This window comes from Schistocerca piceifrons, chromosome 1 (genome assembly GCF_021461385.2).
Source record: "Schistocerca piceifrons isolate TAMUIC-IGC-003096 chromosome 1, iqSchPice1.1, whole genome shotgun sequence".
NCBI lineage: Eukaryota > Metazoa > Arthropoda > Insecta > Orthoptera > Acrididae > Schistocerca > Schistocerca piceifrons.
This window is the reverse complement of record NC_060138.1, coordinates 72,724,942-72,869,120: the sequence shown is the minus strand read 5'-3', so window position 1 is coordinate 72,869,120 and position 144,179 is coordinate 72,724,942. Positions and strand designations below refer to the sequence as shown.

Below are 144,179 nucleotides of genomic sequence, written 5' to 3'. Positions count from 1 at the left end.
CAGTAGAGAAGGGTCAAAGTCAGAGAGAAGGGGAGAAGCAAAGGACGGAGCGGGAGGTACGAAACGGACATAGAAACGGGGAAGGAGGACATGGACAGAGAGAGGAGAAGGAGGAGATGGAGAGAGAGAGAGAGGTAGAAAGAGGGGGGGGGGGGAGAGGGAGGTGGGAGCACAGAGGAGACGAGCAAAGAAAGGGGGAGAGGGAGAGTAGACATACATCCATTTCCCAATCATATTAAGCAATTGCGAAGCATTGCCACATTGGCTACTCATATAATAAAGGCAAGTCTAGCGAAACAGGTAACACACCGATTACTCTCTCAGAGGGTGCTGATACATAAGCTCCACACAATCGACGAAAGATCCGTACCTAAAGACTGGAACGCTGTACAGGTAACACCAATACTCAAGAAAGGAAATTCGATGAATTTCAGACCCACATCACTAACGTCGATTTGTAGTACAATTTTCGAACATACACTTTCTTCGAACGTTATGAATTACCTCCAAGGAAACGGTCAATCGACGCATAGTCAGTACGCATTCAGAAAATACCGTTCTTGTGAAACACAACTAGTTTTTTGTTTACACGGATTAATGAGTGCTATCGATAGCAGATCTCAAAATTATGATATATTTCAAGATTTGCAAACGGCTTTTGACATCGTTCCTCAAAAGAGACTTTCAGTCAAATTGCGTGCCTGTAGAGTATCGTCTCAGTTGTGCGACGTCATGTCCTGCCAGGAAATTCAAAGTATATGCGCTGAGCTGCCAAAGAAACTGGTATAGGCATGCGTATTGAAATACAGAGATATGTAAATAGGCTATATAAGACAACAAGGTCTGGCGCAGTTGTTAGATCGGTTACAGTTGCTACGCCGCGCGGTGTAGCCGTGCGGTCATAGGCGTCTTGTCACGGTTCGCGCGGCTCCCCCCCTCCCCCCCCCCCTCCCCCGTTGGAGGTTCGAGTCCTCCCTCGGGCGTGGGTGTATGCGTGTTGTCCTTAGCGTAAGTTAGTTTAAGTTAGATTAAGTAGTGCGTAAGCCTAGGGACCTACGACCTCAGCAGTTTGGTCCCATACTCCTTACCACAAATTTCCAATTTACTGTTGCTACAATGGGAGGTTATCGAGATTTAAGGAGTTTAAGCGCGGTGTTATAGTCTGTGCACGAGTGATGGGACACAGCATTTCCGAGGTAGCAATAAAGTGGTGATTTTCCCGTACGACCGTTTCACGAGTATACCGTGAATATCAGGAATCCGGTGAAACATCAAATCTCCGACATCGCTGCGCCCGGAGAAAGATCCTGCAAGAACGGGGCCAACGACGACTGAAGAGAATCTTTCAACGTGACATAAGAGCAACCCTTCCGCAGATTGCTTCAGATTTCAATGCTGTGCCATCAGCGTCAGCGTGCGAACCATCCAACGGAACATCATCGATATGGGCTTTCGGATCGGAGCCGATGGACCCCTCGTGTACCCTTGATGACTGCACGACGCAAAGCTTTACGCCTCGCCTGGGCCCATCAACACCGAAATTGGACTGTTGAGGACTGGAAACATGTCGCCTGGTCGGACGAGTCTCGTTTCAAATTTTATCAAGCCGATGGACGTGTACGGATATGGGACAACCTCATGAATCTGTGGTCGCTGCATGTCAGCAGAGGACTGTTCAAGCTGGCGGAGGCTCTGTAATGGTGTGGGGCGTGTGCAGCTGGAGTGATATGGGATACCTGATACGTCTAGATACGATTATAACAGGTGACACGTACGTAAGCATCCTGTCTGATAACCTGCATCCATTCATGTCCATTGTGCGTTCCGATGGACTTGAGTAATTCCAGCAGGACAATGCGACACTCCATACTTCCAGAATTGCTACAGAGTGGCTCCAGGAACACTCTTTTCGGTTAAAACACTTCCTCTGTCCACCAAACTCCGCAGACATGAACACTATTGAGCATATCTGGGATGCCCTGCAACGTGCTGTTCTACCCCCTCGTAGTCTTACGGATTTGTGGACAGCCCTGCAGGATTCATGGTGTCAATTCCCTCCAGCATTATTTGAGACGTTAGTCGAGTCCATGTCACGTCGTGTTGCGGCACTTCTGCGTGCTCGCGGGGGTCCTGCACGATGTTAGGCGGGTGTACCAGTTTCTTTGGCTCACAAGTTTAGTAACCGACGGAAAGTCATTGAGTAAAACAGAAATGATATCTGGTGTTCCGCAAGGAATTGTTATTGGACTTTTGCTGTTTCTAATCTATATACACGATTTAGAAGACAATTTGAACAGCCGTGTTTGATTGTTTTCAGATGATGCTGTCATGTACCGGATCGTAAAGTCATCAGAAGATCAAAACCAATTACAAGATGGTGCGAAAAGTGGCAATTAACTCTAAATAATGAATAGGATGACTTTATCCACATGAGTACTAAAGGAAATCTGTTAGATTTCGGTTTCACAATGACACACACACACACACACACACACACACACACACACACACACATATCTAAAGACTGTCAGTTCAGCTGAATACCTAGTAACTGCAGTTACGAACAACTTATAATGGAACGCTCGCACAGATAGTACTGTGCGGAAGGTAAAACAAACACTATCTTTTATTGTCAGAACAACTGGAAGATGCGCCAGCTCTGCTAAAGAGACCACTTACACCACGCTTGTCCGTCCTCTAATAGAGTAATGCTGTACGGTTTGGAGCCACTGGCAGATCGCACAGATAGTACTGTGCGGAAGGTAAAACAAACACTATCTTTTATTGTCAGAACAACTGGAAGATGCGCCAGCTCTGCTAAAGAGACCACTTACACCACGCTTGTCCGTCCTCTAATAGAGTAATGCTGTACGGTTTGGAGCCACTGGCAGACAGAATTGACCCGATGGGGTCAATTCTGTCTGCCAGAGGCCCCAAACCGTACAGCATCGAAGAAGTCCAAAGAAGGGCAGCTCGTTTTGTATCATCTGGGAATAGGGTAGAGAGTGTCATGGATATGATAAGCGATTTGGAACGGCAATCATTAAAACAAAGGCGCTTTACGTTGCGGGGAGACCTTTCACGAAGCTGCAATCACCCAGTTCTCCTATGAACACGGAAATATTCTGTTGACGTCCACCAGCATATGATCATCATAATAAAATAAGAGACGTCAAAGCCCGTACGGAAAGATTCAAGTGTTCAGTTTTTCCCACGGACTGTTAAGAGTGTAGCGGCATTTAATAATCTGAAGGTGGTTCGATGAACCCTTTGCCAGACTCTTAAGTATGAATTGCAGAGTAGTCATATAGATGTAGATTTAGAGGTGTAACGGTACAAATGTTTCAAAAAGCTGCTAAACAATATGGAATTGCATGTCTGTTATTATATGACAACTGACAACGTTGTGAAAATTTTAAATCTGAATGTCTGAAAACGTTTGTTTTTAAAGTTTTGACTTCAGTTTATAGAATGAATCACTATATTACGTGACACAAGTGTGTGTCCGAGGTGGAATAGGTATATAGTTATAATTTTTAACAAACAGACAAAGCATATACACTGACGGAAAAAAATCACAACACCAAGAAGAATTTGTGCGAGATAAACGAAAGTTGGTAGCCGTGCTTCTTCATCTGGTAGATGACGTCTACTAAAATCTCTTTCCAGTCACGTGAGAGTAAGAGGATGCCCCTTAATCTTGGCTTAAATACGCGATGTAACGGTGATGAGCGTTAGTTGCCTTTGAGATGGCGCGTAGTGAGTTTAAGTTAGTCAAGAATACCTTTAAGGTGACAGAGATGGCATTATCAATACGTCGCTAGTCTGAACGGGGTCGTGTGATAGCGCTACGAGCAGCTGAATGTTCCTTCTGTGTTACTACAGAAAGACTTGGCAGGAATGTAGCCACTGTACAGGAATGGTGGCAGAAGTGGTCATGAGAATGTACGGTCGCAAGAAGACCGGGCTCCTGGCAGGCACGTTGCACTGTCGAGGGGGAAGACCGCCGTGTTGGGCGTGTTGCTGTGACGCATCGTACTGCATCTGCAGCTGTACCACAGTGACACAACGAAATGTTGCAAATCGGTTACTTCAAGGATAGCTACGAGCAGTGCATTCCAGTGATGCCAAACCACGGCCGTTTGCGCCTTGAGTGGTGTCAAGCGGAAGCCCATTAGAGGGCGGAGTGGAGATCTGTTGCGTTTTCTGATGAAAGGCAGTTCTGCCTCGGTGCAAGTGACGGCCGCGTGTTGGTTAGGAGGGTGGAGGAGAGTGTAAAATTTTCTGGATGTGATGATAATTTTCCTGGTCGGTTAATTTTAACCACTCCTTTTGAGCCGTGGCCACATTACCTCGAGCAATTAAACAGAAAACCGACTCGTGGAGATAACATCTTGGACCTACTGATAACAAACAGACCCGAACTTTTCGACTCTGTATGTACAGAATAGGGAATCAGTGATCATAAGGCCGTTGCAGCATCCATGAATATGGAAGTTAATAGGAATATAAAAAAAGGGAGGAAGGTTTATCTGTTTAGCAAGAGTAATAGAAGGCAGATTTCAGACTACCTAACAGATCAAAACGAAAATTTCTGTTCCGACACTGACAATGTTGAGTGTTTATGGAAAAAGTTCAAGGCAATCGTAAAATGCGTTTTAGACAGGTACGTGCCGAGTAAAACTGTGAGGGACGGGAAAAACACACCGTGGTACGACAACAAAGTTAGGAAACTGCTGCGAAAGCAAAGAGATCCCCACTCCAAGTTTAAACGCACCCAAAACCTCTCAGACAAACAGAAGCTAAACGATGTCAAAGTTAGCGTAAGGAGGGCTATGCGTGAAGCGTTCATTGAATTCGAAAGTGAAATTCTATGTACCGACTTGACAGAAAATCCTAGGAAGTTCTGGTCTTACGTTAAATCAGTAAGTGGCTCGAAACAACATATCCAGACACTACGGGATGATGATGGCATTGAAACAGAGGATGACACGCGTAAAGCTGAAATACTAAACACCTTTTTCCAAAGCTGTTTCACAGAGGAAGACCTCACTGCAGTTTCTTCTCTAAATCCTCGCACAAACGAAAAAATGGCTGACATCGAAATAAGTGTCCAAGGAATAGAAAAGCAACTGGAATCACTCAATGGAGGAAAGTCCACTGGACCTGACGGGATACCAATTCGATTCTACACAGAGTACGCGAAAGAACTTGCCCCCCTTCTAACAGCCGTGTACCGCAAGTCTCTAGAGGAACGGAGGGTTCCAAATGATTGGAAAAGAGCACAGATAGTCCCAGTCTTCAAGAAGGGTCGTCGAGCAGATGCGCAAAACTATAGACCTATATCTCTTACGTCGATCTCTTGTAGAATTTTAGAACATGTTTTTTGCTCGCGTATCATGTCATTTCTGGAAACCCAGAATCTACTATGTAGGAATCAACATGGATTCCGGAAACAGCGATCGTGTGAGACCCAGCTCGCCTTATTTGTTCATGAGACCCAGAAAATATTAGATACAGGCTCCCAGGTAGATGCTATCTTTCTTGACTTCCGGAAGGCGTTCGATACAGTTCCGCACTGTCGCCTGATAAACAAAGTAAGAGCCTACGGAATATCAGACCAGCTGTGTGGCTGGATTGAAGAGTTTTTAGCAAACAGAACACAGCATGTTGTTATCAATGGAGAGACGTCTACAGACGTTAAAGTAACCTCTGGCGTGCCACAGGGGAGTGTTATGGGACCATTGCTTTTCACAATATATATAAATGACTTAGTAGATAGTGTCGGAAGTTCCATGCGGCTTTTCGCGGATGATGCTGTAGTATACAGAGAAGTTGCAGCATTAGAAAATTGTAGCGAAATGCAGGAAGATCTGCAGCGGATAGGCACTTGGTGTAGGGAGTGGCAACTGACCCTTAACATAGACAAATGTATTGTATTGCGAATACATAGAAAGAAGGATCCTTTATTGTATGATTATATGATAGCGGAACAAACACTGGTAGCAGTTACTTCTGTAAAATATCTGGGAGTATGCGTGCGGAACGATTTGAAGTGGAATGATCATATAAAATTAATTGTTGGTAAGGCGGGTACCAGATTGAGAGTCCTTAGAAAATGTAGTCCATCAACAAAGGAGGTGGCTTACAAAGCACTCGTTCGGCCTATACTTGAGTATTGCTCATCAGTGTGGGATCCGTACCAGATCGGGTTGACGGAGGAGATAGAAAAGATCCAAAGAAGAGCGGCGCGTTTCGTCACAGGGTTATTTGGTAACCGTGATAGCGTTACGGAGATGTTTAACAAACTCAAGTGGCAGACTCTGCAAGAGAGGCGCTCTGCATCGCGGTGTAGCTTGCTCGCCAGGTTTCGAGAGGGTGCGTTTCTGGATGAGGTATCGAATATATTGCTTCCCCCTACTTATACCTCCCGAGGAGATCACGAATGTAAAATTAGAGAGATTAGAGCGCGCACGGAGGCTTTCAGACAGTCGTTCTTCCCGCGAACCATACGCGACTGGAACAGGAAAGGGAGGTAATGACAGTGGCACGTAAAGTGCCCTCCGCCACACACCGTTGGGTGGCTTGCGGAGTATCAATGTAGATGTAGATGTAGATGTATGGGATAGACGGTATGGCCAACCAATGCATAATGTCAGATCTAACCAAACAGCGCCTCAGATGGAGAAGCACAATAACAGACACTATTTGGTTAAGTATGACACTATCCGTTGGATGGCTGTACCATCACTCCCATTAAAACTTCAATTTATTTAGAAGAATACTGTGATCCACATAGTCAAGTGCCTTAAGATAGGTCACAGAAAATACCAATTGGTGCTATTTTACCATTTAATACTTGTAAAATCTGGTGAGTTAACTTGTAAATGAATAACTGACAAAGTGAAGATCGTGTTTTTTAAATTATTATATATTTCAACCTCAAGTCACCATTAGACATTTAGAAATGTTACACATTAACTCATTAAGTGATAAGTTATTATGTAGCATTTTCAAAGATTATTCTGTAATAACCTGAAACACATGATTATACCACATGTATGAAAATATTAAAAAAATGAAAAGTTTTACAAAATGGTCACTGTGTGTCCCTGTGGTCAATGAATAAATTATATTAAAGTGTTAGTTTAATTTTCTCTTAATGTTACAAAGCAACAGAATGGCAGGTCAGTGGTCGCCTTCTGGAGGCAAAATTCCAATCATTGAAAAATACACTTAAAAGGCGAAAACTGAATGAGCAGATTCAATTCACTTACTCACTTCTCTTAGATAATGTTGCAACTTGGTGCCTTCAATCACAAACAGGTAACGACACAAATACCCATCTCTGTTCCATTAGCTCTATTCTAGCATATGTTTATTCATAGTTAAATGCTGTTAATGTAACTAATCTGTCCCAGCCTAGACACACTCGATCTACACCTCAAGTTATGGTCTGGGATACGACTTCATATGACAGCATGATCACTCTCATGGTTATCCCACGCAACCTGACTGCAAAATTTGTACGCCAGACTTGTGATTCGACCTGTTGTACTGCCATTCACGAACAACAATCCAGGTGGCATTTTGTAACAGGATAACGCTCGCTGTTGTAACTCAGCATGCTCTGAACAGTGTCGACATGTTGCGTGGGCCTGCTCGATCACCAGATCTGTCTCCAGTCGGGCACTTATGAGACACCACCGGAAGACACCTCCGGCCTCATCCACAACCAGCATCACCGTCCCTGTATTAACCGACCAAGTGTAGCAGGCATGGAACTCTATCCCACAAACTGATATCTGACACCATATCACACAATGCAGGCATGTTTGCATGTTTACACTCAATGTCAATTATATCGGTTATTAACGTACCAGTATTTCAAGTTGCAATGGCTTCTCTCGTGCTTGCACGCTCAGCCTGCCGCTGTGGCCGAGCGGTTCTAGGCGCTTCAGTCCGGAACCGTGTTGCTTCTACGGTCGCAGGTTCGAATCCTGTCTCGGGCACGGATGTGTATGACGTCCTTAGGTTAGTTAGGTTTAAGTAGTTCTAAGTTCTAGGGGACTGATGACCCCACATGTTAAGTCGCATAGTGCTCAGAGCCATTTGCACCATTTTTGAACGGACACCTCGTAATCGCGTGTCGGACGTCTTTTTGCCCGGCACAGTGCAGCAGCTCGATGTGGCGTGAACTCAACACGTCGTTGGAAGTCCATTGGCTCTATAGCCGTCCATAATTGCGAAACTGTTACCGGTGGAGGATTTTGTGCAGGAACTGACCTCTCGATCATGTCGCATAAATTCTCGATGGGATTCAAGTCGGGTGGTATGGCTGGCCAAATCCATCCCTTGAATTGTCCAAATTTTCTTCAATGCAATCGTGAAGATCTATGTCTGGTGCTATACCGCATTTTCAAAAAGTTTGTTGTAAATGTTCTCCATGTAGACGAACATAACCATTTTCAGCTGGACCAGATGACTCATTCCATTCCATGTAAGAACAGACCACACCGTAGTGTAGCCTCACCAACTTGTATAGTGAATTGTTAACAACTTGGATCCGTGGAATCGAGGAGTTTGCATCACATTAGATCCCTACCAACAGCTGTTATCGACTGAAATCAGAAATCTGACCAGGCCATTTTGTCTAGCTGATAAGAATGGCACTCGCTTCCGTCGTCTGCTGCAATAGTCCTGAGCCGTGCGTGGCTCGTGTTCCCGCCATCATGTATTTTACACCTCTTTTTAACGTACTTCCACCTCACTATGTTAATTTAAATTACTAATGTCACTGAGTTGCTGCTTTCCCTGATCGTGAGCGGCGCTTGCAGCGCGTATCGATATCCCCTCTCGTCGTATCTTTGCTTGACTGCTATTACTCATAGTTCATTGTCTTTTGTAGACCAGTTCGTCGCGAGTTCGGGTTACGAGTTCGGGTCTGCCAGTCGGTTGGAACGCGTCTGGAGCGCAGTCCGGACCTGCCAGTCGGGGAGTTGCAATGAGGCACTAGTGCAGTCGGGTTGGAGCAGCAGTGAGGTCTCGGCGACATGGCTCGCCCGACCATTCCTGCCACGCATCACTTGAGCCGGTCCACGGTCTTGGTGGATCGTCGGTTGGTCGTCCTACCGTTTTGGCTCAACGATCTTGTGTGTGTGTGTGTGTGTGTGTGTGTGTGTGTGTGCATCAACTCCCGATTTGTCTTCGTGGGTCTTTAGTGACTGTTGAGTATCGTTCAGGTCTTCTTCCAAGTGTTTGTCAGGTTCTGTGTGTAGTTGTGTGATTTTGATTGACAAGTGTTTTAAATGTTGTCGGCGTACTGCCTCTGAGAGGTCGGTCGTCTCATCGGGCGACGTGTAACTGGTTCTCAGAGCGCTTATGGACCTTTTCAATTATCATATTGAGGAAATTGGGTTGGTCCTTTCCTGGTGCAGGGCTGTCATTAGCCAGTAGGCGTGTTCCCTCTGCATGGTTGGGTCCGAGCCAGTGTTTCCGCCGTCTTGTGTGAAAGTGAATTGGAGACGCACGACCAGTGCAGTCGCGACGGAGCGGCAGTCGCGGCCGGACTAGCAGGTAGTCGGTTGGTTGGTGCGCACCAGGGAAGATATCTCCACGCGGTGCAGTTGCTGGATCTGCTGGCGGTCCCTGCGCAGTGTCGGAGCGTGTGTGGAGCTGTCCGATCGCCACGAGCATCGTGGTTCACCGACTCAGGACGTCAAAGTTGAGTGGTGTGTTAAGTACCCAAGACTTGCCCATTCATGTTGTGGTTTGTTTCGGTGGTTCGCTGTTGGGGAGGTTTTCCTGTGAGCAACACCGAGTTTTTGTACATAGTTGGTGGTGGATAATTACGTCCGTAACATTTGGTGTTTGAGTTCTCACGTCCCGATTGGTGGCAAGCAAGTCGTTGTGTCGGTCGGTCCGTGGCTGTCCCCTGGTTGGATTCCGGCGGATCAAGTGTAATTGGGCTCCCCACCTGTCTCCCCGAAGTGAACGAGGGCAGACCGACCTTCCTGGAGGTTTCTGAGTGCCAACAGTGTTTAATTATCTGTTTTATTAGCTGTTTAAAATTTTAGGGTTATGGTTACTTTTCCTTTTTTCTTAAAAATTTTGCAAAATTAATTCTTATATTTATCTTCAAGCTTAAACATTTCGGCCTGCTACCTTTAAAAGATTATGGTAATATATTTTTAAATTTTGGAACTTAATTGTGGCCTTCAGCCATTTGTATTGCACCTAGAATATGTTTTTCTATCTATCTTGCGGTGATGTTTTTTTAACTGTTTTATTGCTATTTTAATCGGATTATTATCTTATTGATTGGTTAAGACTTTCTTTTGGAGGCCTTCAGCATTCGTTAACGGGTCCGGCTATGTGCCGCTTTGGTTGTAAAAGTGTTATTAAATTGCAAAAAATGACAATTAGAAGATGAAACTGACCCCAAACTATTTGGCCCTTTTCACAATCCTAATTACTTGTTTTGTGGACTGGCAAGACAGCCAATCCACGAGGACGGGAGGCCGAAGGGCACGCGTTTAAGCTCACGCAGGATGGCGTGAGGTCTGGAAAATGACAAGGAATTGAGACTAGCAAAAAAAGGTACATAGCTGCTGGAATACTTAACTTTAATCCATAATTGGTGAACATCGGTCTGACGGTACATGCATCACAAGATAAATAGCAAATGATAACGGCACCTTGCTAGGTCGTAGCAAATGACGTAGCTGAAGGCTATGCTAACTATCGTCTCGGCAAATGAGCGCGTAATTTGTCAGTGAACCATCGCTAGCAAAGTCGGTTGTACAACTGGGGCGAGTGCTAGGAAGTGTCTCTAGACCTGCCGTGTGGCGGCGCTCGGTCTGCAATCACTGATATTGGCGACACGCGGGTCCGACGTATACTACCGGACCGCGGTCGATTTAAATGCTACCACCTAGCAAGTGTGGTGTCTGGCGGTGACACCACAACCTGTTTTGCCCAGCGGGTTTAGCGGGCGTATCAAGCCCGTTAACGGCACATTTCGCCGCACTACCTTAACGGATACGTCCCGCACCAGTTTCCAACGGTTATTTTACGCAGTGCAGCTTGTAGTTTAGCACTGACATCTGAGCGCAAGTGCCGCTGCTCTCGCTCGTTAAGTGAAGACCGTTGGCCACTGGGTTGTCAGTGGAGAGAGGCAGTACCTGAAATCTGGTGTTCTCGGCACACTCTTGACACTGTGGATCTCGGAATATTTAATTCCGTTGCGATTTCCGCAATGGGATGTCCCATGCGTCTAGCTCCTACTATCGCTCCCCGTGCAACGTCTGTTAATTGCCGTCGTGCGGCCTCAACCACGTCGGTAAATGTTTCACGTGACTCACCTGCGTACAATTCTAATGCACTGCCCTTTTATACCGTATGCACGCGGTACTACTCCCATCTGAATATGTGCATATCGCTATCCCATGACTTTCGTCACCTCAGTGTACATAAGGGGAGGTTTATTATCTTTTGGTTCAAAAAATCGATTTTTTAAAATTGCATTTATGGATCCATAGAAGTGTTTAGAATCCACGTCTGAAACGGTTTTTCCGAATACTGAACGGAAATGTTTGTTATTCGCGGTTGAACAAAAAAATGACCTGCCTGAAATCGGCCTTTTTCGAGCACAAGTTTTTTTTTTTTTCTTTCGGAGGACGAATTATTGTAACGGTGCTTGGGAGGAAACACACAAAATTCGAATAAAAGTTTGAACGTGTGTGTTTGGATGTTAGCCCCCAAGCATTCGCATTCTGGTACGAAGACTGTGGAGGTTGCGGCTTTCCTAGCAGTGAGCAGCTCCAACGAAGGGTATTCAGCAGTTCTGAAGACCATGACAACGATGGACGTCACTGTGGGACTCTATTCGATGCAGTTCGCCAAGCATTCGGACGACCACCGGATTGAGCGGCCGGAAACCGCTTGTCACCGGCCGTACGAGCGGCTCTGGAGCGGCGCAGGATGGCCCAGATCGAGCAGAACGCCATCTATGAGGAAGAAGAAATACTAGTTTATGGACCCGGAATAGCAGATTGAACGTACATTGCATTTATGTGTAGTCAAACCTTTGAACGCGTTTTTCTCGAAATGGCGTCTTTTTTATCGCGCGGTGTGCTAACTTCAAATCTACTGAACCGATTGGCATGATTCTTTGTTTCCGACGAAGCTAACTAAATTTCTAGGAGTTGTACCACATTTATTCCGATGCATCAACTATAAATATTTTTACTTCGCCGACGAAGTCGAAAAATCGATGAAAAACTCTATTTTTTTCAAGTGGCCGTCATTTTGTTTCCTATGGTCGAAATAACTTAAGCGAGGCACAACTCCTAAAGAATCTTATATACTTCGCTAACGTAAACTCAATTTTGATTTCAGACGAGCCTGCTGACCTGTGGCATACCACGCGTGGAGGTCTACATCGAAATTTTGCTTCGTTCCGACGGCACATCCACCTTTTCTCTTCGACGTTTCCGTCAAAAAATTTCAAGTTTGTAGAGGAAATATCAATAAACATTTTGACAAAATTTGACATTGATATCTATAACACATCCCGAGAAAAAATTCTCAAACAACGTGCTTTTTTGGGGCCAAAGATAGTAAACCTCCCCTTAAGCTGTGATCTTGCAACGTTACTCACTTAAATATTTATCTAGACACAAGTATTCTCGAAACTTCTTAACTCTGTATTATTTGTTTCTTGGCATTGGGATTTTTTCGGTCACTGTAGTGGGGCACTATTTCACTGCCACATATTGACAAATGGGAGCACGTGGGCAGTGGTGGGTGTCTTCCGGTAACTCTTTGAACAGCTGTTCACTGTAAACTGGACAGTGCCGTATCAGCCCGACTTGACTAATGTCGTGTCGATGTATTATGAGTTTCTATGAGTATAGCCCGTGGTCTAGGGGTCGCCGGCACGGTAGCTCAGCGTGTTCGGTCAGGGGGTTAGCTACCCTCTGTAATAAAAAAACTGAGTCAATCGACCAACAACGAACATAAAAGGATGTCTTACGACGTCCGCCCCGAGCAGATACAACGAACAGAAGCGATCGAAATGAGATTTAAAAAAAAGGGGTAGCGTCTTTGATTCATAATCAAAACGTCTTCGGTCCCGGGTTCGATCCCCGCCACTGCATAAATTTTGATAAATAATCAGCATTGGCGACCGAAGACTTTCGGCATAAGAAGTCAGCCTCATTCTGCCAACGGCCTTGTCAAGAGGGCGGAGGAGCGGATAGAGGTTCAGGGCACTCTCTTGTCCTAGGGGCGGAGAATTGCCCTTAAAGGCGGAAGAATCAGCAATGATCAACGACATGAGGATGCAGAAGGCAATGGAAACCACTGCATTAAAGACACGTAACGTGTATCCACAGGACATGTGGCCTGTAATTGAAGAAGTGTCATGATGATCTCTCCATTGGCAAAAGATTCCGAAATAGTCCCCCATTCGGATCTCTGGGAGGGGACTGCCAAGGGGGAGGTTAACATGAGAAAAAGATTGAATAATCAACGAAAGGATAACGTTCTACGAGTCGAGGCGTGGAATGTCAGAAGCTTGAACGTGGTAGGGAAACTAGAAAATCTGAAAAGGGAAATGCAATGGCTCAATCTAGATATAGTAGGTGTCAGGGAAGTGAAGTGGAAGGAAGACAAGGATTTATGGTCAGATGAGTATCGGGTAATATCAATAGCAGCAAAAAATGGTATAACAGGTGTAGGATTCGTTGTGAATAGGAAGGTAGGGCAGAGGGTGTGTTACTTTGAACAGTCCAGTGACCGGGTTGTTCTAATCAGAATCGACAGCAGGCCAACACCGACAACGATAGTTCAGGTATACATGCCGACGTCGCAAGCTGAAGATGAACAGATAGAGAAAGTGTATGAGGATATTGAAAGGGTAATGCAGTATGTAAAGGGGGACGAAAATCTAATAGTCATGGGCGACTGGAATGCAGTTGTAGGGGAAGGAGTAGAAGAAAGGGTTACAGGAGAATATGCGTTTGGGACAAGGAATGAAAGAGGAGAAAGCCTAATTAAGTTCTGTAACAAGTTTCAGGTAGTAATAGCGAATACCCTGTTCAAGAATCACAAGAGGAGGAGGTATACTTGGAAAAGGCCGGGAGATACGGGAAGATTTCAATTAGAAGAATGGTTCAAATGGCTCTGAGCACTATGGGACTTAACAGCTGTGGTCATCAGTCCCCTAGAACTGAGAACTACTTAAACCTAACTAACCTAAGGACATCACACACATCCATGCCCGAGGCAGGATTCGAACCTGCGACCGTAGCAGTCGCGCGGTTCCGGACTGCGCGCCTAGAACCGCGAGACCACAGCGGCCGGCATTTCAATTAGATTACATCATGGTCAGACAGAGTTTCCGAAATCAGATACTGGATTGTAAGGCGTACCCAGGAGAAGATATAGACTCAGATCACAATATAGTAGTGATGAAGAGTAGGCTGAAGTTCAAGACATTAGTCGGGAAGAATCAATACGCAAATAAGTGGGATACGGAAGTACTAAGGAATGACGAGATACGTTTGAAGTTCTCTAACGCTATAGATACAGCAATAAGGAATAGCGCAGTAGCCAGTATAGTTGAAGAGGAATGGACATCTCTAAAAAGGGTCATCACAGAAGTTGAGAAGGAAAACATAGGTACAAAGAAGGTAGCTGCGAAGAAACCATGGGTAACAGAAGAAATACTTCAGTTGATTGATGAAAGGAGGAAGTACAAACATGTTCCGGGAAAATCAGGAATACAGAAACACAAGTCGCTGAGGAATGAAATAAATAGGAAGTGCAGGGAAGCTAAGACGAAATGGCTGCAGGAAAAATGTGAAGACATCGAAAAAGATGTGATTGTCGGAAGGACAGACTCAGCATACAGGAAAGTCAGAACAACCTTTGGTGACATTAAAAGCAACGGTGGTAACATTAAGAGTGCAACGGGAATTCCACTGTTAAATGCAGAGGAGAGAGCAGATAGGTGGAAAGAATACATTGAAATCCTCTATGTGGGTGAAGATTTGTCTGATGTGATAGAAGAAGAAACAGGAGTCGATTTAGAAGAGATAGGGGATCCAGTAATAGAATCGGAATTTAAAAGAGCTTTGGAGGACTTACGGTCAAATAAGGCAGAAGGGATAGATAACATTCCATCAGAATTTCTAAAATCATTGGGGGAAGTGGCAACAAAACGACTATTCACGTTGGTGTGTAGAATATATGAGTCTGGCGACATACCAACCGACTTTCGGAAAAGCATCATCCACACAATTCCGCAGACGGCAAGAGGTGACAAGTGCGAGAATTATCGCACAATCAGCTTAACAGCTCATGCATCGAAGCTGCTTACAAGAATAATATACAGAAGAATGGAAAAGAAAATTGAGAATGCGCTAGGTGACGATCAGTTTGGCTTTAGGAAAAGTAAAGGAACGAGAGAGGCAATTCTGACGTTACGGCTAATAATGGAAGCAAGGCTAGAGAAAAATCAAGGAACTTTCATAGGATTTGTAGACCTGGAAAAAGCGTTCGACAATATAAAATGGTGCAAGCTGTTCGAATTTCTGAAAAAAGTAGGGGTAAGCTATAGGGAGAGACGGGTCATATACAATATGTGCAACAACCAAGAGGGAATAATAAGAGTGGACGATCAAGAACGAAGAGCTCGTATTAAGAAGGGTGTAAGACAAGGCCCTACTCTTCAATCTGTACATCGAGGAAGCAATGATGGAAGTAAAAGAACGGTTCAGGAGTGGAATTAAAATACAAGGTGAAAGGCTGATCAGGTATACAAACACACTGCTAGATGCGCACAACGTACCGTAATTTAATGGGGGAACTGATTCCTACACAGAAGGAATGAGGACTGTTCGAATGAAAAAAAATGTTCAAATGTGTGTGAAACCTTATGTGACTTAACTGCTAAGGTCATCAGTCCTTAAGCTTACACACAACCTAAATCATCCTAAGGACAAACACACAAACACCCATGCCCGAGGGAGGAATCGCTGATGACATTGCTATCGAGTGAATGTGAAGAAGAATTAAATGATTTGCTGAACGGAATGAACAGTCTAATGAGTACACAGTATGGTTTGAGAGTAAATCGGAGAAAGACGAAGGTAATGAGAAGTAGTAGAAATGAGAACAGCGAGAAACTTAACAGCAGGATTGATGGTCACGAAGTCAATGAAGTTAAGGAATTCTGCTACCTAGGCAGTAAAATAACCATTGACGGACGGAGCAAGTAGGACATCAAAAGCAGACTCGCTATGGCAAAAAAGGCATTTCTGGCCAAGAGAAGTCTACTAATATCAAATACCGGCCTTAATTTGAGGAAGACATTTCTGAGGATGTACGTCCGGAGTACAGCATTGTATGGTAGTGAAACATGGACTGTGGGAAAACCGGAACAGAAGAGAATCGAAGCATTTGAGATGTGGTGCTGTAGACGAATGTTGAAAGTTAGGCGGACTGATAAGATAAGGAATGAGGAGGTTCTATGGAGAATCGGAGAGGAAAGGAATATGTGGAAAACACTGATAAGGAGAAGGGACAGGATGATAGGACATCTGCTAAGACATGAGGGAATGACTTCCATGGGACTAGAGGCAGCTGTAGAGGGCAAAATCTGTAGAGGAAGACAGAGACTCGAATACGTCAAGCAAATAATTGAGGACGTAGGTTGCAAGTGCTACTCTGAGATGAAGAGGTTAGCACAGGAAAGGAATTCGTGGCGGGCCGCATCAAACCAGTCAGTAGACTGATGACAAAAAAAAAAAAAAGTTTACATACGTATGGCACTAATATTATTTTCAAGCGTTAGTGAATATGGAACGTTGCAGCCACTCGTGTTTCTACGAGAGCGATTGTGCATTTAACGGACAGGTACAAATTTGTAAACGTCCTCAAGGGCTGACGGTGTAAATTTACAAGCACTGGAATACGACCTGAAGTTGCAAACAGCCGAAATCAACTGATTGTGGTATAAATGACAGCGATTATGTAACTGCCGCGGTGAGAAACGGAATTGCCTCTCAATAAATTTGTGACTGTAGGACCCGAAATGACAAACACTCCTTAAGTTTCGTTTACAACTGTTCATGAAAATAAATGCGAAAGTCCTGATGTTTTAAATATCACCTTCAAAAGAAATAGCGTAATTGTTGTTTGTTTGAAGGTATACTGTCCGTTAAAACTTTTTAATCATCTGTCACAACGATGTAGTTCTGATTAGAAAAGGGATTTAGTTTTGGATATTCTATCCGATCCGTGATCTGGCAATAAAACAAGTGTATTCGACTGGTTGTTCGCATAGAGAGGTGCTGATGAGTATCCGCAACAACACTGACGTGGCTTTACCTAAGACTGGTCCATTCGAATAGCCGGGCGGGATTAGCCGAGAGATCTGCGGCGCTGCAGTCATGGACTGTGCGACTGGTCCCGGCGGAGGTTCGATTCCTCCCTCGGGCATGGGTGTTTGTGTGTTTGTTCTTAGGATCATTTAGGTTGTGTGTAAGCTTAAGGACTGATGACCTTAGCAGTTAAGTCACATAGGTTTCACACACATTTGAACATTTTTTTTCATTCGAACAGTCCTCATTCCTTCCGTGTAGGAATCAGTTCCCCCATTAAATTACGGTACGTTGTGCGCATCTAGCAGTGTGTTTGTATACCTGATCAGGTTCACACCGTATTACATCCTAACGGGACGGAAGAAGGAGACTGGAACTGAAAAACGTGCTGTAATTGTGGCTCTGCATCAGGAAGGCTATTCCGGTAGGACAATAGCAACAATAGTTGACGTAGCCCAATCTGAAGTCTATGCTAATATTATAAATGCGAAAGTAGCTCTGTCTGTTACGCTTTCACGAGTAAACCGCACAATCGCTTTTGACAAAATTTCGTACGGAGATAGCTTGAACGCTGAAGAAGAACATAGGCTACTGTAGTAAATGTGTAGTACAACATATTTATTGATTTGAAGAATATAAAGCGAAATATAGAACAATGAATACTCGTTGAAAAGGCCATTCACTCTTTGAATTTTGAACTTTATCATATTTGTGGTTCAAATGGTTTAAATGGCTCTAAGTACAATGGGACTTAACATCTGAGGTCATCAGTGCCCTAAACTTAGAACTAATTAAACCTAACTATCCTAAGGATATCACACACATCCGTGCCCGAGGCGGGATTCGAACCTGCGACCGTAGCAGTCACATGGTTCCGGACTGAAGCGCCTAGAACCGCTTGGCCACCGCGGCCGGTTCATATTTGTGAAAAAGCTTTTGTTGTTTGATATGTTCTACATGATACGATTCAGCATTATGAATTCAGTGTTTATACACCGCCGTCCGTTTTTAATCCATACTTCCATACTAATACCATAAGCTACTTTAGAAAGTTGTATCTTTTTCAATATTATTAACGTTTTCAATGTGATGTATGTGAGTCGCATACTTGTGCGTTGGTCTGCGACTCTTAGTGTCTGTAGATTATTCCGTGACAGTGCAAATCCAATGTTGTCGTGTGCATGGTTTATAATATTGAGTTCCTACACCACCTAGCGTACCTGAAGCGCTTTGGTGGAGATACAACAATAAAGTCAGACAGTAAGCCCGAGAACCATACTGAAAACTATTACTATAAACCTCGCAAACATAAGTCTGATTTAGTGCATAGTTCTAAGAGAACTCATGCTCGAAAGTTACTCGGCCCAGAAAACCTCAGAGCAATCTCATGTACGCCGGAATTTGAATGCGGAACGTCAGGCGGCCTGAGCTGCAGAGACATCGGAACAGTCACAGCCCCGTCACATTTTATGCGTTGAGCGTCACGCGTTTCTTAACAGCTTCGAAGCCATTTGAAGACTCTCAAAGACGGCGCCATTTACAGGCTGTACGACGAACAGAGAGTCGCACCTTTACACGAGGAAGGTGGGAGGCATTTGGTGAGCTTAGCATTTCATATAGCGAAGGCTTTCACGACCGCATGACTTGCTGATAAACTTTTCAGCGTATAAGGTCATGGCCCACGAAACTCCTCTGTTGCTAAAGTTTCGTCCAGAGCTGCGCTGGACGTCTTCAGAGGTTGCTCCTCCACTGAGTTTTACCAGCGGCGAGACTGCATTTAATTATGATCCACTAACTGACTATGTTAATCATAAAGTAATTATGATTGGGAGCTGGATGAAAAACGTAAGCACCATAATGCATTAAAACAGAAGTGAGAAACGTTTTTGTTTGTGTTGCTCTGGTGCAAAATCTCACATCGAGTACTAGGTGAGTCACAGAAACCTGTGACAACTCTACTTCTGCATGAATCAAGGCATTTTTAAAATATAGTTAGAAAATATGGTGCTTTCTTCAGATACTACGTGTAGCAAAATAATGCGCATTCATTTTTTATACGTACGTCTCTACACCTCTACATACACAGACAACTTGTAAAACTGCTAGCTTATTTATTCACCATCACTCATCATAGCAAAACTGCTGATGTGGCAGCGAAGCAGCCGATAACAGCTAGTGGTGTGTGAGTGTCAAGCAATCTGATGACAGTCCAAATGTTTCACGATCTGGAAGACCCCGAATAACATGATACATGGGAGTTTAGTTCGTATGTGTGGAGGGTAAACGTCAGCGCACCTGAAATAGTAATAAGCACCAGGTTTAAAAGTCTGCATAGTGCCCAAAAAACTTATTACGCAAGCAAAAGAAGCTGAAAATATTCCAGTGAATACAGCTACATAAAAACTGCAGTGTGCAGCAATGATTCAAGGTGTTGTTCACGGACGAATGTAAGTCTGAAATATTTGGAAGCCATCGTCGAATGTTTGTTCGTCGACTTTGTGAAGAAGAAATGAAGAGTCAGCTGTGTGACACCAACGGTGAAGCATTCTGGAGCGTCGATCATGGAGTGGCGATGTTTTGTGAGTGATAAATTCGGCGATTTAGTGAGAATTAATGAAACGTTAGGGAAGGAAGGATATCACAGGGAACTGATCAACAGTGCAGTTCCATCTGGGAAGAGACTTATTGGTCGTGGGTTCGTTCTGTAACAGGACAATGATCCCAAACATACTTCTATGTAGTGTAGAGCGTATACCAATACAAAAGAGAAAGGTGTGGAACTGAATAATGTGATGTGGTCAAGTCAGTCACCTGACATAAATTCCAGTAAACTCTTATGGACCAACTTGACAGGGAGGTTATGAAAGTAAGGTCATCTAATGGTGGAGACGTAAGGAACAATTTACAGACGTGCTGGACTGCAATAGCTGCAAAAACGCTACAACATCTTGTCTCCAGAATGTCAAGAGTTTGTGCAGCGCATCCGAGGGTAAAGGGTGGGTACTTTTAAAGAGGCTAAAATCTGAACCACATTGCACTGTACTACCTCAGCTTTACACGTAATTTTTTTGGTCAGAAATGTCCCAGATAAGGTCTGAATGACCGCTACATTCAAAAAGCCATAAAAATATCATGCAGCAATTCCAGTGGAACATTCAGATTCCGTATAAAAGTTTAAATTAATACCATACAAAAAATTTATATTCAAATAAATTTTAAAGTTTATTTTTACGAATAAACGCATTTAAACAGAAACTACACAAAATGAACATAATATCACATGATAAAGTTAATGCTATGAAAACTAAAATACCCACTACTCCAAATTTTGTTGTTTGCCATGTTTTTATTGTTTATTACAGACGTAAAAATAAAAACATAAAAAACTCCCAAAAACACTTTAAAAAATGAAAATTACATTGGTACTTTTTAGGTATTTATTCTTCTTCTCAGAGATTTTCTTTGAACTCGATGGAATTTTTTCAGTCAAACTGGTTTTTGCAGCAATGGCAAATATAAGATGTCTTTCTCTTCTTTTTTGGGCCAAAGGTGGAGCATGTTTTATGTTTTTCCAATCGTTCTACAACGACTTATAGTCTTGGTTCTGCTTCACCCAAAACACGGTGAAGAATCCACGAAGTTCAAGGGGTATATAATACTTTCTGAATCGCTTTTTATCTGTGGTGTCATTAACGAGGTTACGAGCTTCTTCAGAAGTTAAAAATGTTCAATAATAAATGAAGGGCACCAGTTTGCTTTTGTTCTACAATAGTACTTTTATTGTAAACCGGTATTCGGCTTACAAGGCCATCTTCAGACATTTAATGAGTAAACTTACATTTACGCAGTAAATGTCTGAAGATGGCCTTGTAAGCCGAAAACCGGTTAACAATAAAAGTAAACATTTACTGAGTAAACTTACATTTACTCAGTAAATGTCTGAAGATGGCCTTGTAAGCCGAAAACCGGTTAACAATAAAAGTAATATTGTAGAACAAAAGCAAACTGGTGCTTTTCATTTATTATAATGTTGTTCTACCAAGAACCGACGGAAGATCCTGTTACTATGTTAAAAATGTTCACCTGTTGTAGGAATTGCGAAAGACTAAGACATTCAACCCACTTGCGTCCAGCATGCGGAAAGATAATGCCATTGGCCATCGGTGGAAGCAGATTCAATGAGCAGATATATTTGTTTCGACGTAAAGTATTTCTAGCAGAACCCCTAACTACATATTCAGTCTCCATACATTTGTATTCATCTGATTAATCGATTGTTTCATTCAAGGAATTCAGAGGTGGTAAAATAAATTCTCCTCCCTGTACTGTATTATGATCACTTTCAATTTCGTTGTCACTATCTGGTCCAACATCATTTCCTAAACTGTCCTCCAACCATTTTCAAACAGTATCCCCGAAGTCAGGGTCCGTTAAACAAGAACAGCAGACATTGATGTAGACCTGGCTACTAAATCTATAACGCAGAGTCCCAGCGGACGTCTCAGCGACGGTTAGTACGAAAGAAGCAGTTATTGTATAGGCCCACGTGATATTCAAGTGGTTACTGGCAAATACTGGCAAATGAAACTACGGCAGATTCGGGAAAGAGCAACTACACAACGCTGTATACTACTTCCACACCATTATGCATTAACAACAGAGTAACAATAAACGCTAGACCACACCTGGGACGTTAAGGTGATACAGACAGAAAATATTATTTTGTTGGTCTATTTGGTTTGTACGATATGTCTGTTCATTGAAATAAAGTATATACTTATTTTGTTGGTCTATTTAGTTTGTACGATGTTTCCATACACTAAAATGAAGTATATAGTTTTCATCATGGGTAATTAAAAACTTTTGGCCGATAGCGTACATAGTTAGAAGTTGGTGCACACTGTAATACTTCCTCTGTAGTACCGTGGTACGCCTGTAGATGATCCAAAATAAAATAGCGGAACCCATTGATAAGTGAAATATCGCCTTATATCGCTCCTGTCTAGAGCCTGTGTACCGGGAGAATTACTCATGCGTGCACAGTGACAGATGGTCTGAAGCAGGTTCAGTCGAGTACATAGTTCTAACCTTTAGCCTATCTGCTAGAGGACAGTAGTGCACAGAGACATTCAAGAAACAGGTCAAGAGAATGTTTTTGTGAATTGTTCTGTTTATTTCTTGAAGGACTTTTTGTTTATTTGTGTTTGTACAGTTTTGTACATGATTTTAGTAGTGCGATTGATGCGTGAATGTGGTCTAAAGTAAATATGTCGATCATTGTTCTACTGATGAAAGCTGTACGAACTAGTGTGAGAAAGTTTTAAGACAGTGTGAATGGAGACGACAGGGAATTTTGTATCATAATATGTTAAGTAAGTTTATGGTAAAAGGAAAGCTAAATCCAAGTGCAAATGAAAATAGTTAATAAAGTATAAACAAAATATCACTAGGTTAAATATTTATTTCGGGAAAAAGTACAGTTCGAAAGTGTGTTATTTGTTGATTGGTTAGTCATGAAAAGCGCGGACTAACGCGGGAGAATAATGTGTCTCTATTGGCCGTAAAGAATACGGACAAATGAAACCGGAGTGTTCTTCGCACGTCCTTTCTTTTGGGGATACAGAATGCTTACAGCAGTCGTGTGTAGTATCAGCTCCGAAGGAAGTTATAATATTCCTGTTTTAGTTATCCTTCATGTTTCGAAAGTGTTTTAAAGTGAAGGTATATTTATTCCGGTGTGTTTTTTTTTTATTAAATACGGATTCTTTCTGTAATTTTTTGTGTGAGAAAAGACAGTATTTCCGTGTGGCATATTGAGCAGATCGGCGACTAAAAACTTGAGTGCATTAGATACCGATAAACTTAATAGTATAGCGAGCATTTTCCACTTGCTAACGTGAATGAAAGGGTTTGTGCATGACTGTGTTAAGGTTAGCACGGGGTCGGCAGTGAACGTGTACATTATCAAGGTTTAGAATATATCGAAGTTTTGCCAGTGTTCCCATCTTTCATTCAAAATTAAGACTATTTCCCGATTCTTGGAATAGTTACGTTGTACGTAGCCTGGTGCGAGTTGCAATACTGTAGATTTCTCCTCGGCTTTCCTACCGGCGATCTGCTGCAACAAGTTCACAGGTAGGTGCAGATAATGCATGAACGGAACCGCACCGCCGCATTATAGTAATTCGTTTCCTGGATCTGAAGGAGAACGACGCTGCAACAATCCATGCTGAGGTAATGGAAGTACAAGACAACAATCCACCTGCGTATGACACAGTTATAACGTGGCACCAAAGTTTACAGCGCTATCAAATCAAGTGCGAATGGTGAAGAACAGATTGGCAGATCATTTCTCTTCGAAGAACCGAGAATCTCAAAAGAGCTGTAAAAGGAACGGATCACAGACGAGGAGACAGCAGAAAAAATTCAATTACTGATCAATTTTCAGTATATTGCATGGAATTTTCAGTATTACAGAGGCTGCCCCAGGTGCTGGTTTCCACGACTGTTCACACCAACCAGAAAAAAAGCATGGACCGAGGCAACAGCCGCAAAGTTGCAGTTGTGTCTGTCCAGTCCAGGTGACATCTTCAGCCGCCTAATCACGATGCACAATTGCTAGGTGAATCACTACGACTCTGAGACTACAGAAGTAAGCAGGCTTGGAAACACGTGGATTCATCATCGGCGAGAAAATCGAATAATTATTGTGGCGTAAGTTTTTCATATTTGTGTAAGCATGAAGGTACTGAACCGAGCCGGCCGATGTGGCCGAGCGTTTCTAGGCGCTTCAATCTGGAACCGCGCGACCGCTACGGTCGCCGGTTCGAATCCTGCCTCGGGCATGGATGTGTGTCATGTCCGTAGGTTAATTAGGTTTAAGTAGTGCTAAGTTCTAGGGCATTGATGATCTCAGATGTTAAGTCCCATAGTGCTCAGAGCCATTTGAACCATTTTCACTGAACCGACGTCGTTGTCGCTTAGCATGCTGTATACCGGCGTTGAATCATCATTCTGAGTGCAATGCTGTTTCATGTGTTGTTTAAAAACAGTTACACTGTACGACAGAATTAGAGGGCCACTTTAAGAAAATGGTTCAAATGGCTTTAAGCACTACGGGACTTAACATCTGAGATCATCAATCCCCTAGACTACATCTGAGATCATCAATCCCCTAGACTACTTAAATCTAACTAACCGAAGGAGATCACACACATCAATGCCCGAAGCAGGATTCGAACCTGCGACCGTAGCAGCAGCGTGATTCCTGACTGAAGCGCCTAGAACCACTTTTTCGAAATCCCATAATCTCCACCCACTGTAACGCTTAAATTCGAAATTGGGTTCAAAGGTGCGTACAACTTTCAGTTAAAACTTCCGGAACGAGAGGTCGTGACCGATACATAAAACTGTTGCCCTACTTTTCATCTCTCGCTCCCGTAGACATTATCGGAGGCGAAGCGGCAGTTGCTACAAGGACTCGAGGAGTCCCCGAATTTATAGCGGCGCATAAAAGGTACCACCATTCTTCACGTGATAACAACTGCGTCAGTCAATTAAACTAAATTTCAGTTTTATTCAACTTACGATGGAGAAGCAGCTGAATTTTTTTGGATATAACATAAAATGAATATTTTTAACATTTCACGGCACTGTCAGCAACTGTATAAATATTAATTTTAATTTTAATAACCAACAGCCTCAGTTGCACCGTTTCCCTAGATTTCAGTCGGGATAACCCACTATGGACAAACGGTAGTTATTTTTATTCTGAAGAAGGTTGGATTATCCCGACTGAAACCTAGGTAAATTCTAGGTAAACGGTGCAACTGAGGCTGTTGGATATTAAAATAAAAATTAAGTTATAAAATGGGTGGACGCCATTTTGTGGTAGGAGAACAACGGTTCAAGCTCTACGTGATTCACTACATCGCTCATGGCAAATGCCGGGAGGCTTCCTTTGTAAAGGCAATATCCATTTGTTAGCCTGTCATTCTTCTTTCATACGAGCTTTCGTTCCGTTTCTAGTACCCTTGTCGTCGATGGGAGGTTACATCTTAATTTCCCTTCCTTCCTTTTGGCCCTTAACGTGCACGAGAAGGCTATAAATACTTTTATATTTTGTTCTTTTTCCTGACGTTTTTCTCGTGTCTTCGCGAGGTCGGCATATTAATATGGATGGGGCAATGTTAGTGGTAGAGGATGAGAGTGTGATAACGGATTAGAAATGTTTGCGGATCGTGTATATGGATCGGGACGTGGATATAAGCCCGGCATTCATCTATTCGGATGTGGACAATCGTCTAAAGTCCACATTCAAGCTGGCTGGCAAACCGGTCCTCGTACTTAATCCACAGAGCCGATTCGGTCCGGGGCTGGAGCGCCAGAAGCGGCGTATCAAAGTGCGAGCCTAGGAGGACGGGTCCACACCGATCAATACCCCCATAATGGAGCCAATCATCACTCAATACGATAAATAATGTTATTAAAGCCGTGGTAGACAGGGCTGATAAAATCTGAGAGACAGTTCATTTACAAGAAACATATTGGAAATTTGTGGTGAGGTCTTATGGGACCAAACTGCTGAGGTCACCGGTCCCTAAGCTTACACACTACTTAATATTGCTTAAACTAACTTACGCTAAGAACGACCCACAGCCATGCCCGAGAGAGGATTCGAACCTCTGACGAGGGAAACCGCACGGACCGTGACAAGGCGCCTCAGACCGCTCAGCTACCCCGCGCGGCTCAAGAAACATATATTCGGTTTTTTAGGAGCTGCCAACAAAGTACGAGACATGTGGTTCCCTTTCGTGGGTGATACGTCTGTGTTGTGGAAGCATCGCGGAAAGGAGCTAGGTAGTTTTCATGAACATTTCAATGAGTTTATCCGAAGATTCAGTTCAATATGTAGGAGGGTACAGGTGAAAGTTTACATTTCCTTGCTGTGATAGTCTTCAAGAAATCTTGAGACACACAGTATGCCGAAATCCCCCGCTCAGAGACCGTTACCTACATCGGTTTCAAATCACCATCCACAACGAAACCACGGTGTTATAAGAACGATAATGGATAAACTGAAGAATGTGTGCTAACCGGAGCTGCTCGATGTGGAACTGGAACATCTCGCCAGTGTGTTGCTGAAGGATGGATATTCGATCGCTGAGATAAAAAGAACATTAAGACAGTCACGAAATGGTCATAGCGATGCACAGGGGCTGCGAAATCCAAACTTTTTCCTGCTGTATATTAAAGGCGTTACTGAACGCATAGGAAAGATCTCGACGAACTGAAATATCGCTGTAATCTATAAACCCAGGCAAAAGATATAGGAAACACTACAGTCGGTCAAGGATGCTCGCAAACGACTGGAAAAAGCGTGAGTTTACAGAATACCGTATAGTAGTGGAGACGTGAACGTGCGTACTACTAACAAGGGAAACTCGCCATTGCACTCACCCTCAGATTTAGTAGTGACATGGTCCCTTGGATAGCCGTCAAAAACTGGAAACAGATCAACCATGAAAACAGGATGAAGAGTTACTGAACCGTGAAAAAAGAAGCAAAATAGAAATAGTGAAAGATTCAAATTCAAGATGTGCTACGTCGAGCGAACTTGAATACTCGCATCCGCGGCGTCGTGGTTATGTGGTCACGGTATTGGAAGGCGAACGTGGGAGATCTGTATGTTTTTTGTTTTTGTTTTTCACAAAATTATGAACTGTCCATCCAGTAACTGCCGTGTTTGTTCGCTGTATTCAAATTTGTGTCTGTGTCGTGGAGTAACGTCCGGTTGCAACAGGCAGATGTAAGCAGAGACCTCCAGACGTACGTACATCGTATTTGTTCTACTCAAATAGGACATGTTATGACTCTTTCATTTTGTTTTCGAAGTTTTGTCTCTTGAATTTCTTTGTTGTGAGGTAGTTCACAACCTTTTATTTGTTAGTTTCATTTCTGTGAGAGGTCTTGTAAGTAGGCTGTTTAGGTTTTTTTTGTTGGTAACGCCACGTAGTGCTCTGTATGAAAATCGCTGACTGCGCTGTGTGCTGTCTGTGGCTGGTTACTCATTGGAATATTCGCTTGCGTAGTGTTGGGCTGTTGGATGTGAACAGCGCACAGCGTTGGGCAGTTGGAAGTGAGCCGCCAGCAATGGTGGATGTGGGGAGAGACATGCCAGAGATTTGAGAGCGGATGGTCTGGACGTGTGTCCGTCAGGAAAAGGAAATTTGTAAGACTGGATGCAATGAGCTGATATATATATATATATATATATATATATATATATATATATATATGTAAAATGACTTTTGAACACTATTAAGGGAAATACATTGTTTGTTCTCTATCAAAATCTTTCATTTGCTAACTATGCCTGTCAGTAATTAGTGCCTTCAGTAGTTATAATCTTTTATTTAGCTGGCAGTATTGGCGCTCACTGTGTTGCAGTACGAGTAACGAAGATTTTTGTGAAGTATAGGTTATTGTTAGTCAGGGCCATTCTTTTGTAGGGATTATTGAAAGTCAGATTGCGTTGCGCTAAAATATTGTGTGTCAGTTTATTGATGATCAGAATACGTAAAGAGAAAACTGTCTGAATACGTTGAGTTTTACTCAGCTGTTTCTGTATCAAATAACATAAGAGTTTTTCCAGCACTGTCATTCTCAATTTTCTAAGGGGACGTTTCTGTCTCTGCGACATCTTGCCTGTTGTCAGTGTTCTTTACATTTACGTTCGACGGTAACATATTGTTACCACCAGACTCATATTTTGTAACCAGTGTATAGTATGACAATTGACAAGGAAAACAGACACATCAGTGATCGGTCGGGACTTTCACAATTTTGCGAAAAAAAAGGGGCACGAGGGAGATTTGAACACGGATCTCCCCCCTGTAGTCCACCACCGTCAACACACAGGCACGTCGCCGTGGTTCTAGCAGTTCACTCGATGTTACACGTCTTAAGCTTGGACCACTGCTTCTGTTTTACTTCTTTTCTCTCAGTTCAGTACACCTTCTTCCTGTTTTCATGCTTAATGTGTGTTCAGTTTTTGACAAGCCATACACTGGTCAATTTTACCACTAAATCTGAAGAGGGTGCGATGAGGAGTTTCCCTTGGATGAACGGTCGGGAAACAATAAGAAGAATTCAAGTGCAGCTGAGAAGCAGAAGCAGAGAATCAGGAAGATCAACTGTTCAGGAACGTGTTTTGCAACCAGGAGACGAACAGTTCGATAAGACTCAACTACTAGCTGCCAGAAGTGGGTCCTGTGAAATGCTATACAAAAAGTCCGTAAAAATGTCTAAACACCGCAACAATTTAGTTGGTAGAAGGAGTACGGGAAACAGAATGGTATCTGGATTCCAGTACTGAAGAAGGTGCGTTGCCTCCCACAACAGGGTGACAGCAACAGCGTACGACAGCAACTGGCACCGGCCAATAGCGCTTCAGTTATTAAAACATTTGAAGTCACACCTCTCCGCGGGAACACATGGTAACAGAATTTAACATCAGTTAGTAGCGAGCCAGTGTGTGCATTTCACATTCCGATAAGTTGTAATTTCTCTTGATGATGCCCTCCACAGATAGCGACGAAGCGCTGGGTTCCAGCAAGACATTCATCTGACCACAGCATAACAGCCCGGACGAGCACCAGTGACGTCACAGCCAGCAGCGCGGCTATAAGCCACGGCGGCACGGCAGTGATTTACCACTTGACAATGGACGAGGAGAGCTCAGTCGAAAGACTGTGGAATTTTAACAACCTTACGCGGCTGGAAGCCCGGGAAGATTTTATTAATTTTATTAAGAACAGCATTGTTTCTAGAGTGGGTGACTTTTGGGATAGAAGGTGTATCGTATATGAAAAGTGTAAACAGGTTTCACAGAGCATTTATTAGCGACAACACTATTAATTGTGAAGATGTATACAGGACTTGTGTGGCTGTACAATTAATGTGAGTGATGTGCAAGTTAGCAGGAGGACCTGCTGATGCGGTCTGCACCAGCCGAGGTCGTAGATGGGGTCTAAGTGGAAGGCGAAGGGGCAGGCGACGTGCAGCCACGTGTAGTTGTGGCTGACCCCGCGGTAGTACGTGAACTCCAGCAACCTTATGACGTGGTGTTGGAGCGTCACTGCGCTGCCGGGGCTGCGGTCGTGTCGTGGTCGTTGTCTAGCTCCTCGTGACTGGCGTGGTAGTAGATGTGGAGTCGACGCAGCTGAAATGAGATACACCGAGTTATACTAACAACACTGAGGACCGGCTCGCATAGCTTGACAACCACCGCGATAGCTTGTGTTAAAGAGATGAGTGAGCCAGACACGGATCGAAGCCACGGTGTGGGTTAACGACCGCTGTCCTGGTACACCTGTAAGCCATAGTGTTGTCTTCCAAGCTCGTTTAAGCTACTGCAGGGCTGGATCGCAATGTACGCGACAGGAAATGAAAATATGATCGACGTGCAGTTAAAATACAGTATCTGATCAAACGAACATTAATGCTACGTGTGTCCATGCGTCGCCTTTATAACAGCCTGAACTGTGATTGCGCTTTCATTGACATTCGTCGTAAGAAAACAAAGAGTTAAGTACAGTCATACGTCTTAAAAGATAATTCTGAAAAGCTGTACTTATATTTAACGAACGTTTATGTTTATGCATCTTCTGAAACATGTTGATTAGTTTTTTCGGTATAGTTACTGTTGTGTACATAGTTCCGTGTACTCAGCGCGTACACAACTTTCCCACTACAGCGCGCCCCGCTAAGCACAACAGCACAGGCGCAGCGCTCGTCCGTCTCCGCTCTACGAGATGGCGCTGCCATAAAGACGGACCAAATTCTGCTTCCGCCGATCCGCGTATTAATATGTAACGAAGCCAATGAGATTGCTGCTAACGTAGAACCTTTTCTCCTCGCGGATCACACTCGCGCAATGATACCTGAACGCTCGAGGTATTATAACGACCTCCGATTAGTCAGCCTGCATTAGTCTGCATTAGTCTATAGTCAAGTTTCTGTCTGCGCCTAATAAGATTACCGTATTCCTGTACATAGCCATGAAGAGAAATGTATAGACACTTTGTCAAGTATCAGAGATATGTGGGGATAAGATTAACGTACCAAGATCAAAAGAACTTCAGATTGTCAATTGTACATAGCATCCAGAACCAAGTTAAGTTATTTTTATGCTTGTTATTATTTTAATAAATGTGTGTGAAAATTAATCAAGTTCTGTTTAAAGTTGGTCACCGTCAATCTGCTACTCTAAGCGTGCAAGTGGCATTTCTATCGTCTGACCTAACGGCAAAAGATAAACACGGCACGATAAGACCACGAGACATATTGCTGACACTCGCCTACTTCGTTAGAGCAACAAGTCAAATAATCTGATGGTGTGTGTACCGAAAGTCTTACAGTACGCACACCACAGTTACAGAAATAAATTAGTTCTCTTGGCTTAGTGTTTTTGATATAAAGATTGTTGCCATGTTGGATTACACTTCACCTTTCACTTTCTCGAAAGGCCTTATTTAATTAATTATTCTTTCGACAATTTTAATGCCACCTGTCATCTGGTGATAATATTTGCTTCTCAGCATAGTTCAATAGTCTCCTTCATATATTACAATAAGTTTCCCTACCAAAGCCACGTTAATTATATGTCCTAGCGTGTTCCACTAACCCGTCCTCTCTCCTGGTAAGGCCTTCCCACAGATATCTTTCCTTCTCTTTTCTTCACAACACCTCTTAACTGCGAATGTAACCTGTAGTTTTCTTCCATGCAACTAATTTACCAGTGTCTACCAATATGTACAATTTCAGGAGTTCTACCAGCATTACATTTCCTTATTGATCGTCAGTCGAACGTTTTTCTCCAAAAAAGTTTCCTTAGGTTTAACTAACTTGCTTCTGACGTTATATTTGCTTAGGATATCCGGCTTCCTCGGTAAGAGAACTCTTTACTTTTTCGACTACTGTACCTCCCCAAGTTTTGGTGATCAACAAACCGCTGAACTCTTTCCGATTTTCATCTTAGCTCTATTTATCTTATACTTAGATTCTGTGATAATTCGGCTGCTCATTCGAATGAAATGGATGCTAACAGTACAACGACAATAATATTGATATTAATAATAATAATTAATAATAATGATGATGATGGTTCCTGGTCTACCCAAATGTGACAAAAACTCAAGACCGAGATAATTTTATACATGAACGCTGCCAAACAAAACTTCATAGCGAGTTTTACTCCTGACATGCGTTCCTGTGTAACAGCTAAACCAAAATTTCGTCAGCGACATTTTCTCACCTTGCCTTTGCATTGGCTCTTGTATGCCGTTCGAATGATAACTTACCTATTCGTTCCGGGGTCGTACACCAGTCCGTTCCCGCACTTGTAGAGATCTGGGACCAGTATGTTATCGTTGTTTGTGCAGACGTAGTAGATGTTGGGATTGGTGGCCACGGCTCCAGATTGGCCCTCACGGATGCAGGGTGGCGTGGGACCGTCCGTGCAGACCGAGTCCGTTGTCCGATAGCTGAAACAGAAAGCGCACCAGCTTGTGGAGAACGCCGTCCAGGCGCACTCGTGGAGTAGCGATACCTAGTCATTAAGAGGCTGTTTCGATTGCCCAAAAATACGCTAGCGGAAAAAAATTTCGCAGCACCAAGAAGTATTTGTGCGACACAAACGAAAGTTGGAAGGCATGTTTCTACACTATGTGATCTAAAGTATCCGGACACCCCACAAAAACATACGTATTTCATATTAGGTGCGTTGTGCTACCACCTACTGCCAGGTACTCTGTATCAGCGACCTCAGTAGTCATTAGCCATCGTGAGAGAGCAGAATGGGGCGCTCCACGGAACTAACGTATTTCGAACGTGGTCATGTGATTGGGTGTCACTTGGGTCACACGTCTGTACGCGAGATTTCCACACTCCTAAACATCCCTAGGGACATGTACAGCAAAAAAGCGTACAGGCAGACCTCATCTGTTGACTCACAGAGACCGCCGACAGTTGAAGAGGGTCGTAATGTGTAATAGGCAGCCATCTATCCAGGCCATCCCACAGGAATTCCAAACTGCATCAGGATCCACCGCAAGTACTATGACAGTTAGGCGGGAGGTGAGAAAACTTGGATTTCATGGTCGAGCAGCTGCTTATAATCCACACATCACGCCGGTAAGTGCCAAACAACGCCTCGCTTGGTGTAAGGAACGTAAACATTGGACAATTGAACAGAGGGAAAACGTTGTGTGGAATGACGAAATCACGTTACACAATGTTGCGATCCGATGTCAGGGTGTGTGTATGGCGAATGCCCGGTGAACGTCATCTGCCAGCTTGTGTAGTGGCAACAGTATAATTCGGAGGCTATGGTGTAATGGTGTGGTCGTGTTTCTCATGGAGGGGGCTTGACACCTCTGCAGTCGCAAATGTTGGTTCTTTCGGGTCAGTGGAATGCACGCTCCATGGTGTCTGGCTCGGAGCTGTCCTTAAAGTAACCGATTTGTACGAGGTGCATTCAAGTTCTAACGCCTCAGATTTTTTTTCTAATTAACTACACACCAGAAATCGATGAAACTGGCGTTACTTCTCGACGTAATCACCCTGCAGACGTACACATTTTTCACAACGCTGACGCCATGATTCCATGGCAGCGGCGAAGGCTTCTTTAGGAGTCTGTTTTGACCACTGGAAAATCGCTGAGGCAATAGCAGCACGGCTGGTGAATGTGCGGTCATAAAGAGTGTCTTTCATTGTTGGAAAAAGCCAAAAGTCACTAGGAGCCAGGTCAGGTGAGTAGGGAATCACTTCAAAGTTGTTATCACGAAGAAACTGTTGCGTAACGTTAGCTCGATGTGCGGGTGCGTTGTCTTGGTGAAACAGCACATGCGCAGCCCTTCCCGGACGTTTTTGTTGCAGTGCAGGAAGGAATTTGTTCTTCAAAACATTTTCGTAGTATGCACCTGTTCCGTAGTGCCCTTTGGAACGCAATGGGTAAGGATTACGCCCTCGCTGTCCCAGAACATGGACACCATCATTTTTTCAGCACTGGCAGTTAACCGAAATTTTTTTGGTGGCAGTGAATCTGTGTGCTCCCATTGAGCTGACTGGCGCTTTGTTTCTGGATTGAAAAATGGCATCCACATCTCATCCATTGTCACAACCGACGAAAAGAAAGTCCCATTCATGCTGTCGTTGCTGTCAATATTGCTTGGCAACATGCCACACGGGCAGCCATGTGGTCGTCAGTCAGCATTCGTGGCACCCACCTGAATGACACTTTTCGCATTTTCAGGTCGTCATGCAGGATTGTGTGCACAGAACCCACAGAAATGCCAACTCTGGAGGCGATCTGTTCAACAGTCATTCAGCGATCCCCCAAAACAATTCTCTCCAGTTTCTCGATCATGTCGTCAGACCAGCTTGTGCAAGCCCGAGGTTGTTTCGGTTTGTTGTCACACGACGTTCTGCCTTCATTAAACTGTCACACCCACGAACGCACTTTCGACACATCCATAACTCCATCACCACATGTCTCCTTCAAATGTCGATGAATTTCAGTTGGTTTCACACCACGCAAATTCAGAAAACGAATGATTGCACGCTGTTCAAGTAAGGAAAATGTCGCCATTTTAAGTATTTAAAACAGTTCTCATTCTCGCCGCTGGCGGTAAAATTCCATCTGCCGTACGGTGCTGCCATCTATGGGACGTATTGACAATGAACGCGGCCTCATTTTAAAACAATGCGCATGTTTATATCTCTTTCCAGTCCGGAGAAAAAAAATCGGAGGCCTTAGAACTTGAATGCACCTCGTAAAAGTAAGTTGTGTTACTGTGGTGCAACTGCTCCTCAGATTGTTGCTGCAGATGCAGTACAATGAGCCAGGGCCATACGCCGAACACGGTTGTCTTCCCTCCCGCTAGTGCCACGTGGCCGTCTGGAGTCCGGTCTTCTTGCTACCATACATTCTCGTGATCACCGCTGCCAGCAGTCATGTACAGTGGCTACATTCCTGCCAAGTCTTTCTGCAGTGTCACAGAAGGGACAGCCAACTTTTCGTAGTCCTATTAGACGACCCAATTCAAACTCAGTGAGGTATTGATAATGGCGTCCTTGACGCCTTAAGGCTTTCATGACCAACATAAACTCACAACGTCAAATCTCAAACGTAACTAACGCTCACGACCGTCACAACTTGTACTTAAAGCAAACTTGATTTGCATCCTCATACTATCGCTGCTAGCGCCGCTCTTACGTGACTGGCACGAAATTTGAATAAACAGCATCGTCCAGATGTCCACTACTTGATCAAAAGCATCCGGACACCTGGATGAAAATGACTTACAAGTTCGTGCCGCCCTTCATCAGTATTGCTTGAATTCAGTATGGTGTTGGCCCACTCTTACCCTTGATGACAGCTTCCACTCTCGCAAGCATACGTTCAATCAGGTGCTGGAATGGTTTCTCGGGGAATGGCACGTTTGGCTTAGCACTAACTGTTCTTCAGGGAGAAATCATCTAGCCTAGTGAATGTAAATCAAAACAGGTCGATTGAAGGAAATAAATCGTATGGTCTGAAATTTTTGAAGAGCGGAAGTTGGAAGAACCATGAAAACGTACTAAAAGTCCAAAATACTTACCAGTAATGGGTGGGAGAGGGTGGGAAAGGCATGTGTAGGGGACGGACATTTTCTGCAATAGCTCGAAAACTCTAGGACTAGTATTTTGTGCGATGCATAGGACTGAAAAATCGCAGATTATAAAAAATACTGTAGCAATTGTGTTAAACTATTTTTTTTAAGTGAAGTGGGTTGAAACTAAATATTAAATGTCTGTACCACATCTAGGTGCAATAAAACTGTATTAAGTGGTAAAATGCATTCTGTGGTTGTGACCGAATTGAGGGTAGAAGTACGAGGGAGGCCAGGTGGTCGGAATTTGGTTTCCCTTCTTTGTGTTTTGCCCCCTCCCAGAACGCCGTCCAGGTCTCTTCTGCGAGCAGACAAAATATCTTCACAGTACTTCTGGAGTTACTTTCAGTTTAATAAGTGAGTACTTACTTGCAGTCATTATGTCAGCTTTTACGTAAAATAAGTTCCTATAAACAATGGCCGAGAAAGCTAACCCTATGTAAAGCTCGTGCGAACGGGTTATGCGCGCTGGTAAATGCAAGTCCTTTAAGAAAAATGGGAAAGCGGAAGGTTTCAGGAACAAAAAACGCGGTGGTGTTAATTCTTGTTGCAGAAAGAAGTACAGCAGAGCTGATTCAATTAAAAGATTTGTGAGAGAAACTGTTTCAAAGGAACAGCCTTCAACGTCACATGTCATCCCACGTTTCCGTTCAGCAGAATTGGAAATTGATGGCAAAAGTTCCTTTTGTGTGAAGAGTGGTGACGATGAATTCTTTGATTAACAATGAATAAGTGTCTAACAATTGCGGCGAAAGGTTTACAGAATTCGATCCTTCGTTTATGTCAGTACAATTACAGTTCGTGGACAAGGAAGGAAGGATGAACAGGGAGACACTATCCGACGACGACGTATCTGATCTGACAAGCTGCTGGTAGGAAGTTTCACAAGGGCGATAAAGAGGAGATGCCATTAGGATAAAGGAGTTTCTGAATCAGTGGTGGAGGAATTAAGATACAATTAGGAAAATTACGACTGCCAGTTGGCTTTAGATGAGTTGTTGCATCAAGTTTGGGAAACAATATCACGCATAAAACGAATCAAGGACAGAATATCTGTTTTCTGCACTTTTAGCACCAGAAAAACCGTTCATGAAAAGCTCCGTGGTTTCCAGCCGGGTGACAGTATTATAAAATCGCGCCGGATGATGATTACTATGCCACTCGTCTAAACGTCGTGGTTTTATAATAGTTCGAACACACTGGAAATTCGAGAGCTTTTCATCAGTTGTATAAGGCGAGAAAGTATACATTCACAGAAGAACTGTTGTGTGCTTTCATACCTCAGGTGAAAAAAAAAAAAAAAAAATTTGTCGGCCGCGGTGGCCGTGCGGTTCTGGCGCTGCAGTCCGGAACCGCGGGACTGCTACGGTCGCAGGTTCGAATCCTGCCTCGGGCATGGGTGTGTGTGATGTCCTTAGGTTAGTTAGGTTTAAGTAGTTCTAAGTTATAGGGGACTTATGACCTAAGATGTTGAGTCCCATAGTGCTCAGAGCCATTTGAACCATTTTTTTGAAAAAAAATTGATCGATTTGTAGTAGTCTTCAAAGAGCAAAGACGAACAAGCAGAAATGGAGAAAATTGTAAAAGCAATTGCCACAATAAGCAAGGAAGAGACTGAGCCACTGACGTGCGACAATTCTGCTTTTCTACTGTGTCATTTCCTGTAATGGGATGATGAAATGGTACCTCTTATACTACCTGTCTTCACGAACTGCATTTCCACGCAAGAAATGCAAAACTGAAAATAAGGCGACATCTACTCGTATATCCTATACCCTCATTACTGCCATTAGATCTCGATCATCCATATTTCCTATTATACATGCTGCCATTATCTTCATTCACAAGAGTTTTTGATCATAGTTTCATGACTCTGTTTCCTGGTTTGGGATTCAGTGGAACTTATCACGAAGCTCAAAGAATGGAACAGTCAACGAACTGAAGAGCCTACCCCAAGTTCAGTTTTCTGACATCATGCGTTCTACATTATCGATTTCATTTTCTGCGCTATGGATGGCTATTTTTAACTTTCACAGCATCGAGGAAGTTGGGTGAAGGGGGCGGGGAGGGGGGTTACAAATACATCACCTTAGCCTCAGATTTTCCATAATGTGAAGAGATACAGAAGCTTAAATCTGCTCACTGTAGCCCGCCAAGGTGTTATGGAACTTCAGATATTTCAGTATGGGACAAGCAATGAGTTAGGGCAGATTACTGTTCTAGACATGTATATGATCACCCCCATTCCATCTGACATATTGACATTCTCCTTGATACAGGGGCTGAACAAAGATATGAGAACACCGCGCGAAATGGATGATTGAACGTAAATGCAGATGCTAGCGAAGCCTGTAGGTGGCGCTGCTGTATTTGACCGTGAACGGCCCTCAATAAGTTTCAAGCGTCAGTCGTGGTCAGAAAAGTCTTCTGTGTAGTTGTGAGTTTATTGTGTAGGAACTTAAGTGCATTGGAACATGGCCAGATTCTTGATGCCCGTATAGTGAGTGTTTCAGCAACCAAGGTAGCCGAAGTGTTTGGTGTTTCTGGACGTACTGTATCGAAGATTTACACCGCACACAGAGAGAGAGGTAAAACATCATTCTCTAAGTTGATACGGTCGAGTGCGTGTGTTGAATGATCGTGACAGAATATCACTGAAGAAGATTGGAACGAAAAATAAGAGGACAACAGCTACAAAATGGTTCAAATGGCTCTGAGCACTATGAGAACATCTGAGGTCATCAGTCCCCTAGAACTTAGAACTACTTAAACCTAACTAACCTAAGGACATCACACACATCCATGCCCGAGGCAGGATTCGAACCTGCGACCGTAACGGTCCCACTGTTGCAGACTGAAGCGCCTAGAGCCTCTCGGCCACTACGGCCGGCCGACAAGAGCTACAAAAGTCACTGCAGAACTGGAAGTCACACTCGCGAACCCTGTCGGCACCAAAACAAAACGAAGAGAACTTCACAAGCTGAGAATTCAGGGCGAGCTGGAATTCCAAAGCCACAAATTAGTGTTACAAATGCGCGTAACAGGTAAATGTGATGCCAGAGTCATTAAACCTGGGGTGTTTGGATCAATGGAAGAGACTTATTTGGAGGAGTTTTGTTTCACACTGTTTCCGATCTGTGGTCGCGTTTACGTATGGCGTGCTCCGTGCCATGCGTGAGATACAAACAGCTCGCTCTCAAGAGTGAAACATGACTGGGGTTCGTTGATGATTTGGCCAGCCGCATCGGTGTATATCCTGCAATGTCATATTACTGCCAAGGATTGTCTGACCAATTTGGCTAGTCAAGTCAATCCCATGGTAGAATATTTGTTCCCCAACCGTGATGCTGTGTTCCAACACGACAGCGCCCCTGTTCACGCAGCTCCCATCGTCGAAGGCTGGTTTTATGAGCACGAGGACCGATTGTCACATCTACCCTGACCACCGCAGTCAATCGATTCTATGCCATGATCTATTTTGAACAGAATGGTTCGTGATCGGTACCCATCTCCACAATTGTTGCCTCTCAGTCCAGTGGTGGCCAACTTCTACATGGAACAATTCGAAGCACAGGCACTGGACTGGGCGACTTGCAAACCTAAGGTGTGTTACAGGTACGTCGATGATACTTTCGTGGTGTGGAGCCATGGTGAAGAACAGCTCGGTGACTTCCTAAGACACTTGAACAGCCTGAATGGCAACATAAAATTTACCATGGAAGTAAAAAAAGGACAAAAAACTGGCATTTCTAGATGTTCTGGTCACAAGGGATGGCGAAAACCTGGGATACGTCGTGTATCGAAAACCGACACACACGGACCGTTACCTGCACAAATTATCAAACCACCACCCAAGACAGAAAAGAGGCATGATTAATACGCTCGTGATGATGATGATGATTAGTGTTTTAGGGCGCACAACAGCGAGGTTATCAGCGCCCGTTCCCAAAAGTTCAATTCAGAGCCGAATCGTGAGAGAAGTGGTATTGTTCAAATTGCAAGATTGGACACAGCACATCAAAACAGGGAGATAAAACTAAAAATAAAAGAGCAGTACAAACAGGGAAAAGGAAGTAACGGTGGCTGAGTGACCACTTAAAAATAATGGGTGACCAAACCACTGGACAGCACATTAAGATCTCAATCCCAATATTTTGGGAAGAAGTCCAGACATCACACAAAAACGTAAAACTCTAGCCACACTCGCCTCATTATTAGTTAAAATAGAGGGCAGGTCTGGTGGGAAACTTAAATCTTCCCTCAAACCCGCATATAAAACACACTCAGTTAAAATATGTCGTGTCGACAGCTGTGTCCCACATGTCTGACACGTTGGTGGCTCCTCACGACGTAACAGAAAACCATGTGTCAATGGACAATGTCCTATTCTAAGCCGTGTAAGGGCTACTTCCTCAGCTCGTCGTTGTCGGAAGGAGGTAAGCCACGGTCGGACAGAATCCTTCACCGCTCGCAACTTATTATCCCTCACGTCCAGCCACTGAGCCTCCCACCAACGCATGACCTTCCGAGTCACGAGAGACGTAATGGCCTGCAGGGGGACGGAACAGCGAGCAGGAGATGTGATGGAGCAAGCCTCCTTGGCAGCCGCATCTGCAAGTTCATTTCCAGGAATCCCTATGTGCCCTGGAACCCAGCAGAAAATCACATCCTTACCCTGCTGTTGCAAGAGCAGGAGTGCGTCCTGCACCTCTTGCACCATCCGATCTGCTGGGTACATCTGTTCAAGAGCGTGTAGAGCACTTTGGGAATCGGAGCAGATGATGAATTTCGTGCCACGATGTCGGCGCATATGCTCTAATGCTTGCAGAATGGCAAACAGTTCTGCATAGTAAACTGAGAACTGCTCTGGGAGCCCTATCCGATGGACAGTATCGGGAAACACAGCAGAGCAGCCCATAAAATCCCCCTGTTTAGAACCATCCGTGTAAACAGTAGTAAAATCGGAATGGCGTTCTAAAATCTCAGTAAGTTTACATCATCATCATAATACGCTCGTAACGCGAGCAGGACGAATATGTGAGCCGAAGCACCTCAAACGAGAAATGCAACACCTGGAAACTGTCCTGAGGAGCAATGGGTACTCCACAAATTATATTAGAAGTGTAACAGAGCCAAACACTCGCCGAAGTAAGGAACCAGAAAAAGAAATGTCGGGTACGGCCTTTCTGCCATACATTCCCAGAGTGACGGACAGAATCGGCCGTATATTGCGCAAGCATGGCGTAAAGACGATTTTCAAACCGACAGGGAAGATCAATGAGTGTCTTAGATCGGCAAAGGAGGAAAGGGACCCAATGTTGGGAATATGCCGCATACCATGCACATGCGGGAAAGTTTATGTCGGAATGACTGGACGATCAATCAACACCAGGATCAAAGAAGTTAAGCGACATTGCAGGTTGGGGCAGGTGGAGAAATCGGCCGTGGCAAAGCACGCACTTAGTGAGACCGACCACGTAATAAAATTCGCCGACAAGGAAGTTCTGTCTGCAGAGAAGCACTATCACACACGCTTGCTCAGAGAAGCTATAGAAATACAAAAGCACGCGAACAGCTTGAACAAGAAAGAGGAAAGCCTTAAGGTAAACGGATCCCGGCTTCCCGTACTGCAGCGACCGACCGTCGCAGGTAGCAAGAAGAGAACCGCACCGGAAATGACCGCGGAGAAGCCATCGGACGTTGGCGCGCCAGGTACATATAGTCTGCGGCCGCGAGATCGGCTTCAGTTCACCACCAGCAATGGACGGTGAAGCTTTGACAAAGCCAGCCACTCGTACTGGCGAAACGTCAGTAAAACCATTTTTGTCTTCGCTCTGTACAAGCGAAGACGAGACGTCTCGAATGCTGGCCATTGCCAAAGCGACCAGGACGTGGTTGTGATGCCGCTGGCCTAGCGTAATTCTGAGCCGGTGTGTGACAGGAAGCTCTGGGATTTCAGGATCGGGCGCCTATCTGCGCCCGGGTCGTTACTTAACTAATAGATGATTTTATTTGTCGACGTCAGCCGAATACAATGTCCGAATGGGCAGGGAAAGAATGAAAACGGAAGATAAAAAATTGTGGGTAGTAATTTTTGTAAACTGAGCTGTGTCTCAAAGCTGAGCTTCCTACGTGTCTGAAAATGAATACATACAATGTGTGGATATTACCAGTTTTGAGTTATGGCACCCTGAAATGGACTTTCAGAGCAAAAATTATTCAAAAACTAATGGTCACTCGACGAGCGCTCGTGAAATATCTATGTTGTGGATTACAGGGAGAAACAGAAGAACAAGCAAAGAGATCAGGGAATAGATTGTCGTGGAAGACATAATTGTGACTTGGACGAAATTGAAGTGAAGGTGAGTGAGATATATATCCAAGTGAATAGATAACAGATGGACGAAATGAACCGCGAACCAAATGAACGCTTATTGATAAAACTGTAACGCACCGAGACATCTAGAGGTAAGTGCAGTGGATGTCAAACGGCAGCTAATATTTTGCAATTAGTGCAAGTAACCTTTACCGAGGCCAAAAGACCTATTGTACCATATGTTGTAAGGTGTCAGGCAAATCCAACACCTTCCATGAAAACCCTGACATGTTAAGCAAATCCAGTAGTATGTCACATAGCTCCGAATAAATCGTGACATTAAATTAACCAAAGTAATACGAGTAACGAGTGAGCAAATGGAATACCACAGACTAACACAAGAATGCCTAAATGCATGTCATACCTTCCCACCGTGAGACAGACGCAGTTCCGAGGGGAGAAACGAGAAGCCGAGAGCAGAACCGTGTTAAGCTAGAAGGCCCTACGATATGGGACGGACCCCCACGTCGCCAGCTAACCGCTAGGACCACACCCCAGCCGCAAGTTTTAGCGTGAGACTTTTTCGTGTCTATGTTACGTCAGGACCACCCCCCAGCCCATGTTAAAGGCTAGAGCCCTCCAGGAGAACAGTATAGATCTTACGATAACGCTAAAAGGACCACACCAGCTGCAAGTTTTAGGGTGAGACTTTTTCGCGTCTCTGTTACGTTGCAAACTTTAAAAACATTGCCCCACCACGAAAAGTAAAACGTTTCTCATTGGATAGACAGAATTTTTGTAGGCGGAGCTTAAGTTTAACATTGAGACCCTGATTGGTCATATGAAAACACAGCCAGATAGTTTTTTTAAAATCAACTTCAGTAAATTGTAGTAAGGAGAAGTTAGGAGGGAGTTGCTTCCGAGACGGCGAGGTGAGCGGAGCTGTGCTGCCCGCCGCCCCCTGACGAACACCCACAAGGTAATGAACGCACGCAATGCCGCATAACAGCGCATAAAGCTTCACTCAGAACTGCAGAAGTCTCATCTGTTGCACCCCATTTTTGCGTAATACTAGTGTCAATCGTCAATTAAAGCTCATGGTGTTCACATTTGCCACTTGAAGTAAAAATCTGAAACGCGATGATTTTTCTGTTATATAATTATTGAGAAGCCACATCAGCCACTGTAATTTACGGCAAGTTAGATAAGTAATTAAAGATAATTGAGGGCCACTGTAGACCATTTTGATAGTTTTCTCTTTTGTGAAACTTAATTTAAACCTAGATTATAGATGTGATATGGCATAGGTCATCCTTCGATCCATTGTAGAACTTGGAAACCCGTTCAGGGAATATTCGTTTACATTTTTGTTGAATGCAATTGGTTTTTATCATCCTGTATTAAAACATTTCCTTTTATCAATAGTGCAATTTATAAACAATGTTTTGTGAGTAGAATAAAATTTCCAATGGTAAACTTAACTGCTTTTTTGACGTTATTTTACCAGCTAACTAAAAATAGGAAAGCCTTGAACCCCTTCCGCTAAATTTAGTTAGTATTAAGATTCTTTTACAGGGAGTGCAGTGGAGCTGATGCTGAAATCATTAAGTATTTGGTTATATCATCGCTAGTCTCACTGAACTCTTCTGAATTCTACATGTCATGTGTGGTCTGGCGTGTACTGGGTATGTTTGCTAACCACACATTATGTACATAAGTATGTGGTTGACGAGTCACAAATGTGGTTGTTTATTAGTGACACACAGGAGTGTGGGTCTGTGAACTATAATGTCGAGCACTTCTGCTTGTTAACTGACCGATGTGACCATGATTAATTGTGCTAATTTCAAACCACAATATGAGTGTGGCTGCTGGAAACTCATGCAGTTACTTGCTCGCTGTGACTAATTAATTGTTTGTGTTACTGTATACGAATTTACTAACATGAATGCATTGTGTGTGACTTGCAATGGTAGCCATCTGGTCACGGTGGTAGTCGAAGACCATTGCGTACTTGTCTGCTATGAGCCTAATGATGTCTAAGAGTTGTTTTTCCATTTTAAGTTTTACTGCTGAAGTAGTTTCAGAGAGATTAATATTGTTGACGGCCGAGGGCCAAGAATAACAAATTGTTTATGTCTGAGACGAGTCGGCTCGTTTTCCGAGATGTTATATCGTTGCCTACTGGCGCAATCCGTCTTCCTGTCGCTCCACCGGATCGTCTTGTAGTGAGCTCTCTGATTGAAGGAAGCTGGACGCGGGTTGCTGGACGTTGGCGCAGTGAGAGAGAGGAACGGGCAACGAATCGTGAGCATGCAATTACGGGGCTTGGTTAGCATTCGCTCGACCAAGTAGGCTGCCACTTGTACGGGGCCTTTTTGGTGTGGAGGTTTACACCGTTGGACCTTGTTGACTATCCGGGTTTGTGAGTGGCCGTTTGCTGATGTGGGCGTCGTGATCAAGTTGATTTTCCCGAATAACCGCCCTTTATACCTTATTTTTGAGTAAGAGTATGTCAGTGGATTTTGGCACCTGTGCTCCGGTGCTGGACTTTCTCCCGTTAGGCTGGTTTGCCAGCTGTACTCCGTCACTCCGTACTATAGCTACTAAATTCGTCCCACTCTCTTTGTGAACTCCCCTTACGCATGACATATTTCAGTGCATTTAAACTGTGTTTTCCTTTTATTACAATTTGTTCAGAATTTCCATGATCTTGCTTGATCTTGAAATTAATTTGGTTGTATCATATTCTAGGGCGTATATTAGTGACCACTGAGGTTGAATATGAGTCTAACTCTTAAGGTGCCAAGTCCGTTCTTCCCCGACTTGCGTATGAATCGTAACAACGGGTGTGGTCGTGACAAGTAAACGCCAGAGGCCTGATGAATGTTGGCTCGTTTTCTGTACTCAGTCTGGTAGGCTTTGGTGCGATGCAGTACTTCTCTTAAAAGAAGGAATTTGTTTTACTGTTGTATGTTTTATTGCTACTGTGATCTTGTGGTTAGGTATTAGCGCCTGTAATGTCTCTTGCAGCGGTCTCTCCGCGATATTTTTAGAAATTTTATAAATTATATAACTCAGTACATATCTCGAAATATCTCTTCTTATCTTACCGATTATCAATGCAAAGTAGTTTCATGCCCAGTTATTCCTTGGAGCGTCCATTTACTCCATGGAATAGCTGCTCTGCTATCTATGTTTTCTCTTATGAAAAGAATAGAGGACTTCTTGCCGATGAGTCGTGAAAGGAGGATGTATATGTATGTATTGCTGGGCTAGTCGCCATCTTGATGAGATTGTGTATGAGAAGGAATTTAATACATGAACTAAACTAAAGTAAGTGTGTTCGCGTATTATTTAACTGTTTATTATTGACAGTGTCTGCTTACTACGCTGTGTTGCACGGAATCAGTGGGGAACGTCTGATTTACACTGGACGAACCTGCCGTTTAGTATGCTCAAGATATCCAGTCCGTTCTCGCTTCCCACGCCCGGGTTCCCGGGTTCGATTCCCGGCGGGGTCAGGGATTTTCTCTGCCTCGTGATGGCTGGGTGTTGTGTGATGTCCTTAGGTTAGTTAGGTTTAAGTAGTTCTAAGTTCTAGGGGACTGATGACCATAGATGTTAAGTCCCATAGTGCTCAGAGCCATTTGAACCATATCCAGTTACTTCAAATAAATAGGCTAACACGGTCTTACCAGCAGATCTCCGGTCTTCCCCATGTGATCACCGAAAGTTAATAATTATTACAAATGTTTCCAGGAGATCGACTGACAATTTTCGTCGCACCGAGACTTCGAAATTGCTTCACTGCCTTATGGAATTTAAGTTAAGCTCAATTTAATCAGGATAGAACAGTACTGAACTGTGTGAATGTGATAAGCCTGCTTTGTCAATGAAAATTCCATTAATATACGCATGTTTTTACTATCCTGATCAGTGAAGCTAAACCAGGCCGGTGTGAGAGAGGTTTTTTAAATTTTATTTTATTTTTTTATTTATTTATTTTTTTTTTTTTTGTGACAAGTAAACGCCAGAGGCCTGATGAATGTTGGCTCGTTTTCCGTACTCAGTCTGGAAGGCTTTGGTAGGATACAGCACTTCTCTTAAAAGAAGGAATTTGTTTTACTGTTGTATATTTTATTACTACTGTGATCTTGTGGTTAGGTATTAGCGCCCAAGCATTTCTTCTTACTTTTAAGCTTGGTAGAGTGAATTTCATTTTTTTGGGGGGGTGGGTGGGTGGGGGGACCTTGTTAATAGTTGGCTGTTTAATCAAATTAATTCCTGTGTTAGGTCATAACTGTTACATGAGTAACCGATTAATCTTTGTTTTAATCATGCAGTCATTGTAACACTTAGATTTGGGCGGCTTCTTGGGCGTCGTTTTCATTTAGTATTCTTGTCGGGCCTTGGGATTTACTTACTTGGCGCTCACACTTGCATTAATTGTATGCCTGCTTGTTTGCCCTCGGCTTCCCAAGTTGCTCGTAGCGTTGGAGCTGTTGGCTCCGGCGTGTTATCCATTTCACGGCGATTAAACGGGCGTGGCTAGTCTACGTCGTCTTTCAACGTGTGTGCGGTGTGGCGTTCCGCCTCTAGTCTTGCGGTAGCCACTGAGGCGGTGCGGCCTCGTCGCTTACCACGGCATCTCTCTTAAGTTCTTAATCTTATGGCATTCGGACTTAAGTTTAAATTAAGGTGTCGGCTACCCCACCCATCATAGCCAAGCCTCGCCTCTCCCAGCCCGGCATTACCTTGTATTGCTGCTTGATTAGAAGATCTTCCAATTCCTGATCGTGGATTGCTGTAAATCTTAAAATCGTTGTTCTGTTCTGAAATTTAGTGCCCAAAGGGCGTTCCAGATCTTTGTTGTAAGACAGGACATGTAAATTTTAAAAGATTGTTAAATGCTGAACTTGTAAAATTTTGAATATTGTTACCTTCCTAATTGAAAGGTTATTAAACTGCTAGTGCTAAAAACACCCTCAAATTATTTTAATGGTAATCCTGAATTTGTGAAAAATGTTCAAAGCAGGGACCACTTTCCTTGTTTGAAGCTTACTATCTGGCCCGTTTTCAAATTGTTATGCTAATGCTCTGTCTGTGATTGTAGTGAAGACAGATTTGGCTGGTTGAAATCTCACGGATGCCTAAATGGCTTTCGAGCTGTATTTTTATGAATGTTAAACATGTTATTTTAAAGAGATATTACTTATCGTAAAAAAACGAAAAAAAAATTTAAGTTTGGTCATTTTGGTTCGTCGTCCTGAATACTACTTGTCAGTTATTATTGATTTATATGTTATTGAATATCTTATTAAATAAAGGATTACCAACTATTGTGAAGCAACAAATGACATTCGGTAAACTCAGCCTGCACCTTCCTCCCGCCCGTTAACTTGTTGTCGTATCCTGCGGCGTTCACTGAGATTTCTATGTTGTCGCCCAGTTTTGAACATTAGAGCAAAGATTGGGTTTTAATTGAAACTTCCTGGCAGACCGAGACTCGAACTCGGGACCTTTGCCTTTCGCGGGCAAGTGCTCTACCAACTGAGCTACCTTAGCACGACTCGCGCCCCCTCCTCACAGCTTCACTTCTGCCAGGAGCTCGTCTCCTACCTTACAAACTTTACAGAAGCTCTCCTGCGAACCTTGCAGAACTAGCACTGCTGACAGAAAGGATATTCCGGGACATGGCTTAGCCACACCTTGGGGATGTTTCCAGAATGAGATGACGGTCCGGCACGCAGTTTTAATCTGCCAGGAAGTTTCATATCAGGGCACACTCCGCAGCAGAGTGAAAATCTTATTCTGGGTTTTAATTCTTTAAATTAATGGAGGATATTTTGTGCATTAATTGTTTGTAGCCCTGTTTAAGTATCTTTATGGGCTACGGAGATATTTTGTTTTACTGGAAGTGTGTTTCTATTCTGTTATCAGAAGTAAGAGTATTTTCATGTTAAACAAAATCATTGTTAAATTGAACCCCACGTCTGAACAATCCCCAGCCTGAATCCCGCTCCACCTAAATGCTACCGTACAGCTGTTACTTCAATACACAGCTTGAAATGTTGTGTTGACTCTTTACTACGTCTAGACGAGGATTATTCGTTGCAGTAAACTGGATGCATGAGACTCGTCTGTATGAATACTTTGTCTACATCTACATCTACATTTATACTCCGCAAGCCACTGTCATTACCTCCATTTCCTGTTCAAGCCGCGTAGCCAGCCGGGGTGGCCGAGCGGTTCTAGGGGCAACAATCTGGAACCACGCGACCGCTACGGTCGCAGGTTCGAATGCTGCCTCGGGCATGGATGTGTGTGGTGTCCTTAGGTTAGTTACGTTTAATTAGTTTTAAGTTCTAGGGGGCTGCTGACCTCAGAAGTTAAGTTCCATAGAGCTCAGAGCCATATGAAACATTTTGAACCAGTCGCGTATGGTTCGCGGGAAGAACGACTGCCGGAAAGCCTCAGTGCGCGCTCGAATCTCTCTAATTTTACATTCGTGATCTCCTCTGGAGGTATAAGTGAGGGGAAGCAATATATTCGATACTTCATCCAGAAACGCATCCTCTCGAAACCTGGACAGCAAGCTACACCGCGATGCAGAGCGCCTCTCTTGCAGAGTCTGCCACTTGAGTTTGCTAAACATCTCCGTAACGCTATCACGGTTACCAAATAACCCTGTGACGAAACGCGCCGCTCTTCTTTGGATCTTCTCTATCTCCTTTGTCAACACGACCTGGTACGGATCCCACACTGACGAGCAATACTCAAGTATAGGTCGAACGAGTGTTTTGTAAGCCACCTCCTTTGTTGATGGACTACATTTTCTAAGGACTCTCCCAATGAATCTCAACCTGGAATCTGCCTCACCAACAATTAATTTTATATGATCATTCCACTTCAAATCGTACCGTATGCATTGGTAGATTAAGTTTCGTTGGGTGGATAGGTACTGAGCTTCTCCTACCTCATCCACGTTGTTATTTCAGAATAACTCAAGTTCAATTAGCTAGCTGCGTTTTGTTTAAACAGTAGACTGTGAGTGGTCCTGTAACAACCGAAACCTACCTGCAGTCGCTGGCGAGAGCGTTGTAGGCGTAGCCGGGGTCGCACTCTCCCGGCGTCGAGACGGCGCCCTCCTCGGAGCAGTCGTGGTAGACGCTGCAGTTCAGCGGGTCCGGGAAGCGGCCGGCGCCGTGGCAGGCAATACCGCCCTCCGTGCTGGCGCCGCAAGTCGTGGGGCGGTCCGCGCACCTGTGTAGCTCGGCGCTGCACCGGGTGCCCGCGGAGCACCTCTCCAGCGTGACCTCCTCGAAACCTCCCTGGTCGTTCGGCTGGCACATGGCCAGCTATTCACAAAAGGAGGTACAAAAAATCGTCTCAGCTGAAGAAATCTACTGCCGCCAAGCATTGCTCTAGAAGATAACGAAGGAAGGGACGCAGGCTACCTCCAATCCATGGACAGAAGAGCATTTGGTTAGAGCGACTGAGACGCAATTGTTATCTACACTACTGGCCATTAAAATTGCTACACCAAGAAGAAATGCAGATGATAAACGGGTATTCGTTGGACAAATATATTATACTAGAACTGACATGTGACTACATTTTCACGCAATTTGGGTGCATAGATCCTGAGAAATCAGTACCCAGAACAACCACCTCTGGCCGTAATAACGGCGCATTGGACAAATAGATTATACTAGAACTGACATGTGACTACATTTTCACGCAATTTGGGTGCATAGATCCTGAGAAATCAGTACCCAGAACAAACACCTCTGGCCGTAATAACGACCTTGATACACCTGGGCATTGAGTCAAACAGAGCTTGGATGGCGTGTACAGGTACAGCTGCCCATGCAGCTTCAACACGAGACCACAGTTCATCAACAGTAGTGACTCGCGTATTGTGACTAGCCATTTGCTCGACCAGACGTTTTCAATTGGTGAGAGATCTGGAGAATGTGCTGGCCAGGGCAGCAGTCGAACATTTTCTGTATCCAGATAGGCCCGTACAGGACCTGCAACATGCGGTCGTGCATTCTCCTGCTGAAATGTAGGGTTTTGCATGGATCGAATGAACGGTAGAGCCACGGGTCGTAACACGTCTGAAATGTATCGTCCACTGTTCAAAGTGCTATAATGCGAACAAGAGGTGACCGAGACGTGTAACCAATGGCACCACATAACACCACGCCGGGTGTTACGCCAGTATGACGATGACGAATACACGCTTTCAATGTGCGTTCACCGCGATGTCGCCAAACATGGATGCGCCCATCATGATGATGTAAACAGAAACTGGATTCATCCGAAAAATGACGTTTTGCCATTCGTGCACCCAGGTTCGTCGTTGAGTACACCTTCCCAGGCGCTCCTGTCTGTGATGCAGCGTCAAGGGTAACCGCAGCCATAGTCATTGAGCTCCATGCTGCTGCAAACGTCGTCGAACTGTTCCTGCAGATGGTTGTTGCTTTGTAAACGTCCCCATCTGTTGACTCAGGGATCGAGACGTGGCTGCACGATCCGTTACAGCCATGCGGATAAGATGCCTGTCATGTCGACTGCTAGTGATACGAGGCCGTTGGGATCCAGCACGGCGTTCCGTATTACCCTCCTGAACCCACAGATTCCATGTTTTTAATTGGATCTCGACCAACGTGAACAGCAATGTCGCGATACTATGAACCGCAGTCGCGATAGGCTACAATCCGACGTTTATCAAAGTCGGAAATGTCATGGTACGCATTTCTCCTCCTTACACGAGGAATCACAACAACGTTTCACCAGGCAACGCCGGTCAATTGCTGTTTGTGTATGAGAAATCGGATGGAAACTTTCCTCATGTAAGGACGTTGTGTGAATGCTCTGAAAAGCTAATCATTTGCATATCACAGCATCGTCTTCCAGTCGGTTAAATTTCGCGTCTTTCGCACGTCGTCTTCGTGGTGTAGCAATTTTAATGGCCACTAGTGTATGTGATTATTTATTAATTTCGCATACTCATCTTACAATAATGTCATAAGGGGCCATCAAAAAGTTTAAATTTGGGAGGTTGGTGCAGCGTAGTGTGGCACTGATTCAGGTATATAAGCACCGACTTGTATGCAAGGGATTAGTCGGCATTCGTGTCCTTCCGATGCGTGCGGGGTAAAAGCTGAAATATGAACTATGGTGACATTATTACCAAATGCTTCCAAACAGGATTAATGTGTTGTACTTTTCTTGGATGGCGAAGGAACAACACCGGTAGACATCCAACGGAGACTGAAGAACGTGTATCAGTCGAAAACCACAGGTGTGGGATAGTGCGCCAAGGGATGCTGCCGATTCATGATAACACACGTTGTATCATTTCAGGCTTTGTAGCTAGAAGCTCTTAGAACAGTTGAAAAGGCAGCAGTTGGAAGAAGACGTAGTGTGGTGTGAGGTACTGATGACTGTTGGTTTGTTCGGTACGGGTACCATGAGAAAGACCGTCTAAATTGTGGTCATTCTCCGCGACTGGCTGCTGCGTTCCGAAGTTGCGCGCCAAAATTATAGTCTTCTGTTATTAATATTAGAAACACTAAACAGTGTATGTACTTGCGTTTCATGTAAAAGCATCTCTCAATAGCAGGCTGTCATTCCATTATTTCAAGAGTGCTGATTACCGGCAGAATAGTAAACAGTTGCTAGACCGAACGGCAGACGAAGCACTTCGAAGATCTTAGGATCGTGCCTTACTTGGATGGCGGACGAAGTGGTTCGGCTGTAAGATCGGAACTGGTTCGACAGTCTCGGAAAACAGCATATTGTCTGCCGCGGTCGGTATTGGTTAAGAACTTAATTAGCAATCTCTGGTTATGTGGATATGTAACTGAAAAGGATATGATAGTAACTACGCAGATAAGCTGTTCGTTAATTTATTTTCTATGGAAATGTGAAGAATGGAGATTATTTGTGATTCATAAAGTGGATTATAACTATGCCGTTTCTCGCGTTCTGCTAACAAAAAAAGCGAGTGGCGTCTCGTATAGACAAAGATTTAATTATTTATGTAACATCAGTTCCTCGCGAAGAGTTTATTACAGCCTCAAGGTAACGACATGACGACTTAAGTGCTGTTTTCTGCACAGGGGACAACCGCTATGGAAGACTACCGGTTAGTGAACATTAATTAGAACTTAGGCATTCCACTCACAGCAGTGGAAGCAAATAGTCACCTCACGTATACTGCAATCTTAGTACAAATGACATTAGTGACACGTTATCTGTGGTAACACAGAGGAGGTATGAAGGAGAGAAATGTTGGAGGCTAGAGGTTTATTACACACACACAATTCTCTCTCATTGTAATTATCTCTTTTTCAACCTGCCGTAACGTACCTACATCGCAAACGTCGTGCGGCACTCCCCGTGAGATTATCACACGTTGAGTGCCTTAAAAAAAGGCCTTGAAGGGTCGACTATTCCTGTCGGACGAAGATGTTAAACAGGCAGTAACAAACTTCTTTACGGAGCAGGACACAGTGCTTTTCCAAACGAGTACCTCTAATATGGTACGTCGGTGGGACAGTTGTCTGTGTGCTCATGGCGATTTGGCCTGATTGACATACCGAGCCGGCCGAAGTGGCCGTGCGGTTAAAGGCGCTGCAGTCTGGAACCGCAAGACCGCTACGGTCGCAGGTTCGAATCCTGCCTCGGGCATGGATGTTTGTGATGTCCTTAGGTTAGTTAGGTTTAACTCGTTCTAAGTTCTAGGGGACTAATGACCTCAGCAGTTGAGTCCCATAGTGCTCAGAGCCATTTGAACCATTTTTTTTGACATACCGATTCTGGACTCTACGGCCTTCGAACGGAAACTTTCTCATCTCCCTTTGTATTTACGGTAGCTGACATACGCAAATTTTTTATGTATGTGAATATTTTGTTCAAATGGTTCAAATGGCTCTGAGCACTATGGGACTTGACTTCTGAAGTCATCAGTCCCCTAGAGCTTAGTACTACTTAAACCTAACTAACCTAAGGACATCACACACATCCATGCCCGAGGCAGGATTGGAACCTGCGACCGTAGCGGTAGCGCGGTTCCAGACTGTAGCGCCTAGAACCGCTCGGTCTTTCCGGCCGCCGAATATTTTGTACAAGTTATTTTTATGTATTATGAATGCTATGGCCAGTGGAATTCAGATTGACGTAAAATCAGAGGAACAAGGAGATGACGACAGGGGAAATATGGTTGCGTCGAGAGAGTCTCTTATTGCATTGATTGATGGCAGAGTGCGCCAGAGGCATGAAGAGGTACAGTAGAAGACATTAAGGCCTAATTATGGGTTTGAAAAACAAGTCCGTACTGATTGTTGGACTTTGAAAACCCCGCACTTGTACCAAATCTCCAGAAATATCTCAGTTTAGCCAGTCAATCCATAGAGGATTGTATAAGAGGCGTACCCGTCGCATTTTTACATTCGAGTAAGTCCGAGGACTGTTGTGTAGGATTCTTTCTACCTGTTTTGCCGAATAGCTCTCGAAGTTGGTCACTCGCAGAAGCAGTATCAGCCCCTTTCTCTGTAAAGTACAATTCTACTTCCTATGATTCTAACTGATGAAGCGGAAGCTGTATTATTCGGAATAACATTCTATCGACGACTGGCGACTATGGCGAGCAGCCTGTTCGTCGTACTTACACTCGGTATACTTCGTAGCCATCCGTACAATTTCGTTGGTTTGAAAATTAATCATTTATTTTTTAAGATGATCGATTTCTGACGTACTATTTTTGTAAGAAAGTACTTACGATCTGTAGGCTTCTCCTAGTATCCGAACTGGAAAAAGCGACTTTTGTTAGCGAGTATGTATGAAGCAAGATAACTTGCTTCTCTCAAGAGTAACTCTGCTTTGTCTGCGTACCTCGCAGCTGACGTAACGGAGGTTCTCGCGTCTACCCACTGCGCCTCACAGAATCGTGGACTGGCAACGCCATTTGGCCCGCCGGCTCATGGGAACTGAAATCTTATTCCGACTGTGTGCATTCTGCAACACTACTTTACTCAGTGAATGCTATGTGACATCTGCAGATGCGATACAAAATTGTTAATCTCGAAAATAGGGAAATAAATTGTTGTTTGAACAGGAGTACATTACAACACGGAGTGATAATGTTTTTTTTTTCCTTTATTGATTTTCAATTCCTCCCAAAGGGGGCGGGCTGACAGCAGCTTAGTACGCTGCTCTACAGCCTACAGACTTTTATTTTAAAGAACGGAAGAAGAAAAGAAACAAGAAAAACAAGCGATAAAATGGTGACGTCAAGTGTAAAATGGCGGAAAAATGCGGAAAGTTAAAACAGAAAGCAAAAGGGGTGGCAACGTTAATAAAAGACACAGGAATCAGACAAGTTTTCTGATCGTATGCGACCTCGGACCTTCCGGAGTGATAATGTTTACAAGCGAACGTTATAACATGTGTGTGTGCGTGTGTGTGTGTGTGTGTGTGTGTGTGCTACACTCATTCACAGTTACGATTTGGATGGACATTTATACAGTTAGTGCCGTGGAAGGAAATATACAGGATGGGCCAAATATCTCACGAAATAAGCGTCAAACGAAAAAAACTACAAAGAACGAAACTTGTCTAGCTTGAAGGGGGAAACAAGATGGCACTATGGTTGGCACGCTAGATGGTGCTGCCATAGGTGAAACGGAAATCAACTGCATTTTTTAAAATAGGAACCCCCATTTTTATTACATATTCGTGTAGTACGTAAAGAAATATGACGGTGTTAGTTGGACCTTTGTTTTCGCTTTGTGATAGACGGCGCTGCAATTGTCACAAACATATGCCTCACAATTTTAGACAAACAGTTGGTAACAGGTAGGTTTTTTAATTTAAATCTTTGAACATTTTATTTCGGTTGTTCCAATGTGATACATGTAGCTTTGTGAACGTATCATTTCTGAGAACGCATGCTGTTACAGGTGATTACCTGTAAATACCACATTAATGCAATAAATGCTCAAAATTATATCCGTCAACCTCAATGCATTTGGCAATACGTGTAACGACAGTCTGCTCAACATCGCGTAGTTCGCCTTCCGTAATGTTCGCACGTGTATTGACAATGCGCTGACGCATGTTGTCAGGCGTTGTGGGTGGATCACGATAGCAAATATTCTTCAACTTCCCCCACAGAAAGAAATCCGGGGACGTCAGATCCGGTGAACGTGCGGGCCATGGTATGGTACATCGACGACCAATCCACCTGTCATGAAATATGCTATTCAATACCGTTTCAAACGCACGCGAGCTATGTGCCGAACATCCATCATGTTGGAAGTACATTGCCATTCTGGTATGCAGTGAAACATCTTGTAGTAATATCGGTAGAACATTACGTAGGAAATCAGCATACATTGCATCACTTAGATTTCCATCGATAAAATGGGGGCCAATTACCCTTCCTCCCATGATTCCGCACCATACATTGACCCGCCAAGGTTGCTGATGTTCCACTTGTCGCAGCCGTCGTGGATTTTCCGTTGCCCAGTAGGGCATATTATGCCGGTTTACGTTACCGCTGTTGGTGAATGACGCTTCGTCGCTAAAGAGAACGTGTGCATATACTCTGTCATCATCCCGTAATTTCTCTTGTGCCCAGTGGCAGAACTGTACACGACGTTCAAAGTCGTCGCCATGCAATTCCTGGAGCATAGAAATATGGTACGGGTGCAATCGATGTTGATGTACCATTCTCAACACCGACGTTTTTGAGATTCTCGATTCTCGCGCAATTTGTCTGCTACTGATGTGCGGATTAGCCGCGACAGCAGCTAAAACACCTACTTGGGCATCACCATTTGTTGCAGGTCGTGGTTGACGTTTCGCATGTGGCTGAACACTTCCTGTTTCCTTAAATAACGTAACTATCCGGCGAGCGGTCCAGTCACTTGGATGATTTCGTCCAGGATACCGAGCAGCATACATAGCACACGCCCGTTGGGCATTTTGATCACAATAGCCATACATCGATATCGACCTTTTCCGCAACTGGTAAACGGTCCATTTTAACACGGCTAATGTATCACGAAGCAAATACCGTCCGCACTGGCGGAATGTTACGTGATACCACGCACTTATACGATTGTGACTACTACAGCGCCATCTACCACAAAGCGAAAAAAGTGGTCCAAATAAAACATTCATATTTATTTACGTACTACACGAATATGTAATAGAAATGGGGGTTCCCTTTTTAAAAAACGGAGTTTTGACCTACGGCAGCGCCATCTAGCGGGCCAACCATAGCGCCATCTGGTTTCCCCCTTCAAGCTAGATAAGTTTCGTTCTTTGTAGTTTTTTCGTTTGATTCTTATTTCGTGAGATATTTGGCCCGGTCACTATCAATGGACCACCCTGCATATCCACGGGTAAAGCCTAACATTATAGCACCAGCTGAATTACAACTGTCATTTCACGATCGGATTTAATAAGATGGTATTTCATTCACAAAATAGATTTTGCATCCTATATGCTTTTCAAATGTACTTTATGGACCTAGCCTTCATGTGACCGTACAGGGGGCGTCACAGGCCTCATGTATCTTTAACGGCTTTGTCCTTTGTAAAGCCTTTGTATTCCGGAGATCAAATAATAATAATCACAAGCTTAAATGAAACATTATACCTTTACTTCAAATTGATTCCTTTGAGAAGTTTAATTAAATGTCGTTCACATTCTTTCAAGACGGGACTAGTCAATAATGGTTCAAATGGCTCTGAGCGCTATGGGACTCAACATCTGTGGTCATCAGTCCCCTAGAACTTAGAACTACTTAAACCTAACTAAAAGAATCGCACGGCCACACCAGCCGGCACTAGTCAATAGCCATGAACGCTTGCACCAATGTTTCATGCGGAAGTAAGTAAATAAATATTCTCATCCTTTAATTCAATGGATAGTTTAGTCAGAACCCCTTTTGCTATTTGTGGTTATTCAGATAACTAGCTTGCTCCTTGTGTTAGTAAATTACTTCCTGATTACAGAAGCTAAGTTTGCATCGAGATCTTTAGGAAAGCTAATACCTCGCCATTCTGATACTATACTTTGTAAAAGCGTGCCATTACCAAGTGACAACAATGAATTATGGCAAGTATGTGAATGAATGATGTTTCTGGGATTCAAACTAGGGTCCAGTAAAAAGCAAATTAATAAATGAGAAATAGTAAAACATTCTTGTTGCCAAATAGTATTCCGTTTTCGTTTAGGTATGTGTGTCTGTGGCGAACCATACCTGAGAATAACCAGACTGCGTAATATTTGTTCTTTAGGATTTATTCACTTTGCATGAAAGGCAACATTATTGCGGAATTTAGTGACCACTGGGAGAAACGGCGCAAGTACACATCACAAATATTTTACAGACATCCTCCAGTTATATTTTATTTCCAAAAACTGCTATATTACAGTGAGTCATCACTCATATAGTACTTGTATTATTAATAATTTCATTGACGAGTGGCGTGACATTCAGGACGGAACTCTAGACTGGACACAGTGCAGTGACAGCAAGATCAGATCTCAGTATTCCTCGCCAACCGTGTGAACTTCCATGTGAACATCTTTACTCACCAAAATATCGACAGTTAGATGCATTTCCGCAGGTGAAATTACGCGACCATATGTTAGATTTACGTGGTCGCTTAGGAACATGTGTGTGAGTGAGCATGTAATGTGTGACAATCAAAAATCGTTGACAGTTATTGAGAAGAAAGAATGGTATTGATCCATAAAATTTCGGGCGTGCAGCCGCATAAATTCGACTTCTTCTTCTAATGTTTCGGCTGAATTCCGTCCAGCCATCTTCAGAGCGAGCCGAAGGCGCCAGAGACGTAAATCTGCGGCGTAGAGGTATGGCATATGTATGGAAATAGATCTATGACTGCGCAGTCGATCCACACGGTGATATCCACGTATCACTGCTAGCTTGCACTGTCGCGATGTCTTTGTGATTTTATTACAGAAATTGCCTGATTCCATGATTTATCGAAGTTGAAGCCGCTATTTATGTTAATTAAAATCGTTGCCAACCGAATTTCAATGCTTCCTTCACTACTGAGTCGCAAAAAGATGAAGTCGAGGCTAAATGTCAACACAGTACTCTGCCACCGCAGATTTATTAGGTTGTAAGAGCCGGGTGTACCTGCGGTGCTCCGTGCTTCTCTCCTGGACTGTACGTGTCGTCTGTCCGATGTATGAACGGCCGCATCCACAGGGGCTTCCGAAGCACCAAATCATCTTTAATGGAACCAGGGAGTGCTGCTGTCTTTGGCGGAGGGCGAAAAATCACTTTCAGTTTATGCTTATTGAAGATCCGTCCTATTTTTGACGATAGGCTTCTCATCTATGGCAGAAAATCCATCGATTTAAAACTTACCTTGTGGTTTTCTGCTTTTCTTATACCCATAGTTGATTTCATTTGTAGCGCCTTACATATCTGCTGCGGAGAGTACACGTTGGCTTCAAAAACTCTTCTCAGGTATAGAAGCTCGTTCTCCACACTCTCTCGTCAGCAATGACGTGTGCTCCGTGTGCTAGAGTTCTGAGTACACTCATCGTCTGTGAAGGATGGTGGCAGCTATTTGCGAGGAAATATAAATCCGTATGGCTCGGTTCTCGATATACTGCGTGTCCCAAAGTGCCATCATCTTTGCGCCGTACCAACACATCCAAAACTGGAATGCATCCATGTTCTTCGATTTCTATCGTGAACTGAATCTGTCTGTGGATGGAATTCAGATGATCTAAAAATTCGTTTAGCTTGTCATCACCATGGTGGGGCCACACTAGAAACGTGTCGTCAACATTCTTCCAAAACACTGTCTGCCTCAAGCTAACAGATTCCAGCTCCTTCACCTCGAAGTCCTCCACAAAAAAGTTGGCCACCAAAGGCGACAAGGGACTGCCCACGGCGACACCGTCAATTTGTTCATAAAATTCGTTATTGAATAAAAAATATGTCGATGTCAAAAATTGTTCAAACATAGCTGAAATCTCTTTATGAAAACTTTTTCCAATGAGAAACAATGATGCCGAAAGTGGAACCTTTGTGAACAACGACACTACAGCGAAACTGACTAACATAGCAGAATTGTTCAGTTTGAATGATTTCAGTTTGCCGATGAAGTGCACAAAATGACGTATATGATGAGCGAATTTTCCCACCAGAGGCCTTAATAACGATGCTAAGTGTTTGGCACAATCATAGGTTGGAGAGCCGATATTACTCACTATCGGACGCAGAGGAACGCCATTCCTGTGGGTCTTTGGAAGTCCATAAAACCTTGGAGGCACCGCACCACATGGTTTCAATCTTCGCACAACTTCCGGTGGAAGGGAAGGGGGAAGGCATTCAGAAGCGAAGCAGTCTTCCTTATCACCTGTTTGATGGGGTCTTTGCTGAACTACCGGCACGTGCTGTCACTCAGTAAACTGTTCATTTTATCATGATACTCGTCTCTGGTGCCTTGTGTATCTGTGGCCGCATGCGCAGTGGTGTGGTCCACGGGTTTATATGGACGGAGCAAGTGCTGGAGCATCAGTCACTTCGGCTCACTCTGAAGACGGCTGGACGGTATTCAGCCGAAATATTAGAAGAAGAAGTCGAATTTATGCGGCTGCTCGCCCGAAATTTTATGCATCAGTGTTTGCGCCTCTAAAATATGAAGATGCGCATCAAGAATGATATTAACTGTTTGTGAATACTCACACAGTAAACTTCGTTACTGTAGAACCAAACAACAAACACAATATCAACATGCTACATAATTATTCTTAATTATTCTGTGTTATAATACAACTACACTCCTGGAAATGGAAAAAAGAACACATTGACACCGCTGTGTCAGACCCACCATACTTGCTCCGGACACTGCGAGAGGGCTCTACAAGCAATGATCACACGCACGGCACAGCGGACACACCAGGAACCGCGGTGTTGGCCGTCGAATGGCGCTAGCTGCGCAGCATTCGTGCACCGCCGCCGTCAGTGTCAGCCAGTTTGCCGTGGCATACGGAGCTCCATCGCAGTCTTTAACACTGGTAGCATGCCGTGACAGCGTGGACGTGAACCGTATGTGCAGTTGACGGACTTTGAGCGAGGGCGTATAGTGGGCATGCGGGAGGCCGGGTGGACGTACCGCCGTATTGCTCAACACGTGGGGCGTGAGGTCTCCACAGTACATCGATGTTGTCGCCAGTGGTCGGCGGAAGGTGCACGTGCCCGTCGACCTGGGACCGGACCTCAGCGACGCACGGATGCACGCCAAGACCGTAGGATCCTACGCAGTGCCGTAGGGGACCGCACCGCCACTTCCCAGCAAATTAGGGACACTGTTGCTCCTGGGGTATCGGCGAGGACCATTCGCAACCGTCTCCATGAAGCTGGGCTACGGTCCCGCACACCGTTAGGCCGTCTTCCGCTCACGCCCCAACATCGTGCAGCCCGCCTTCAGTGGTGTCGCGACAGGCGTGAATGGAGGGACGAATGGAGACGTGTCGTCTTCAGCGATGAGAGTCGCTTCTGCCTTGGTGCCAATGATGGTCGTATGCGTGTTTGGCGCCGTGCAGGTGAGCGCCACAATCAGGACTGCATACGACCGAGGCACACAGGGCCAACACCCGGCATCATGGTGTGGGGAGCGATCTCCTACACTGGCCGTACACCACTGGTGATCGTCGAGGGGACACTGAATAGTGCACGGTACATCCAAACCGTCATCGAACCCATCGTTCTACCATTCCTAGACCGGCAAGGGAACTTGCTGTTCCAACAGGACAATGCACGTCCGCATGTATCCCGTGCCACTCAACGTGCTCTAGAAGGTGTAAGTCAACTACCCTGGCCAGCAAGATCTCCGGATCTGTCCCCCATTGAGCATGTTTGGGACTGGATGAAGCGTCGTCTCACGCGGTCTGCACGTCCAGCACGAACGCTGGTCCAACTGAGGCGCCAGGTGGAAATGGCATGGCAAGCCGTTCCACAGGACTACATCCAGCATCTCTACGATCGTCTCCATGGGAGAATAGCAGCCTGCATTGCTGCGAAAGGTGGATATACACTGTACTAGTGCCGACATTGTGCATGCTCTGTCGCCTGTGTCTATGTGCCTGTGGTTCTGTCAGTGTGATCATGTGATGTATCTGACCCCAGGAATGTGTCAATAAAGTTTCCCCTTCCTGGGACAATGAATTCACGGTGTTCTTATTTCAATTTCCAGGAGTGTATTTAGCCTTGGCTGTTCCCTACTATGTAAATTCTACATGCATCAGTGGTATATATTTGAATGAATGTCATAGTGTCTGCGAGATGTTACTTCAGATCTACTACCAAACTGAAAAATAGCAACTGGAAGACAATAAGAAACGAAGAAAAATACAGTTATGGAACTATCATGCAATTTCAGAATCGGCACCGCATTGTATGTGAGTAGTTTTTCTTTCTTCTGCTTCCTGTTTCTTTGCAAATGGACGAGCTGGAATACTTGAGGTCTACGTCATTGGTGATATTTTCAAGCAAATCCCACCAACCTGTATAGACGACTAAACATGGCTGCTAGCCTCGTACCGTAACAACGGGACGGTTATTTCGAGAACGCCGCTACTGACGTGTAGCATGCGCGGAATAGCCGATTCTCGTTTTCCTTGCACTTTGATTTTTGAGCCGACACGTGGACAGGCTATGGGAGTGTTTTCTTTGCGGCCGCTGAGTGGTAGCGGGACCCGTGAGTGTAGGAGTTATGTTAGAGCTGACAGTGCAGTATGTGGAGATGAAGCATGCAGACCTCGTCGCCCTGTCTGCAGTTTTCTTTGATCAGATCTAGCCATGTACTGTATGTGAAGTCGGTTGCAGGAACTAATTTTACTATTGCTCCTAACTGATTTGTTTTTCTAGTGACTTTTTTCCCGCACGATTCCGATTTTATATGTCTTAAGGACATAAAAATTCTGTGAGTGGTTTTGCAAAGGCATCCACATGAATCACTGTATCCATTCGGTATTTGTCCATCAGCATTTATATCTCGTCTGACTAGCCTCGTTCAAATCGGAAAGAGCAACCTCTTGGCTGCAGACGATGTTTTGTTAGGATAATTGTGCGTCTTTCTCTCAGGATGTTTGGCGAAATTTCTTTGTTCAGTACAGTCGGGAACAACCCGTATTCCCGATTAGTTTCACGTCGTATAGCATCCGTTATCTTCGCCTGGAAGTATTAATCGACATGCACTGTCCAGATACTTAATGTGACCATATGTCAGAGGTGTCAGTAACCACCTTTTTCAGCGCGAGACGTGCAGAAAGAGAGACAATGAGGTGTTTGAAGGTACCGACAGCGAGAAGGCGCTATGGCGCCTCCAGTGACGCGGCCTGCCGCATTAGGTTTCTCGTTTGAGGATGCATGAAGCGAACAGCCCGATCGAGGTGGTCCCACAGGTTCTAGACTGGGCTTAAATCCAGGCAGTCTGGTGGCCACGGGAGTACGGAAAAATCATCCTGGTGCTCTTTGAACCATGCACTTACGCTGTAAGTGTGTGACACATTGCATTGTCCTGCTGGTAGATGCTATCATGCTGAGGGAAACCAAATGCGTGCAGGGATGGACATGGTCCCCATGAATAGACGGATACTTGTGTTGATGCGTAGTGCCGTCCAGAATGACGAGATCATCCACGGAAAGCCACGAAAACAACTCAGACCATAGAACTCCCTCGTCCGGCCTGGCCCCTTCCAATGATTGTTGCATGGTGTTTTCTTTCAGACATTTCACGACATACACGCCAACGGCTACCTGTTATCGAGAAAGGCAGCTGCGGTATTCCCGTGCAAAGTCCAGCCTCCGTCGCCAGCGAGCTGCAGTCAGTATGGATGCTTTAACCAAGCTCATGGGCAGCAATGTTTGCTAAATAGTCGTTGACGAGAGGCTGCTGGTAGCCCCTTGGTTCACGTGACAGTCACTTACTCAACACCTGCGTGTCTGTTCGCTTGTACTCATCTCCACAGCCCAGGTATACCTTAACCATGGCGTTACGCGAACAGCTTACCAACTTAGCGGTTGCGGAAACAATTCCATCAAGGCCCGGAAGCCAATGATCAAGCCCTTTTCGACGTCAGATAAACTGCTCCATTTCTGCATTACGACTATGAGTGCACTGTTTTCCGTGCCCCCCCCCCCCCCCCCCTGCGCTCCATGCACCCCCCACTGCTGGTGGTGCTACCTACCGTCTGCGACCCGTTATTGCATGTTAGCATCGAACACAGGTGGTGGTCATATTAATGTGACTGGAGAGTGTGTATCGTGAAGGGAGATTGTCTCGCTGTTTTTCTTTCGTAGTTTATATGAGAGTTTAAATTTTTATAGTATGACTTCTTAGTCAGTGGACGTTTGTGTAGTTAACTATTACCTTTTCTGTTTGGTGAGTGACATCATTGCTTTTATCTGTAACTACTGATTAAATAAACAGTTATGTAAAATTTATTTTAGCTACATGGATGATTTTTCAGGAATCTTGATATTATATCCTCAGGATCCATTGTTAGTAACCATCGTAACCATGTGACATGCCTTGATTATTCTTTAATCGATTTATTTAATTTTTTAATGGAATCCTCCTTATATTACAACATTCCACAACAGCGAACTATCGTCTGTGGTTTTCTGCTTTATCAGAGTAACTTCAGTGAGTTGTGATAACGTGGAGTACACTTAATTTGCATGAGTCAGATGCAGAACTCAGTTGAGCCCTGTGAAGACAATTACAAGTACACGCATGCGTCTACTTTTCTTTGAGCGTATAGACAAATCAATGGAGACTTTGTTATTGTAGTCAGATGCGTAACATTTTATCTTTTATGAAGATTGTAATCATTTCTGTGTGTCTGGAGGAGAGGGAGATTGTCTCACTGTTTTTCTTTCATAATTTATATGAGAGTGTGTCTGCCTTCTTAATGATTCCTTTGTGCAGTTATTGATGTAATACTCACGGCACAAACATGTAGCTTGCACGGGTTGTCCCAACAAGAAATAAATTATCTACAATAAAACATAATGTATCAATGCTTGTTTCTGAGACTTCAGCTTATCTAATTAATACTTGAACTAGCAAGTTTTTACACATTACTTTCTCTTGGCAACAATTGTCAGTATTGTTCAATCAACAACACAATTTGTAAGTGTGTAAGGATAAGTTTCATTTGGTAAGTCCCGCGAGGATTAATTCAACTGCCAAGTTCATTCATATTATTTTATATAGATAAGTTTAAATATGCCCTCAATAGAAAATAAGCTGCTCAAAGAAACCTTTAAACTACCACCATGATTTGTGTTTTTCATTACTGGAAATCTCTTTCTCCATTCTCTTTTCGCCTCATAAACTTGCCACGTACAGCAGCCTCATATAAATATTAATTTAAGCTTATCCATTATGGATGTTTTAGGAGATGTGACTGTGTTGGAAGCAAATACAGAAACCTGCAACCAATCACTGTTTTGCAATACTTGTTTATTCCCATAAACTAGTTTTCGAACACTTTCAGCGTTATCTTCAGATGAGGCACATGGAAATCACATGCTTAGTTGCACAGCAGGATGCTGCTTGCCGCGGAAATCACATGCTTAGTTGCACAGCAGGATGCTGCTTGCCGCCTGTGTGATAAGAAGATAGTAAAAAGACTTCACTGTATCGCCGTGAGTAATGGTTATAATGCGAGCTGTACCGAAAAACTTACTGTGGCAGCATGGACAGCTTTGTGATTACGCTCACCTGGCAGCTCTCATTGCGATTGTCAATTGACCGCAGATAACTCACTTTACAAAATGGTTCAAATGGCTCTGAGCACTATGGGACTTAACATATGAGGTCATCAGTCCCCTAGAACTTAGAACTAGTTAAACCTAATTAACCTAAGGACATCACAAACATCCATGCCCGAAGCAGGATTCGAACCTACGACTGTAGCGGTCGCACGGTTCCAGACTGAAGCGCCTAGAACCACTCGACCACACCGGCCGGCAATAAATTTTAGTAAGTGGTACAACGGTGCAATGGTAAACAGCCTGTTATGACCGCAGGCAGTTATCTGTGAAAAGAGAGGGAACATTGAGATATCTTCGGATCTGATTTGCACAAAGTAAACTCTGGGTCCTGCTCTTGACCTCGCTAACCCCTCTGTTCCTGTCCATCTAATTGTCGTTCACTCTAATCTCGATATTTTAAACTAACTTGTCCCTAAAAATAGACATTTTAGTAATGACGCATTCACAGTGAGAGACCTGTCAGCCAAATTACATACCAGGGAAACACAAACCGTGGACTATGGAGAAATGAGAGAATGTCATTTGGTGGGATGAGTCTTGTTTCGCACTGTTTCCAACATCTGGCCGAGTTTACGTCACACGACTGATAAATTTGGGCAGGCCTAGCGTGGTATTCCATGGGCCAAATGGTTACTCTGCCAGGTCGCATTTTTGCCAATGATTGTGTGACCATTTTGGGTGTTCCTCTACGGTGGTGGTGTGTTTCAAGGCTACAGGGCCTCTGATGATACAGTTCACACCATCCAGGACCAATTTCCTCATCTACCCGGGCCACCACGGTCACCATATCTCAGTATTATTGAGATTTTGTGGTCTACTTTTAAACGAAGGGTGATCGCTATCCACCTCCATCGTCGTTATCTGATCTTCCGAGCTTTTCGCAGAAAATCATACAGGACCTGTACTTGTCCATTTAGAGTGGACCAGCAGCTGTTTTGAATACCGCCGGATTCCCTAAATCGTACTGGGCAGGATAATATGTTGTGGTTTGGTCTTCCCATATTTTTATCGACCCGATATATCTGTTGGTAAGGCGTGTGCGTGTTAATTTCACACAATTCTTTCATCTGCGTCATAACTCGGTCGCTGACTACAAGGCCTATGTCAAATTCATATTTGTGACTCTCAACAGATCGTCCATACAATATTATAGGTCTGTCTCTCCTATTGTCTCAGTCGCCACTTCCTCTCATCTGCTGTAGAGCAGTGACATAATATGTGAAAGATAATTGAAAATGATGGTAAACGTAATCGTAAACGGTAGGACAAGATTGGATGTGTACGCACGTAAAATGTATGGTGTGGTCACAAAACCGGTCCTGGACGATACGCGTTGATGGACATGGGCCCTGTCGTCCTGGAGTACAGCATCGGATTGGGGAACAAACATTGTACCATCTGCAAAATGATCACGCAATCCTTTAGAGATTAAACATTTGGCCCGTGGAATACCAAGATGTGGCTACACAAATCATCACAGAGCTCCCGGGCAGAAGATGGAAACAGTGTGAAAGAACACTGATGAGACCAAGTGACTTTCTTATACTGCGCCATAGTCCAGGTTTTATGGCTTCGGCACAATATTTTACTGTTACGGGAATTTGCATCAGCGATGAGTCGTTTTGGAATACCAGCTGCTCAGGCAATTTCCTGCTTATGGAACTCCACCTTTATTTTTTTTTGTACTGATAGGGCGCGCCAGTGTGGCGTTCAGTTCTGCTGAGTCTTTTGCAGCTGTCGCCCTCTTATTTTTCGTCACAATCCTCTTCAAAGACCGTTTGTCGCGATGACTCAACACACACTTTCGTCCGTTTTGTGACATGACGTTTTTCCTCTTTCTCTGTATGTGGCAAAGATTTTTGACGATGTGCCTCTCGAAAGACGGCTACTACGACGAGTACGGAGGCACCCAACATACGAAGAATTTTGTGGTGTTACCGCCAGACACCACAATTGCTAGGTGGTAGCCTTTAAATCGGCCGCGGTCCGTTAGTATACGTCGGACCCGTGTGTCGCCACTGTTAGTAATCGCAGACCGAGCGCCGCCACACGGCAGATCTAGAGAGACTTCCTAGCACTCGCCCCAGTTGTACAGCCGACTTTGCTAGCGATGGTTCACTGACAAATTACGCTCTCATTTGCCGAGACGATAGTTAGCATAGCCTTCAGCTACGTCATTTGCTACGACCTAGCAAGGCATCATTATCATTTGCTATTTATCTTGTGATGCATGCACCGTTAGACCGATGTTCACCAATTATGGATTAAAGTTAAGTATTCCATCAGCTACGTACTTTATTTGCCAGTCTCAATCCCTTTAACTGTTCCAGACCTCACGCCAGCCTGCGTGAGCTTAACGCGTGCCTTTCGGCTACCAATCATAGTGGCTTGGCTGTCTTGCCAAGTCACAACAAATTTGCCAACGTTCGAATTCACTTGGCTGCGACATAATGCACTCTCAACTACAACGAACACTGTTCTGACCACTACTGACAGTTGCAGCTTATAGAGGACACTGCACAGACACTGCTCCGTGGTCAAATACAGCAGCGCAACTTGTAAGCTTGGATAGTACGAGTATCTGCATTTAAGTTCGAGCATGAGTGCCTTGCAATGTTTCCATGTTTTTGTCCAACCCCTGTATACAGGGTGTTCCCGTAAGACCGCGCAAAAAGTTAACAAGGTGTAGAGGATGCTCCTGTGAACAATTTGAGGTGGGAAACCTGTGGTCGGAGATGCCAACTTAAGGAGATATGGAAGTAAACTTGTCTATTGCTTTGTCTGGCCTTACGGTTTTCCAGCTTTTTTACAACTAACATGAGTACAAGTTTACGCGTACTGTAATGTTTAGTTATATTTACATTCTTTATTTCCTGCAAGGGAACAAGGAGGACGAGCCTGATTATTAGGAAATCATGATGCAGGTTTTGTTTACTTTACTTGTACTCTGTTGTATTTACATTGAAGGATGACGCATGTTGTGGATTGGCAAGACAGCCAACCCACTATGAGGAAGCCGAAAGGCACGCGTTTAAACTCACGCAGGCTGGCGTGAGGTCTGGAACAGGACAAGGAATTGAGACTAGCAAAAAACGTACGTATCTTCTGGAATACTTAACTTTAATCCATAATTGGTGAACATCGCTCTTGACGGTACATGTTTTACAGCATCAATAGTAACTGGTAATGGCGCCTTGCTAGGTCGTAGCAAATGGCGTAGCTGAAGGCTATGCTAACTATCGTCTCGGCAAATGAGAGCGTAATTTGTCAGTGAACCATCGCTAGCAAAGTCGGCTGTACAACTGGAGCGAGTGCTAGGAAGTGTCTCTAGACCGGCCGTGTGGCCGCGCTCGGTCTGCAATCACTGATAGTGGCGACACGCGGGTCCGACATATACTAACGGACCGCGGCCGATTTAAAGGCTACCACCTAGCAAGTGTGGTGTCTGGCGGTGACACCACAACGCAACGTACTATGAATAAACGAAAGACCCATTAATTACTCGTTGCTATTCAGAGACTTACAGTACAGTACGATGGAGCAGTATCGGTGCAGGTTCATAGAACTCACTGACATGGGCCTTATGTATAGAGAAGTACATTGCAATGCTCTCGCTACTGAAAGAGCTCTACCTGAATTGTTGGAGAACGTACCCTTGGCTGTTCGTGGGACGATGTCGATACAACATAACGGTGCACCGCCTCACTTCAGTGTAGATGTTAGCAACCATCTCAGTGCTGTACTTCCTGGTCACTGGATTGGTAGAGGAGGTTCTATTCCATGGCTTGCGAAGTCACCTGAGCTGAATCCCCTTCATTATTTCCCACGGGGGTATCTAAAGCCACTTGTGTATGAGACCTCAGTAGATACAGAGACGGAATTAGTTGCTAGAGTTGTAGCTACCTTTGATGTGGTTCGAAACACCCCAGGGATATTTGTCAGGGCGAGCCAGAGTCTTCTTCGCCGATTTCATGCTTGCATTCAGGTTGATGGCCGTCAGTTTCAGGACATTTTGTAAGGTTGAGAGATTGCAGCGCACTCTCACTTCTGATTCTGTGTAGGAAATACGATCTACAGCGATTTGACTTCATACATTGTGATGAAATGGTGGGCAGCAGCTTATGGTCTTGTTTGCGTGCTCTAGGGGAAGAAATACGGTAAGCTTTACCTGCGTTCAAAGGAACAGGCTGCCGACTTACACGACCGCAGTAAAAGCATGGCGTTGGTGGGTTGACAAAGCGCGTTTTTTCTGGAGAACGATGAAGAGACATTTCCAGACGCCCCTGTGCCGCGGTCGTATTGTGCAGAAAAACATTAAGCTTGGCGCCATGGACAGGGGCAGACGTCCAGGTACACGGCCTAGGGCCAAAAGTCGCTGACAGCGCTTGTAGGCCTTGTTAGCGAGCAAGCCGCCAAAAGAGATGTAAACCTTCTGTAAATGTCCATGGGACAGGAAAACTGGCGCCCAGACGTGCAGACCCTGTTTCAAAACATCTTTTGTCAATGCGAGTTTATGGCCGTTCTTTGCAAACTTTGAAATGGACGCAACAGGGTAGATAACAAGCTGTTTATGGAGGGCTGTGCTTCCACCCTGTATTGTGTTACCAAAAGACACAGCAAACGGGTGGGAAAGAGGCTGCGAAGCTGAATTTTTTTCTCTTTTCTGCCAATTAACTTTAAAGTCTTTGATTGGTCGAATCGGTTTGCAGTGCAAAGACCATTCTCCGAGCTTATAATGCGGGGCTCCAGCTGGTGATTGGCTTATGCGAAATTGGGGGAAGTCAAAAAAGAGAAATGTGTTTTTGGAACCGAGCTGAGGAGGCAACACAGGGAGATCGTCACTCGGGTAAAAGTCTCTTGTACTGGCGCTTCGCTAGTAAAGAACTGCAAGTCTCTACCTAAACGGTGGGACTTGTGTATTTGCTAGTATGCCACTTAGAGCCTGTGCCAGTCACCTTCTGAACCATCAGAGGTACTGCTTATATCATCACGGTCACAACGAGTGACGCGTGGGTGTACGTATTTGTCTTGAGTCGGCCCTCTAAACATTTGACGTATTCCGACACGCCGGTCGGAGTGGCCGAGCGGTTCTAGGCGCTACAGTCTGGAATCGCGCAACCGCTACGGTCGCAGGTTCGAATCCTGCCTCGAACATGGATGTGTGTGATGTCCTTAGGTTATTTAGGTTTAAGTAGTTCTAAGTTCTAGCGGACTGATGACCTCAGAAGTTAAGTCCCATAAAGCTCAGAGCCATTTGAACCGTATATTCCGACACTCACAGTCGTGGCACGGAGTGAAATTGGTTTGGCAGACCAGCAGACGGGTCCACCTGCACACTGGAATCCATCGGGGTTTCAGAGGCTCTTAGGGAAGTACCTGCGTTCTGAATTAACCAAACGCGAGACCGCGTACTTGCATTTTTCGCCAACGCGCATTTAATAACAGATTTCCGCCGTCCATGACTTCAATCGCCGAACGCATCGTGGTGTGGCGCCTTGACCAGTAGGATGGTAAAGTATCTGCTGCTGCGACGTAGGGCTATAATATCTACTTCTCAGCACCCTGTTCTTTCGAACCATATTTTTCCTTTTTTTGTATGGTGGTATAAAGATGCTTGGTGGTGGCGTAGTTTGATGCCATAACCTGGATTCACGTGTATGAAGTGAGATAGAGCGAGTAGTGTTCTGGTTAGTGTCGTGTGTCGATCCCCAGCGGATCACTTTGTCCACCATAGATCCCATTTTAGTAAGGCTTCTGTTAAATAAATATTTTTTGTGTGATGTTTCTTTAATAATTTTGGTGCCATGTCTTGTTTAAGATCAATAAATCGATTGTGAATTAGACTATAACTTCTCCCTGAGTTCTGATTAACAGTTCCTTCGCATTTTTATGGCAGTCTAGATCAGAGACATAAGGAGTAGCTTTTTTCATTTGGTGTCCGCTGCGTGGATCTTTTACTTCATTAACCGTAATCTTCTTTCTAGGTACCGTACAGATGGTACGTTCATTGTGTCAATGATTCCATTTGCAGTTAACTGTAACTTATGTAAGTAAAAAAGTACATCAGTGTGAGTTTACTGCTATTATCTCTTGAAGCTGGCTTCTCCAACGCCAGGTTCCCTGCTTCAAATTGTTCAGAGGAGCATTCTCTACATCCTGCAAATTTTTGCACGCTCTTACGGGACCACCCTGTATATTGTCCGCCCCTGTTAGCTGAGTGGTCAGCGCGACGGAATATCATGCCTAACGGCCCGGGTTCGATTCCCGGCTGTGTCGGAGATTTTTCTCCGCTCAGGGACTGGGTGTTGTGTTGTCCTTATCGTTTGATCCCCATCGACACGCAAGTCGCTGAAGTGGCGTCAACTCGAAAGACTTGCACCATAGAAACAGTCTGCCCGACTGGAGGCCCTACACACATGGTATTTCCATTTACCCTGAATATTCTTGTAAAATTTGATGCTTCGTTGGGGAAAGGAAACTGTAAATTTTAACTTACGCACAAGACTGCAAATTTATCTTCATTCACGTAGACATGTAAGCTTGTGAAACAGAATGAATACTTTTGGATCACCCTGAGATGGACACAGGTAGTCGATGGACAACTGGAAGAAACTATTCAGGTGACCGTTTGATGGAATCAGTACATAAATGAAGAGGATCACTGACTTCTGTAGCCTATGTGTGTACTGTTGAGGCAAGTGGGAGCCTGGAAAAGCGAGTTTCGACCTGAGAGGTTGTACTGCAAGCGGCTGCACACATTGAGCCCAGTGGCGCCCTACCTGGTCGCAGGCCCGGTTGCACACGATCTGCCCCGACTGCGTGCACGTGGAGGACACTGTCGGCTGCAGCAGGTGGTCCAGCGCGGCGCTCTGAGCAGGCGAGCCGCCGCCCTGAGCTACCGTCGCCTGCAACACACAACCAGGAGGCGGATTACGGCGAGACGGTCCCACACACTGCACTGTGTCGTTCGCCAGAGCTTTTCAGAATGTATCTTTGTCTCTGTCTCGTGCAACGAATGCAAATGAACAAGTGATTTTAAAGAACACTGTAAGGGATCCCATCGTAGAGTGAAGGTCATAATATTTCCAGCTTCACAGCCATCAATTTCAGGTACAAGTAGCTCTTCTCAGAGCAGCTGCGAAGGCAGCAGAGGTAAGATGACATAATGTGGCAGGAGTTAGCGATGACGGATGGTTTGTTCGGTACGAGTATCGGGAGAAAGTCCGCCTAAATTGTGGTCACTCTTCGCGATTGGCTGCTGCGTTCGGAAGTTGCGCACCAAAATGGTAATCTTCTGTTATTGATATTAGAGAAACTAAACGGTGTATTTGTGGTATCGATAGTTCCGATGCACCAGCGTAGGTGTACGCTCGTAGGTTGGCACTACGAGAGCGGACGAACTACGCCGACCACAGCGCCCTCCAGCCGACGCTGTGGAGCTCAACGAGCGCCGCTCTGTTTTCGGCCCAGTTGATCAAGAGCAGACGACTTAGCAACCTAGCTTCTACTTCACAGGGGGGCTAGCCATTACAGACTTTGCCTTTGTACCTTCAAGTAACTGTTAGCTTACATACATGAACGGCTTCGCACCCACGTGCTCATCTGTACCAAAAGTTAAGTAATGTGCTTGTATATGTTTATACACTAGTAAAGGTGCTTTAACTTTGCTTGCAGTACCGAAGTGCTTTACCTCACCTGCTCCTACTCGCTTCCTTCACTCGGCCTATTTTGCAGATCTCAGGAACAGACCCACGCGCCGCTTTCGTGCAGAAGTATTTACTTGCATTTCATGTAAAAGTGCCTCTCAACAGCAGGCTATCATTTCATTATTAATTACCAGCAGAATAGTAATAAGTTGCTAAACAAAAGGCAGCCACTGTATCGCACAAGAGGCTTGTAGTGAAATTGTGTGTTTATGGAATGTCCTCTCAGTTATGTGACTGGATTCGTGATTTCCTGTCAGAGAGGTCACAGTTCGTATTAATTGACGGAAAGTCATCGAGTAAAACATAAGCGATTTGTGGCGTGTTATCGGGCCTTTGCTGTTCCTTATCTATATAAACGATTTGGGAGACAATCTGAGCAGCCGTCTTCGGTTGTTTGCAGATGACGCTGTCGTTTATCGACTAATAAAGTCATCAGAAGATCAAAACAAACTGCAAAACGATTTAGAAAAGATATCTGTATGGTGCTAAAATTGGCAGCTAACCCTAAATAACGAAAAGTGTGAGGTCTTCCATATGAGTGCTAAAAGAAACCCTTTGAACTTCGGTTACACAATAAATCAGTCAAATCCAAACGCCGTACATTCAACTAAACACCTAGGAATTACAATTACGAACAACTTAAATTGGAAGGAACACATAGCAAATACTGTGGGGAAGGCTAACCAAAGACTGCGTTTTATTGGCAGGACAGTTAGAAAATGTAACAGATCTACTAAGGAGAACGCCTACACTATGCTTGTGCGTCCTCTTTTAGAAAATGTTGTGCGGTGTGGGATCTTTACCAGACAGGATTGACGGAATATAACGAAAAAGTTCAAAGAAGGGTATCACGATTTGTATTATCGCGGAATAGGGGAGGGAGTGTCACTGAAATGATACAGGATTTGGGGTGGACATCATTAAAACAAAGGCGTTTTTTGTTGCGGAGGAATCTTCTCATGAAATTCCAATCACCAACTTCGAATGCGCAAAATATTTTGTTGAAGCCGACCTATGTAGGGAGAAACGATCACCATGATAAAATAAAGGAAATGAGAGCTTGTACGGAAAGATATAGGTGTTCGTTCTTTCCGCGCCGTTTATGAGATTGGGATAATGAATCCTCTGCCAGGTACCTAAACGTGATTTTCAGGGTATCCGTGTGGATGTAGATGTAGATGTAGACGAAGCACTTCGAAGATCTTCGGATCGCGCCTAACTTGAATGTCGTGCGAAGTGGATCGGCTGTCTAAGATCATAGCTGGTTCTGCAGCCTCGGAAGACGGACATGTTGTCTGCCTTAGTCGGTATCAGTTAACGACTCGTTGGCAATATCTGGTTATTCGGATGTGTAAATCAGAACGATCTGATGCTAACTAAGCAAATACGCAGTTCATTGTGCTGTTTATTTTTATTAACGTGTGAAGAATGGAAATCATTTGTGATTCATAAAATGGAATAAAGATGTGCAGTTTCTCGTCTTCTGCTAATAAAAAACGAATGGCATCCCGCACAAACAAATTGAAAATTTTATTATTTTTGCAATATCATTGCATCACTAAGAATTTATTGTAGCCTCAAGATAACGGATTCACAACCTACGTCCAGTTTTCTGCGCACGGAGCAACAACTATAGAAGACTGCAGGTTGGTGAAGATTAATTACAACTTACGCATTCCACTCATGGCGGTGGAAACAAATATGCACCTCGCATGTACTGCAATCTTAATGCAAATGAGATCAGTGACACGTCATCTGTTATAACACAGAGGAGGTATGAAGGAGAGAAATTGTCGAGGGAACGGGTTTATCGTCAGCCGCTCTCTTTTTTAACTTTCCGTGAGGTCATTGCACATTAGTTACCTGTTAGATCCTACTGTAACTAAATTGTTTTCCATTGCTGGTCACAGACTTTATTTTCAAATTTAGCTCATAACTCTGTAGCCATAGTTACTGTTGTCTGCAGTTCAATGACTGAGTAGCTATTACTGTAACGATAAAGGGCAATTCAAAATGAATATAGTGGTTACAGACAGCTGTAACTAGAATGGAAGTCTCACTGGAGCTGAGTGTACGCTGACGTGAAATTTTTGAGCCGATTAAAACTGCGTGCGAGACAAGGAGTCCTCACAGCAGTACCTCTGCAAGTACCTTCGTACAAGTTCTCGCGCGAACTTGCAGGACTAGCTCTCGTGGAAGAAAGGATATTGTGGAGATTTCTGTCTGGAAATCGCAGAAGACTCCTGGCTAGTTGATAGAGTGTGTGAGAAAGCAGAGTATTTAGATATATGCCTACTATTTCAGTCAATGTTTGTTCGCTCCCCATTCTCTCGTAGTTCTCTCTAGAAGATTTTTATTTTACCACGGTATGGCATTCTAGTAGATCCGATGGCCTGTGCCCAACTAATGTTCTTGGAGAGCTTAGGTCCAGTGCTGATACATATTTTCAATAAAATATTTTTTTTTAATGTAAGCGCACATGGAGCCGTCACTGAGGTAGACTTTTGCATTTCCAGAACTAGCGAGCCGTAGCAACACACCTCTGGCTATCGATGCCAGATGGGCTTTATGTTAAGTACACTCTACGTATTTTATCTGTGGCCCGGGTGAAAGTGAAGCTTTGTCGGCTAGCGCGCGTACTGTCACGAGCACTGGGGGGTTCGTAAGCATACATTCTGTGTGTTCACAGGGCTTTAATTTCAGATAAATATGAGAGTGCATGAAATGGATAGCGTCTGCTGTATAACTGTTATGCTTATCAACACATTAACAACTGTCAATAATAATAATAATAATAGTAATAATAATACGCATAACACAGTACACAGCACACAGACTGGGACCAAGACATAAGGGCATAGAATTACACTGTTTAGCATTTGCTGATGACATGGCACTGATCGCACAAGACATTACTGATGCACAGAAACAGCTATAATTATTACAAGAACAGGCAGCTAAAATAGGATTACAAATTTCATTTGAAAAAACAAAATTTATGACTGACGTCAAAGATGCACCTTCTGATCTCAAAACTGGTAATAACTACATCTCTCGAGTAAAAGAATTTAAATATTTAGGTGAATGGATTGCACAAAATTGTAATGAAAAGAAATCTGTCAGATCAAGAGTCGAGAAAATGGAGACGGCGTTTCAGTTAACAAAAAACATTTACAACAAAAAGAGTCTCTCGTGGAACTGCAAAATACGACACTACACAACAGTAATTAGACCCGAAGCTCTCTACGCATCTGAGACACTAAACCTTCAACACAGAACACTAAAAGAGGAATCAGAAGTGAAAGAACGTAAGATAATGAGGAAAATCCTAGGACCAAGAACTAAAGATGGGGTACATTATCCAAAATCCAATGCAGAAATATATAAAAATATCTCCAAAATAACAGACACAATGCGTATGAGAAGAATCCAATTCATGGGGCACTTAGAAAGAATGGACTCAAACAGGTTAACGCATTAAATTCATACATTTTTAAAGAACAAAACTACAAGACCGAACTGGTACAAACAGACGGAAAAAGACCTGAGAGAATTACGGTCTCCAAATCTACATGATAGAAATGAAATCAGAAAAATCACAAACACACGGGGTTTTGAGGAAGAAGAGAGAAAAACTAACCGACATACATGGTCTACGCAACGAAAGCTAGTCCATTCGTTGTTTATGAAGGAATACTGGGCGAAAAGGAAGGCCAACAAATGTTGATTACGCGTGGTCCTAAGTGATCCATCCGCGAAGAAGAAGAAAGAAGAAAATACGCATAACTTGTCTGAAAAAAAGAAAGAATTGTTTTTGTGGAATTTTGTTGTTTTGTAGATAATTCAATACAATTTATGGCAAGAACGAAATAATGTTTAAGCTTTCACTAATGTTCGTTTCGCATTTTTGTGTAGGTGGGAGTTTTCGTGATTTTTTAATTTTTTTGGACTATTGTACAAGATTCCTAATGCATGTATTATTTAGCTAATTAACTTCCACGTTGAAAATCAGACACTCCTACGTTGCACCCTCACAACAACTTACTCTATATACACTTCTTTGTTAAAAGATCGCTTATAGTTACGTTTATTTGGTTTCGTTACTTTCTCAGCCAGTGGATCTTGTGTGGGAGATGCTAGTTCCTTTGTGGCTGACTTTTCATGGTAGTTTTCTTTTCTGTTAGCACTTAAAACAGATTCAACAGAGCTCATGTTGACACTGTGCAGAAAAATCGATCCTTGCACAGTAAACAACCAACCCCAAACACAGACTGCCGTTAGCGGAAATGATTAAATTCAGGTAGTACTATGTACCAACAACGTTACTTGACTGCAATACAAGTGAGGCTCTGAGAGCCATAAGGGTAAAAAATAAACCGTCTGCGACCCCACATTTAAATAATTTAAGTGAGTGTCAGAGAAACCAGTTTTTCGTGAATGTTCATGTGTACGTACAAGTGGGCCTACAATACAGATGAATCTGTCCCACCTTAAGATCAACATACGAGGTTCGACAGTAAAGTAATGAGACTGATTTTCTTTGCAAGATGTGGCAACCCTGCAGGCTTGCATAGGCACAGTATCTTTGATCTTGGTCTATAAGCTGCTTCTAGTCCAAGCAGCACACCGATGCAACTGCTCAGTCGTGAGCTGTGCTGTAATAAGTTAACACCTGTTTGTGTCTCTCGTCACGGAAATGGAACTGCATAATATTGCGCAACGGTATGCCATTTCTTTTTGCCTTAAATTGGATGACAACGCGACGACAATTTACGGTAAGCTTCAGAAGGCTTTTAGAGAGGAGGTTATGCCAAGAGTTCAAGTTTTTCGTTGGCATAAAATATTTAGTAAAGGCCGAACGAATGTTGAAGATGAAGACCGTAGTGGACGACCATCGACCTCACGGAGGATGTCAACTTGGCCAGGGTGCAACTCGTACGATCTGATCGAAGATTATCCATGAAAATGATTGCAGAAGAACTGAACATCAATCGAGAAACGATTCGCCTAATAATAACTGAAGATCTTGGTATGAGAAAGATTTGTGTGAAAATGGTCCCCAAAAATCTCACACCACAAAAGCGAGAAACACGGAAAAATATGGCAGCCGATCTGTTCGAGCAAACGGAAATCAATCCAGAATTGTTGAGCCATGTAATCACTGGTGATGAAAGTTGGTTTTTTCAGTAAGATCCAGAGACAAAACGCCAAAGTTCGTAATGGTGCTCAAAGGGATCACCCAGACCAAAAAACGCTCGCATGTCAAAGTCAAAAGTGAAATACATGTTTGTGTGCTTCTTTAATTCCAAGGGAATTGTTGATAAAGAGTGGGTGCCTCCTGGACAAACAGTTAACCAATATTACTACAATGAAATTTTAGAAAGACTTCATAAAAGTGTTCTTCGTGTCCGTGTCATCATTGCTGATAATTGGATTCTGTAACAAGATCATGCGCCATCCCATACTGCTCTGCCAGTACAGCAATTTTTAACCCCAAAACAAATTTCAGTACTATCACAACCACCTTATTCACCAGATATCGCTCTGTGCGACTTTATCCTATTTCCAAGAGTTAAAACGACTGTCAAAGAACACCATTTTCAAACAACACAAGATGTCCAAAAAGCTGTGACGAGGGTTTGGAGGATATTACAGAAGATGAGTTCCAGAAATGATGCCATCAATGGCAGAGGCGCTGGAAAAAGTGTGTGCAATCAGAAGGGAACTACTTCGAACGAGACAACACTAAACTTGACTAAAACGGTAAGCAACAATTTTTTACATCAGTCTCATTACTTTATTGTCGCACCTCGTATGGCAGAAGTATGAATAAATGCTACCTACAGTCTCACAATTAACAATGATGTGCTTAATGGTTCTCAGCGCCTCAAATCGATTAATGTGTGATAAAGATCCAAAACTTAATTTATTGTACCTCATTCAGAACCTCACAAAATAGGTTTTCACATCAGTATAACCAAACATATATTGATTTTCTATCTAATTTTACTATATAGTGAAAGAATTGGCATATCTGAGGAACGTGGTACCGCCAAGTGGGATTTATGCCAAGTGAACGGGTGTAAGAGTCTGCTTCATCGTGCCACCACCTGCAGTCATTGACGTAAATTTGTAGTTGAGTAGTAGGGGCTGAACTGTGCCCGTTGTTTACCAAGTCCGTGTATATTTGGCCTATAAGGTAATTACGTCACGCCAATTGCGGATGAGCAAAAGCTCCTTAAAACGTGCACAACTAAAGGTGTGCTCGCGACCCCGATGCCAAGTTTCTTCGAGCCTAGAGGAGAAATGTAGCCTAGCGTGGTAGATTCAGCGCCGTGTATTTCAGGTTACCGCATTAACATAATATTTAACAGCATTCAAAGAAAAATAACTAACAAATCCGCAAGGTGTCAAAATTAGGGTGTTAACATGCACTTGCGCTCTTACACAACAGCCGCCAGTGGTCACGACTCTGCTTATGAACGAGGAAGGGAACAGATGGTCCGCTGGACGGCCTTGAACAACAGCAGGGCTTTGTAGTTATCGGAGTTAGTCCGCGATCGCTGAGTCATGGGGGCAGTCCTGAGCTGTGCGCATGGAGTTCAGGCCGTTTATTTGTCCGCCGGTTCTCGGTGTCGTGCATGCAGGCTGGCACCCACATGGATGTTATGGAGTAACAGCTAAGGAGTACAGGCTCTCGGCGTGTCGATACCTTGGTGCCGTGCACTAAATACGATGGCCAGATTGACGGGGTGGAGCCAACAGCAATGAGTATAAGCTGTCCTCTTTTTCCCACCGTTGTGTGTGGAATAAGGCACCCGAGTATGTACTATTGCGCGTGCCACATACAGCTTAGTGTGGATGCGAAAGTGACGGAATCACATCAGCACGGTGCTCAGATGAGGCTGCAAGAGGCCGATCATACGTGTGAGCAACGTTGTTTGGTTTGTCATTTTGGTCCTTACAGCGTTGTGGGTTTTCTTTTGTAGTTTTCGTTATTTCAAGTTTGTGTCGTTCCTTCAGTTGTGTTAGTGTTTCCGCTGTGTGCGAGACAGTGTCCTTGCTAAATTGAGTACGTGAGTGTTTTCTTGTCTGGTAGAAGTGAGGAGTCTGTTTCGCAATGTAAGGCTTCATTCTCGTTCAACCTTGTTTTTAGAAATTACTATTAATCCTTGCGAAGGCGCATTTTTCTGTAGCAACTCAGTGAAGATAATTTTTTCATCTGCAGTCCCGCGGTTCCGGACTGCAGCGCCTAGAACCGCACGGCCACCATGGCCGGCTGTTATTTGGAGATTGATACGGTGCCTCATTACTTTTACCTATCGAGATCTCTTCCCAGACCGCGGGTTTGAACCCCACTGCCGGTCCAATAATTCAAGAGAGAATCAGAGGGTTATCATGAAACTCTAGGTCCGCGTAGCACTTTTCTCATCGACAAGTTTTCTGTTACGTGTTATCAAGGCCTACAATAAATTTTGCCGCCATTTATTACAATCTCGTGTTTGGCTAGACAGTTTTTGTTTATGATAAATACTTATTCAGACAGATACATCTGCAGTGATTAGAACGTATCACTTATCGCTTTTGTTGAAGAGCCCTCCACGAAAAACAAAGTCGAGAAATCTCCTCAAGATTGGTGTAATCAACGTTGTACTCGTGAGAGATAACGGGAGACTTCAAAACAAGCCTGTTACGACTGAAGAAAGTTTCTTGATAATGATCCGACTATTACATCAGATACAGAGGCAGTAATTTCTCTGGAGTGACAATCTAGCTGGAACTAAGTCTACAGAGCAATTCATGACTTCGCCGAACACTCGTAAGGTTCTATAGGTTACACACAGTGGGCCACGTTTTCGTCAAGATACATATCCTTGTTCCACCTATGAATAAGACACGTTGGTCATGGTAGGTATAACTTCGAATCCAAGTGGTTGTTGGTTGTTGTAGTTCTATTTGGAAACCATCAACACGCCTTACTGTCTGTTGTCGTTTTTAAGTGAGGTTTTGGATACAGAAGGGATTTGGCAATGATATACAACCAGGGTATTCTTTAGTATTGTTACGGGTACAACTGTTAATGATGGTATGACGTAGTCGCTGGTATGACGCGTCGCTGGTTCTCTGGAACATTCGGAGGTGGGCGCGCCTTTTGCGTCAGGACTTCTCCAGCTGCTGTTCAGAGTTCGCGTCGAAAGGTCTTATGCAATAGCAGCACCAACTGAATACTGATAGTTTTAGGATATACATAAAATAAGGAGTTCGAATTTTCCCGTCGAGTTGTAGAGCGGCAATGAGTAATTAATCGGTTTATTCGCGGAGCGAGCATGTAATCATACATGAAATTAGTGGAAAAATCAGTACCGTCATTTTTAGCCAATAGCATCTGAGGGCACGTTATGCTGTTACTTGCAAATCATTTAATTTCGAAAAACAACACAAGAAAGGCAAGTTTGAGTATGAAAGTGAATTCAGTTATTATTACGAGTGTGGCTGGGTCTAACCATTGTTGGGAAGTATGATTCTCACGAACTCAAAAAGTGAAGCCTACGGTATTAAATATTATCGTTTCACAGTAACCGTTTCATTTGAATTCAAAACTGAAAAAGAGGCCCGTTTTCGTTTGAATGATTTCTCCCGTGCTGAGAAATAAAAAGCAGCGATTGTTTTACTTGTTAAAACTTTCTAAAGACAAGATCTTTTTTTTTTTTTTTTTTACAAAAGACCGGTTTCAACAGACTTTGCTGACATCTTCAGGTCTTCAAAAATTTATGTTATAACATGTGTTCATTTTGAATTGGACCTCACGCCAAGTTGTCATGTCAATAAATTGTAGCACGTAATATAAAGATTTGGCATAAAATAAGAGCTGAACATGACAGCACAGTCTGTCGAAACCGGTTGTTTGTAACTAAAGAAATGTTTATGCAATCTCTGCTTTAGATAGTTTTTATGTTTTCGTTTAGGAATCATGGTCAGGTTTATACGAACTATTCCACTCGCCACAAAGAACATTGTTGGAAATAAGAGTCACCAAATGTGGGGGAAGGGAGGTTATAGTATGTCTTGATTGTCAGGACGCTACAGCGTTCTACGTTTTCCTTCCACCCTTCCACGACGTTTAGATGGTGATCACTCACTCAGCGCGCAAGGTGGCGATACAAGGATATGAGTCTGACACGATTCGAATCCATGTGGCGATAAACGACCTTTTTCTGGAACACCGGCCAGCCCGAGTGTGGTTTCTATGCGGTTTCCACGCTCGTTTAGGTAAATGCTGAGCTGGTCTCCCAATGCCGCTCCGGAGGATATGGTACACAAACAATTAAAATACCAACGAAGTCTATACAAGTCACAGACAGATGGCGCACACGGTTCCCCTCCCTTGGGTTACCTTGAAGACTGTAACATCAGAAAGGGCATCCGGCCACAAAGTTAAATAATTGGGTAAAATTTGCCAAATCCTGAAAAAAGCAGATCCCCTACTAGTGGGGATAAACGCTAGAGAAAAGAAAGAAGTACTCAACTGATGATACGTACGCATTGCTTTTGTTGTTCTATTTTGTGATTCCTTTTACTTCTTTCACCAAATGCTGACTATCTCGTCAGCATATCTGCCATGTGGTATTGCCACCTCGGCGAATTTTGTGTCCAGGTGACTGGATGTGGTTCTTCTGGGACAACTGTGACTTCCCACGAGAAAATACAGAAGGAGAGGGCATACCTTGCCAGACGTCGCTGCTATATGCGGATTGACCCGTCATGAAACTTATATGCCGCGACAACTTCATTCGCATGAAGCACATTGTTTTACGTGTATTCACGTGTAGGACTGTGCCTTTCATAGCACACAGTAGTTGTAAGAGGAGCAGGAAGATAGTTTTTAGAACGTATATATGTCGATCTCTCCAAGAGCAATCTTCAGCGCGATCACTGTGCAAGGCAACCCAGTGCTAGTAACTAAGGTGATGAGGGGCTATAGTGACGTTCGGAAGGAACAGATTTCAAACTCGCGCCCGGCTTTCCAAACTGATGTTTCTAATCTATGCAAACCAAGGTTGTTGTGTCTAGACAAGACAGCCTAGACACAATGAGAGGAAGCCGAAAGGCACGCGCTAAGCTAAAGCAGGATGGCGTGAGGTCTGAAACAGGATACGTAATGAATGCTATAAAGAAAAGTACGTAGCTTCTGGAATACATAACTTTAATCCATCCTTTTGGTACATCTGGAGATTGTGGCGATACAAGTGAGACTCTTTAGATACATGCAATGTTACTAATGGCGCCTTGCTAGGTCGTAGCCATTGACTTAGCTGAAGGCTATTCTAATTATGTGCTCTGCAAATGAGCGAGGCTTCGTCAGTGTGCATCGCTAGCTACGTCGTCCGTACAACTGGGGCGAGTGCTAGTCCGTATCTCGAGACCTGCCTTGTGGTGGCGGTCGGTCTGCGATCACACAGTGGCGACACGCGGGTCCGACATGTACTAATGGACCGCGGCCGATTTAAAGCTACCACCCAGCAAGTGTGGTGTCTGGCGGTGACACCACAAAGGTAAAGTGTATGATAGAGGGTACCTGCTCTGTACGAGTTACTAAGGCTTTCCCCTGTTCCATTAGTAGATGGAGTGCGGGAAGAATAATTGTTTAAATGCTCATGTGCGTGCTATAATTAAACTTGTCCTCGTCAACATTTAAAGCCGATTCTTGAAACGTTTTAAGTAGGTTCTCTCGAGAAACTCTTTGCAGTGTTCGTGTTTTTCTGTGTACTACGCCGGTACACAGCACGCGTATCTGACAAGGCAGCCCTTGAGTGCGACATCTTTAGTAAGACTCATTTGTAAGTGTTGTGTTAACGGTTATGACAGGAAAAATATTAGTTCTCTAATGAATCACTATGTGCATCAGGAGGGCGGCAGAAAATGAGTGTCCGGGAGGTGCAGAGATCAAAATTCGGTGGCAGTGGTTCCCAATCTTTCTTAAAACATTTACCTTGAGTGTAGTTATACATTAGCTGGTATCCCTCATCTCCCCTCCCCCCTGCCTTCTGTTACCCCCTCCCCCCCTTCTATCCCATATTATGACCAACTTCAGCACCTAACTAAACTGTAGAATGAAAGACTTTTCTTGGGACACTTTTATTTTTAACACGATGAAAGATGAATGATATTTAGTTTGTGTATTTACGTGTATGTGTGTGTGTGTGCGTGCACGCGTGTGTTTATGTTAGAATGAATGACGAAGGGATTCGTGGTGCATCACAAGGGCTACCCACAACTCCTTCTCAGATGAGAAAGCTAACCATCCACAGTGAAGGTAGACACTTGTTACAAAACATAATTCCCCTGTGTTACTCCTCTCCAATGCGACACTTGTTAGACCTACACACTGCTACACCTTTTGAAATGTGTGCACTGTTTTTACTGTTCGTGAATCACTTGATTGCTTCAATGCTTACTTCTGAACTGACAGAAACCTTTAGGCTGGTGTCTGACCACGGCCACTAATAGTAATAATAATAGTCATAATAACGATAACTGTGGATGACACTATAGTAGTTACCACAATGTCGTGCTGTCAATTAAGTTATTTATCTGTTTCGAAGCGAGTAATGAAGCAGTTTCTGGACTACTGGAGCTGCTATCTGTAGCTTTAAGAAGACATTTTATTGAGATATTTAGCATATCCTATGTATATGTCCCACTTTTATCATTAGCAACATAAGGGACAAAGCACAACGTATGTATGTGTGAGTGGACTCTGTGAGGAACCTGTAACCTCTACTGCGTTAACGCTACTAATTCAGTTAGAACGTTCTCGCATCGTTTCTTTAGTCAGAATTGCAATATCAGTCGTAAGAGCATGCGGAAACGTCGTCTGTTTCTCACAACGGAGGGCGTAAGACCGTCCGAAGGCAAAAGCGGCCCCTCCCGCCGGAGGTTCGAGTCCTCCCTCGGGCATGTGTGTGTGTGTGTGTGTGTGTTGTTCTTAGGGTAACTTAGTGTAAGTAGTGTGTAAATCTAGGGACCGATGACCTCAGTAGATTGGTCCTTTAGGAATTTACACACATTTGAACATTTGAAAGCAAAAGCAAGAACAGGACATTTTAAATTTTTCATTTGTCACATGAGATTAATATCAAGGCGGCTACCTCAGTAAGTCAGGGTTGTAGCCTCTCCCCGATGTTGTTCAATCTGTATATTGAGCAAGCAGTAAAGGAAACAAAAGAAAAATTCGGAGTAGGTATTAAAATTCATGGAGAAGAAATAAAAACTTTGAGGTTCGCCGATGACATTGTAATTCTGTCAGAGACAGCAAAGGACTTGGAAGAGCAGTTGAATGGAATGGACAGTGTCTTGAAAGGAGGATATAAGATGAACATCAACAAAAGCAAAACAAGGATAATGGAATGTAGTCTAATTAAGTCGGGTGATGCTGAGGGAATTAGATTAGGAAATGAGGCGCTTAAAGTAGTAAAGGAGTTTTGCTATTTGGGGAGCAAAATAACTGATGATGGTCGAAGTAGAGAGGATATAAAATGTAGGCTGGCAATGGCAAGGAAAGCGTTTCTGAAGAAGAGAAATTTGTTAACATCCAGTATTGATTTAAGTGTCAGGAAGTCATTTCTGAAAGTATTCGTATGGAGTGTAGCCATGTATGGAAGTGAAACATGGACGATAAATAGTTTGGACAAGAAGAGAATAGAAGCTTTCGAAATGTGGTGCTACAGAAGAATGCTGAAGATTAGATGGGTAGATCACGTAACTAATGAGGAAGTATTGAATAGGATTGGGGAGAAGAGAAGTTTGTGGCACAACTTGACCAGAAGAAGGGATCGGTTGGTAGGACATGTTCTGAGGCATCAAGGGATCACCAATTTAGTATTGGAGGGCAGCGTGGAGGGTAAAAATCGTAGAGGGAGACCAAGAGATGAATTCACTAAGCAGATTCAGAAGGATGTAGGTTGCAGTAGGTACTGGGAGATGAAAAAGCTTGCACAGGATAGAGTAGCATGGAGAGCTGCATCAAACCAGTCTCAGGACTGAAGACCACAACAACAACAACAACCTCAGTAAGTAACCTCTCTCGTGTAAGACGTTTATTTCAGGTATCACATGTACACTAATCTGACCAAAAATATCCGAAAACCTGTTTGGGAACATCAGTACGGCGTGTGTCAACACTTCGCCTTAATGAGGGTTTTATCTCTACCGGGGACGCTTTTAATAATGTTTATGAATGCCGCTGCAGAACTGACAGCCCATTCTTCCCGAAGAGCCAAAATTATAGCAAGTAGTGGAGTTGGACGCTGAGGTGTGGGACGCAGTCGATGCTCCAACTCATTCCACAGGTGTCCTATTGCGTTCAGCTCGTGACTCTCTTTCGTGAGTGTTACTGGCCACGAATCATTGCCTCACGGGTGCTGCTTTATGGAAGGACACAATCTCTTACTGATACAAACATGTGAGTGAGACTGTTACATTTTATATTTCACCAAGTATTGCATTCTTTTCTCCCATTAGCTGAATATGGGCGCAGGTGACGCTGCTGTCGAGAGTCCCATACATACTAGGACTGCTCACAACATATCAATGTACCGATATTTTTTCCAAACAACGTCAATACATACCGGCGATATGTTTATCCCCGGTATATCGACATATCGATATTAAAATAGCACCATCGAGAGTCGAAATTTTTTTTTGCACTATTTTTTTCTCAATCTTCTGTAAATACACATATCAAAAAAGTTTTGCATCCCCCCGGTTCCCAGAACTCCTGAAGATAGACGTTGACTGTGGATATTGTTTCACAGACACAGTCCCTTTTTACTGTTCAGAGACGTCACTAAACCTGCCCAAAGATATAAACAACCATGCAGGGAGGAGGTACACCGCTAGTGTTGTCTGTAGTTCAGCCATGCCTAGACGCTCAATACCGCGGTTCGATCGCGTCCACATTGTTAATTTGTGCCAGGAAGGGTTCTCAACAAGGGAAGTGTCCGGGCGTCTCGGAGTGAACCAGAGCGATGTTGTTCGGACATGGCGGAAATACAGGGAGACAGGAACTGTCGATGACACGCCTTGCTCGGGCCGCCCAAGGGCTACTACTGCAGAGGATGACCGCTACCTGCGTACTATGGATCGGAGGAACTGTAACAGCAACGCCACCATGTTGAATAACGCTTTTCGTGCAGCCACAGGACGTCGTGTTACGACACAAACTGTGCACAATAGGCTGCATGATGCGCAACTTCACTCCCGACGTCCATGGCGAGGTCCATCTTTGCAATCACGAGACCATGCAGCGCGGTACAGACGGGCCCAACAACATGCCGAATGGACCGCTCAAGACTGGCATCGCCTTCTCTTCACCGATGAGCGTCGCATATGCCTTCAACCAGACGATCGTCGGAGACGTGTTTGGAGCCAACACGGTCAGGCAGAACGCCTTAGATACACTGTCCAACGAGTGCAGCAAGGTGCAGCGTCCCTGCTGTTTTGGGGTGGCATTATGTGGGGCCGACGTACGCCGCTGGTGGTCATGGAAGGCGCCGTAACGGCTGTACGATACATGAATGCCACGTCCGACCGATAGTGCAATCGACAGAATATTGGCGAGGCATTCGTCTTCATGGACCACAATTCGCGCCGCTATCGTGCACGTCTTGTGATTGACTTGTCGTGATATCGACATCGCTCGAGTTGAGTGGCCAGCATGTTCTCCAGACATGAATCCTATCGAACATGCCTAGCATAGATTATGCACGACGTGACCCACCAAACACTCTGAGGGATCTACGCCTGATTGCCGCTGAGGAGTGGGACAATCTGGACCAAAATGCTTTGATTAACTAGTTGAAAGTATGCCACTACGAATACAGGCACGTATCAATGCAAGAGGACGTGCTACTGGATATTAGAGATACCGCTGTTTACAGCAATCTGGACCACCACCTCTGAAGGTCTCGCTGTGTGGTGGTACAACATGCAATGTGTGGTTTTAATGAGCAATAAAAAGTGCGGAAATGATGGTTATGGTGATCTCTATTCCAGTTTTTTGTACAGGTTCCGGAACTTTCGGAATCGAGGTGTTGCAAAACTTTTTTTGATGTGTATATGAAATAGTTTTTGTGAAGGTGTAGTAGAAGATAATTTACTTTCACTGTGTGAAGAAATCTTATTACTTTTTGAGCTGCCATCACGTCCAGGTATAGGTGGCACCGGCACAAAGAAGAAGTCCGATTGCGCTGCGGGGGAGAATGGGGACGATGTGAAACGAATATCAAGATTTATGATATGGAGAAATAGCAATAGGAAAACAGTTTTTAACGCAACAACTGTACTATTTCTTCACATCAACTTGCTTCAAAAGCAGTTGCTGAAACAGATAACCATAATCTAAATGGCAAGATTTTGTTTTGCGGTGAACGGAAACGTGTGGGAGGAAATGCTGACGTACTCGGTGCTCGGCGCTACCAACAGAAACTGCAACCGTTAACTTCACCACGCAATTTTGACACTACAACCGCTAGGTCGCTGGCGTTCTCGGAAATGAAAAAAAATAAAATAAACAGTGAATGAAGTGTTCCAGACAGATCTGATATGTGACGAATCCGAACGATGGATTCTTCGGATACTTTCTATTATGCCACTTACATGCCGTTACCATTATCAGCGAAGTTGTTATCGCCAAGGGTGGGCGTGCATCCTTTTCCTTTCTATTGCTGCTCTAAGGGGAATAAGTGCGCAGCTAGCTTGTTGATGTACAGAGTATTTAATAACAAATCAGTACTTAAATATACACATCTAAAACCGGCACTACATTTACAATGTGCAGCCTATATTTTTAAAGGCCGGTACGTCGATAATCTTTCGTCAATGTATCGACACATAGGTAATCTTATTCGATATATTGACTGCCGATTACATTTTTTAAAATATCGATATATCGGTCTCCCGATATTTTTAATGATATCAACAGTCCTAATACATACCACCACCTCCACCACTATACTAGCGGCTGCGCGTCCCTAGTGGACAGTTCCGCATTACTTAGGGATGTCCGGGCGCTTTTGATCAGATAGTGTGCAATGTGATCCACAACTCCCCAAACGAAACTTGGAAGATTATTTATTGGCGTTTTTTGAGTGTTTAGGTAGAAGGGACCCGTCGTCCACGTCGCCCCGTTACAGAGTCACGGCATTTCATTTGATTTCTTACCCTCCCCTATGTTTGCATCTGTACTGCACTGAAAATAACTGGATAATACTGCGAATGTGGACGGTATGCTCTATGAATCTTGTTTGGCAACCGTCTCGTTCCATTCACTCTAGGTAACTGCTGTTGATAACAGTAACGCCGACTTTGTTCGTCGACCTCTAGCTTTTTTACAGTACTTTTCTGTCTGTCTCGTGTTTGCTTTTACCACTGTGTTAGTTGTACGTTCATAGTGGTACAGAGAAGTACGTCTGGGCTTAGTGTTGAACAGCTGGTCGCTATGCACCTGACGTATGGATTCACTGAGTGCAGCGGAAGAGCGTGGAAACGAAACTTACAAGGGGAGTCCACGACAGTGAGATCACAGATTTACTTCAAACATTGTATACGTTTAGTATGCCATTAAAACAACATAATGTGCAAGTAGTAAAGCGCACTACTCTGAGAATTCCGAGAAAATCGCAAAAGAAGTTTTAAGCGTTTGTTATGTAACTCATGTACTCGTACGGAGGTATTGGACGTTAGAGTTCGTGGTGGTTAAGTGGACGGTATAGTAGCTCAGTCTTCTGTAATAAAATAACTGAGTAAATGAATCAACGATCAACTTGAATGGCTACCATGTGAAGTCCGCCCAGACCAAACACAACGAACAATATCGAACAAAAAAATAAATTGCCATTCGTCCTCCATGCCATTCTAGGTAGGGTTGCCAATCAAAAAGACATATCCTATAGCCCAGCATGACTCGTAAACTAGCTTCCATTTATTGCCTCTCTCTGGTGAACAGATTAACAGTTTAGGATACAGAATATGAGGGAGTCTGTCCTTTAGAACGTGTGGGATTTGAATTATTTATGAAGACAGGAATCGATCTGAGACCCAAGCTGATAACATGAGAACTTTCTTGCGTCTGAATTTAAACCTATATCAAGAGCAGTGATAGCCTACAAAAACTATTTGCTGCTTACATTGAATATTTTGAAAACATTCCGTTTATATACATCTTCCGTTTTCTTTGTCACTCTCTGCATATGTTGATCGTAAAAATATTGATCACAAGATACTAAAATGAAGGAAAAGTTTGTTTCCAGGCAGCTGACAGTAGCATGTACGATATACGAGGCACAAAATTATTATGAACTTTGCTGATGAAATATGCTTTGACTGGATTGTATGTCACTTCCGATTATCTGTTAGTCGAGGAATAAGAACCTCAAGACAGGAAATAAGATTTTACGAGCCCGGTAAGCTCACCTGCATATGTTAATGAAACACTAGGATTAAGTGTATAATTACAATGTGACTATTTCTCCAGATACTCAGACTTAACAGAACTGTGCAGAAATGTCTCAGAATGATCGACGTGAAATTGACGTAACGCATATGGCGAAGTTTATTAACAAATTTGTATTTTTAACTTTAATATATCAATGGCCTTGGGCCACACTGGCAAATTGGATGCAGCAGTCAGCAACTCGTAGAACTATGGAACTCATTAAAGCTTATTGACTTACAATAAAATACGTAGATTGTACACTGAACAATTTTAGGCATAAAAAGGACCCGTTTGATATGCACAGAAACAGAGAATTCTTACTTAGCGTTCTCAAGAAAGAGACCTTAACCCAAGTGCTAAAAATATAGACACGTAATGAAATCACAAAGATATTACTTACCAGAAGTAGAGAGAATGAAAGCAACAAACTATGCATTCTGCTGCAGCGTGTGCGAGCTACGCGCATGTGACGGTATGTATGTGACAGTACGTTAGTGACGAGAGAGAATGATATCTAATCACTCGGTGGAAAAATTTGCCTGTTTTCTTTTAAAGTAACTGACGAATCAAATAACTACGCACTTTATCACTTTTTCACAACACTTCTCCTGAACGATGGTCATCTTTCTGATAAAACAATATCGGATTATCGAACTTTTATTTCAGTACGAATACGATGTAATTAAAGATATCGTTCCATAATTGGCATGAAGTGTGAAGTCTTCATTGTGACGGGCACTTATGAGACTGACAGAATTGTGCATTCTCAGAAATGTGGGTTTTTGGAACTTTCTATGCGAATTCTTCGAACCCCAGTTCAAATTTTGACCTACAGGGATTATACTGCAAAAAGTCAGTCACATGAAGTAAATAAACATATCTTTCTCAGTTCACAATCAGGTCCCCTGTCAATTCCCCCAAATATGGATACCAGTCATTTCTCAGTTTTGCTGTGTAAACCGGGTAAGTGTTTTGTAGACATGTACTTTCGTAGGCGACTGGTGATTACTCAGTGTCCTTTAAACGAGCCGAAACATCTCATTCTCTGTACCTACAAGTGAGAAACGTGACACCGCGCATCCTCACCTATCATTAGCTGAAGGTATTGTAAGACATGAGTAATTGCAACCATGAATGTTTAGTGTTGTTGTTGTTGTGGTCTTCAGTCCTGAGACTGGTTTGATGCTGTTCTCCATGCTACTGTATCCTGTGCAAGCTTCTTCATCTCCCAGTACCTACCGCAACCTACATCCTTCTGAATCTGGTTAGTGTATTCACCTCTTGGTCTCCCTCTACGATTTTTACCCTCCACGCTGCCCTCCAATGCTAAATTTGTGATCCCTTGATGCTTCAGAACATGTCCTACCAACCGATCCCTTCTTCTAGTCAAGTTGTGCCACAAACTTCTCTTCTCCCCAATCCTATTCAATACCTCCTCATTAGTTACGTGATCTACCCACCTTATCTTCAGCATTCTTCTGTAGCACCACATTTCGAAAGCTTCTATTCTCTTCTTGTCCAAACTGGTTATCGTCCATGTTTCACTTCCATACATGGCTACACTCCATACAAATACTTTCAGAAACGACTTCCTGACACTCAAATCTATACTCGATGTTAACAAATTTCTCTTCTTCAGAAACGATTTCCTTGCCATTGCCAGTCTACATTTTATATCCTCTCTACTTCGACCATCATCAGTTATTTTACTCCCTAAATAGCAAAACTCCTTTACTACTTTAAGTGTCTCATTTCCTAATCTAATCCCCTCAGCATCACCCGATTTAATTTGACTACATTCCATTATCCTCGTTTTGCTTTTGTTGATGTTCATCTTATATCCTCCTTTCAAGACACTGTCCATTCCGTTCAACTGCTCTTCCAAGTCCTTTGCTGCCTCTGACAGAATTACAATGTCATCGGCGAACCTCAAAGTTTTTATTTCTTCTCCATGGATTTTAATACCTACTCCGAATTTTTCTTTTGTTTGCTTTACTGCTTGCTCAATATACAGATTGAATAACATCGGGGAGAGGCTACAACCCTGTCTCACTCCTTTCCCAACCACTGCTTCTCTTTCATGCCCGTCATGTTTAGTAGTGTAATCAAAAAATAGTAAATGTTTGTTTTTTCCTTGTAGTCTCAATGCTGCAGCTGTTGATGTATACAGTTGGTCTTTCTATAAGAAAGATTACTACAATAGTGTCCGAAAGCGAAGCAATATCAGAAAAGAGGATAAAGCAAAGAGAAAATGTGAATAATTACTGTAAGCATAGTCAAGATTTCTACACAAACTGGGATAATGCTATGTGTATAGAACATAAATACTCCGTGCATGGAATAGGAACGAAAGTCAGACACAATGGAAAATATGTGTGAGACGCATATTATTTTAAACTGCGTGAGAGGCTTATGCATACTGCACAGCACTACAGGGATGAACCGAATGAGGTTGCGCTGCTTTTAACCCTTCCTTAATTAATGGGACACGTATTTCCCTCTAAAGTAATATGCAGTCTTGAGAATTGGAGTATCTACGAGGGTTGGAACTTTAATAGTGGCGACTATTTATTCACAGCTCGTACAAAATAGATGCGTGTTCCGAAGTTTTACTGACCTTCAAAGTAGTCACAAGCATTGTGTATAACCAGTTACTAGCGATGTGGAAGTCGCAGGATACTCTTGGCAGTGCCAGTTGTGTTGACAGTTCGAGCGGCGCGGTCTATTGCCCGACGAATTGGTAGCAGTTCTGAAGCGAATGTCGTGAAGTGTTTCCTTCAATTTAGAAACCGAGTTGAACTCACAAGGGCTTATGCCAGTAGAGTGCAGCCTCATCAACCAAACAAATCAGTAACAGCTTGCACTGTACGTGCTTGAGCATTGTCCTGCAAAATGATGGTCGGGCCCTGCAGAAAGTGTCATCACTTCTGTGAGACCTTAACTTTTCCCGGCGAATCGAATGTTCGAATAACTTACGGGTTTGCTGCCGGGTGACGTCGTCGGACATCGCCGATATTTCGACAGGAGCGCAACCTGCCATTCTCAAGGCACAAATGCACTTCTGTCTCTATGCCGTTCATTTTTGGAACACAACCTACGACCAGCTTAGAGACAGAAATGATGACACTTTCTGCAGGAGCTGACCATCATTTTGCAGGACAATGCTCAACCACGTACAGTGCAAGCTGTTACTGATTTCTTTGACTGATGGGGCTGCTAAGTGCTATACCACCTACTGCACTCCCCTGATTTCAGATCTCGTGAGATCAACTCTATTTCTAAACCGAAGGAAACACTTCACGGGGTTACCTTCAGAACTGCTACAAATTCGTCGGGCAATAGACCGTGCCGCTCGAGCTGTCAACACAACTGGCACTGCTAAGAATATCCTACGACTTCCACATCGCTGGCAACGGGTTATACACAATAATGCTGGTGACTACTTTGAAGGTCAGTAAAACTTTGAAACAAGTATTTGTTTTGTACGAGCTGTAAGTAAATAGTTACCACTATTAAAGTTCCAACCCTCGAATACCCTATATGCTACCATTTTGCGCTAATCCTTTTTGAACTTGGGAAAAATGCTACGGATCATGGATATATAGAAGGCTATGAGCGATCAAATGGGCAGGGGTGTTTATGGCTTGCACAGTATATTTGTTTCATGAAAATTAGATCAGTTCACCTTCTTCTGCGTCCTAAGTATGTCTGAAGTATCAGTCTTTTTCTTATGCAATACAGACATTGTTTTAAACACCCTACAGTACTCAGTAACAGCTGGTTTGTGCGTAATTTGTATTTAGTGGGACGCTGGGGAGAGCCGGCAAAGTTACAATGGTTGGCAGACTGGCTCTTGGGGTCCAGGGCGCTACAAGGTGCTGGCATTGCGTGGGAAATGCCTCAATGTATTCCCCCTGGAAGGTCGAGTCACCCCATCAAGTCTAACATGCTTTCTGTGCCACTCCTCGGAGTTACGATAGTTTTTATGGATGTAGTTGTGCTGATGTAAGGTAAGATATCAATTTGCATGTTTCTCATGGAGAGGAAATGTGACTTACATATTTTTAATGAAATTGCGGTGAATGTGTTATATCTTGACTGCATAATCTTACTTAAGTCATTGAAATTTCGTTCATGCTGTTAGGGTGTTTACAGCTTCTATGTAAAGGCGTCAATGCCGACATAGTGGACATCTCGGCGATGGCTTCTGGCCACTTTGTTTGGCTGGAAAACGTAAAAGAGTGGCCGAAAGAAGGGCACTACGACCATACTCACAGCAAGTCTTTATATCAGTGACCTAGAAGTGGCAAATAAAGAAAGAGAAGAAAAAGAATGTACTGTAAAATCGAAGATAAAAGGAAAGCACCTGAAGAGTAGAAAGGCAGTTAAAAGAAGAGCATGAAGAGCGGGAAACCCAGCCTTACAAGAACTCTTTTTGACGAAAACAATGAATATACTGAGTGCACGTATAGCTAAGGAAACATTTCAAATTCAGGTCAGAAGAGCAGTGGTTTAAGTACCAAATGTGTTCTCTGTCGACTCACAAACTCTGCACAAGAGTTGAGAAACAAAGTTTGATTTTTATTTGTGAAAAGTATAATTCAAATCATGTTTCACAATAAACTATAATTAGTTCTTTATTAAAACAGTTTTTATCCATCATTTTGAGTTTAAAACTTAGTGGCCACTTCGCCTGCTCATGTCGGTCGAAGTCGCCATTTTGCCACTTCGTGAAAATTGAATTATTTCAAGTACTAAACAACGTTCTGTTTTGAAGTAGAGTTCCACGTCCTGCTAGGAGGGGAACCGTTGTCTCTGTTAATCAAATTGTGTGCCAGCATAATTTCAATTGTCCCTACATAAACACTGTTCCAAAAACCGGAAGTACTGGCAAATATTACAGTCTCGTCAAATTTCATCCTGTGTCTCTCCTTTAAGCAACTTTCTGCTACCGCCGATTTTGCCAGCTGTTGTAGTCTCATATGACTGGGATGTTCATGCAGCTGTCCTGAACCGTATGAATCTAGCGGACGATATAAACCTTAGCACGCTGACATGGAATTTTGTATGTGCCAGCCTTTCTAAACCCCAAATCGTCTCGCATACAGCAGAGTAGTGTCCTAATCTTGGAAGCTAGACAGAATACACTGTTAATGTTAAAACTCCTTAAGAATCCTACAGTCTTTAACAATATGCCTCCAGCGTAAGTAGGAAAAGCCATAGATCGAGGCTCATCTTTGTGCACTTCCGGAGAAGTTATACATTATAGCCCGACGAATCTGCTTCTCACAGTGACTATTTTCCTTAAAAACAGTCATCAAATGAGCAGGTTCTTGGGTTAAATTGTCCTATTCGGAAATAGCATACGCTGCGCGTACCAGAGTCCAAAGTACGCCATTAAAGTTGGTATGGTGGATGGTAGCTCTTAGCATACAGATACCGATCCTTATATGTTGGCTTTCGGTGAACACCATGTCCCAGTGTACTATCTTGTTTTTTGTAAACCATGACGTCCAAAAATGAGAGCCTTCATCACTTTCATTCACCATGGTAACTTCAACGCTGGGATGAAGACGGTTGAAGTGGTCCAAAAACCTGTTGGGAGCGTTACATACATGAGGCCAGACGAAAAAGGTGTCATCTAAGAATCGCCAGAAGCACGTTGGTTGCAAAACTGGAGTCTTCAGTGCCTTATCCTCGAAGTCCTTAGAAAATAAGTTGACGACTATGGGCGATAAAGGACTGCTCATAACTACTCCGCCACTCAGTCAAAAATGTTGCCATTAAACGAAAAACAAGTGGATGTCAGCACAAGGCGACAAAGCTTCACCAACTCTTCATCCAAGATTTTCCTAATCGAGCTCGGAGACTCTTGCTCAGGGACTCGTGTAAATTGATACCACGTCAAAACTCACTAGTAAATCCGAAGGACTAAGGCTCAAAGATTTCAACTGTTGTGGATTGGCAAGACAGCCAACCCACTATGAGAGGAAGCCGAAAGGCACGCGTTTTAGCTCACGCAGGCTGGCGTGAGGTCTGGAACAGGTCAAGGAATTAGACTAGCAAAAAAGGACGTAGCTGTGGAATACTTAACTTTAATCCATAAATGGTGAACATCGCTCTTGACGGTACATGTTTTACAGCATCAATAGTAACTGGTAATGGCGCCTTGCTAGGTCGTAGCAAATGACGTAGCTGAAGGCTATGCTAACTATCGTCTCGGCAAATGAGAGCGTAATTTGTCAGTGAACCATCGCTAGCAAAGTCGGCTGTACAACTGGGGCGAGTGCTAGGAAGTCTCTCTAGACCTGCCGTGTGGCGGCGCTCGGTCTGCAATCACTGATAGTGGCGACACGCGGGTCCGACGTATACTAACGGACCGCGGCCGATTTAAAGGCTACTACCTAGCAAGTGTGGTGTCTGGCGGTGACACCACATCAACCGTCGAATAAAATCCAACCTTATCGCAGATTTGGCGTTCACACTTGTCGGCTGAGAACAGATCTTAAATACTTCGCCAGTTATAAGTGGGTGCACCTAAATTACTAACAGTAGGGCATAGAGGTGCCCTACAATCTAGGCGGAACGGCAGCTCCAGAGCGAAGTTTCTTGCATAAATCATCCGACAACGGGCTCTTTTTCAAAAGTGAAAGTGTGTTGCCCTTAATCAGTAGATAATCTTCTGTAAGCTGGGTCGTTTGTAGTATGTGGGGTCACCGCCAGACACCACACTTGCTAGGTGGTAGTCTTTAAATCGGCCGCGGTCCGTTAGTATACGTCGGACCCGCGTGTCGCCACTATCAGTGATTGCAGACCGAGCGCCGCCACACGGCAGGTCTAGAGAGACTTCCTATCACTCGCCCCAGTTGTACAGCCGACTCTGCTAGCGATGGTTCACTGACAAAATACGCTCTCATTTGCCGAGACGATAGTTAGCATAGCCTTCAGCTACGTCATTTGCTACGACCTAGCAAGGCGCCGTTACCAGTTACTATTGATGCTGTAAAACATGTACCGTCAAGAGCAATGTTCACCATTCATGGATTAAAGTTAAGTATTCCACAGCTACGTCAATTTTTGCTAGTATAATTTCCTTGACCTGTTCCAGATCTCACGCCAGCCTGCGTGAGCTAAAACGCGTGCCTTTCGGCTTCCTCTAGTATACCGGGTTGGCTCTCTTGCCAACCCACAACATAGTAATTCCATTTTAATGACGTAATCATCCCGTGTCAGTACAACCGCGGAATTTCTCTTGTCAGCTGGAAAAACAACTACTGCAAAATGGCTCTGAGCACTATGCGACTCAACTTCTGAGGTCATCAGTCGCCTAGAACTTAGAACTAATTAAACCTAACTAACCTAAGGACATCACACACATCCATGCCCGAGGCAGGATTCGAACCTGCGACCGTAGCGGTCACGCGGTTCCAGACTGAAGCGCCTTTAACCGCACGGCCACACCAGCCGGCTCTACTACTGCATCATCATTCCTACGGGAACGAGTAGTTGCTCTCTCTACAAAATGAGATGTTATCCCTCTGTGGCCGAGCCCGACTCAAGTCTGCGAAGCTATATCGTAGGTAGTCAGAGATACTATTATTCTTCTACAGAAAGTAAGTACGTGACCTGTGTTAAGAAAGCAGAACACAAAAGAAGTTACGTTCCAAGATGATTTACGAACGTCACTCCACCTAGATGAAGCGATAATAACCATTCTCACAGTACTATTACGAAGACGTAGTATAAAATGGTATACATAAATGTAACGTCAACAGAAACATTTGATAATGGCACATGTGCCGAAACAAACTTCTCGTGAACTTACGGAATCAACAAGAAGTAAACAATTTGGAGCTAATTTGGTCGAAAGTATAAAGAAGATTTCATATAATGGCATTATGTACACTACTGACCATTAAAATTGCTAAACCAAAAAGAAATGCAGATGATAAACGGGCATTCATTGGACAGATATATTATACTAGAACTGACATCTGATTATATTTTCACGCAGTTTGGGTGCATAGATCCTGAGAAATCAGTACCCGGAACAACCACCTCTGGCCGTAATAACGGCCTTGAGACACCTGGGCATTGAGTCAAACAGAGTTTGGATGGCGTGTACAGGTCCAGCTGCCCATGCAACTTCAACACGATACCACAGTTGATCAAGAGTAGTGACTGGCGTATTGTTCCGAGCCAGTTGCTCGGCCACCATTGACCAGACGTTTTCAGTTGGTGAGAGATGTGGAGAATGTGCTGGCCAGGGCAGCAGTCGAACATTTCCTGTATCCAGAAAGGCCCGTATGGGACCTTCAACATGCGGTCGTGCATTATCCTGCTGAAATGTAGGGTTTTGCAGGGATCGAATGAAGGGTAGAGCCACGGGTCGTAACAGATCTGAAATGAATGTAACGTCCACTGCTGAAAGTGCCGTCAATGCGAACAAGAGGTGACCGAGACGTGTAACCAATGTCACCCCATACCATCACGCCAGGTGATACGCCAGTATGGCGATGACGAATACACGCTTCCAGTGTGCGTTCACCGCGATGTCGCCAAACACGGATGCGACCATCATGATGCTGTAAAGAGAACCTGGATTCATCCGAGAAAATGACGTTTTGCCATTCGTACACCCAGGTTCGTCGTTGAGTACACCATCGCAGGCGCTCCTGTCTGTGATGCAGCGTCAAGGGTAAACGCAGCCATGGTTGTAGGTGTCCCCACCGGCCCCAACCTTGTGTGAATGCTCTGAAAAGCTAATCATTTGCATATCACACCATCTTCTTCCTGTCGGTTAAATTTCGCGTCTGTAGCAGGTCATCTTCGTGGTGTGGCAATTTTAATGGCCAGTAGTGTAAGTTGCTGGTCTTGCAGGGAAGAATTTTTTTGTCTTTCATTGCATTACGCAAGTTTAATTTGTTGAAGAGGTGGGGTCATCTGTGAAAAGGGCTATGACAGAAGTTGGAAAGAGAAACAGAGGAGGAAAGCAGGTAACAGGAAGAAACCATGAGTAACAGAAGAAATACTTCAGTTGATCGACGATAGAAGGAAGTACGAAAATGTTCCAGGAAATTCAGGTATACAGAAGTCAAGTCACTTAGGAATGAAAGAAACAGGAAGCGCAGGGAAGCTTAGGCGAAATGACTGCATGAAAAAGTCAAGATGCCTGAAGTGAAATGCTTGTCGGAAGGACTGACTCAGCATACAGAAACGTCAAAGCAACCTTCGGTGAAATTAAAATCAAGATTGGTAACGTTAAGAATGCAAAGAAATTCCACGTTTAAATTCGGAGGAGACAGCGGATAGGTGGAAATAGCACACTGAAGACCTCTATGATGGCGAAGACCTGTCTGGTAAAGTGACAGAAGAAGAAACAGGAGTCAATTAGAAGAGATAGGGGATCTAGTTTGGTTGGTTGGTTTGGGGGATTAAAGGGACCAGACTGCTATGGTCATCGGTCCCTAGGGGATCTAGTATTAGAGTCAGAATTTAACTTTGGAAGACTTGCGATAGAATGAGACAGTAGCGATAGATAACATTCCGTCACAATATCTAAAATCTTTGGGGGAAGGGACAATAAAACGACTATTCACATCATTTAGTATCTATAAGTCAATTTTTATACTAGTAGTTGTGTGTCAGTAGAGTTGTGTGTCAATACAGAATTTCGAATAAAAACTCTTTCAGCTGTACAAATTTCCAGTGTTATAACATTTCAGCAACCACTTTCACATCCGGCCGTTGTGGCCGTGCGGTTAAAGGCGCTTCAGTCTGGAACCGCGTGACCGCTTCGGTCGCAGTTTGGAATCCTGCCTCGGGCATGGATGTGTGTGATGTCCTTAGGTTAGTTAGGTTTAATTAGTTCTAAGTTCTAGGTGACTGATGACCTCAGAAGTTAAGTCGCATAGTGCTCAGAGCCATTTTTTTGAACCACTTTCACCGCTACGTTACGCAAACCTCAGGCCGCCTGACCGACGTGTAAGGGGAATCCCACCTCTGGTCCATCCAAATTAGGGCCCAGCCTTGTATAATAGTGATACATGGACTGTATGAAAACCGGAACAGAAGAGAATCGGAGTATTTGACATGTGATGCTACAGAAAGATGTTGAAAATTATGTGGACTGATGAGGAAGTTCCTTGGAGGATCGGCGGGGAAAGGAATGTACGGGAAACACCGACAAGAAGGTACAGGATGGTAGGACATCTGTTAAGACATCACAGAGTAACTTCCATGGTGCTAGAAGGAGCTTTAGAAAGTAAACATCGTACAGGAAAACAGACTAATCTGAGATGAAGAGATTGGCACAGTATTGGAATTTGTGGCGGGCCGCATCAAACCAGTCACAGGACTGATGCATCAAAAAAACAGGAAGATACCCTGTCACAAGCCCTTTTCAAGTCTATAAATATTATACGCATCTGTTTTCCATATGGTGTTACATTTTCCGTTAGCTGTTTGTGGCATAATGTATTGTCTCGCGTGCAATATGAGCCTTAAACCCAATTCACTCTCCTATATTTTCTGCTTGCTGTTCCAATTTTTAATTTATGATTCGGCCATACAGACTTTGCATAGAAGTCTTAACACTTAGCCCGCTGCCTTATGATAACTTCGTTGAAGTCACTGCTCCCTTGGAACAACTGTTCTCCATACCAATACCAACAAGAACATATGAACTGTAAGGTAAGTGTATCGCAAATTAAAACCCCTCCTTATTAAATAGTGGCCTGATTGTGTAAACAGATGGGCGACATAATGTGCGATATGCGTATGCTCACCAAAGAGCGGAGGTGATGAAACCAGTATTACGTTGACGTGTGATTATCATTCTACGTTTCAAATCGACGTTCACGAGCCTCGCACGCGTTTAGTTGTGAGGCACGCTCCCCTTTACTGTCGAAGAGTGTTTGGACAGACGGGCGGAAAAACAGATCTCGCCCACCACGCACTCGTGAAGCCAGCTTATCGTCGGGTGCGTAGGTTTGTCGTGGGCGTTTCGAAAAGCCGTTAACACGCTTTCCGAGTTCAGTGAACCCAGGCGACGGAATAAACTGTCGTTTTGTCGATATTCTGCACCATTGCTTTCCTCGCCTCGTTACTTTCATTAGCATCTGTGCCTGGCGACAGGTCTTCCGAAGTGTAGAACGTAAAAGCTGTCAACTGCATCACAGCGGTTACCCAGACGAGAAAACAAGACCCAGTTTTCTCGACGCAGCTCTCATTAAAATTTCATGCTTAGCATTAGGAATATCGGCCATGGTTGCTAAACCCAGCTGACAGGTAAGCGCTCAGTTCGGTGACATGCAGTTCATATCCCATTGCTGGGGAAATAGTTTACACCACAATTTAGCTGAGAATGTGAAGGTGTGCAGTTCTTGGTCACCTAAACTTGTGGAAATGTGTTTTGGCGGTAGTAAGATCGGTCTGTAATGTGTCACAATAGCCTGTTCCTTAAACTGTCTCAGTAGCGTATTGCGAAAAGAATGACTTCTTCCCTGCGAGAATTTCCATCTGAATTCTAGATCTACTGATGGAATACAGGCGTGTTGATCGAACGTACAGGTAGTAAATCTAGCAGAAAGCCTTTCATTGGTGCCATGTCTTCCTTTAATAACACCTGGCGGGATTCACTACAACAGCGGAGAAGTACTCAACAACGGGCCGCATAACTATTCTGTAGGCTCTCTCATTTACAGATGAGCTACACCTTTCTAGAAGCATCCGATCAACTGAAGTCTGCCATTCTTGTTCCCTACAACCGACCTTACGTGTTCGTTCCAGTTCATGTCACTTTATAATGGTAAGCCTAGATATTTAATTAACGTGACTGGCAAGCAGCGCATCGCTGAATTCCAACATTGCGGGATTGTTTTCCCTAATTATCTACCTCAGCAAAACTCTTCGCATTGCCTTGTGTACTTCTATACCCAGTACACCGAAGTTCGAAGAATGTGATACGTTTGGCGTACTGTGCGGCAGTGATCACTCCTTAGGTCTCCATGATGCTGGCTGGCATCTCTAGAGCAGCCATAAATGTTGCAAAACGTCGACCTTGTTTCGCGGCCAGATTGGAAATTTTTCCGTGACACTAAACGAAATGTCTTTTCCTGGTTTGTAGGTCGTTTGACATTGTCTGCGCCGAACTCAAGGGAACGAATTTATCGACACTTTGTAATTGCAATCGAAGTCTTAATTCTCATCATAAAGCGTTAGTACACAATTATTTGTTAGGGATTGTCTAGGCAGTTTAAGAACTGAATATAATGATTAAGAGTCCACATTGAAGCTAGTAAGAAAATTACCTGATGGAGGAAGAAACAAAATATTGTTAGGTGTAACTTTGGATTTTATATTTCTTTAGAAGTGAGGGCGAAGAGAAAAATCATATGCGCTGGTAGGCAGAATGTAGTTCTCGCACGATGAGTCATTGACAGGTAAGCTCGATGAAACGTGGACCATATATATAGAACCAACTGCTATACTATGGTAAAGAAGGTAATCGAAGATAACCGCAAGAAATATGCAAGGGGACGAATAGAAATGACACTTTTAGTCAAAGAAAATAATTACACTGATGTTACCGCGATTTATGATGGCCATCTGGACATTGCAAAAGGCGGCGCATGGTTCTTAATAGTGTGTGATCACCACAGACGGCAATTCATGCTCTGCGCAGAAGACTGGCAATGAGATCTTTTCTTCCAGCAGCGCGGTTGAAAACTGCTGGAAGGTGAATGGTGCATGTCCCCGTAACGCAATCCACATTTGCTTGGTGAGATTTAAGATGGGAAAACGGGCAGGCCAGTCCATTTGCCAAATACTCTTTCGTTCAAACAGCTCTTCCACTTGCGCTGTTCGGTTCGGTTACGCATTATCATCCACAAAAGTGATGTCATGGCCGAATGCATTCCTTAAAAGACGCAAGTGACGATGGAGTGCATAGCCAGAATAACGTTGACCTTTGATTGTCATCATCATTATCATTATAATCATTTGACAGTTCCAGTTTTCCGGGTACTGGTTGGGGTTGGGGGTTGTTTGGGGGAGGGGACCAGACAGCGAGGTCAGCGGTCTCATCAGATTAGGGAAGGACGGGGAAGGGAGTCGGCCGTGCCCTTTCGAAGGAACCATCCCGGCATTTGCCTGGAGCGATTTAGCCTGGCCGGACGCGGGATTGAACCGTCGTCTTCCCGAACACAATGTCTGGGTACTGGTAATGAGCCTCTTCCACTTCGTCCTGTCCAAATACACCTGCTCATGGAGAACATCATCCACTGTCCAGCCTCTGGTCACTAGATCAGCCTTAATCAAGTCCATCCATCGGGTTCGAGGTCTTCCTTGAGGTCTTTCCCCACCCACCCGTCTTTACAAATTTATTTCGGCTGTTCTGTTAGGCTCCATTCTCATCACATGCCCGTACCATCGAAGTCCATGGTTCAAATCGCTCTGAGCACTATGGGACTTAACATCTGAGGTCATCAGTCCCCTAAAACTTAGAACTACTTAAACATAACTAACCTAAGGACATCAAACACGCCGATGCTCGAGGCAGGACTCGAACCTGCGACCGTAGCGGTCGCGCGGTTCCAGACTGTAGCGCCTAGAACCGCTCGCCCACCCTAGCCGGCCATCGAAGTCTAGATGTGCCAATTCGATCTAACAGGGGTGTTTTTATTCCGGCTTCTTTCCTTACTTCCTCACTCCTTAACTTGTCGATCTTGGTCTTCTGGATGGTGGATCGAAGAAATTTCGTCTCTGATGCTTGCAGTCTTGATGATTCACTTTTTGTGAGGGAACATGTTTCTATACCATAGGTCAATATTTGGTGTGAAATAGCTATTAAACATCATCAGTTTGGCCGGTTTAGGAATCAAGTCATTCCATAAACATGATTTTACTTGTTGGTAGAATTCAGATACTTTTTGCACTCTGTTGGTGATTTCATTTCTGACCAAATTATCACTGGAGATTACACTTCCAAGGTAAGGAAAACTGTCCACACACTCTAGTTGGTGGTCTCCTAGTTTTACACTTGATTGTTGTCCTTCTCTGTTGACTGCTATCACCACTGTCCTGGTGTTGCTGATGTTGAGGCTATATTTCTGGAACTGAGATTTCCATTCTTCGAGTCTGGTCTGTACTTCCTATTCAGTTTCACTCCATATCATGATTTCATCAGCAAAGGCAAATGCATTCAGTTCACCTGACTTCTCCTTGACGTTCTTGATTATAGTATCCATAACAGTGATGAATAGTAGTGGGGACAATGCACTTCCTTGCTGAACTCCACTCTTTGTTGGTTGGTTTGGGGAAGGAGAACAGACAGCGTGGTCATCGGTCTCATCGGATTAGGGAAGGATGGGGAAGGAAGTCGGCCGTGCCCTTTCAGAGGAACCATCCCGGCGTTTGCCTGGAGTGATTTAGGGAAATCACGGAAAAGCTAAATCAGGATGGCCGGACGCGGGATTGAACCGTCGTCCTTCCGAATGCGAGTCCAGTGTCTAACCACTGCGCCACCTCACTCGGTCCACTCTTGGTCTAAAACCATGATGATCGCCCTTCCCCAATTTGTACACAGCTAGTACAGCCTTTTTACAACATCTGAGGTTTTCTTTTTAGTTCTTGAGGCACATTCTTTTTCCTCAGGCATTCCCAGATCTTATCCAATATAACACTATCATAGTCTTTTTCTGTACCCGGGAATACAATGACCAGGTTCTTGCCTTTCTCCCAATACTTTTCCATCAACATGTGGGTGCTAAAAATTAGATCTATTGTTGATCTGTTACTTCTGAAGCCATATTGTCCTCCTCCAGCTGCGGTTCTATGATAGTTCTCAGTCTCTTTTCTATGATCTTCTCAAATATTTTCAGTCCATGAGACAACAGGGTTATTCCTCTATAGTTGGTGTTTCCCCTTACACAGGGGAATTATTACACCCTTGCTCCAATCCGCTGGTGTGTTGTTATCTGCCAATATGGCACTGAGTACCCCGATGTATGCCTTGGATACCTGCTACCCTTATCATGTCCGCGTTCGCTTCCTCTGCACCTGAAGATTTTTCTGTAGGCATAGATTTTAAGGCGGTCTCTGTTTCTGCCCAGGTGATGGAAGTTTCTTCATAGTAAGTGTGTATTTCCAGTTCTGTATTTAGTTCTTCAAGTGTTCTATTTAATAGTTGGTCAAAATGTTTTTTCATGACTTCTTTCATGTCACTTTCTGTCCTAACCAGATTTCCATTTTCATCTTCAAGTGTTTTATGGTAATTTAGTTTCCTTTTACCTCTGATAACGGTATACAACAGTTTCTTATTGCCTCTAGCTTCCTCCTCCAATTTCTGAGTGAATATCTTCCATGCCTTGCTCTTTTCTTCTACAACTGTTCTTTTAACTTCCAGTTTCTTGATTTGGTTCATTTGTTCGAGGTTTCTTATCTTTTCCTCATCTCTAATATGTTCCGGTTTTCTCCCGATCCCTCTCTTTCCTGAAGAGGTTTATTTCCCTGTTTCCTGCTCTCACACTTCCATTCCACCAAGGTGTTTCCTTTTCTCTTGTCATTATACTTGTCTTTCCACAAACTTCAGCGGCTTCCTTTATCAATGTGTACCTTAGTCTGGTGCATTCTGCCTCTCCATTTTTCCTATCATCTCTTGGTTACAGGAATTTTATCCGGTTCTGATATTCAGCTCTCTTTTCTGTTTTCTGGAGTTTGCATATTTTGATTTTTGGTGTTTTCTTATTCTGTACTTTTGGCACATGGAAGTTTCTCAGGTCCGCTACTAATAGACGGTGATCACTGTCAAGGCTCTCGCTAGCGATTACTCTGGTATCAGTTACCATTCTACTCCTATCTTCATCTGTGATGAAATAATCAATTACAGTCTTTCGTAATCCATCCCAACTGTACCGTGTTATCTTATGGCTCTGTCTCTTCTCAAACCAACTGTTTTTCACCACCAACACATTAATCATACAGAAGTCAAGGAAATGCTCACGTTCTATATTTCTTCTACCATATCCATGGGATCCCATTACATTCTCATATCCTGTTCCATATGTCCCAATCTCCTGTAATGATCACTCTCTTTACTAATGACTTTTTCCAAATCTGCAAGAAACTGGTTCTTATCCTCTTGACGATATCCAGTTTGAGATGCATACACCTGTGCTAAAGTTAGTTTTTCTTTCCCTAAATGTACAGTCTTCTTTATTATTCTCTCGCTAATGTAGTGAATGTCAGAGACTCCTTCTAGACCTTTATTCATGATGAAACCGACACCATTCTTCATCTCTTTGTTATTTCCATGGCAATACAATGTGTACTGTTTCCTTAATTTCTTCATGCCTTTCCATTTCCATTTTGCTTCACTCATCCCCAGTATCATTAATTTTCTCCTTTCCCTAAGGTCCATTAGTTCTTCACATTTTCCTGTGCAGCTGAGTAAGTTTATGGTCCCACTCGGTGTAAGCCTTCTCTGGGATTTTTGCATTTTTGCAAGACCCTGTCTATCATCAGGCCGTGAACCATCATACCTGACATGAGTCTGCTCATGCTGGTATCTTAAGTATCCTAATCGAGGCTCTTAGTTGATCGCATTCTGAGGCTCTTATGTGTCTTGAAAGGAACTACAAATAAGCTCTTTTACTGGCTTCCTAGGACTAACGTAATTGAGGTTTTGCTTTCATAGTTAACTCCCTCAGCCTTTGATAAGCCGATATCATACTACAAGGCAGCAGTGATTGTACCATGTTCAAAACTTTGGTCGTCAGTACGCCCATGCAACATTATCCCACCCCACACCATAACACCAGTACCACAAAAGCGACCACGTCAGTAGTGAGATCCTCTAGCGGGATTATCGTAAGTTTTCCTCTGACAACTGTGGCGTATTTGTTGCAAGAGAAACTTAGAAAGTTTCAGGTGGCTCTTTTTACATGTTGACATTTTCTAATTTTTATGAAAAATGACTAACTATTAAAATTGTTTTTATTGATTCCATTTCTTAAACTTACGACGCATCGTACGATGTAGAGGGCGCTCAGCTTATGTGCTCTGTGCTTTCATTATGGCTTCGTACTGAACCAGTCTCACTTCAGGTTTTGGTTTCGACTAATCTGCTTCACTTACTGTATTCGACAACAATTGTTGTTTGTAAGTTTTGTATGGACGCCATTATGCGTCTAATTTAACCTCTTTTGTGCGAAGTGGTGTGTATTTCCTTTCGTTTAATTTCTCTACCAATTTTCAACAAGTTGAAATGCTACGTCGCTGTTACATTTATTGTTTTTTGTATATTTTAGTAGGCGCCCAGGTAATGGGCTTTGTCCGAAACGCGTCAGCGCAATAAAGGATTCACTACCATCTAGATCTCCGTCATTTCAGCAGCCTATCAGTATTTTTAGAGTCATTTTTATATTGATTGTGATTGCGGCTGCATACCTCCATCAAGACTAAGCCCGATGTACAAATAGCAGTCTTGTCAAATACCCCTTCATCACACGTTTCATATGCTTCCTCCTTGTTAATCCTTACTACCGCTTTTCGACTTGAGTTCCTTTTATATGTCTTCCGTCCTTTCTGTCTACATCATCTTCCAAGGTCTTCTGGAGGATACACCAGTCAACTCTGACGAACGGCCTTTCCCAGTCAACTCGTAAGCTTTGTACACATGCCTACTAAAAACATTACAGGTACAAAGATACTCATTAGCCGCATATTTTACAATCATGAGATGCGGCGGATACTTGCCAGCTCTGTGAAAATATCTCACCAAAGTGGACCTTGTAACATATCTCTGGAGCAGTTTCTCAGCGGCCAGTTGTGAAGCGTGTCACAATTGTTACCAGTGTGAAATTCTTCACCAAATCATGTATATCAGAGTGTTCTTCAACAGCACGAGGAGCTTCAACGTTGACCTGGAAGGCCCCATACAGTGGTCAGCAAAAAGAAAATGACCTGATAGTAAGGTCAAATGATTTCCAAGAAATTTTAAACACAATCTGAAACTTTTGAAGCTGTTTTATACATTGGAGTTAGTTTCATTAAGGATTCGGGTGTGCAGGGTAACTGATAGTAACATGAACTAACACTATTAACAGTAAGAACGCAATTCATAATTTATTACTATTTGGTAACAGTGACGAATGATGAATTTTATATTATTTGACGCCACTCATCTTGTATCACCTTGTAAGCTGTTGTAAATATTTCATGATACCTGATGATAGTCTGGGGACCGAAACTGGTTGTATAATAAAGCAATACTTGTCAACAGCTGTTGCTGGTGAATTAGGTGAATTACGTTTTAATTCTGTGTTTCATACGTAAATTCTCAGAACGTTCTTCCTCAAATAACGGCTAACGTTTGATACGATTTAAAAATTGATGTTTACCGAGTAAACAGCACAAAAACGTCCCTTCAATGGAAACCAGCCGTAGGTAGGGATAGGGATTAATGTGTCCGTAGCTTTGAACTATATAATTTAAACAATTGCACTGAGCTGGTTTAACCGGTATCCGAGCTATTTATAACCGAGAATCATTAGCTCGTGGAAGGTTTGTTAAATACACACGATATAGTACGCTCGTCACTGATTGGTCTGTCTTTTCTGCTCGCAACTGCACGACGATGCATTTCCCGTCAACTGTTATGAGGTACCACACTGACGTAAAAAAATCGCAACACCAAGAATGTGTTCTGTGAGATAAACGAAATGTTGGTACGTATGTTTCTACATCTAATAGATGATGTCTATTCAGGTTTCTCGCCAATAGCGAAACTAGGCGGATGCAAATTTGGTTTGCTTTAAATATACACTGAAACGGTTGTGAGCTTTAGTTACCTTTGAGGTAACTAAAGCTCACAACCTTTGAGGTAACTAAAGCTCACAACCGTTGAGGTTGATGCAAATCTGGTTTGCGTTAAATATACACTGAAACGGTTGTGGGCTTTAGTTACCTTTGAGGTTGGACGTTGTAAGTTGATATTAGCCAAGAATGCCTTTGAAAAGACGAAGAGGCCATTGTCAACACCTCACAGAGTTTGAACGAGGTCGTAGAACAGGGCTGCGAGAAACTGAATGATCCTCCTGCAGTATTGCAGAAATACTGGGTGAGAATGTAGCCACTGTCACAGGAATGCACGGTCAGATAAAAGACCGGGTTCCGGACGGTCGCGTGGCAGTACCGAGAGGGAAGACCATCGTGTTCGGCGTATGGCTCTGGGGCATCGCACTGTATCTACAGCAGCATTTTGAGTAGCGGTTGGCACCACAGTAGCACAACGTACTAGTAGAAATTGGTTACTTCAGGGACAATTCCGAGCCATCCTCCCTGTAGCGAGCATTCCACTGAGCCGAAACCAAACCCAAATGCGACATACCGGGCGAGGTGGCGCAATGGCTAGCACACTAGACTCGCTTTCGGGAGGACAACGGTTCCATCCCACGTCCGGACATCCTGTTTTAGGTTTTCCGTGATTTCCCTAAATCACTCTAGGCAAATGCCGGGATGGCTCCTTTGAAAGGGCATGGCTGATTTCCTTCCCCGTCCTTCCCTAATCCGATGAGAGCGATGAGCTCGCTGCCTGGTCTCCTCCCCCAGACAACCCAACCCAAATTCGCGTCAAGTGGGAGCTGTCTGAAGGGCATGGCGGAGCTTTGTTGCATTTTCTGATGAAAGCTGGCTTTGCATCGGTGCCAATGACGACCGTGTGTTGGTTAGGAGGTGGCCACTTGAGGGCCGGCGACAAACCAGTCTGTGTGCTAACGCACCGGACCTACACCCGGAGCTATGGCCTGGGGTGGTATTCCATATGACAGGAGGAGCACTCTCATGGTTATCCCACTCACCGTAACTGCAAATGTGTTCACCAATCTGGTGATTCGACCTGTTATGCTGCCATTCATGCACACATACCGGTGTTGTAGCGCAGCATGCTCTGCAGGGTGTCGGCGTGTTGCCTTGACCTTGTTGAACACCAGATCTGTATCCAATTGAGAACACATGGGAGATCATCGGACGACAATTCCTCCGTCATCCACAAGCAGCGTTAAGGGTTCCTGTATTGACCGACCAAGTGCAACAGGTATGAGACTATGCCACAAACTTACATCCGACAACAGTACAGCACAAGAAACGCATACAGCACAAGGTATGCACGTTTTAACGCTTACATTCAAAATTTTGGCGGCTACACCGGTCACTAAAGTACCATCATTTCACATTTGCAATGGCTTATTTCGCCCTTACATTAAAGTATAATCTTGCAGTACTAATCACTTAAATGTGTTACCTAGACAAACATACTCCCTAAAATTTATTACTCTACAATAACTAATTTTTGTTGTTGCAACTTTTCCCCTTCAGTGTATTTGCTCCATCAGTTGTCCCATAAGTTGCTCTGACGTTTTGTTCCTGCAGCCGTAATAAGCCGGCGGCCCATCGGTACCGACCGACCGCTGTGTCAACCTCTGCTAATGGCGTCATTGGATGCGGTATGGAGGGGAGCTGGGTGGACACCCCGCTCCCCAAGTCGTTATCCATTTTTGGTGACCTGAAGTACTTGGCATCATGAGGTTCGGTGCACCCCATTCCTCCTACCACTGAGTAAAAACCCCTGGCACTTCAAGGAATCGAACCCGCGTCCTTCACATGGCAATCAGCCGCACTAACCACTTAGCTATGGAGCCGGACAAACAGTGAAGAAATCACGGAAAACTTTACAGAATGAACCAAAAAAACAGCTGCAAGTGAAACATCCACAAAGTCATAAAAGGATGGTCTTGTCAGAACATTATCGACAAATACTAGTATTTTTATAGTTGATAATGTTCTGCTGTTTTGTATTAGAGTGGTCTCGGTGATCTAGCGGACTGAGCGCAGTACTCCAGCCCTGAAGGCCGCAGGTTCATTCTCAAGTAAGAGCGGGGAATTTTCTTCGTTCCAGTTCCTCCAGAACGGCCCTGCGCCCTCTCTGCTTTTATCATATTAGGTGCTGGAGATTTCCGGGGCTAAAAGATGGCCAGGGCGATGAGCTCGCCTCCCTCTTCCATCTGGCACAGCAGCGAACTGAAGGCTGTACTCCACCTGCAGTTAGACCAGAACCCTATTCACGGGTTACGAGCCGAAGATTTGTGTTCGCGTTAAAGTTTCCAAACCAGCTAGCGAATGTCCTGTTCGGCGGGTGGATTCTGAATGGAGTACTATCGGGATATTTTGGGGTCTTGAGATGTTCATCTCTCTAGAAATGGTCTGTTTAGTCTGTATGAACACCTAAATTGACAGAGCACGCCCTACTGGACAACGTAAAATCCTCATCAGTATGTCTAACAACTTGTGAAAAGCGTTGGAACATGTTTGACGCGTAGTTTCCGAACCATCTTTTTCTTCGATGGACGCCACTTTTTTTTTTTTGGAACTTCCTGGGGGACTGGAAGACTTAAATCCCGTAAAAGATACTTGAACTAAGGTCTGACCGAGCCTTCAAACGACTACATTTCGCTACAGAAGATGCGAGAACATGAGATGAAAATTTTGGAGGAACCTGAATCTCATCGAAACTGGCGTGGCACTGATCAAATGGGGCCTTATAGATGAATTCGCCAAGAGATCTGATCGTGGCGAATATCAGGGTATGGAACATCTTCTGATCTATGGTAACTGTCCCAGTAGACGTAACCTCGATGAATTACGTGATAGAAGACATAAAGCATTGACGTTGCCCAATTTTACAGTGAAAAACTTTGTTGTTACAGCCGTTATCCGGTAGTAAATCATCTCCGCTATTCATCAAGTGTCAAAGAGCAAATGACAAGTGGCTTTCATATAAATGAGACGACGATTCACATACAGTGTGTTGCGTGGAGCCTCACCGCTGGTATAGTGGCAGTGTATGATGCTAATGCGAAGTCGTACTCGCAGTCATCAACAGATCGTTACGCATTATGCCGTTTCTTAGTTTCAAAAATAATATTTCTATAAAGAAAGATTTGATAACTATTAATTGTTGTCGCAATTCGTCTTAAGAAAAAAATGGCTCTGAGTACTATGGGATTTAACATCTGAGGTCATCAGTCCCCTAGAACTTAGAACTACTTCAACCTAACAAACCTAAGGACATCACACACATCAATGCCCGAGGCAAGATTTTTAATAATTAAAATAGACCTACATATTACATTTTCAACATACAACGATTCTTAGCATTTTGCGAATGTTTGTTGGATAAGGGTTTATGTTATTGTTTATTATTCATCGTTCGTAAGGGCAAGTTATAGTCTACACGTAAGGATTCTAGTTTCACTTTACTGCTTTTTGCGACAGCGTGATTTCGAAACAAAAGCTTCTGGTTGCTCCAATAAATAACGAGTAATATTTAACCAAACACATTGATTTTTGTTGCACTAACACTTGTTTTTAAGAACTGGTTGTTATTAGCCCATCGTCAGGTAACTAACTAGCATTAGAGCCTTGCCCGATGATGTGTAACAAGTCGAAAATAAATTCATAAGAAATAAATATTAGAGGACCGAAACACGGTGTTTTGGCTTTTCAACCTTAAGTACAAAACTGGTTCAAATGGCTCTGAGCGCTATGGGACTTAACTTCTAAGGTCATCAGTCCTCTAGAACTTAGAACTACTTAAACCTAACTAACCTGAGGACATCAAAAACATCCATGCCCGAGGCAGGATTAGAACCTGCGACTGTGGCAGTCGCGCGGTTCCGGACTGTAGCGCCTAGAACCGCTCGGCCACCACGGCCGGCAAGCATAAAACTGTTCTGCCCAGAAATGAAGGAAGTGTCTTTTAAGGTAGCGAGCAATATTATATTAACGAATTTTAGGTTAGGACCGACTGTATGTAAGTTAATAGAAGCAATATTCCTATTTGTTTTTACCTGAAGTCATTCGGGTCAGTTTAATACAGTAATACCAGTGGCCTGAAATACATCTAAATTTTGAACTGTGTGTATGACTTTCAGCATCATATTCTGCTTTTAAACATTTATGTTACAAACAGTTCTGTCCTATGTTTTATATAAATGACATGTATATTGAACAGACGATACCTGCGTGGGAATTATTTATAACTTAAATTTTGAATAGCAGATTATGTAAGCTGAAAGTGCTGCATACAGACGAAAATGTGTATGTATTTATGGTCTCTGATGATGCCTTAATAAACTGAGGCGAAAAGCCTCTGGCAAAACAAATATTGCCTTTATTCAGGTTTGTACAGACGGTCCTAGTCTAAAAATTATTGATATAATACTAATAGCCACTGACGAATAAAAGACAAACAATATTAAATATATGACGAGCAATAATTTAACACAAACAACGACCCTCAGTGTGTTACAGTGGGTCGCCTAGAAGCTTTGTCGTCTTCGATGTCGATACACGTGACATGCAAGATAATCTTCAAACCAACGAAACGTAAAATTCAGCGCTGGTTTCTTACAAAACTGTGTCTGTTGCTAGGCAGATATTATGCTGAATTTGTTGTCATCAATTATGAACACAAACCTGCGATAAATTCAATACAGAACACATGGCAGGAAAGTTTCATGACGTCATATACGTTTTTATAGCTCGAGTAGTCATGAACCTACACAACTACTACGTCCTCGACCAGGGAATGTTCAGCATGGCAACGAGGACCTAAGATGTATGTCGCATGTATGCACTCCTCCTAACAAGGGAGAGGATGTAACACTGAATTCAAACATTACGACTTCAGCTGTCTGCCAACTGGGTTCGGCAGTCTACGTTTCAAAGTTCGGCTGTTGTCTCAACCTGGAATTTAACCTGAAATTAAGACAATCTGGTGATCTCGGTGTTAACAGAATACCGAATCAGCTTTAGAGAGAAAATTCACAAAACCAAATCGTACACTGTAAAGGCGTATGGAGCTGGATGTTGGGCAGTGAGAAACAACTTACGTATAGGTTACCCAGCGCAGCGACGAATAAGCTGAGGCTAACGGGTGGTCTGTCATTGATCGACAGTTGTAGCTGATTATCAGAATGTTGGAAACAACTGAACCAACATGATTAATGTGGCGTTGAACGCTATTAGACTGTCATGTCATCCTACTGCAGTTCGCAGTTGTTTCCAGAGGCATTTTCTGTCGTATGTAGATTGTGTGGTGTGAGGGAAAAAGTTTATCGGTCTTTGACTGTTTTGATTGATGTGGCCCGCCACGATTTCTTCGCATGTGCCATTCATCTCAGTGTAGCACTTACACCAGGCGTTATCATTTACTTGCTGGATGTATTCTAATTTCTTTCTTCTCCAACTTTTTTAGCCCTCTACGGAAGGGTAATAGGAAACTGTGAGAACACACTTACTTTCATTCTGTCCCTTTTTCTAGTCAGTGTTTCCCACACATCTAAGTCTTCGCCGATTCTGCGCAGAATCTCCTAATTTCTTGTCTTATCAGTCCATTAGTTTTCGCCATCCTTACGTAACACAATCTGTTAAACGCTTCGATTCTCTTCGTTTCCGGTGCGCCCACAGTCCATGATTCACTTCCGTGCAACGCCGTGTTCCAACCGTAGAATCATAGAAATTTCTTCCTCAAATTTAAGACTATTGATACAAATGGACTTCTTTTCCTGAGCAATACATTCTTTACTTCTGGTCTGCTTGTTGTATCCTCCTTGATTTGTTCATCTTCTGTCTGAAACTTTCATTGAGATGCAATGTCATCAGAGAAACTGCAATAGCAGGGCTACGGAGCGGCGGCAGAGCCGTGGCGGCCCATGCAGACACGCGGAGAGCCGCAGTGGTCGCGAGCGCACAGAGCAATGGGACGCCGCAGCCGGCTTCTGGACAGCATGGAAACAGTGTGACGTCACAGCCATCACCTGTTCGCTATTCGTCCGTCTCCTCCAATGGGGTGGATTAATATAAAGACCAATAGAAAACAGCTATTTCAGCCAATGACAGATAATAAAGGAAACACCAATAAAGCATACCTTTCACCCCTCCTCCTCCTCCCTTTACAGCCAATCAAGTAACGACACGGTTTTCTCGTGCAGTTATTTAAGGAATCAAGTGTGTTCATTTAGCAGTTAACGTAAGGCCCTGATGAAGGCTAGCTGCAACGCTGGCCGAAACGTTGGCGCATTTTAAATTATGACGATGCGGTCTGATACCCTGAAGAATTTTATTGAAGAAGACAACGGCCGCGGAAGCCTACGCTTACATTTAAATTGATGTTCTTTCACCCTAAATTTGAACCCTCTCCTGTGGCTTTCTTTTACTTCCATTATCTCTTCTTCGATGTATTGGTTCCCTTCCACGCTTCTTAATCTGTCTGTATTATACCAAATTGATATATCAACAACATCCTTACAGAATGGCACAATTGTGTGTTTCCATTCTGATACTATCCAAACTGTTGGTATATCGGCGAAATGGTCCTAAGTCTCTGCTTCCTCGCAAATTACATTGCAGCATTCCATGTGGTCACTTACTTTCTTGTATCTTATTAATTCGCTGCTAGCTTTTATAATGATACGTCCGTGAATCATGTTCTATTTCTTTTACATACTATTATTTTCTTAAATTTTCACTTTGCATTTTGTCATTCAAAGCTACGCTATTTAGACACTGTAAAAATACCACCAGTGCGCTTCTTATTCTGGCTTTGTCATATTTGAGAATAGTTTGCAATACACTTACGTAACATGACACCACGAAATTAGGTTTGTATTTGTTTTCTAATTCATTTATCTGGGTTTCATATTGATTTATCAAGGTTTCTTTTTAATACTCCACTTCATTTATTATAATTTGTTAAATGCTTCTTTTTGCCAGCCTGGTTTACAAATTGTTGATTACTGCCACCCAGTATATGTAGTCTGTTATCTGTCATATTATTTCATTGCTGTCTTTAATGTTTAACTGTTAAAAGAATTTTTGCAATTAGAGCCCATGCCTTTTTTTTAAATTCTCAAATCTTCACATCATACTTTCAGAGTGGTTTTCAGTGTGCATTCACATTTAAAACATATTCTACTTTAGATACTACATTCTTCCTCTGGTAGAGTGTTTTCATGTTTTATTACTGCTTCCTCATGCATTCTGCAAATTGAGTATGGCTCACTTTACACGACGCGTAGGGTTTTAAGTCCTCTTTATATTCGTGCTTGTTTCAATGACTTGTGGAAGTTAGAGTATTATTTAGGACCCTTCATCTCCGTCCGTATTGGAGCTCCCATTAATATTTTGTTTTTCTCGTGCTGCAATGTTAGGTGGATAATTACTTTCTTTCCCTTAGGAAATTATTTCCTAAGGTATATATAGATATATAGTTCGAATTAATGACGAATATCTTGGTAAACCGATTTGTGGTATTTCTCGTAACTACCGGTATGGCCTGTAGTCTCCTTATAGCCATGGTCCCTAATGCAAGCCTGTGCGATGCCAGATGTTGCCAGTTCGAAACCTGGTGGTGGAACAAACCTTCAGCGCCAATATTGACCAGAAGGGGGAGGAGAAGTAGACGTGGCGATCTAAGGGTTCTGATCACCGGAATCTGCAACAATGTGTAAGATTAAATTCCAGATCTCTCTACAGCCTCTCATGGGGAGAGGGCATGTGACGTCGTTGATGGGGATTCGTCTGTCAGATGGGGGATCGGTAAGCCCAGAAGTCCACTTTATGGGCCACGTCCACCTCCCTTCTGAGAAAATCACACAATGGCTTCGTACGCTGTTAGAGAATTCAATTGAGAATGCCAGTGTGAAACTCCTATGACAGTCGTATGCTCTGATCTGGAGTTATGTTTCCTGCAAGTTTGAAAACTTGGTTTCGAGAAAAACGAGTTCATATTTTTGGGTTACAATGTTACATTTTATGTTAAGTCAAACATACCTCAAGCCAGCGACCATTGGAACAGGCAGAAACACTTCCAGATCCTAAATGAGATGGTCCTACATCTTCTTTGTGCCAGGCTGGTCCTGTGGGACTCTTACACAGCTCCCGCCATTCGCTACTCTGTTCATCCGATACGCTTCTCGACCATTTGTGTGCAGAACTTGAAACAGGCTGGTCCGATTTCAAAGCATGTTCATAAGTTCGATAACGCCTGTTAATCCATTTCTGAAATTACATGCTTCCACAGAAGGTGCGATGTTGACTGTTTATTTCCTGCTGTGAATGGTTTTCAAAGATAATTTTTCACAAATCGCTTCATAACTCGATAAAGGGGTTTTTGGCGAACTTTGGATGAACCACTATAATAAAATAAACATCCCAGAGAATATTGTAAGCCAAAATAACATATTTTTTTAAATTTTCAAGGAGACGTATCCTGTTCTCGTAAGTCACGTCGAAATTGACCACCATTTTCCGATTAGCTGGCTGAACATCTCAGGATCTCCCCGGAAACAGTGTCATTCAATTCAGTTTTCTCAGCCTCATCTAAAAATCATGAAATACCAAGGTCTTTGGCTTTACACCTTCACTTTTTCCACCTCATACTGTTTTCTAGGAAAAAGTAACTCCTCGTAACGCCGAGCATGCCCGCCCGGTTAGCCGCGCGGTCTAAAGCACTGCTTTCCGGGCGGGAAGGCGTGCCGGTACCCGGCACGAATCCGTCCGGCGGATTAGAGTATGTGGATGGTTTTTAAGGCGGTTTCCCATCTGCCTCGGCGAATGCGGGCTGGTTCCCCTTATTCCACCTCAGTTGCACTACGTCGGCGATTGCCGCGCAAATACTTTCTCCACGTTCGCGTACACCATAATTACTCTACCACGCAAAAATTGGGGTTACACTCGTCTAGCGTGAGACGTTCCCGAGGGGACCACTAGGGGCCGAACCGCACAATAACCCTCGGTTCGGTGTGGGGCGTCGGTTGGGTGAGTGGACTGCTGTAGCCTGCTGTGGGGTTGTGTACCACTGAGGGCTACGGCGGGACGAAGCCTCTCCGTCGTTTCTAGGTCCCCAGTTCAATACAATGCAATACAATACAACGCCGAGCATTCTTTTCATTTATCACAGCAGTGAATCACTTGTATTTGAAATACAAGGAAGGACTTTCGATTTTTATTCGACGTCTGTCGACATATAGGTTCCATAATTATGTAATATATTTATTAGTTCTCATTCCGTTTAGATCGGAATAGACCGCATAAAACGAGTAATTTACGAGTAAATGCCAGATGCGTGTTGTCAGAGAGGTATCTCTGAGTGGAGGTAAAATAAATGTCTACACGGGTTAGCACTTCGCACGAATAGTGAAATAAAAGCTCTCTCAAGCACACCTGGCGCAAGGTGTCGCTCAAACATTAATAAAGGTCCGGCGAGAATTAATTTGACTGCATATTCCAGAAGTGCGTGGGAATGGAACAGTTTCAATCGTGCCTCACCTCATTTGGAGCCAACTGCTGCGGATGTCTAATGTAGCAGCCGCAGTATTGGCGAGTTTCAAGGAACAAGCTGCGCTCGAGTTAAAGCCTCAACTGCTGTCACCGACTAATAGGGAGGCGAATAGCTATTGAGGCATCCAGTGTAAAATAGCCGACAAGAGCAAAACACTTTCCGATCTGTCTGCTTCATTGCTATTCAGCTGTGATGCTAAGATTAGCTCCGCGTTTCAAATACGTTATGACAAAGTGTGTCGCCTGGCGAAATACGCTGTTTCATATTTTATGAGCCGTAACCAACGAGCCTGGAATTGGTTCTTACGAGGTTTGCGACCATCGACACAGCATACTAATGATATGTTTTCTACGTACTCTCATTTCCAAACGTAATTACGCTCATTCGCTGCTATGCTGTTCGGTAGCCTGCTCCACACGTTACAATCTGTCTGCTTTCCATGCCACTGTAACGATCTCTTCCCTTGTTTCTTTGTTTACGCTATGATCCTCTCTGAAAAGACACACACCTGGCTGATTTTATCGTTCCTCTGGAAGTTACGTCCAAACTTGAAATACAGAGTGAAGAGTTATAATATCTTTGGTTCTTTTCCCTAGCGTTTCGCCCATCTAGTGCGAGATCCGTTTTCCAGGATCTGACAAATTGTATTTCACCATCTAACTCTGTGGCGGATGCCCCTGCTGAAGCTACATCGTCAAATTAATCTAAGGGACGGGAGTCGCGTGCGCCATCTGCCTGTGTAAAATTTGTTCTTTACATTATCGTACTTAAACTGTCTGTGCGTAGTATTCTCCGGATTGGACTTTTGTGACCGAGCCAGCTTTTACCTAAACGTTGGAGAGAAACCACCAAAAAATCATACTCAAGCTGTCTGGTGTACCAACCTACAGTCATTCTCCATCTAGAACTATATCTAGATTACATCTACGAGATCTGTACAAAATATTCCGAAAGTTTGTCCACAAAATTTTTCTTCGCTTACCTTTTACTTATTGTGCGTGGTCTCTTTCGAAATCTTTCCTCCACAACTGATACACCGCTCCCAACGCCGTTTCCACCTCCGCAAGCAGCCTTGGTACGCCTCTTTCTGGATTGCACAAAGCGCCGTCTGCCAAGATTCTTTTATGTTGTCTATCTTTGCAAATCTTCGTCCTTTCGACGAGGTTTTCAACATTGGGAATTAAAAAAAGTCCCTAATGGCCACGTCTAGAGAGTACGGTGGATAAGGCACCTCAGCGATTTCGTATTAGTGGAATAGTCACACACCAACAGGGATGAATATGCGGGTGCGTTATCGTGATGAAAAAGCCATGAGTTATTTCGACACATTTCAGGCCGCTCCCTTCTCACATTTTCTCGCTGGCATCGCAACACGCCCCGATAGTACCACCGATTAACAGTTTTTCCCTGTGGCACGAATTCATGAAGAACTGATCCTTCAAACTCGAAGAAAACTATCAGCATGGTGTTGCAATTTGACATGATCTGGCGAGCTTTTTTTTTGTCTTGAAGAGTCTTTCTCAACATCATAACCATAGGCGCACGTCTCATGGCCAGTTATGATTCTCTTAAGAAACGTCTCGATCTTATCTGCTGGACCCAGAAGCTCCTCACAAAAAATAAATAATAAATAAATAAATAAAATAAAAATAAAAATGGTTCAAATCGGTCTGAGCACTACGGAACTTAGCATCTGAGGTCATCAGTCCCCTAGAACTTAGAACTACTTCAACCTAACTAACATCACAAGCCGGCCGCGGTGGTCTCGCGGTTCTAGGCGCGCAGTCCGGAACCGTGCGACTGCTACGGTCGCAGGTTCGAATCCTGCCTCGGGCATGGATGTGTGTGATGTCCTTAGGTTAGTTAGGTATAAGTAGTTCTAAGTTCTAGGGGACTAATGACCACAGAAGTTGAGTCCCATAGTGCTCAGAGCCATTTGAACCATTTAACATCACAAACATCCATGCCAGAGGCAGGATTCGAACCTGCGACCGTAGCAGGCGCGCGGTTCCGGACTGAAACACCTAGAAACGCTCTGCCACCGTGGCCGGCTAAACTCTTCACAGATTGCGAGGCGAAAGTGTTTCAGGACTTGACTCATGAGCCGTGGGACGAACTTGGCGACAACACTATGCATTCCAAGATGCTGTGCGAGGATTTCATGACGTGATCCAACTTAAATATTATATTCTTCTGCAACCTCTTGGACAGTCAGTCTTTGACTGTCACACAGAGTTTTACGTTCCTGACATGAACATCGTCGTTAGACATCGAAGGGCGACCTGAACGAGGGACATCTTCCGTCCGGCCATTTTGAAACCGTGTGAACCATTCGTAACACCGACTACGACTTAAACACTTATCACCGTAGGCTTCCTGCACCATTTCGTGTGTCTCTGTAAAGGTTTTCTTGAGTTTCAAGCAAATTTTTATGCTGACGCGTTGCTGACTCTTCCATCTCGAAATTCGCAAACTGTGCGTCACCACGTTCTATCCAATGCAGCACTGAACAATGACTAACATACAACAATGAGACTTCAGGTAGTTACACATTACATATAGACGTGTATACAGATGCCAACCGCATTTCGCTCCAACACACCATCGGCGCGAAATTAATCCGGAATCTTTTGAACAGACCTCGTATACTCTCCACGCCACCTTTCGGTGTGTGGCTGAGGATACTCAGTCCGTCAGTGTCACTTCCCCCTTTTTCTGTTCCAGTCACGAACGGTTCGCGGGAAGAACGATTACCTGTAGGCCTTCGTGTGAGCTCGAACCCCTCTGATTTTATCTTCATGGTCATTTCACGAGTTATACGTAGCAGAAGGCAGTACATTGGTTGACTTTTTTTTTTAGGAAATACGCTGCCAAAATTTTAATAGCAGGCAACACCGTGATACAGATAGCCTCTCTTGCAGCGTCTGCCAATGGCGTTGGCTGAGCACGTCCCTGACGCTTTAGCTCCTACTAAATGAACCTATAACGAAACCTGCTGATCTTCTTTGGTTCAAAATGGTTCAAATGGCTCTGAGCACTATGGTACTTAACTACTTAGGTCATCAGTCCCCTAGAACTTAGAACTACTTAAACCTAACTAACCTAAGTGTAGTGTTGGCAGAAGAGCCAACGCTGTTTTTCTAGAGGAGGCCGAAATGCACGCGTTTAATTACACGCTGACTGGCGTGAGGTCTGGAACAGGACAATATCTTGAGAATTGCAAATAAAGTACGTAGATGATGTAATACTTAACTTTAATCCACAATTGTAGAACATCTCTCTTGATGATACATGCTTCACATAATAAATATCAATTGAATACGGCGCATTGCTAGGTCGTAGCAAATGTAGCTGAAGGCTATGCTAACTATAGTCTGGCCAATGAGAGCGTATTTATCAGTGAACCTTTCCTTGCAAAGTCGGCTGTACAACTGGGGCGAGTGCTAGTAAGTCTCTCTAGACCTGCCGTATGGTGGCGCTCGGTCTGCTACCACTGACAGTGGCGACACGCGGGTCCGACATATACTAATGGACCGCGGCCGATTTAAAGGCTACCACCTAGCAAGTGTGGTGTCTGGCGGTGACACCACACTAAGGACATCACACACATCCATGCCCGAGGCAGGATTCGAACCTGCGACCGTAGCGGTCACGCGGTTGCAAACTGACGCGCTTAGAACCGCACGGCCACACCGGCCGGCGATCTTCTTTGGATCTTCTCTATTTCCTCTATCAATACTATCTGGTACGGATCTCAGACCGACGAGCAATATTCAGGAATTGGTCGAACGTGTGTTTTATAAGCTACTTTCTTTCTCGGTGGACTACATTCGCTGTGGATTCTTTCAAATAATCTCAGTCTGGCAACTGCCTCACCGGATATTAATTTTACGTGGTTGTTCCACATATAAAATTGCTCCGTGTATATGCTTCTAGGCGTAACTACTTCTAGTGATTCCACTGAATTCGCGTAACCATAAAATAAGCATGTTTTCTGTCTATATATTCGTGATACAGGGTGACAGTTACTGAAGTATATGAAAAAAAGTATATTAGTTACGAACTACGCCGTGCACACGCTTTATCCAACATGTAAACGTCACTACAGATATTCGTATTTGGGTCGTGACATGCTCGATATGCGTGCCATCACTGGCGATGACGTGGCGCAGATGAATAGCGAAATTCTGCACGACCCGATGAAGTGTCGGAACATCGATGCTGTCGATGACCTGCTGAATGGCTGTTTTCAGCTCAGCAATGGTGCCGGCCGGAGTGGCCGAGCGGTTCTAGGCGCTACAGTCCGGAACCGCGTGACCGCTACGGTCGCAGGTTCGTATCCTGCCTCGGGCATGGATGTGTGTGATGTCCTTAGGTTAGTTAGGTTTAAGTAGTTCTAAGTTCTAGGGGACTGATGACCTCAGAAGTTAAGTCCCATAGTGCTCAGAGCCATTTGAACAACTTTTTTCAGCAATGGTTTTGGGGTTATGACTGCACACCTGCACCCCACTAAAAGGAGTCGCCTATATTCAGATCCGGAGAATATGGCGGCCAATCGAGGCCCATGCTAGTGTCTTCTGGGTACCCCAGAGCAAGAATGCGGTTCGCAATGTGCTCCTCCAGGACATCAAACACTCTCCTCCTGCTTCGATGGGGTCAAGCTCCGGCTTGCATGAACCCCATATAGTCGAAATCAGGGTCACCTTGGATAATGTGGATGAAATCATCTTCCGAAACCTTCACGTAGCGTTTGGTAGTCACCTGTTTAGGGTGAAGAAACTTCTCGATCGCGAATCTCAGTCCCCCATAAGCGCCAATTTGCTTATTGACGAAGCCATCCAAATGAATGTGGGCTTCGTCGCTAAACCAAACCATACATGTGTATACTAATTCCCGTCATGCCCCGCGGCCAACCGCGCAGTTTGAATGTCCTAACGCAAACCGTTCAGAAGTTATGATGATTTTACTTCAGGTAGTTTTATAATTGTCACCCGGTATGTTGTATTTGTTTATGTAGAGCGTCAATAGCCACTCCCTGCACCAAGCGTCGATGCTGTGCAGATTCACCTACACTTCGGTGCAATTTTTAGCGACTTCTCTGCGTACAACAGCAACATCCACTTAACCCGTCACTGAGCTTCCGACGTTATCTACTAGGTCATTTATATATTTTCCGGAAACTAACGGTTCTATACCACTCCCTTGGGACACTCCTAAAGTTACTTATGAAGACTTCTCTCCGCTCCGAATGGCATGCTGTATTCTGTTTGTTAGAAACTCTTCCATCAAGTCAAACACTTTGTCTGATATTCCGTACGCTTGTATTTTGTTTATTAGTCATCAGTGCGGAACTGTACCGTACGCCTTCCGGAAGTCTAGGAACACAGCGTCTACCTGAGCGCCTGTATCTACTGCTTTCTGGGTTTAGTGGATGAAGAGAGAGAGCTGGGTTTCATACGATCGTTGTTTTCGGACCACATGTAGATTCCTAAAGAAGAGATTTTTCAGTCTCTAGAAATTTCGTTAATTTGCTGAGAAGATTCGATCCGCATCTGGCGTACCTACTTCTCTCGCAACTTGCCGCGCGTCGCTTGGAAATCCAGCTGGATGCACTCCGTAGCGTAATACTGACCCCACCGGAATCCGTATTACTCGCGCAGACGAAGTTGACACACGGCGCGGTGGCTGATGGGAGCGACTGTAAAGGCGTTTCCCATTTACATCGGTTGCGCTAGTAACACATGGTGCGGTGCCGATCCCATGTCCACTGCAGTCGTGATCACCGAAGTTCCTGGGCCGACATGAAGACACTTTACAGGTCGCTTGCTACCGAGCCCCATTTCGCCTTTGCATAGACGCACACGTTCTGTAATTCTGGTACACTAGATAAATCAGGCAGTAAATAGTACGATTACCAGTAGAATTGGCAGCGTTGGTCCAGAAAGAAACATAAACGGAAGTGTTAGAGAGGAACTGCGAGCCGACGATTTCTATTTGTTTTTCTGTTTGTTTGACTGTTTGTTTTTAACTAGAAGCGCACGTCATTTATTGTTACTCCATGTGTATTTTGTATCTTTAGTGAATACAAACTGCGTTTTATAAATCATAAAAATTAGTTCATCCAGTAATTTCAGCACTCTTGTGTAATCAATTTTGATGCAAGCACACATATATAAAAATTGAGTTTCCTGTCATTATTAATAAATGCGAAAGGTATGAATAACACTAACATATTTTATAGAAAGTCGACGAAGTATTGAAACGATTTTTGATATACACACATCAAAAGAAGTTTTGCTTCATCTCGGTTCCCAGAAATCCTGAAGATAAACGTTGACCGCTTATATCGTATCACAGTCACAGTGTAAGAAAGTAACAGACTCGCCCAAAGATGTAAACAACCACGCATGAGCAGCGCCTATTAGACGGAGGGGGTCCGACAGCCGATCATTTCCAGTCAGTCCACCAGGAAGGAGGTACACGGCTCATGTTGTCTGTAGTTCAACCATGCCTAGACGCTCAATAACGCGTTTCGATCTCCTCCGCATTCTAACTTTGTGCCACGAAGCGTTCTCAACAAGGGAAGTGTCCAGGCGCCTCGGAGTGAACCAAAGCGATGTTGTTTGGGCATGGAGGAGATACAGAGAGACAGGAACTGTCACTGACGTGCCTCGCTCAGGCCGCCCAAGGGCTACTACTGCAGTGGATGATCGCTACCTACGGATTATGGCTCGGAGGAACCCTGACAGCAACGCCACCATGTTAAATAATGCCTTTCGTGCCGCCACAGGACGCCGTGTTATGACTTATGACTCAAACTGTGCCCAATAGGCTGAATGATGCACAACTTCACTCCCAACATCCATGGCGAGGACCATCTTTGCAACCACGACACCATGCAGCGCGATACAGATGGGCCCAACAACATGCCGAATGGACAGCTCAGGACTGGTATCACGGGTCTCTCCACCGATGAGTGTCTCATATACCTTCAACCAGACAATCGTCGGAAACGTGTTTGGAAGCAACCCGGTCAGGATGAACCCCTTAGACACACTGTCCAGCGAGTGCAGCAACGTGGAGGTGCCCTGCTGTTTTGGGATGGCACTATGTGGGGCCGAGATACGTCGCTGGTGGTCATGCCATCCTCCGACCGATAGTGCAACCTTATGGGCAGCATATTGGTGAGGCATTCGTCTTCATGGACGACAACTTGCGCCCCCACCGTGCACATCTTGTGAATGACTTCCTTGAGGATAACCACATCGCTCGACTAGTGGCCAGCATGTTCTCCAGACATGAACGCTGTCGAAGATGCCTCGAATAGATTGAAAAGGGCTGTTTATGGACGACGTGACTCACTAACCACTCTGACGGATCTACGCCGAATCGCCGTTGAGGAGTGCGACAGTCTGGATCAACAGTGCCTTGATGAACTTGTGGATGTTATGCTACGGCGAATACTGGCATGCATCAAGGCAAGAGCACGTGCATCTGGGTGTTAGAGGTACCGGTGTGTAAAGCAATCTGGACTATCACCTCTGAAGGTCTCGCTGTGTGGTGGTACAACATGCAATGTGTGGTTTTCATGAGCAATAAAAAGGGCGAAAACGATGTTTATGTTGATCTCTATTCCAGTTTTCTGCACCGGTTCTGAAAGTCTCAGAACCGAGGTGATGCAAAACTTTTTTTGATGTGTGAATTTTTGTTTTGCGTTTTTTTCTTTAGTTTACATTTTTGTTGAAGGAATTGACATTTCTAGCACTTTCCTGTATTGTATTCTTTATTTTTACTGCACTAATCATCTGTTTCACTTTACAAAGCAACAATTTTCGAATAAAACTTGAATTAAACATTGGTAACTTCAGATTTGCTGCAAATAATGTTTATTTTTTAGAACCAGACAGGAGGATACGTAGAGCAAAAACGTCCATATGTTACGCTACCCATTATGTACCCTCACTGAGTTTCTACATAGTTTACCGGTTCTTGTTTTTTTGGGGAATCTAGTAAGATAGTGATCACATACGTAAAGAAAGCGATCGTTATGAGGTATCGCCCGATAAGAAAGCAACACAACTGACGTACATGTAACCCAGGTTCGATCTTCACTGACGAAAGCTACTGGTAATACTATGGTCTACCCTTACTCATGATATTCTACAGTTCCTACGGTAATTTACAACTTTACACACGACATTAGCACGCGGACAGACGATCAGGTTCGCCATTTCCGAGATGCTCGTTCCTAGGAGTCAGCCATAACGATGTTTTCCTTGTAAAACTGTCGCTATGTCAGCGATTATCCCCATTTAAGGCATCGTCGCTAGAATGAGTCCCCATTCGTCTCTGTTCCGTTTATATACTTTCCTATCAGAGGCACGTGCACACAACACCACTGGCGTCATTTAATCTCTCCGTGTGCAGTGATCATAATGTTTTCTGCTCATCAGTGTCAGTAGCGTAACGAGTTTACTATTTATTTGTCCATATGTAATCGTCTGCGAAAGGACGAGAGATATAAAAGGTTAGCACCGGAAACATGTTGTCGCACGTTAGCCACTCCTGCCATCGAGATAACAACGAAAGTAATTGGAACGTCCGAGCTCGCAGAGTCGCACTTGTAAACAATATCTCTAGCAAGTGCCATCGGTAAATAACGCAAGCAGCTAGGAAGGGAATTACGAGAGTGTGTGCATGTTCTCTGTCGCCCGCCCACCCGGCAGTCAACTGCAGAGTTTACGTCCGGACTGCGCTCGCAGGTTACGTGGGAGCGACCGAGGTGTGAGCGACGAGCAGGCCCCACCCACCGCTACAGCCGTGGCCCGGTGTGCCCTCGCGCCCTCTGGCCCTCATTACGTGAACGTGTCGGCCGCGGCGCGTTGCTCAAAAGACGCACGCCCCCACGCGTTTACGACGGTACGGCGATGTCCGGTCTAGGTGGAGTTGTGCAGCGCGCATGCGCATGCCACTGCGTTGGCCAGCCGGCCGCGCACAGTAGGCGTATCTCCATCCGCCGCTGGGCAGCTAACAGCAGACGCTACCGCCTCGCTCGCCCACTGTCTAGCAAACCGTGACGTGCTGTCCAGCAGGCCCAGTGGCTTACTCTCATTTCTGAAGCCTCGTAGAAACGAGGCATCATTTTGACGTTACGCAGATTACGGGGCCCACGAAAAGTCGGCGCGGTTCCGCGCAGGGTCCACGGGAAATCAATATTATTTGAAACGGTACCCACTAAAGTTCTTAACTGTATCATGGGCTATCGCGAGCTAGCAAGCATTTAAATGCGCAGCCTGGAATTATTAGACTCGTCTGAAGTACACTGAAGCCCCAAAGAAACTGTTATAGGCGTGGGTACTGGTCGGCCGGAGTGGCCGAGCGGTTCTAGGCGCTATAGTCTGGAGCCTCGTTACCGCTACGGTCGCAGGTTCGAATCCTACCTCGGGCATGGATGCGTGTGCTGTCCTTAGGTTAGTTAGGTTTAATTAGTTCTAAGTTCTAGGGGAATAATGACCACAGAAGTTAAGTCCCATAGTGCTCAGAGCGATTTGAACCATTTTTCGAGGCATGGTATTCAAATACAGAGATATGTAAAGAGGCAGAATATGGCGCTGCGGTCGGCAAACCCTGTATAAGACAACAAGTGCCTGGCGCAGTTGTTAGATCGGTTGCTGCTGATGCAATGGCAGGTTATCAAGTTTAAGTGAGTTTGAACGTGGAGTTATAGTCGGCGCACGAGCGGTGCGACTCAGCATCTCCTAGATAGCGATGAAGTAGGGTACAAATGGTTCAAATGGCTCTGAGCACTATGGGACTTACCTTCTGAGGTCATCAGTCCACTAGAACTTACACCTACTTAAACATAATTAACCTAAGGACGTCAGACACATCCATGCCCGAGGCAGGATTCGAACCTGCGACCGTAGCGGTCGCGCGGTTCCAGACTGTAGCGCCTAGAACCGCTCGGCCACTCCGTCCGGCGATGAAGAAGGGATTTTCCCGTATTAACGTATCACGACTGTACCGTGAATATCAGAATTCCGGTAAAACATCAATTCTCCGACATCGCTAAGGCCGGAAAAAGATCCTGCAAGAGGGACCAACGACGACTGAAGAGAATCTTCAACGTGAAAGAAGTGCAACCCTTCCGCAAAATGATGCAGATTTCAGTGCTGGGCCATCAACAAATGTCATCGTGCGAACCATTCAACGAAACATCATCGATATGGGCTTTCGGAGCCGGAGGCCCGCTAGTGTAGCCTTGACGACTGCACGACACGAAGCTTATGCCTTGCCTGGCCCCGTCAGTACCGACATTGGACTGTTGATAACTGGAAACATGTTGCCTGGTCGGATGAGCCTCGTTTCAAATTGTATCGGGCGGGTGGAGACAACCTCATGAATCCATGGACCCTGTATGTCAGCAGAGGACTGTTCAAGCTAGTGGAGACTTTGTAATGGTGTGGGGCACGTACAGGTAGAGAGATAAAGGACCCCGGATACATCTGGGTACGACTGTGACAGGTGACACGTACGTAAATATCCTGTCTGATCAACTGCGTTCGTGTCCATTGTGCTTTCCAACGGACTTCGGCAATTCCAGCGGGACAATGCGACACCCCATACTCCCTGAATTGCTACTGAGTGGCTCCCGGAACACTTTCATCAGTTTAAGGATTACCACTGGCCACCAATCTCCCCAGACATCAACATCATTGAACATATCTGGGATGCCTTGCAACGTACTGTCCAGAAGAGGTCTCCACCCCGTCGTACTCTTACGGATTTATGGGTAGCCCTGCAGGATTCATGGTGTCAATTCGCTGCAGCAGTGCTTCAGATATTTGTCGAGTCCATGCCACGTCGTGTTGCGGCGCTTCTGCGTGCTCGCGGGGGCCCTTCGCGATATTAAGCAGGTGTACCAGTTTCTTTCGCCCTTCAGTGTAGTTACTGGCTCCCCGCCGGAGACGGCTGCTGGCACTCGTAAGACATCCAGTGTCATGTGATATGACGTGCGCTCCATGGATTGTCTTTCTCGCGCGCATCGCAGTATCGACAATCACAGGAACTGCTATGACCTTTCGTCCGCGTTCGGTACGAGCTTCTCAAGACTTCATGGACGCGTATCGATGAAGAAAGGACGCAGAATGTGGAGTGGCAATGGCAACGAAGCGAAAGAAGAAGAGAAATTTGCTATGACTGAATATAGATTTAAGTGTTAGGAAGTCTTTTCTGAAATTGTTTGTATGAAATATAGCCACGTATGGAAGTGAGACATGAACGATAAACAGTTTAGACAAGAAGAGAGGATGTGAAATGTGATGCTACAGCAGAATGCTGAAGGTTGGGTGGGCAGATGTAACTAGTCGGGAAGAATTGGGGAGAAAAGAAATTTGTGGCACCACCTGATAAGAAGGAGGAATCGATTGATAAGACACATTATAAGACATCAAGGGATCACCAATTCGGTATTGGAGGGAAGTGTGTGTGTGTGTGTGGGGGGGGGGGGGGTAAAAATTGTAGAGCGAAGCCAAGAAATGAATACAGTAAGCAGACTCAGACGGATCTAGGTTGCAGTAGTTATTCGGAGATGATGAGGCTTGTGCAGGATAAAGTAGCAAAGAGCGCTGCATCAAATCAATCTTCGGAATGAAGACCACTGCAACACCGTGATTTATCGGCGGTTAATTCTTTGATAAAAGTGTCCTTTCTGGGGAGTGAGATGCTTTCGTCAGTAATTTACTAATTGATTACTTGTATTATAGTTTGTAGTATGTCGTATGTTCACTACGAGACTGGGCCTGGGTAACACTCATTTCACGAGACATTATGCAAACGTGACGTTATTTTGACGTCACAACTCATTTCGACAGTCGCAGAAACTGCTATCGACATTGTGACAAGGAAGAATGTGTAGCTCCTTTCACTTGCAGCAGTTTTAGCTGTTATCTTAGGTTCCTGCCTGACCACACACCCGGAAGTCGCTAGATATCCATTTCGTCTTTCTCTAACCAGTCGGAAATGTAAATACCATCGAATATTGCAGAACATACTTTTATTCCATTCATAAGAAACTCATAGAACGTGTTAACGACGCGAAGATGAAAAAATATGTATACGCATGAAGCGGAATGCCAATGCACAGCCTTCGAGTCGATAACCCATGATATTGTCCATTATGCTAACACTTCGTCATGCGATATCAGTTTCCTGTCTTGGTTATCATAGTATGTATTCAACGCTTATGGCGTTGATGCATTAATAAGTGCCGTTAACACAAACCGATGTCATTTTGCTTTCTATGCGGTTTTTGGCTCCAGCACAATTAGAAACCTGTGACATTTTCCTTTTTATGTTGTTTTTGTCCTAAGGCTTTAAATATCGATTTTTCCCATCCGATGCGGTACGGCCTTGCCTTGGTGGATGGGCTTACCTAACAAACAGTGCCACGACAGTTTATTGCCGAACCCGTGCTGTCACGCGTATTGCAGAGTACGGACGATGTAACATGCAATCAAACCATAGCTGTTGTATTGTGATTTGTTGTGGATTGGCAAGGGAGCCAATCCACTATGAGAGGAAGCCGAAAGGCACGCGTTTTAGCTCACGCAGGCTGGCGTGAGGTCTGGAACAGGACAAGGAATTTAGACTTTAGCAAAAAAGGACGTAGCTGTTGGAATACTTAACTTTAATCCGTAAATGGTGAACATCGCTCTTGACGGTACATGTTTTACAGCATCAATAGTAACTGGTAATGGCGCCTTGCTAGGTCGTAGCAAATGACGTAGCTGAAGGCTATGCTAACTATCATCTCGGCGGATGAGAGCGTAATTTGTCAGTGAACCATCGCTAGCGAAGTCGGCTGTACAACTGGGGCGAGTGCTAGGAAGTCTCTCTAGACCTGCCGTGTGGCGGCGCTCGGTCTGCAATCACTGATAGTGGCGGCATGCGGGTCCGACGTATACTAACGGACCGCGGCCGATTTAAAGGCTACCACCTAGCAAGTGTGGTGTCTGGCGGTGACGCCACACGATTTACTTGTCATTTATAGCCGACACAATCTATTGCGTTAAGATGCTTTCAGCGTCATCTAAGGGCAAAACCTTCGTCACATGTTTCATTTTGTTCCTTGACATTTCCTCCTGCGTCAATATTACGCTGTTCAAAACTTACATCATTCTCAGTAATAATTCTATTTCTATAAAGTTTTGAAACTAGCATCTTAATTATGGACACCGGCTATATATCTATGCAGTTTCCGGGCAAAAATCGTTTTTCGCTCGCCCCATTTGCAAACTGGACCGGGAAAGGAAATTACTAGCAGTAGTAACAGGTACTCTTCGCCACGCACCGCATGGTAGCACGCATAGTATTTATGCAGATATGGCTCGTTTCAACTGGGTGTGACAGCAAATTATATATATTTGTAGGAGGGGGTGGCAGCAACGAAGTCTGAACCTACAGAATCGAGGCTGGAAAGTAACACACTTGAGATGGCTTCAGTCACTAGATTTCCGTTTTTTTTGTGGTATGTTACAATACAGCATCACCGGTCTATTGCGGTCTAACTGTGTTGGTGAGGCAGTAAATTTATTCACAGGGCAGTGACTGCGTCACTGCAATTCACTTTGGAGGTGTGGCGGTGGGACTTGTAGGCCGTACCACCCTCTGACGGTGACAGTACTACATGAGTCAGGCAGAAAAATTTAGCCTAACATGGGCAGGTATGATTGGAAAGTATTGGACGTAGAATGGTGGCTAGTCCCGCCAAAGGATGCGTCCGTGGTGGGCGTGCCAGACCTATCGTTAGCCTTGGTCGGAATCCGATTCCTCTAGGATGGTTAGGGGAACCGGATGTCGATGCCAGCGGCGTGGAAGTGTGGTCCCAACGTGGCGTAACCCATGGACAGTGTCCCGCAAGGCATCCACTTTCTCATAGAGCCGCCGCGCGTTGTTGCGTATGGTCGTCTTGAGGGGGACGATATCCGCTTCCTCGTGGAGAGTGGCAATTCTCGTGAGTGGCGGGGCGTGCAGGCTCCACCTGAGCACCTTGTTCTGCAGGCGCTGCAATGTCCGCATCCTAGTGACACTAATCGTGGCCCATGCAGCAGATCCATACGTGAGGGCAGGCAGGATAACTGTTCGGTAAATGCGGAGCTTGGTATGCAGGTTAAGTTCCCTACTGCGAAAGAGCGGGTACAAAGGCCTGGTTAGCTTTTGCCCCTTGTTGGTGACATACTCCGCATGACAGTGGAAGAGCAACTTGTGGTCCATCTGGACCCCGAGATAGGTGGTTGTCGGGGACCAGGGCACCTGCACACCTGCAATCGAGATATTGCGGCGGAGGACTGGGCGCCGATTCGTGAAGTAAACTGCCGTAGTTTTGGCAGCATTGAGAGCTATTTTGTTTGTCCGGCACCAGGTGATAGTGGCGTCCACCTGTCGCTGGAGGCAGGCGACGTCGGCGTCAGTAATGCGGCCAGTGGTGTATAGCGCTGTGTCGTCAGCGTATTGTGCAAGGTGGCACTCGGGGATGACCGGCATATCATTGACATAGATATTAAAAAGGATGGGAGATAGCACCGATGCTTGCGGAGTGCCTGCCGACAATTGGCGAATGCCAGAACGCATTCCCCGTTGAGCCACTAGGAAAGTCCTACTACGGAGGAAGTCATCCACGATCTTGTCATAAATATCCGGTATAGGGGCCTGGGTCAGCATCTTGTGTACGAGGTTGGCTTGCCAGATCTTGTCATAGGCGTTTTGCAAGTCCAGAAAAACGGCTGCTGTCGACTTGGCAGTGCTGAAGCCTTTGCTGATGTGTTCAATGATCCGTAGGACCTGAAGTTCAGCAGAGAGGTGCGAAGTGAATCCAAACTATTCAGGACGGATTGTCCCAGCTGCCGCAAGAGCTTGGGAAAGTCGGTAAAGGATCACAGATTCAAGGACCTTCGCCATAGTGCTTAGGAGGCTGATGGGCCTGCTGTTGGTGGGGACTGTAGGGCCTTGAACCTCTTGGAGATCGCAATCAGCTTGGCTTGTTTCCACTGAGGGGGGAAAAGGCCAGATGTGAGACAACAGTTTAAAATCTTGGTAAACAAGATGAGTGGTGTGCGGGGAAGGTGGCAAAGATGTTCATTTAAAATTCCGTCCAATCCAGGGGCCGACCGGCCACGTTTCCATCGAAGGATGCGCTGAATTTCTGCCATGGACGTAAGAAGGGGAGCAGACTGGGGTGGGCGGTTGCGGAAAGCAGCAACAGCTATCAGGACTTCATGTTCTTCCTGTAGTTCGTTCGGAGAATGGTCCTGGACCAGAGGGCGGTTTTGGACCTCGAACGCATCTGCCTTTGTTTCCACAATTTGCAGGGTATCATATGACAAGCCAGCTGCTGTGCGAATAGGATGGGCAGTCGCTGGCTTAGAACGCCGCAGGGTGCAAATGACAGCCCAGTCAGATTTTTGGTGGAGTAGGAAAGTGGACATCCTGTCCTCCCACTGTTCAGACCTCCATTCGGCGAGCCGGTGGCTGAATTCGCGTTGGAGGCGTCTCATTTGGCGTTTGTCCTGGGGGTCACGAAACTGCTTCCACCTCTGGCGGTAGCGGTTCTTTTGCACCTTCAGCTCTCGTAACAGAGGGGGCAAGTCGTCCAGGGGTGTTAAATTTCGAGGTGCAGTGAAGGTGGAGAGTTTCACTGCTATTTTGGCGGTAAGGTAATCCACAGCACGGACTATATTGGCCGGTGTTGTCAAATCGAGGTCGTGTCGAGTGGTGTTACTGAGTACCCTGGCAAACTTGTCCCAATTGGTGAGGGTCGCAGTGGAACGAACATCAAATGAAAGGGCAGCATTGGTAAGGTGCAAGAGTACTGGCTCATGGTCAGAGGCCAGTTCGTGGAGAACTTCCAGTGAAAACTGAGCGGTGATGTTTTTGAAGATGGCCACATCCAGAACGTCTGGCTGGCAGTTAGTACGGACTGGGATATGGGTAGGTTTGTAGGGGCCATTGATTGATAGTGCTAAAGTATCCTCCAGGTCAGGGAGGAGCCGGCCTTTGAGGTTAGACACGCGAGAATGCCAAACTGGGTGCTGCAACAAAATGGCAATAAAATGAAATTAAATAATTGTCCAGCTGCGAGTAAGAATAGCCCACTGAGGGTTCTGTGCAAACTTAGTTACGTATCCAGACAGTTCATCAATTCCGGGAATCGAGAATCTCGAACATTTTTGCCTATTACGAATGCTGGTAAGATCTCGGTCCCGGGGGATTCCAAGATTTTCGAGAATGCTTTAATTGCAATGACACAAATGTGACATAAAGCCATGTAGGAAGCAGGCGATCGTTTTTATAGTAATCAGTAATTCTCCATGCAGGCTGACCGGGCCGCAATGGTGAAAGGCGAACATCAGACAAGGAATGACTTTATTGTTCATCTGACGCGTTTCGGAATTTTTCCATCATCAAATAACCAGTCTAGTATGCGAATATTTGTTTCAGATACAACTCGAAACGAGATATCTATGTGCAGTAATCGCTCCTCGTTATCTGATAATGGATAATGAGTAATAAACTCATTCAGTGCCTGTTGTTTGACTTTTACCAATGCGACCCGGTCAGCATGAATACAGACCTACTGACTGTTTTATTATCAAGTACGATGTTGAATAACGGATGACAAAAGAAATATAATTTCGTATGATATAATTACAAACTAACAATTTTTGGTCTTTTTCCTTTACTTATACTTCCAAATTTCACCATTTTAGATTAACGGGAAGTATCTTATAGGTTTTGATGAGTGACGAGTTTGTTTGCGTGTACACATATCAAACATTGTTTACAAGATCAAATGGCTCTAAGCACTATGGGACTTAACTCTGAGGTCATCAGTCCCCTAGACTTGGAACTACTTAAACCTAACCAACCTAAAGCCATGACACACATCCATGCCCGAGGCAGGATTCGAACCTGCGACCGTAGCAGCAGCGCACTTCCGGACTGGAGCGCCTAGAACCGCTCGGTCACACCGGCCGTCCCATTGTTTACATTAATAGATAAAATAATAGGGCAAATCTACTATAATAATAATACCACCATCCAATCCCGTTTCCACTCACTTCTCCATGAACCTCTACACAAAACATTTAAACCAAAATGCAAATCAAATGAAAGAACAAATTTTCATTTTCTGACAGCTACTACATTGATATTCAACATTCTACAGAAAAAAATCATACATATCTCTCTCTCTTTCTCTCTTCCTCTCTCTCTCCCTCACACACACACACACACACACACACAGACACACGAGCGCGCGAGCGCGCGCGCGCGCGCATGCGCACGCACACGTTCCCACACAGATATAAACATAACAGAAATGAATAGGCGTTAGTTTTCAGCAAATACTTCTTAGGTTGGCAACATGTACACAAACAAACCAAATATGGTGAGATGTACAGAGAATTCAAAGGAGTAACGTCTTGAATTTACGGTTTTCGATAAAAAGTCTACATTGGTGACAGAAAATTTATTTATTTAGCGTATGTGGTTTTCAAGTACAAATGGTTTCATGTTTAAATACATACAGACAAATAAAGATATAATCAACATACATTATAACATATAAATAATGTCTCGTCTTATGGACATTCAATTAAGGATAAAGTAGGCATACAAAGGTTGTTACAATAATGTATCTTGTCATAGATAAGATAAAATTATGATATAGAAATTGTTACTATAAGGTCATTCAGCAATCACATATATGGAATCTACAGAGTCTCTTTAAAGTTCTATGTCTAGATTTCCCATCCACTCGACGTCTGCAGGGGAGGCTGCATAAAGTTCTCGAATGGATCCTTTAAACGCACGTTTAGGGCATTCCTGAATGATGTGCTGGATCGTTTGCTCTGGATGTCCACAATCGCACTGTGGTGAATCTCGTATGCCCCATCTACAGAGCATCTCGCCACTTCTGCCATGACCAGTTCTGAGTCTATTGAGTATAGCCCTTGGCAGGTCTGTACCCGTCAATAAAGCTGCAGGGCGACCCCAGCATGTGACCAGATGAGAGGAAAAGCAGATGCCAATCAAAATCGGGAAGGACTGTAAGTTATCACTTATTTACATAAAAAGCGAGAAGTGGTTTTATAATCTACGTATAATACATATCAAAACGAAAGGGTATGACAGGTGTATCATTATACTCGCAGATTCCACTGATAATGTCTTGAAGTGAAAAAGAAGGGGGAAATGCGTCGGGGAGAATAAAACACAGTGCAGCAAGGGAAGGCGTTTTTTATTTACGAAACAAGTATTTGATGAGTGAGTTTGCGAGTATCAAAATAAGTATTATAAATGGTCGACCTTTTGTTTGCATTGACTTATAAGTTTCAGTCTTTTACACCGCCAAGGGTCCACAGAACCAGGTACTTCATAGTCCACGACGTGGTGCCTGAATGGCAACACGCGGTGTACAGCTGTTGCTCTCTGCGGACCAGACGTCCATTCACTCGCAGAGCTCCGCCGACGTGAGCCGCCCGGACGCGGCCAGCTGCAGTAACGGAGGCGGCCGAGGCGGCTCCAGTGACTCCAGCGGCTCCAGCTGCCGGTGACCCAGTTAGCCGCGATTGCAGCAGAGGCCCCCGGCCGGTGATTGATTGGAGGCGGCGGGAAAGAGCAGGCCGTCCTCTCTGGTGTGGCTAACAGGCCGCGCGCCTGTCATTGTAAACACCGTGGGCGTAACGTCAGTGGCCACGTGGGCGCTAAGGGTGTCCGGAACCGCCACGTGGGCGCACGGGCTGCGTACTCCACTCTGGATTCGACATTGTTTGAAGACGACATGGGCTGGGTCGAGGTGCAAGCTGCGGGAAACAAGTCGCGCACTCCGAATTCACAGCCAGATTCCTTTCTTTCTGTTTTGTAGCTGTTTTTGTTGTTGTTGTGTCCAATCCATAGACTGTTTGACGCAGCCTTCAACACTGCCAGTACTACTCTTTCACTAATCAGCTGGACAATATACACTCCTGGAAATTGAAATAAGAACACCGTGAATTCATTGTCCCAGGAAGGGGAAACTTTATTGACACATTCCTGGGGTCAGATACATCACATGATCACACTGACAGAACCACAGGCACATAGACACAGGCAACAGAGCATGCACAACATCGGCACTAGTACAGTGTATATCCACCTTTCGCAGCAATGCAGGCTGCTATTCTCCCATGGAGACGATCGTAGAGATGCTGGATGTAGTCCTGTGGAACGGCTTGCCATGCCATTTCCACCAGGCGCCTCAGTTGGACCAGCGTTCGTGCTGGACGTGCAGACCGCGTGAGACGACGCTTCATCCAGTCCCAAACATGCTCAATGGGGGACAGATCCGGAGATCTTGCTGGCCAGGGTAGTTGACTTACACCTTCTAGAGCACGTTGGGTGGCACGGGATACATGCGGACGTGCATTGTCCTGTTGGAACAGCAAGTTCCCTTGCCGGTCTAGGAATGGTAGAACGATGGGTTCGATGACGGTTTGGATGTACCGTGCACTATTCAGTGTCCCCTCGACGATCACCAGTGGTGTACGGCCAGTGTAGGAGATCGCTCCCCACACCATGATGCCGGGTGTTGGCCCTGTGTGCCTCGGTCGTATGCAGTCCTGATTGTGGCGCTCACCTGCACGGCGCCAAACACGCATACGACCATCATTGGCACCAAGGCAGAAGCGACTCTCATCGCTGAAGACGACACGTCTCCATTCGTCCCTCCATTCACGCCTGTCGCGACACCACCGGAGGCGGGCTGCACGATGTTGGGGCGTGAGAGGAAGACGGCCTACCGGTGTGCGGGACCGTAGCCCAGCTGCATGGAGACGGTTGCGAATGGTCCTCGCCGATACCCCAGGAGCAACAGTGTCCCTAATTTGCTGGGAAGTGGCGGTGCGGTCCCCTACGGCACTGCGTAGGATCCTACGGTCTTGACGTGCATCCGTGCGTCGCTGCGGTCCGGTCCCAGGTCGACGGGCACGTGCACCTTCCGCCGACCACTGGCGACAACATCGATGTACTGTGGAGACCTCACGCCCCACGTGTTGAGCAATTCGGCGGTACGTCCACCCGGCCTCCCGCATGCCCACTATACGCCCTCGCTCAAAGTCCGTCAACTGCACATACGGTTCACGTCCACGCTGTCGCGGCATGCTAACAGTGTTAAAGACTGCGATGGAGCTCCGTATGCCACGGCAAACTGGCTGACACTGACGGCGGCGGTGCACAAATGCTGCGCAGCTAGCGCCATTCGACGGCCAACACCGCGGTTCCTGGTGTGTCCGCTGTGCCGTGCGTGTGATCATTGCTTGTACAGCCCTCTCGCAGTGTCCGGAGCAAGTATGGTGGCTCTGACACACCGGTGTCAATGTGTTCTTTTTTCCATTTCCAGGAGTGTATTTAAAAGATCCTTGTACATAAAATTATTACCCAGTGCTACTATCACTTCCTAATATACTGTCCTTCGGTGGCCCTGATTCACGTATTCTCCGCCGACCGACGTACGGAGCAATAGGGCAGTCAGTATTTCTTAAGGGCTGGGGTTGCAGCGTTGCATGTTTCATGCTACCTACCGCGCAGTATCTCTCGTAGCTCAGTAGTTTCTTTCAAAGTATGTATGAGAATGACAGTGGTCGCATAAGTATGTATACCGTCATACTTAACGTAGAATATTTGTTTTACGTGCCACATTTTTACTGAGCCGTGCTTCCCGTGTCGAAGCCAGTTCAGCAGTGACGAATGATCACAAAATATACGGAAGTTATCACATTACTAAAAGAACATACAGGTACAGTCGTACCAGGTTTACGGACCCAATTGTCTGAAGTTGACCCGTAAGATTTCGAGCCTGGAGAAACGCCGCGAGTAATGATGATATATGGCAAGGTTGAAATAGTTCAAATGGCTCTGATCACTATGGGACTTAACATCTGAGGTCGTCAGTCCCCTAGAACTTAGAACGACTTACACCTAACTAACCTAAGGACATCACACACATCCATGACCGAGGCAGGATTCGAACCTGCGACCGTAGCGTTCGCGCGGTTCCAGACTGTAGCGCCTAGAACCGCTCGGCCACAGCGACCGACATGGCAAGGGCACTACATTAGTAGTGTGTGGGTAAGTTGAGAATTTTGATCTGACGGGAGGCGTGCTATGGTAGGCCGTGCTGCTCGCCTGACCACAGTGTCCGCATGGCTCAGTGGTCACAGCCTCTGCCTAGTAAGCAGGAGACGCTGGTTCGAACCCCGGTCCGACAAAAAGTTTAAACCTTACCCATTGATTTCATGCAATACCCCCTCGCAGCCAATGTCTGTAAGTCGTTTGTGTCTTAACTGCATTAATAATTTCGCTACTGTGGATGTCCCATATTGCATCTCGCTTACGTTACCTCTGTAGGTCACCTACTCACAACCTTAAGACTGATATAACTTTGAACGGAACTTCGTGCATCTTTGTAAACTATCGTTGGTGATCGCTAACATAGTATCATCCCAAATTACTGTTACTAAAGTCTGTTTATTATGAATCTTTGTTTCACTGTAGCGTCTTTGTATGATTACTGAGACTTTCTCTGAGCTCGGAATTTCTAATTTGTTTACGTTTTTAAATGATGGTTATATTCGTATCGTTAACTGATCGAGGTCCGAAGCTACTGTAAGCGTTACCATCAGCCCTTGCTTCTTTCGTGCTGTGCATTCCCACGTAGGCCACCTGTTACAGCAGCCACTGCTAGTAGTGGTATCTCGTCCAGGGTGCGACTTTTAAACCACTCACATGTTTGCACTAGAGGTATCTCGACACGGTGCACAACACTTTAAAAAAAATGCTTGGAAAGCAACGTGACGTTTCTGTTGGGTACGGTACTAGCTAAGTCTGCCCAGTATAAATATCATCACATCTGCATAGTTCCTTCAACCTACATCCATTTGTGCCGGCTTACTGCATTCGGGCCTCAGTCTACCTCTAAAATATTAACCCCCACCCCTACTCTCTCTCCACCACACCTCCCTCAATTACTACTCGGAAACTGACTATTCCTTGATGCCATAGGATGATCCCGTCTTACAGTGACGCTGTGCCATGTATCTATTTTCTCCTCTGTTCGATTCAGTACCTATTTATTACTCATGCCATTTACCCACATGTTCGTCACCGTTGCTCTACAGAACCACACTTCAGACGCTTCTATTCTCTTCTTATATGGACTGTTTATTGTTCACATTCCACTTCGGCTCAGGGGTACGTTTCCGACAAATACCTTCAGAAAAAGCTTGCAGACATTTACATTTATATTTGATGTTTCTCTTTTTCACAAACGCTTTTCTTCCTCTTGCCATTTTGCCAGTCTGTCTTTTGTATCTTCTCTACTTCGATCAGCATTATTTATCTTCTTTCCCCCCAGAAAAGAAAAGGCGTTCATAACTTTCAGTGTCTCATTTCCTGATCTAATTCTCTCAGCATTGCGCGTTTTAAGTCCATACCATTCCGTTACCCTTGTTTTTGTTGAAGCTATATTGATGCACTTTTCATTCCGTTCAACATATCTTCCACGTCCTTTGCTGTCTCTGATAGAATCGCACCTTTTAATAGCTACAGAAAACAATTTCGTAACAATAGTTTCGCACTCTCCACATTTTAGGTGGAAAATGGCCGTTGAAGAATATCAAAACAGCAACAATGTAATCACTTGTATGGCAAATGTATTCGTTCAGTTCATATCGGAGTATGACTTCGAATGATGTAGATCTTCCAGATCACGCGAGTGTGTCGGCCTTGGCCAATTATCAGATGATGATTTTAAGGTAAAGGAAATTTTGAGAAGATGATTTAATTTGTTTAAGAGAGGGTGTTATATTGCTTTGGTCTTAGACAAGAAGTATTGGGCTGAACCCAGCAGACAGTCCTCAGGAGAAAGAGGACGGGGAGATGAACTGATGGGAATTAATCGAACAACTCATAGTGGTGTCAGACGTGAAACCTCAAGTTTAGGGATGTTAATGGTATGCCATAGGTCTGCGCAGAATAGACGTTCGTAGGCACAGAGCAGGGATGGAGCAAGTGTCACAGGAAGTACTCTCTCTGGTCGACACTACGTGTCTTGTTTGGGGAACATTTTCGATATAAACCACTTTATAAAAAGAAAAGTTCGGCCTAAATTCCGTGTCCGTGTGCTCTACGAGACACCAAGGAAGAGGACAGGATATTTAGAAAAGATAATGTGTCAGTAAAGAGCACACCACAAAACAAACATTTGAAGGTCAGCCAAGGTACAAGCACGTGGGAACTGCTTGTCAGAAGGCCAAGACGCGAAGGTACGAAGCGACATTCATGATGGAAAGAGCGACTAAGAACCCCGTCTTTTAGACATAAATTAGTACGGAGGCATAGCAATAGAATGTTCCAGAAGACCAGAACGGTAATGAAGGGCATCAGGCGCAATCGTACCTATGTGTAAAAGATCCCTAAGAAGCGTATAGAAGGGCAGATAAGTCAGTATCAAACCAGTAAGAAAGCGGTATCCAAGCAGTAACCAACCATCAGCCAGTGAAGCCGAGGCAGGAAGCAGTGACGTTGGTTGAAGCATCACCTACTGATGTAGCATTAGAACGCCATGCATTTCTGGCGGAGCAACTACGACTGGTCGGTAAGTGGAAAGCTTACAAGTTTCTAATGCATGTTTCATTGAACAGTGTTGAACAGTGACAGTCTGTCCTTTTCTCAAATAACAGTGAAGCGTATTTCATTTTCTGGCAGGAACAAGTAGATGAATAGTACTTATCTCCTGCGAATTAGGCCGAGGAGGGATATCATTCAGTGATGCAGAACAAGTGGAAATATTGCACTTGTGTCTCAGCTGGGTACCCCAGACAGTACATCCAATACGGGTTAGAACAATAAGCCACGTGGCTCTTGTCACATTTCGTAGAGCACTCCGAGATTTTCGGCTCGTTTGGTCCTTATCTTCCCACATTCTCCAAACTACCCAGCATGTGAGGCAATGTAGGCCTCATATAAAAGTCATTACTCAAATCAAATTTATTTTATTATTTTTCACTTAGCATAGTCATATTATGGGCCAAAGGTTCTTTCTTATGTCAGACTAGGGTCTAGCACATGAAAAAAATTTTGAATTACAATAAAATTAAATAGCTGTACAGACTATGCCAACATAAGGAAGAAATATGTTTTGCTTTTCAACTGCCGCTGGAGAAGCTGATTAAAGAGCAGGACGATCGAACAAGAAAGATATCAAGTCCGAAAACCAAAATGACGACATCTATGTGACTTGTCTACACTCGCAGGTAACATTGCTTTGATCACAGATACGCCAGAAAATTCAACACTCCAAAGAGAAAAACCTAACTTTGCAAGCAGGAAAAATCATTTTTCAATCTTTTTCATGAATAGAGAATTTATAACACACGTCAGAAATTGTAAAAAAAAAAAAAAAAAAAAGGAAGTCAGCTTAGTAAAATATTTTGGTGAGTAGCTACTAAGCATTAACACAAATGAGAACAGGCGAGAAATGGGAGTAAATAAGATAAATATTGCATTCTAGAACACGAGGAAAGTATACACTGAGCAGCCCAAACATTATGACCGCCGATATAAAACCGTCCAGGCGATAGCAGCCTCACCTTGCGAAGATCGGCTGTTAGCCAGACACGCTTACGGTGAATGTAGTGGCAGTGGACGTGCTGTCCGTGTCCGGAATGAGAAGACCGAGATCTGTCTGAGTTTGACCGAGGGCAGATTGTGTTGGCCCGAAGGCTCGGCTCGGGCATCTTGGGAGCTCCACGACTTGTCGGGTGTTCGATGAGTGCTGTGGTGAGTCTCTTCCAAACGTGACGAAATCAAGGTGAAACCACGTCCAGAAGTCGTTAGGTTGGGCGGCCAACTCTCAGTACGTATGTCCGACGTCGTAGGCTAGGCACACTGCTAAAACACGACAGGTGGCGAACTGTGGCGGAACTAACACCAAACTTTAATTCTGGGCAGAGTACAACTGTGTCTGAACACACAGTGCACCGAACACTCCTATCGATGAGCCCTCGCAGCCGACTGCCAGTGTTAACACCACGTCATCGACAACTACGATTGAAATGGGCACTCGATCATCGGTTGGTTATGGTTGGTTGGTTGGTTTGGGGAAGGAGACCATACAGCGTGGTCATCGGTCTCATCGGATTAGGGAAGGACGGGGAAGGAAGTCGGCCGTGCCCTTTCAGAGGAACCATCCCGGCATTTGCCTGGAGTGATTTAAGGAAATCACGGAAAACCTAAATCAGGATGGCCGGACGCGGGATTGAACCGTCGTCCTCCCGAATGCGAGTCCAGTGTCTAACCACTGCGCCACCTCGCTTCGATCATCGGAACTGGACGCTGGCGCAGTAGCAGAGCGTAGCATTGTCTGATGAATTCTGATTCCTTCTTCATAATGTCGATGGGACGGCGCGAATCCGTCGATTTCCAGGGGAACAGCTCCTTGATGCCTGTACTGACGGACGGAGACAAGCTGGCGGCGGCTCCATTTTGCTATGGTGAACACTCGTGAGGGCATCGGTGCTTCCAGTGAAGCTCGCGCAGGGCGCCATGACGGCCAAGGAATATCGTACACAAGTTGAAGACATCGAACACCCCTTCATGACGATCCTGTTTCCCGAAGGCATGGGAGTGTGATGGAGTGTTTCGAGGAACACAGTGACGAATTCCAATTGATGTGCTGGCCCTTCCAACTCGCCGTATCTTAAACCGATCGAACACACCTGGGATGTGAGTGGACGCGGTGCCAGAGCACATGGCGCCCCTCCCCTGCTGAATGTACAGGAATTAGGTGACTTGTGTGTTTGCAGATGTGGCGCCAACTCTCTCCAGAAAACTGCCGAGGCCTCATTACTTCCATGCCACACCTCGTCGCCGGTGTTATCAGTGCCAAAGGTGGACATACCAGCTATTAGGTTAAGTGGCCATGAATGCTTTCTCGCTGGACAGAATAATTGAACGTTATAATACGGCAATGAGACCTGAGCTCTGCATAGTGTCGAAACACTAAAACAGTGTCATTGGGTGGCATGCACAAATTGATGAAAATAGTGAAAAGCCTGGTTAGAAGCACATGTGTAGGACAAAAACAGAATACAACACATCACAAACAGATCTATGAACGTGTAGAGAACGTAATACACACTATACACAAAAGAAGAATGTCGTTCTTTGGACATCTGGCTAGAATGATGGAGACAGACTA

General features: G+C 44.3%; 1 protein-coding gene across 1 annotated transcript; it reads right to left on the bottom strand.

Annotated features, from left to right (window-relative positions):
* Nucleotides 1–29,567: 29,567 nt before the first annotated feature.
* LOC124777487 lies at nucleotides 29,568–89,465 on the bottom strand. The gene is made up of 5 exons (XM_047252960.1): nucleotides 89,460–89,465; nucleotides 71,061–71,186; nucleotides 48,501–48,781; nucleotides 31,754–31,936; nucleotides 29,568–29,613 (listed from the first exon to the last, which is right to left on the bottom strand). Exons 1-5 carry the CDS (start codon nucleotides 89,463–89,465, stop codon nucleotides 29,568–29,570), a joined length of 642 nt encoding a protein of 213 aa, XP_047108916.1.
* Between the last annotated feature and the right edge of the window lie 54,714 nt (nucleotides 89,466–144,179).

What these genes read in the sequence shown, in the direction of transcription:
- LOC124777487 (XM_047252960.1), bottom strand. An exon ending in GCAACCGGGCCTGCGACCAG is followed by an intron (nt 48,782 to 71,060) that starts GTAGGGCGCCAC and finishes TTTTGTGAATAG; the next exon opens with CTGGCCATGTGCCAGCCGAA. An exon ending in GCTCTCGCCAGCGACTGCAG is followed by an intron (nt 31,937 to 48,500) that starts GTAGGTTTCGGT and finishes TTTCTGTTTCAG; the next exon opens with CTATCGGACAACGGACTCGG.